At 38.3% G+C, this 131,060-nt stretch overlaps 3 protein-coding genes across 3 annotated transcripts; 2 read left to right on the top strand and 1 right to left on the bottom strand.

Annotated features, from left to right (window-relative positions):
* Nucleotides 1-36,441: 36,441 nt before the first annotated feature.
* Nucleotides 36,442-70,409, top strand: AKNAD1 (AKNA domain containing 1; the record flags this gene model as incomplete). The annotated part of the gene is made up of 13 exons (XM_079721508.1): nucleotides 36,442-37,416; nucleotides 39,460-39,499; nucleotides 40,027-40,175; nucleotides 40,272-40,334; nucleotides 44,882-45,015; nucleotides 53,429-53,585; nucleotides 59,385-59,470; nucleotides 62,649-62,746; nucleotides 65,701-65,805; nucleotides 65,919-66,026; nucleotides 66,863-67,028; nucleotides 69,209-69,308; nucleotides 70,051-70,409. 13 exons carry the CDS (start codon nucleotides 36,442-36,444, stop codon nucleotides 70,180-70,182), a joined length of 2,313 nt encoding a protein of 770 aa, XP_079577634.1. The 3' UTR covers nucleotides 70,183-70,409.
* Nucleotides 70,410-74,649: 4,240 nt separating this feature from the next.
* Nucleotides 74,650-128,221, bottom strand: STXBP3 (syntaxin binding protein 3; the record flags this gene model as incomplete). The annotated part of the gene is made up of 19 exons (XM_079698343.1): nucleotides 74,650-74,744; nucleotides 75,644-75,792; nucleotides 84,475-84,560; nucleotides 87,157-87,249; nucleotides 87,802-87,908; nucleotides 88,199-88,337; nucleotides 89,227-89,307; nucleotides 90,410-90,475; nucleotides 95,945-96,002; nucleotides 96,357-96,452; nucleotides 99,008-99,132; nucleotides 101,938-102,028; nucleotides 105,311-105,465; nucleotides 110,153-110,253; nucleotides 111,485-111,563; nucleotides 114,188-114,264; nucleotides 117,520-117,601; nucleotides 118,226-118,275; nucleotides 128,173-128,221. 19 exons carry the CDS (start codon nucleotides 128,219-128,221, stop codon nucleotides 74,650-74,652), a joined length of 1,779 nt encoding a protein of 592 aa, XP_079554469.1.
* LOC307048172 (large ribosomal subunit protein eL37-like) lies at nucleotides 76,531-76,869 on the top strand. The gene has a single exon (XM_079697112.1). It carries the CDS (start codon nucleotides 76,541-76,543, stop codon nucleotides 76,832-76,834), a length of 294 nt encoding a protein of 97 aa, XP_079553238.1. The 5' UTR covers nucleotides 76,531-76,540; the 3' UTR covers nucleotides 76,835-76,869.
* Nucleotides 128,222-131,060: the final 2,839 nt, after the last annotated feature.

Genomic DNA, 131,060 nt, shown 5'->3' with positions numbered 1-131,060 from the left:
ACTGTTGTCATGTCAATTACGGGAGAAAAACAGCAGAGGGCTTAACTGTCAGAGGGCTTCTAAATAAGGATGTTGAGTGTATGATATTTATTTGAGACCTGTACTTTAATTTTTTAAATTGGTTTGAAATAAATAATTTTATGTAATATTTTCTATTACAAACAGAATATGTATGATATTAGTATCTTAAAATTATGATACTTCAAGATTTTAAAAACTGCTATTAACAAGTAAAATGAAATTTCAATAATTCATTTGAACAAGTCAATCCTAAACTCTGTAAACATATTTCTTCAAAGAAGATGTTTGTGCTGATAATAATATTACACTTATATTCATTTGTTCTCAATGCACATCCTATTTAAAATCTTTAAGGACTTTTAAATGTTTTCACTGAGTAAGTACAAAAGAAATTTAGGAAATATGTGTATGGTAGAATGACACAATAGCACCCACTTTAAGATAAAGAACATTAGCACTGCCTTTGAAGTCTCCCGGGTGCCACAACCTAACCCATCTAAGGTGATCTCTAAATTGAATTGTGTTCATTATTTCCTTGCTTCTCTTTATAACTTTGCCACAACTGTCTGTATAGGTTTAAATTATATATTGTTTAGTTTTGTATGGTTTTGTTCAACATTATGTTTCTGAGATTCACCTCGCTTGTTGTTGTACTAGCTACAATCTGCATGTTTTATTGCTGTATCACATTCCACTGTATACCAAATGTATTTTTCATTCTGCTTTTGATTGGCATTTGACTTGTAGTTTTTCAGATTTTGTTTTGCTACTATTAAAAGTTTTGCTATGTACATTGAAACTAGTAACTCAAATTACTGGTTAAACAGGACAGCAGATAAACTAAAGAGAGAATGAATGTACTAGAAGAATATCTGAAGAGTTTACCCAGACATACACAAATAGATAGAGATGAAAAATACTAAAGAGCAGTTCAGAGAAAAGGAAGACAAAATGAAAGGCTCTAACAGAGGTCTAACTAGAGTACCAAAAAGAAAAACAGAAAAAGGAGCAAAGGCAAAATCCTCAGTGATAAGCACTGAGAATTTTTCAGAATCAAAGACAGATATTAATTAGCAGATTGAGGAAGCACACTAAGTCCTAAGCAGGACAAATAAAAATGAATCAATATCCAGATATACCACAGAGAAACAACAGACCATCATATATAAACTATAACCTCTACAGAAGTGGTCGTGGGACCCCCCTGCTGCCCTCCCGGACCCCAGGAGTGGTCACAGGTCCCCACCTCCTCCCTCCCGGACCCCAGGAGTGGTCACAGGTCCCCACGACCGCCTGCCCGAACTCCAAGAGTGGTTGCAAGCTGCCTCCGCTGCCATCGCGTGCTCCAGGGGCGTGCCTGAGCTGCCACTGCCACCACCGAGGACCCCAGGACAGGGCACCTGCCACCGCATGGGCACACCCTCTATCAACAGGATGACAAGCTGAGGAAAGAGGCGACAGACATCCATACTAAAACAGCCTGCGCACCAAATATATTAAACCCACACAAGCAACACAGAGACACCCCCACATATAAACAGCCCTCCGAGACCACAGTAGGTAACTGTTTCTCCTAAACTCACAGAGTAAGAGAAATATAAGCAAAATGAAGAAGCAGAGGAACCACTCCTAGTTAAAAGACCAAGAGCGTTCCCCTGAAAGAAAATGAAGCAGACCTCTTCAGTCTGATAGACACCAATTTCAAAATGGAGCTAATGAAAATACTGAAGGAATTAAGAAAGGCTATCAACAGAAATGCAGAGTATTGTAAAACGGAACTAGAAACTATAAAGAAGAACTAAGAAAAATTAGAAAACTCATTTGCAGAGATGAAAACTAAGCTAAAAGCAATGAAGAGCAGACTGAATAATGCAGAAGAATGAATAAGTGACCTGGAAGATAGAATAATGGAAATCACCCAATCAGGACAGCAGACAGAAAGTCAAATGAAAAAACAACGAAAGCAATATGAGAGACCTATGGGATTATATAAAGCATGCCAACCTACACATAATAGGGATGCCAGAAGAGGAAGAAAGAGAAAAGAAGATTGAAAATGTATTTGAAGAAACTACGGTTGAAAACTTTCCAAACCTAAAGAAGGAAACAGATATCCAGGTACAGGGAGCACAGAGGGTCCCAAGCAAGATAAACCCAAACAGACCTACACCAAGACATATTATAAAAAATTGCAAAAGTTAAGAATAAAGAGAGGATTCTAAAGGCAGCAGAGATAAACAAACAGTTAATTACAAAGGAACCCCCATAAGGCTATCAGCTAATTTCTCTACAGAAGCACTGCAGGCCAGAAGGGAGTGGCAAGATATATTCAAAGTCCTAAAAGGGAAAAATCTGCAACCTAGGATACTCTACCCAGCAAGATTATCATTTAGAATAGGAGGAGAGATAAAGAACATCTCAGACAAGCAAAAATAAAAGAATACAGCAATACTAAACCTAAACTAAAGGCAATATTAAAAGGTCTTCTCTAAATAGAAAAGAAGTTAAGAATCTATAGGAAAGAGAAGATCACAACTGGAAAATAAATCACTTAAATAAGCCAGTACACAGATTAAAAAAAAAAATTAAAAAATTTTCTGTGGGCTTCCCTGGTGGCGCAGTGGTTGACAGTCCGCCTGCCAATGCAGGGGACACGGGTTTGTGCCCTGGTCTGGGAAGATCCCACATGCCGTGGAGCGGCTGGGCCCATGAGCCATCATGGCTGCTGGGCCTGCGCATCCGGAGCCTGTGCTCTGCAATGGGAGAGGCCACAACAGTGAGTGGCCCGCGTACCGCAAAAATAAAAATAAAAATTTTTCTGTGAAAGTGATGATAACCACAATGAGCAGCAAAAGGATGAACATGAAGATGTGAAAGAGGACATCAAAATCATAAAATGTGGGGGAGGAGAGTAAGAAAATGTAGATTTTTTTTCTCCTAGAATGTGTTTGAGCCTACATGACTACCAGTCTAAGGCAAGTAGATATAGGAAGGGGTTAACATACTTGAAAAACAGGGTAACCACAAATCAAAAACATACAACAGATTCACAAAAACCAAAAAGAAGAGAACATAAGTACAATACAAAAGAAAATCACCAAAACACAAAAGGAAAAACAAAAAGAAAAAGAAAGGGACAAAGAAGAAATATAAAATCAACGGGAAAACAAGGTTTAAAATGGCAATAAATACATATCTATCAATAATTACCTTAAATGTCAATGGACTAAATGCTCCAATCAAAAGACACAGAGTGGCAGACTGGATTAAAAAAACAAGAGTGTGCAATGTGCTGCCTACAAGAGACCCACTTTAGGGCAAAGGACACTTATAGATTGAAAGTGAGGGAATGGAAAAGATATTTCATGCAAATGGAAATGACAAGAAAGTGGGGGTCACAATACTTATATCAGACAAAATAGACTTTAAAACAAAGGCCATAAAGAAAGATAAAGGACTCTATATAATGATAAAAGATCAATACAAGAGGATTTTACACTTGTCAACATATATGCACCTAATATAGGAGCACCCAAATACCTAAAGCAAATACTAACAGACATAAAGGGAGAAATCGATAGGAATACAATATATAGTAGCAGACTTTTAACACCCCACTCACATCAATAGACAGATCTTCCAGACAGAGAATCAATAAGGCAACAGAGATACTCAATGATACAACAGAACAGTTAGACTTAATTGATAATTTCAGGATATTACATCCAAAAAAACTTGAATACACATTCTTTTCAAGTGCACATGGAACATACTCTAGGAGTGACCACATAGTGGGCACAAAAAAAACCCTCAACAAATTTAAGAGTATAGAAATTATCTCAAGCATCTTTTCTGACCACAATGGCATGAAATTAGAAATCAACCACAGAAAAGGAAATGAGAAAAAAATGATTACATGGAGACTAAACACATGCTGCTAAAAAACCAATGGGTCAACAATGGAATCAAAGAGGAAAGTAAACTATAACCTTTAAAGTAACCGTTAAAAGAGACAAATAAGGTAAAATTAAGATATATGTGTTTATATAAATAAAATTTATTTATTCATTCATTCATTCACTCATTCATTCATTCATTCCTGGAATCCAGCATTATAAACAACCCCATAGGTCAGTTAGTCCAACATATTACTACAACACTCCCAAAAGGTTACAAGGCAGCTAATCCTAATTTTGAATAGTCCTTTTAGACAGTTGTTCCACACTTTGAGCAATCTTTCCATTTGTACACATTTCTCCTTTCTGCTGCCATCCAGTAGAGCCTAATTCCTCTTCCACATCCTTTTAAGTATTTCAACTATAACATAAATTAGACTCTAGATAATACTCCTGCTGCTTTGTTAATTAAGTATAGTTAGAAAGAGGTTAGTATGGAACAGAGCAGGAGGAGGAAGGTGGAAAGGATTAGCCTTGGGAACACTGACAAGCTTCCTAGAGGAAATGAGGTTTTCATATTAATACCAGTTTGGCACATAAGAAATACAAAATATTATTCCTCTTATCCTCTCTCTTGGCCAACAAAGGAACACGTCTTAAGAAAAGATGAAAAGGTACGTAGCAGTTATTAATCCAACAAATCTTCTCTTTTCCTTTTGTTCAGAATTCCACTGTACCTTTTTACCTTAATAAAAAACATTAAGGGAATTAGTGTAGATATTCATAGCAATAGCTCCAAAGTGCATCTAAATTACACAACAGCTACACTGTCAATTAAACTGTCTTCTACTACCACCTTGAGGTTTAGGTTGTTATTTATACTACGGGCAGAAGGTGAGGTATTAGAATTAACTTAACTTAGAATTAAGTTAAATTATAATTTAATTGAAATATTTTTCCAGCCATGAGATCATAATGAAATCCCCAAATTCACCAATCATTAAAAAAATGTTAACTTATTAAAATGTAAGCATTTAATTAACAAATGTACATAAGTGGAGCTGCAAAATACCTTACTTGATTAGGACTGCATACAGAACCACTAAAAAATTTTTTTAAATAAACAAGAAAACAGAGAATACAATTCACCATTTTACCAAAGACAATTTATAATATGGCTTTACTATCTTCAAAGGAAGAGTATCCCACCCCCCCGCAAAAGTCACTCTTAAATTTCAATCTCCATAACAATTAGGTAGCATTTCTTTTTTTAAAATAAATTTATTTATTTATTTATTTTTCGCTGTGTTGGGTCTTCATCATTGGGTCTTCGTTGCTGTGTGCAGGCTTTCTCTAGTTGCAGAGAGTGGGGGCTAACTCTTCGTTGTGGTGCGTGGACTTCTCATTTCAGGGACTTCTCTTGATGCAGAGCACAGGCTCTAGGCACGCGGGCTTCAGTAGTTGTGGCACTCGGGCTCAGTAGTTGGGCACTCGGGATCAGTAGTTGTGGCTCACAGGCTCTAGAGCACAGGCTCAGTAGCTGTGGCGCACAGGCTTAGTTGCTCTGCCCATGTGGGATCTTCCTGGACCAGAGACAGAACCTGTGTCCCCTGCATTGGCAAGTGGATTCTTAACCACTGTGCCACCAGGGAAGTCCCTAAGTAGCATTTCTTACCTTACAATTATTCACTGAACAAACAAGCAATTCTTTTTTTTTAAACATTTTTTTAAATTTTAGTTTTATTTTTGGCTGTGTTGGGTCTTCGTTGGTGCGCATGGGCTTTTCTCTAGTTGTGGCAAGCGGGGACTACTATACATTGTGGTGCATGGGCTACTCACTGTGGTGGCTTCTCTTGTTGCAGAGCATGGGCTCTAGGCATGCAGGCTTCAGTAGCTGCAGCACGTGGGCTCAGCAGTTATGGCTTGTGGGCTCTAGAGGGCAGACTCAGTGGTGCATGGGCTTAGTTGCTCTGTGGCATGTGGGATCTTCCCGGACCAGGAATCGAACCTGTGTCCCCTGCATTGGCAGGCAGATTCTTAACCACTGTGCCACCAGGGAAGTCCCAAACAAGCAATTCTTGATTCAGTGATTCATGTTGCAAAAACTCTCTAACTAATTTACTAACGTGTTCATTCATGCTCCACATGGAGTTAACAAACCCACTTCATATTTAACATATAGTTTACATATTACTAGATAACACTAATAAAATTTACAACAAATATTAAATTATTTTTAATATTTAAAAATAATTAAGATAATAAAATGTAATGATAGGACCAGGAAATGGAATGGAAATTATAGGTTTGAAAGAATATTAAGAAGCTATCAAGTTTAACTTCCAACCTCCATTAAGACTTACAACTAATAATCTGCAAGAAACACATATGCCCTTAATAGCATCTCTCAGGTTTTAACAAACAATGCTCCAAAAGCCTCACTGCTAAAAAAAATTGTTAGCTCACAGCATCTTTTGGTCTGACCATAGATAAAGAGAAAGCAATAATTATTTTCCATATCCCAGAGACCGACAGAAGCATATAGAAAGATCAACTAGTAGAGAACTCTGATCACCTCATGTCTAACTACCTGATTAAGAGGTCAAAACAGGCAGACTCCCGTTATACACCTAGGTGGACTTCTAGATACTGTCCAAGGTATGCAATCAGAGGAAACAATAAATTCCAGCCCTGCTTTACTCTATTAGCAGTAAAGTATCTTCAAACTAGGTGACTGTGAAAAATAAGGGATAGACAGTTACAATTACAGTTGACCCTTGAATGGGTTTGAACTCCAAAGGTCCACTTAAACGGGGAATTTTTTCAATAAATAGATAATACAGTACTACACAATCCACATGGTTGAAACTGCAGATGCGGAACCACGGATATGGGGGGCCAACTGTAAAATTATTTGTGGATTTCCCACTGCCCAGGGGGGTCAGCGCCCCTAACCTCCACACTGTTCAAGAGTCAACTCTATATCTTTTGTCCTTCTTTCAATTAATCTAAACTATCTACTCCTGACTGCAACTTAAATGCCAATAACTTTTGGTCTGATTCTTTCATTTAAGTGTCTCTATAAAGTAGTAACACCCATCAGATAATAAATATCTTACTTTTCTTGCCTCCAGGCTTGATAATCTAAATTCTTTAAACTCCTCTTATCCTAATAATTCCCTCTAAGGTACAATACTCAAATTCTCCAAATCCCTTCGGCTGTAATGTTTCAAATCAGATACAGGAGCTCTTTGTAAATTGGAACTGGGATAAATACTGAGGAAGAATGAAGAACACATTTAAAATAAAGTTCTTTCACATTAGAATTCAGGGTACAGGTTAGAGTAACAAATACACATCATAGTACTAATGGGGGTAGCAAAGTAGGAGGCCAAAACATCCACTTATAAAATAAACTCAGGTAACTACCCTAGGTAAACTGGTTATTTTCTGTCAAATTATGTATCAGTAAGCAGACACTAATTTATTTGTAGATGGTCTAAATATGGCTTGTCACCTAATCCAAACATGTATTTCTAATTACATTTTATCTGGAAGCTACAGTGCAAACAAGGTGGCAGGTATAAGGAACGATACATGTAAAATCAGGAGTAGGAAGGTAAAAGCAGGAAGTTTACATAGAAGAATATTAAGTGTAAGAAAAAGCAAAGGGTGTAGTAAGCAAAGTCCAACATAGAGCTCAGAGTTTGATTTTAGTGTAGCAGGTGTTGAGGAGCCAATCAAAGGCAAGAAAAATTATTTTGACATTAGAATATATGACTGATGTGGGAAATTAGTGCCTAAAGCAAGGGAAGTCAGGATCAAAACGACTGGGTACTTGATTAAGTAATCTAGCTAAGAGTACCTACAGAAAAATGAAAACAATGCCCACTGGCTAGGTGAGAGGCAAAGGTCAAGCACTGACAGAGAGCTTACAAGACTTCCAATTTTGAGAACAGGTGGAACAGTAGCAATAGGCACAGTAACTGACAAATTGGATTGCAAGAGTGATACTTCTAGAGGAAAAAAAAAATGGACTATTTGTATCAAACTTGTATTTGGTAAAGTGCTAGGTTCACAAATAATAGCTGAAAGAAACAAAAAGATAACTTGAGAAAATTTGATATCAGATAAAATTTGATAAATGGGGAAGGATGGGGGAGGGGGGAAGTAGAATGAGTGACTAATATTTCTTAATTTTGCACATCTTTAAAACGAAAAAATTTTAAAGTATCCATGAGATTCAAATGTTAAAAACTGTGATGAGTCAGTGGCAAAATTAAGGAGAAATTGCAATGGGAGAAAAAATAAATAAAGCAATGCATAAAAGGTCTGATTCTTTACTCAACATACTAAATCTCTAAACCAATAATATAATCAAACTGTCACATAATACTGTGAACTCAAGATTATAGGCATGTGTGTATCTATATCTATCTATAGTGTTGGACATAGTTTTAGTGTTAACTGATAATTGTATATATCAAACATAAATTACTTTACACAATCTGAAATTAATAAAATAAACAATCATGGTACATAGTAAAGCAGATGATTCTATTCTCTATCATTCTGGAGAAATGAGAATTTGCCACAGACTATGCTATAAAAACTGTATCAGTAAAGTTTTCCTTTAGCAAATATATAATCCTAAAGTATGTGCTCCAATTAAGGTTACATCTCAATTTATTGCTAACCTTTAAGTCTGCAACAGTCAATATAGTCTGTAAGATGTTAGGCCAAGTTAGGTTAAAAAACAAGTGTAACTAACAGTGTAACTGTTAAATAAATACATATTTCATTATAAAAACTTTCTAATAAACTGTGACCACTGATCAGCTAAATAAATAGAATAAATTCAATGAATAGATTAGAATAATGATTCTAGATTCCAAGTAAATCTATATCTTAAAGGCACATCACCAGTCAGAAGGGTTCCCATGTATATTTGAAATTAATCCTCATGGGTCATTCTGAAAAACAGCAAATACATGCAAAGTAAAAGCACTATTGATTTTAAACTCTCATATTTATTCTTGGCAGATTAGAAAACAAGAAATTCAGGTCTAGAGCTGTGGACATTAAAAAAGTAAAACAATGAATGCAACTATTTCAAAGTTGTATAATCCAAAAATAATTTTAGTAATATAAAATAAGAATTCCTTTTCATTTTTTTCCAAGGTTTACACCTAAAAGCTCACCATTCTAAACAACTATATATAAACTTCCTTTTTTGGTGAAGAGCATTTATATTTTTATCAATCACATAAAGCTAAAAGGACTTCAAAGAATATGTTCTCTGGATAACCAAAACACTAATAAACACCGTATATGAAATTTCAAATTAGATAAATACTAAAACAAAATGTAACCTAGAAGAAAGGGATTTGAATATTTCAAGACTTCATCTTAGCATTGTTGTTTAACGGTGAAAAAGGACCAAGTGTATGAGTCTACTTATGAGATAGGCTGAAAGTTTGTAGTTCAACAGTAGTTTCCAACCATCTCTACACGAAGCACTACAAATATAATCATTACTGCACAGGCAGCCTCTTAGTGTCTTAAGGTTTGGCAGCCCATGATAAATCAGAAAGAAGTAGAATACTGAATATTTTCCTGGGGGAAGGGGATGATAAACTAGAAAGGGGATCTATTTTTAGATTAACATGGAGCCAATCTGAATTATGCCAGTGACTACGCTAATCATTAAAACTGCTGTTCTGAAATCACAGTCCTTAGTGATTACAATAATTTAATAGAGGATGAAACAGTTGCTTAAAATTTTCAAGAACAAAAGGAAGATTCTTTTATGCAACAGCTCTAATCTTGGTTACCTTTCTTCCCTGCAAAGCAGTTAATGAATCAAAAATCCTATTTCAACAAGATTACTTATTTACATTTAAGAATATAAGTATGTCCAACTAAAGGAGAAAAGTCTTATATATGTTCATTAGAATAAAATTAGTATTTTTCTCCCTCTTACTTTTTATTTTTCCTCAAACTGAAGCCCAGAGTCTAAAAATAATGTTAATTTTCCCTCCTATAAAACAATTTAAAATATATTGTTCTTTTAATCCATTAGTAAAATTAATAACCTTTTGGAAGAGTTTCAACTAGACACATAAATGATTTTTAGTTCATTACGGTAAACACATAAAATTGGATACATAGCAGTATTTTAATATCAAGGTTATAGAAGACACAATGATAATTTTTTTAAAAATTCAATCAACCCCAATTATATTTTCAGTACATTCCAAATGACTACTCAGGTTACAAGGCCAGGTGATCACAAGAAAATGTCTGCAATCCAAAAACACTGATGATTCACACTAAGCCTAATTTCTTAAAAAAAAGACAAAAACCAAACCTAAATATATACATTAATCTTTGCCCTTTCCAATCTGTAATCTTTTGTTAATAAATAAATTATCGGACAAACATGATGCAATTAACAGGAGCTCAAAGAAGTAAATGCAAAATAAACATCATCTTATGAGGACATTACTATGTCAGAAAAAAAAAAAAGAAATACTTATTAGTAAACAATGGGGAGAACACTACTTTGAGCAAAACTCGTCACCAAGTCACCAGAAAATATGACCAAAAGCCCTTTATTACTACCAATGATGGTCAGCCATCAGCTTAAATCAATTAATATATGTATGAAGAACTAAATAGTGAAGGAGAAAAGAAGTGGTCCCTTTTCCTGAGCATTGTTCTTGAGTTAGTAAATGACAATAAATCAGTTCTCTTAACAGAAGAACTATGAAATGGCAAAATTGGCTTCAAACACATTTTTAAGGACAAATAAATCCCAAATGCAAAATGATTATAAATGCCTAAAAAGAATCCCTGGAGAGTTTGAATTCAGAATTCTTCATAGGAAAATATAACTGTTTTCTCCTTCTGAAAGTTATCACAATTAAGTGTAAAAATGTTTCTGTTCAATTCAGTGACGTTATGAGATGATATAGGAAGAATAATTCTAAGTAAAAAGGACTAGGGAAAGCTTTTTGAAAGCAAGGAAATCGGTATTGCACCTTGAAGGATGGGTAAATCTTATTAGGCAAATCCAGAAAAGGCGTTCCAGTCATGGGGAATGCTCAAGCAAAAGTAAGGAGGTGGGATCGCAGATAAAGTGTGCCAGGATGAGTACACTGGGTTAGCAGTAGTAAAAGAGAAGTCTAAGAAGGTACTAAATTGTGAGGGACACTGAATATGTATGTGGCTGAAGGAGTATTTGTCCTTGTATTTATATGATGAGAAACCTTGTAATTTTTTCAACAAAGGAATAGCAAAGCTGGATCTGTGTTAGGAAGATAAACTGGCAGCAACAGATAGAGCAGGACAGAAGGAAGTTACTGCAAAAACTCCAGAAACTATTATTGAAAAGGAAGCTTTCTCTCCGCTATCTCACAACACCAAGCAAATTGCTTTGCACATAATCGATGTCCAACAAATTTTTTTGATTTCTTGCCTGGGAAGAAGATAAGAACTATGAAGCAGCAAAGAATCCTATGGTAGTGAGAAAACCGGACTTTAATACATTTCTGCTCCAAAGTAAAGAGTATGTTCATAGTCACGTAAATAACTCAGGAAAGTCTTACTCTTATATTTTTACTGTTTTTATAAAGATGATTAAAAGGACACTGAAAATGTTATGTGACTTATAAAGCACTGAAAGGAAAATAGCTGTCCTAAAAGAAGGGTTGAAATATTTCGGCACAGTTCACAGCAAAACAGAGCACATACAGGCATCTTAAAAGTAGAATTATGTCTCTACAAATGGAATCCAGAGACCTGGAGGAGATTTAAACAAACACAGAAGCAATACAGCATGTGCTTTGGGACCAGGCCATGGTTTGAATCTCAGCACGGTGACTTATTAGTTATACGATCTTGAGCTAGTTAAACTTTCAGTGTTGGTTTGGCATAATGATACTTATCCAACATGTGTCATGATGATTAGAGATATGAATTATAAAAAGCACCTCAGTGCCTGGCTCTGGTACTTAAAAGTACTCAATAGAGTAGTAATACTGATAATTGCCATTGTTATTATAAAAAACAACGTCTATTAGAATAGATTTAGAACACTAGTCTAAATCTATGTCAGGTTTTCAATTTTAAAATTCCAGAGAATTACAGAATTTTTATCTTTTAGGTAAATCTTAGAAACATTTTATGCTTAAGAACAAGGCCATTTAAAAAACTACTATAACCTATCTTTGTTTTAATTAGCCTAGTACCAAGTCTGAGATTTATATTAAAATATAGTATTTGTAACACTGCATGTCTGATTTAATAACAGAAGGAAATACAACTAAACAGCTTATCTAGCCAAAGAGGATTTGGAGGGAATGCCTCTAAAACAATAACACACAACTTTTTACTCTGTATCTGCTCCACTCCTCATATTATAAATAATATCTTGAGAAAGAGCTTGCAAGGAGGAATCCATGGTAGGGTGTAAAGAAGAGTAGGTATGAGACTGTTCCTCCTCCCGAGTCCCCACCTACACACACTCACACACACACAGGTCAACCAACGGCGATCTGCCCCTTTTTAATGCTTCTTACTGACTTCTAAACGATCAACCAAAGCTGCTTCTTGAATAATGACAAGCCAAGCAAAAGTGGTATTTATCAGAGGTGATCACACTGGTGATTATCAAGCCAGAAATCTTCCGTGCACCCTTCTAAAGTGGCAGCTTGAAAATTCAGCTTCCCACACACGCCACCAGCTACTCCAATACAAGCCGACTGAAAGGAAAGCCAAGAATCTACTTCGTTCAACTCCACGGGAGGGTTAAATTATGCATTAAGGCAAACAGAATTTCCATCCTTACTCCTTTTCTTTAAGAGTTCAAATGATACCAGGTAAAATGAGCTAACTGGTTACCATCAATACAAGGAAATTATAGGTTTTCCACTTTTTAGTATTCGAAGATATTCTATAGATTTTCAGGAAAGCGCTTTCTTGACATTCTCTGCTTACTAAAGCTTTTTGCAGCAACTATCAATTTCTACGGTAAGTCGACAGGTTGGTTTCCCCAAAGTCCATGTATGTCAATGTGGTAAACGCAGGTGTCTGAAAAAGCCTGCCCGCTTTAGACACCAAACTCACGACTACAAGAGAACGCGACCCGCCTTGGATTTAATTCCACAGGGTTTCAGGTTTTTAATCATTGTTACACTCCGAATACGTAAGAAGTCGTTGTATCCTACTGTACTTTTTATTTTTTAAAAAAACTAGGGAATGAAGCTCTTAGAATGTACTCTTATTAAGTCTCCAACCTGAAAACACCCGACTGCTCGACCTGGAGAGGGCTGCTGCTCACCCCGAGCTTCAGGTTTCTCGACGCCCGCCCCCGCGACCACCCCGGCCCCCTCCCGCCCCGAACAAAGGAGCCCGCCCCCCCACACACACACACGCCCCCTCCCTGTCACCTCCCTCCGCGGGGTGCCCACAAACTCCCATCCGAACTCACCTCGCGGGGGCCGGCGAGTCTGGGGAGCGCGGCGCACGCGGCGAAGCTGCGGCAGGGGCCACCCGGGCTACGGGCGGGTGACCGCGGCCCTTCCCCCGGCGGGTCCTCAGGCAGAGGCACCGCGGAAGGCCGGCGCGCAACCCCCCCTACCCCGCCCCCACAGGTCACGTGGGTCAGAACTCGGGGCTCTCCTCCCCTCCCGGCCAGTCGACCGCCACACAAGGGTCCCGCAGCGCCGCCCGCCCGCTGCCGTGCCCCTCCTCTGCGCCTGCGCCCCACAGCTCCAGGCGCTCCCATTCAACCGACAACGCCCCGCGTCTTTCGGACGCGCCAATGGCCAGCGCGGGAGGCGAGGCGGGGCGGGGCCATCGGCGCTCTGCCTCCGCCGTCTAGGGTGTGTTGGGGACTGCGTGTCGGCCTGAGGAGGACCGTAGGGTTCTTAGTCCCTCCGCTGCCCCGGCGTCTGCCCTCAACCACCAAGCTGAAGTTGCTTTCCTGCCCTCCTGTTTCTTCTTCAGACGCTGAGGGGTGGGCGATAAATATCGTCCAGAAAGCGTCCTTCAGACGGGGTCTGGCGCAGAGCATTTTAAAAGATGGGAAGCCCAAGCAAGTGCCGCCTGTCCTGAAGGCTTGGTTCCGGCCCGGAGAATGAGTCCCCCAGCGGCATTTGTGGGATGTTTAAGAAAAAGAGGGCTCTATGAAAGGAACAGAGGGACCCGTGTGAAAGTCTGAACAAGGCAGCCTCAGTTCTTGAGGCTGTGTCACAATTCCAGCGTTCCCAGCTGTTAAAAAAGCAAACTTGTGTTGACTTCAGAATCGCTGGTTCCCGGGAAAGTTGGGTGGCAGCTTTGCTCAGTTTCAAGCAACTACATTCCAAAGACACTAGGAAGGCTAAGTTTTATTTCCATTCCGTTCCTCTTCACGTCAAGTTAACTGAAAAATAGGTCTGTTTGTGCTTTACAAAAATACTAAGACTATAATCTCTCTCGGCTAACTAATCTGATGAATTTAATCGGATTATTTCTCAAATAGATATTTCTCCACTGAAATGAAATTTAAAGGTTTTTACAGGCTTAAGGCTGTGTTAAGAAAACTCCACTTTCAGTATCTCTGAGAACGTGTTAATGGCAAAGGGGTTAAAATAACAGCTTTGGCATCAAACTAGACCCGGATTTGAGTTCCATCTCTGCCACTTACTGTTTGATTGACCTTGAACGAGTTATCCTTATCTTCTTTAGCCTCAGTTTCCTCAACTGTAAAGCACAAATAGTAAATCCTCTTTTAATAAAGGTGGTTGTGATGCTTAAGTGAGGTAAGTTTTGGTAAGTGGTTAACATCGTGCCTGACTGCTCAATAAATGGTACCTGTTATCATTATTATCAACAACTACACTTAATATCAGGTGCTTAGAAGAAACAACTGAATTAGCTGGCTGTACTATTTCAGAGATAGGTATTATAATCTCTTCTTACTCATAAATTCTTTTTGGGGTGTTGATATGAAAGCCACAAAGGAAGTACAATATGTCACATTCATCATGTCAGAAATGAATCATTATTTCCCCCTTGCAAATCTTCTCTTACACATATGACTTTCTATCACTCATATTAGTTATCTCCATATTACTCAAGTTGAATTATCTTTTAAATTATCTTTTAAAAGGTATAAATCAGATGTCCTACTCCTACTTGAAAACCTTTTAGTGACTTCTCATTTGATTTAAAATAAAATCTAAATTTCCTGCCATGACCCGCAAAACCCTAAACCATCTTTCCCTGCCCACCTCTCCACTCTCCTGCATTTCTCCCTCCTGCTAGCTCACTAGGACACAGGACATTCCTCAGACACTAGAATAGGCTAAGCCTCAGGGTTCTCTCAGGGCCTTCTCCCTGGCAGTTCCCTCTGTGAGTTTTTTACCCCAGCCTCTTTAAATTCCTGGCTGCTTTTCAGTCCTCAGCTTTCAGCTTATTCATCACAGTATTCAGCAAGTATTTATTCTGTTTTTGCTATGTGTCAGGAACTGTTCTAGGTGTCCGAATGTAGTAACAAGCAAGAAAGAACACAGCCCTGCCCTCCTGGAATTCAATTAAAATAAATAACAAGAAAGATATCAGGCTGTGATAGGGAACATGCAGAGAATTCAAAGTAGGGGGGTGTGAGAGTGACTGAAGGACTGCTTTACATTGAGGGTCAAGGTGAGAGAGGCCACTCTGAGAGGACAGTATTCAAACTGAAATTTTAATTATCAGAAGGAGCCAACTTTCCAGCAAAGCTCAGGGAAAAGCACATTAGACAAAGGGAACAGCTAACGCAAGGACTAAAGCTAATGCCTGTGAGGACAAGCTTCGTGGGTTTGAGAAACTGGAAAGAGGCCACTGTGGCTTAAGTGCAGTGAGGGAGAGGAGAGCATACAGCTCGTGTAGGCCTTTGTAAACCAGGGGAATGCGTTTGGGCTTTATTGTTATAGAAGCCAGTGGGAGGTTTTAAACATGGAAATAAGTTTATCTGTTTATATTTTTTTAAAAAGCACTGTGAAATAAATCCAGAATTTGAGACATTCTATTAGCCAACTAGCCCAGACTCTTCATAAACATCATTGTCAGGAAAAACAAACCAAAAAAAGCTATGTGAATCCTGATGGAGTTCTAAATGAGAGAGAGACAGGGGAAAGAGAAGAGAGAAAGAGAGATAGAGAGAAGAAGGGAGAGACTATAAAAGACATTTAAGAAACAATTGGGGAAATTTGAATATAGACTGTGTATTAGATGATATTATGGAATTACTGTTATTTTTCTCAGATATGGAATTATGGCTATATAGGAGAATTTATTTTTAGAAGATGCAAGCTGAAATATTTAAGGGTAAAGAGCTATGACTTCTGCAACTTATATTCAAATGGCTCAGCAAAAGACAGAGAGAAATACAAACCAAATATTAACAATTGGATCTCGGTGAGGATGTATGGGGATATATATATATATACTATTCTACTATTCTTATACTCTACTATTCATGTATTATTATTTTACCTTTTCTAGAAATTTGGAATTTTTCAGAATAAAAAGTAGGGAAGAAAATCACTCTGTAGACTTCCATTTCTGACAGTAATGAAATAGATACCTTGTCCAACTCAGACTGAAAGCAACTTAAAATGCTTTTAAATATTAAAAAAAAATACAAAATTTATCAATGAGCTAGCATGAAAGTAAGGATTGATTACTCAGAAGCTAAGAACTAGTAAAAGAGATAAGTAGAACCCTGAAGTCAAGCTTTGTCTTGGCTAAATCAGATAAATTTGAGTTTTAGCTGTCATGGTCTCATGAGTCATGGAAAGAAGAGACAAAGGCCAGGTTCCTGCCAGGGTGAGGAATCTCATCAGATACTCCACACATAAAGCCAGGATCCCCCAAAAGGCCTCTTCAGCCTCTTTCCAGAAGACTACAAAAGGAAATTGCCTATAATCAGCCTTAACATAGGATGGAGGGGGAAATATCTCCTCTGAGATTTTTTTTTTTAACCAAAGGCAATAATCTTCTCTACCTGAGTTGTCTGAAAAACTCAAGCACATAATTTACCTTAAAGTGGTTTCAGGTTGGTGATGCCCCCAGGCAGCTGGCAAAGGTAAACCAGGTCACATTTAGAGAAATCCAAATGCTATAGGCTGAATGTTTGTTTCCCTCCCCCAAATTCATATGTTTAAACCTAATCCCCAGTGTGATGGTATCTGGAGATAAGGGCTTTGGGTGGTGATTAGGTCATAAGAGTGGAGCCCTCATGAATGAGATTAGTGCCTTTATAAAGGAGACCCCAGAGAGCAACTTCACCCCTTCCACCATGTGAGAACACAGTGAGATGATAGCCCTCTATGAACCAGAAAAGGCACCCTCACCATACACTGAATCTGCCAGCACCTTGATGTTGGGTTTCCAGGCTTCAGAACTGTGAGGAATAGATGTTTTAAGCAATGGTATTTTACTTTATGGTATTTTGTCAACCCAAGTTGATTATGACACCAACTTAAGCCAGACCCCAAACATTTCCACAGAAAAACTTCCAAGAAATGTGAACTCTCAATCAAATCAGAAATCATACAAAGAGACAAGGCATCTTGTACAAGAATTAGCAGGAAAAAAAAAAAAACCCAAAACAAACAAACAAAAAACCAGATAAGAGAATCAAACACATAAAGACTTTAAAACTGGAATAGATCACAGTCATAGATTATAAATAGTCATAGACTATAAGTAAGTATGTTTAATATAAAAGAAATAAAAGATTGAAAATATAAATAATGAAGTTCTGCAAAAAATGAATGGGCAGGTTTAAAAACAATCTAGACTTTTAAAAAAATCCATAATAATTAGAATTTAAAATTCAGTGGGTAGGTTTACCAGTAGATTAGACATTCTGAAGAGAGAATGAACAAACTGGAAGATAGAACTGAACTAATTTTTTTATATAAAAGAGAATCAGAGGATAGACTGAGAAGATCTAACGTGTCTGATTGAAATTCTAAGATGAGAAGAGAAATAGACAACACTTTCAGCAGGATTTTTAAAAAGAAGAAAAGAAAAAAATTTACACCCAGACATGAGATAATGAAAATGCAAAGCCCTGAAAACAAAGTAAAACCAGCGAGAGAGGGCTCCCCTGGTGGTGCAGTGGTTAAGAATCCGCCTGCCAATGCAGGGGACACGGATTCCAGCCCTGGTCTGGGAAGATCCCACATACCGAGGAGCAACTAAGCCTGTGCGCCACAACTACTGAAGCCCGCGCACCTAGACCCCGTGCTCCGCCACAGAGAAGCCACCGCGGTGAGAAGCCCGGGCACCGCAACGAAGAGTAGCTGCCGCTCGCCACAACCAGGGAAAGCCGGCACTCAGCAGCAGACCCAACGCAGCCAAAAAACAAAACAAAACAAAACAAAAAAACAGTGAGAGAGAAAGGGCTGATTACCTCCAATGGAACAATTAGGCAGATATCTGACTTTGCAACTGCAAAAAACTAAACCAGAAGCAGAATATCTTTGATATTACGGTCAGAGAAAATGACTGTCAACCTAGAGTTATTTAACCAGTGGAAATATCTTTCAAAAATGAGGATGAAATAAAGGCATTTTCAGGTAAACAAAAACTGGTTTTGCCATCACAGACCCTCATTGACTGAAGCTATATGGGTTCTCCTTCAAGAAGGAAAATGATCTTGGATGGTTAAAGATGCATGAAGGAAATGGTGACCATATAAAGTGGTAAATAAATAGATACATATAAACAATTATTAACTGATGTCATTGCCCTATCTTGCCTTGTAAATTCATTGTCATCTATTCAATAACACATATGTTGAAATGTCTATTGTGTGCCAAACACTATGCTGGGTACTAGGGAAACAGCAGTGGGGTTCTTACTGCACCATTTCCACATTACTAGATGAATACCCTGGTGTTGACACGGGCTTACTTGACCATTTTCCAGTACCTTGAAGAAGGGAGAGAGCAATGAGTGTGCATAACCTTAAACCTGCTGGGTTGTTAGGATAGATCAAGCTTAGCATCTTTTTTTAAAAGCTGAAGTTGGGTAGCTGGACTTTTCTCTGAGTTATAAATGACACCACTGAATCAAGACAAATTTGAATAACCCGGTGGATGATGCTTGTTGCTTCCTTTTCCAACAATTGTATCAGAGAATAACAGTGCTCCCTTGACTGAAAGAAAGTCAGAATGTTGGGTGTGTTAAAAAGGAACGAAACTGAGTTATTTGTAGTGAGGTGGATGGACCTAGAGTCTGTCATACAGAGTGAAGTAAGTCAGAAAGAGAAAAACAAATACCGTATGCTAACACATATATATGGAATCTAAAAAAACAAAGAAAAAAAATGGTCAGAAGAACTTAGGGGAAAGACAGGAATAAAGATGCAGACCTACTAGAGAATGCACTTGAGGACATGGGGAGGGGGAAGAGTAAGCTGTGACAAAGTGAGAGAGTGGCATGGACATATATACACTACCAAATGTAAAATAGCTAGCTAGTGGGAAGCAGCTGCATAGCACAGGGAGATCAGCTCGGTGCTTTGTGACCACCTAGAGGGGTGGGATAGGGAGGGAGGGAGATGCAAGAGGGAAGAGATATGGGGACATATGTATATGTATAACTGATTCACTTTGTTATAAAGCAGAAACTAACACACCATTGTAAAGCAATTATACTCCAATAAAGATGTTAAAAAAAAAAAAAGAATGTTGGGTGTGGAGGTTCCTCAGCAAGAATATAGACTTGGCAGCTCTACATTTTGGAATAAAGGAGAAAAAAATGAAGGGGAAGGAACTTTCCAAAGGAATACCTAAGAAAAGGGGCATGGGAAGGAGACCTCAAAATGCAGGGGAAACAACCTATTAACAGGCTTAATCTTTGATTTGAAATGGAGAATGAATCAATCAATAATAATAGATAAGATTAATTGATGCTAAATATGCACCAGGCATGGTTCTAAGCACTTTACTTGTTTAAGGATTATACCTGGACCCTGACTGATATAAGGACTAAATGAATTAATACATGTAAATTGCTTAGGACAATGCCTAGTGCATAATAAATACTAGATAATTTTTGCTATTACTATTATTTTAATTAATATTTCATCTTCACAACAACCCTATGAAGTAGGTACTAATATTATCCCCATTATACAGACTCTTAGATTGGCTTCCCTAGAAGCAGATCCTGAGACAGACATTTAGATCCACATGATTTATTGAGGGAGAGCTCTACAGGAGGCACCTGTAAGGAAAGGAGTGAAACAGAATAGGGAACAGAAAAGAGCTGAGCAACAATAACTCCAAGGAAATCTTAGCCTTGGTCTGATTCATAGAGAGAGGGCTCTAGAGTCTAGAGCATAAACCTCACTGTAGAATTTTTAGAGCATAAACCTCACCCACTTTAGAGAAGGGTGCTGGCTTTTAGTTCCCCTGTATCGGGATGGGCTGAAATGTAACTTCCCCAGGTATGGCAGCTCCCTCTAGGGCAAACTCTACAGAGAGGAGGGCAGCTGTCATCCTTAGTAGCCAACCTCACAGCAGCTGGGAGATGTGTATTCAGTAAAGGGCCTCTGAACAGGGCATCTAAACAGCATACACCACAGCTGGTAAATAGCAGAGCCAGTGTGTCTCTCCCTGTACTGCCTCTTGTGAAGTCAAAAGGAAAATGATAAATGGAGACATATGTGACTGGCAAAGGATTAGTACTAAATACTTAGTATTTAAAGAGCTCTTACAATGAAACAAGCCAACAGAAAAAAAAAGGCAACAACCTGATAGAGAGGCAAAGGACAGGGACCAACACTTTACAATGGAAATTCAAGGAACCACAATGAGCCCACATGTGAACTTCAGGTTCACTAGTGTTTCAGTAAATGCAAATTAAAACAATGGGACACCTTTTTTGCCTATCATATTGCAGATTTTAAAGAACGATAATACTGTTGGTGAGGGTATGTGAAATTAGTCCTTTCACGTGCTGCTTTTGGGGCAGGAAATTGGTATTACCATTGTGGAAGATTTTGTAATACATATCAAAAACTTCAGTACCTCTTGACCAAACAATTCCATTTTTTAGGACTTTACCTACATAAATGATCAGACAAGTACACAAAATAAATGAACCAGATGTTCATCACATTCATCACAGTCATTTTTAACATGGAAATATTAGAGACAACTTACATGCCCAGAGGATTGGTGAAAACAGTTCTTGTTAATCCATACAACAGAATATTATGCAGCCATTAAAAATGATAGCTTAGGGACTTCCCTGGTGGTCCAGTGGTTAAGGCTCTATGCTCCCAATGCAGGAGGCCCGGGTTTGATCCCTGGTCAGGGAACTAGATCCCACACGCATGCCGCAACTAAGAGTTCTCATGCCACAACTAAAAGATCCTGCATGCTACAATGAAGATCCTGCACATGGCAATGAAGAACCCATGTGCCACAACTAAGATCCAGTGCAGCCAAATAAAAATAAATAAATATTGTTTTAAAAAGTTGTTTGTTTAAAAAAATGATGGCTTAGATATACACTGGTTGACATAGAAAGATATTCTCAATGTATTGGATGGAGTTATTTAAAGAGCAAGTTATAAAACACTATAAATATCCAAATGTTCTAATCCATTTTACAATGTGTTCATTACTTTTTAGTTACTTTTGTAATAAAATAACTAGTCGTATTGTGGATAATAGATAAATGAGCAAAGTACTGAGATAATTCACAAATGAAGAAATAAAAATGGCCAATAGGGACTTCCCTGGTGGCACAGTGGTTAAGAATCCGCCTGCCAATTCAGGGGACACGGGTTTGAGCCCTGGTCTGGGAAGATCCCACATGCCGCGGAGCAACCAGGCCTGTGCGTTGCAACTACTGAGCCTGAGCTCTAGAGCCCGCAAGCCACAACTACTGAGACCACACACCACAACTACTGAAGCCCGTGCACCTAGAGCCAGTGCTCTGCAACAAAGAGAAGCCACTGCAATGAGAAGCCCGCACACTGCAGCAAAGAGTAGCCCCCGCTCGCGGCAACTAGAGAAAGCCCGCACGCAGCAACGAAGACCCAATGCAGCCAAAAATAAATTAAAAAAAAAAAAGGCCAGTAAACATATGAAAAATGTCTAACCACACCAGTTATCAAAGTACTTCAAATTAAAACAACACTGAAATTATTATTAATTTTTGGCTGCACTGCGCAGTTTGCGGGATCTTAGGTCTCCGACCAGGGATCTAACCCTTGCCCTCAGCAGTGAAAGCATGGAGTCCTAACCACTGGACTGCCAAAGAATTCCCTGAAATTATTTTTTAATTGACAAAGATTTTTAAAATGTTACTGTTTAGTGTTACAGAGTATATATCAGTATATCACTCCCAGGTTGCTAATGAGAATATATGCCTTTTGAAACTAATTTGGTATACATGTTAAAAGCATTAAAATATTTACACTCTGTCCTAATACTTTCCCACATAAGACTCTATCCAGAGTAAATAATTTAAAATACAAACAAGAATGTTTACTGTTATGTTGTTTTAAAACACTGAAAAATTGGATACAACGTAAATGTCTGTCATTAGGGAAATGATTAATTACAGTATAGCTATAGAGTGGATATAACTATTTTTAAAAGGTATTTATTTCAAAGTTTTTAATAACATGGGGAAATCAATGTTAAGTGAAAAAAGCATGTTGCAAAATTGTATATTATGATCCCAACTATGTAAAAAATGTTTAATAAACACTAGAAAGAAGCATTCTCTTTACACTTTTCTCTACTTTTCACATTTTCTGTAATAAGCAGAAAAACATAAAGGAATTTTTTAAGGTTTAAAAACTAAGAAAAATTACCGTGGATTTGCATATCCCCATCCCCCCATAAGTGTGCCTCTCATTTCCTCCTGGTGGCTTTGTATAAAAAATACTTAGAGGGCTTCCCTGGTGGTGCAGTGGTTGAGAGTCCACCTGCCGATGCAGGGGACACGGGTTCGTGCCCCGGTCCGGGAAGATCCCACATACCGCAGAGCGGCTGGGCCCGTGAGCCATGGCCGCTGAGCCTGCGCATCCGGAGCCTGTCCTCCGCAACGGGAGAGGCCACAACAGTGAGAGGCCCGCGTACCGCAAACAAAACAAAACAAAACAAAAAACTTAGATATGAAACAGGATTAAGTGCTTAGGAGTAAGGGGATAACAGAGAGGTTAGGGATTTGGTGGGATGAGGGAATCCATTCTATGTTGGGGTGACTAACCATTCCTGGATTAAGGGGGTCTCAGGATACAGAACTTTCTATCCTTTTTTTTTTTTTTTTTGCGGTACGGGGGCCTCTCACTGTTGTGGCCTCTCCCGTTGCGGAGCACAGGCTCCGGACGCGCAGGCTCAGCGGCCATGGCTCACGGGCCCAGCCACTCCGCGGCATGTGGGATCTTTCCGGACCGGGGCACGAGCCCGTGTCCCCTGCATCGGCAGGCGGACTCTCAACCACTGCGCCACCAGGGAAGCCCAGAACTTTCTATCTTAAATCCAGGACAGGAGTTGGTAAAGGCGGGTGAGCACGGCAACCTTTAGGGCTTGTGGAACAAAGACGGTAGGTGTGCAAAGCCTGAGAAAGAGAAGCAAGTAGTTCAGGGTTTTAACCAGGAAACAGCTGTGTTCTTTTACAGGGTTAACTTTTGGGGTTATCTGAAGTTGAGATGGTCAGTATCACAGCTTAACAGCAGATCTGGATGCTGCCTGTTAGCAAAGCAATCAAATGCTCTTAATTCACATGGTGTCACATGTGAAAGAAGTTGCCCAATGAAACTTATTTACTACCCTATTATTCCAAAGATCATTTAGGAGGGTGGATTGCTTAGAAAGGAAGCGAGACTCTCTTTCGACTCCCCTAGCAATCTTCCATGTGTCTGACTTCTAAGACTCTGTCTGCCTCTAGGATAGTATGCATGCTCAGATGTTCTCCTCTGAAGATAATAACCACTGTTTTATGACGTTATTATCAGTTTTAATTATGGGATTGCAAATGTGCCCAGAGGTTCCCTTTGAAGACGGAATCATGCAAATCTAAACTATATCTGCTTAGAACTCTTTCTACTTTAGTAGCTAGACTCCACCTCAGATAGGTGTCACTGACGCTTCCCAAAGCATTGTTTTGTTTTGCATCAGTAGGACCTTGATAAGACCCAGAACTCACAGTCACAAGGGACTAAGTTACTTTTTAGAGGTGCCCTACTTCCCAGTTAGCTCAAATTCCTCCCAAGAAGTCAGGTGTGGTCATCCTACAGATACTTGCCAGCTTCCTTGCTGGAGGGATTGGGCAGAAAAGAGCAGATCTTTTAAGAATATTGAGCAACACCACCACGTCAGTGTCTACGAATTCTCTTCGTTGCTTTTACTCACAATCAGTTACAATTGACCACCCACTGACCACAGGCTTTCTTTAAGATGTTCCTGAGTTCTCAGAGCCCCTCATACCCATTTAGATGGCTTATTCATGACTTCTCTCTACCCAGCTAGGTATAAAGGCTAATTTTTAAGTCCAGCTTTCTTAATTAAACTTCTATACTTATATATCCTTCCACTAGGGAAGAGGAGGAAGAGGGAAGAAAGACTGGACAATCACTGAGTACCCCCCCATATGTCAGACACTGAGCAAGGCACTCTATATACTTATCTCATTTAATCCCCACAAATACTCTTTATCTGCATATTGTGGATGAGCAAACTGAGGTTCAAATCACTTTGAAAAGTTAATCAAGGTCCTCATTTAACAAGGAGCAGAGCTAAGTCTGTTTTTTTTTTTTAACACGTGTGCTCTTTCCCCTCTCGTCAAACAGCCAATTGGGTCTTTCTCCCTCTCTCCCCTCTCCCTTCCTTTCTTCTCCTGGTCCCCTTCTCTCCCCCTCTTCCTTCCACCAATATTTTATAATTGTGATAAATGCCATTAAAGATACACAGAGTGCTCTGAGGGCTTATAGCACAAGAACCAGAACTAGTATAGGAGATGAGGGAAGGTTCTGGAGGAAGAGATACGCTAAGAGATGGGTAAGAAATAAGCAGGTAGAAAGCATGAAGGTGGGTCAGACACTTTAGGCAGAGTGAACAGCATGAAGGGAAGGCCCCAAGGTGGGAAGGAGACAGGGTATCCGAGGAACAAAAGAAATGAAGTGCAGAGAGTAGGAGGGCAGAGTGAAACTTGGTGGTCGGCGAGGCAGATGGGGCCAAGGGGAGTGAATGCTTGTAGCTGGGGGAGAGGACTCTGGTCCTTCACTGAATGCACCTCACACTCACCCGAAGCACTAAGGAAGAGGAGTATTTTCAGTCTTTGTTGAGAAAGCACTTTCTATCTTTAGAGTAGTGTTTCTTAATGAAAGCCCTATTGGCACTGGATGTGATTAATCTTCTATGTACAGGACTGGCTGTACATTGCTTCCAGGCTAGTCTCCAAGTAATAAATGCCAGCAGCAACTTCCTCCCCCCTAGTCCAGGCACTGTGATGACCCCAAACACCCCAGAGATTTCTGGAATCCTCTGGAGTGGTCCTGCCTCCTAGTGAGAACCATTGCTCTAGTTTGGGCTGCAAGAGTCACTGCCACCAACTACATGACCATGCTTTATCCCTTCGTCTATCAACATCCAAACTTCTCTCTTGCTGGATGTCCTTCCTACAGACACCCTAATGGCTCTGATGTTTGTCTCCATGACATACTGGGAGCATTTTAATTCCGTGCAGTAACTGTTGAGTCTGTTATATGCCAAGGCTGGGAGTACAGACAGGCTAGTGACAGAGACAGATGGGAAACAATTACTTACCATACGGTGGGGAAAGTGCAACTAAGGAAGTTTGCACAAGGGACGGGGTTGGCAGAGGGGGAAGTGATGACCTCTCCTGGCCCAAGAGGCCAGGGAGGAAGGGCATTCTACAGGTGGAGGGGGCAGCAGCACATTTTATGGAGACATAGAACACCTGGTGAGCTTGGCAGCTATAAAGAGCTTGGCATTGTTGAAGCATGAATTTCAAGTCAAGGTGTGGCAGGAAGATAGGTTGAAGAGGAAGGAAGCCACAGTTCACCAGGGGCCTCATGTGCCATGCTAAGGAGCTCAGATAACATGCAAAAGAAACTCCCCAATGTGTTATACTTGCAAATCTTCAATCATCCTGAAATGAAAACACCTGAATGAGGTGTTTGAGAATTTTCTGAAGAGCTATATAGATAAGGTCACAGCAGTGTGATGCAGTTTCTCTCTGGCTCTATAACCTCATTTATGAAGTTCTTGTGTGCCTCAGTAGATTTTAAAGTTTCTTTTCATGGATTTTTTAAAAACAGATTTATTGAGCTATAACTCGCAAATAATAAACAGCACATACTTGAAGTGCATAATTTGTTAAGTTTGATGTTTAAATGGCATACATACACATCTGTGAAACTATCACCTCAATCATCATATCCATCCATAAAAATTTCCTCATGCTCCTTGGAAACCCCTCCCCTAACCTCCATCTCAACTCCAGGCAACCACTGATCTGTTTTTTGTCACTATATATTAGTTTGCTTTTTTTAGAATTTTATATAAATATGTGCTCCTTTTTTTTTTTGGTCTGGCTTCTTTCAAAGAGCATACTTATTTTCAGATTCATCCACATAGTTGCATGTATCAATAGTTATCATTTTTCATTTTTAAAAAACTTTCCACTTTTGAGGTATGCCCTCCTACAGTATTTACTATGTCTCAACAAATTTGCTCCATGGAATAACAAAGCTCCACATTAGGAGGGGCTTTGGGGATAATAATCCTCCCCTGGAGGTACAAGAGATACTGCTTGGGGAAGAAATGATGAGGCATAGATTTTAGTTTTCTAAGAATTCTCCAAAATGTAAGAATACTGTGATAAACAAAATAATGGTACCCATAGATGTCCACATCCTTGTCCCTGGAACCTGTGAATATACTACTTTACATGTCAAAGGGGACTTTATAAATGTGATTAAGTTAGGGATCTTGAGATGAGGAGACTATCTTGGATTATCTGAGTGGAACCACTTTTGTAATCACAGGGGTCCTTGTAAGTGAAAAGGGAGGCCAGAGAGTCAGAGTCAAAATGAGATTGGAAGATGCTGTCATGTTGGCTTTGAAGATGGAAGAAAGGGTCACAGGCCAAGGAATGCAGATAGTCTTTAGAAGCCGGGAAAGGCAAGGGAATGGATTCCCCCTTAGAGCCTCTAGAAGGAATGCAGCCTGCTGACACCTTGATTTTAGCTAGGTGAAACCCATTTTTGGACTTCTGATCTCCAGAACTGAAAGATAAGAAGTTCGTGCTGTTTTAAGCCACAAGTTTGTGAAAATTTGTTAAAGCAGCAGTAGGAAACTGATACAATCACCAATACTGTTAAAAAAAAAAATAGTGAGTCTGACCACTTCTATTTCCTCTTCCATTTTGTGACATGTGGTCTGATAGGAGAGGAAGCAAGTTGGATTTGGAATCAGACTGACCTATCTATCCTAGCTGCTCCTCTGAGCTCATTTCCTCATCCTAAAGGAGGGATGATACAGTATTTATCTTTGAGGGGGGGGCCTGGAGAGAATTGATGAGAGGATATACACAAAGGGCCCAGCACATAGTACGCCCTCAATAAACACTCACTTTCTTTACTTCCCACCTAGTAGTTGAATCCAAGGAACTAAATTCTCACTGCTGGTGACCTGCTGCATAATTTTGGCTAAACTGCTTCTTCTCCTTCAACCTATTCCATGAGGTTAAAGGGAGATACTTATTAAGTCTCCGAGAGTGTTTTTATTAAGTCTCAGAGTGTTTATTAAGTCTCTTAGAGTTTGTAATGTGGCTAGATACTCTTGGTTAAAAAGCATTATTTAGATGCAGAGTGCTGTTATCTTTTGAGCAGGTAATTATTTCCTGTCCTAAATTGTTTAGCACTGTATTGAGTTCCATCTGAGATGATGATATTGCTTGAGAGGGTGAAGAGATACCTCACCTGAGTGTTGTGAGTCTTAATGATTGTTTATTAAGCCTACACAAGCCTATCATAAAAGGCTAAATGTTGAGTATTATTTACTTTTTATGTTTGTCACTACCAGTATTTTAATATAGCAGCTAAAACTGTCCAATAAAAGTTGGCATTTTGGTGCTGGATTAGATAATATTTACTTTACTTGGGGGGAGTCTAATTGATTACTATTTAAAGAGCTTTGTGCTTTTTATAAGAAAGGGGTTAGGGAAATAGTGCTGTTATTTTTTTTTCTTTTTTAAAAAAATTTTTTGGCTGTGTTGGGTCTTCGTTGCCGTGCGCGGGCTTTCTCTAGTTGCGGAGAGTGTGCGCTACTCTTTGTTCCGGTGCACGGGCTTCTCATTGCGGTGGCTTCTCTTGTTGCGGAGCACAGGCTCTAGGTGCGTAGGCTTCAGTAGTTGTGGCACACGGGCTCAGTAGTTGTGGCACACGGGCCTAGTTGCTCTGCAGCATGTGGAACTTCCTGGTCCAGGGATTGAACCCGTGTCCCCTACATTGGCAGGTGGATTCTTAACCAGTGCGCCACCAGGGAAGTCCTGCTATTTTTTTCTACAAGGGTTTAATTTTTAACAGATTTACATTTTAAATCCTTATCTTTTAGATAAAACTACAGATGGTTTAAAAAGCTAAGATTTTGAAGTACTGAAAGAGATAGTTTATGTAATAGTTAACAATTTTTTTAAAGGTGGTATTTATCAGACATTATGTGCCACAGACTGTTCTGAACTTTATGCATGCATTAAAGCTAAAATAAATAATCTAGCCCCAACATGCTACAATGATTTAGAGAGCATTGCTATCTTCATGGATTTCCAGATATATAACTGGTTCATCAGGATGAGGGTGAGGGTGGAGGACGATTTATACAGCTTAAGGACTTTGGTTCCATAGTAATGGTTACCATTTATTGGACATACTACATGACAGACACTGGACTAAGTAAATGCATTGTCTTATTTTATTCATACATTAAGCCTTTGAGGTAGAGTTGTCATCACCATTTTACAAAGTAGGAAAATAAGTCAATTGCCCAAAATTGTGAGTCTAGAAAGTGGCAGAACCAGGATTCAAAATCATGTCCTGCTGTTCCCAGAGCATGAAGTGTCTGTATGAGGTATAGAGAACTATTGTTAAGTACTCAGTAAATGTTATTTGACTACAAGTATGTTTAAACCATAGAACAAGGGTGATCATTTTTCTACATGTTTAGATAATCATCTTTTCATAGTTTTCAATGCCATGTATATTTCCTTTTCTGTTAATTCATGACCTTTGCTCTTTGGGGTCATTTCCTTATTGATTCAAATGATCTGTATTATAAAATACTTGGAAGTACAAGAAAGCATGACCAAGGAGTCATGATCAATTCCTCCCTTATCCTCACCTACCCTCACAAACACAGTGCCAGGTTCTGCTGATTTTTCCTCCAAAATATGCCTTATGTCTTGAAGACATCCATTTCTTTCATCTTCACTTCCATCACCCATGCTAGCTCCTTTTAGCTTCCCCAATACACAGAGGTTTTTTCATCTTCCAGTCTTTGCATACATTTTCCCTGTGCCCAGAACACTCTGCCCCAGCTCTTTGCATGGCTGGTTTTGCATCCTTCGGGCTCCATCTTGAAAAGTATGTCCTCAGAAAGCTCTTTCCTGCCTATCCTATCTCAGGAAAGTTTTCCTTCCTTTCTCACATTCTTTTCCTATCTTTCATAGTAATTATCACCATTTATAATATACAATATTCTAAATCCTTTGCATGCAATTAATGAATTAATATTTGTAAAGTGCTTAGAACAGTGTAAGGCACATAGTAAGTACTATATAAGTGATGATTTTAAAAAACAACTCCCATGATCCTCACAACGCTATCTGTGCTATTAATGTCACCCTTTTACAGATGGACAAACTGAAGAACAGAGAAGTTAAGCAACTTGTCCAAAGTTGCACAGCTAATAAGTAACAGTCTAGCTACAAACTCAGTCTGGCACCAAAATCTACACGCCTAACCATTTTCTATATTTCCTTTTCAGTCCACGACCTAGCATAGTGTTTTGCACCTACTAGGTATTTTCAATAAATATCTGTTTAATAAATGAAGGGACAGCTCTAACAATAAAATAAAATTTACCTGTAATCCTACCACATAGAGATTTGGGGATTCATCCCTTAGATTTTTTTTCTAATGCAAGGTTAGACTTTTTATCAAAATCATAACTTTCAGAAGTCACTTTGAGGAGCGTAGATCAGGCATTGGTGTACAATATATTTGACATTTTATTCTTTAAAACATTTATTGATAATTTCAAGTCAATGTTCTTCCTTTAGACAGGGGGTAGAATGTGAGGAAAAGAAGGGCAAGTCTTTAAACAAAAGAGAAGGAATTTTCCTAAAATATTCTGGCCCTTCTCATCTCTAGGCAGAGGTTGCCAAACTCAAGCTAGAAAGTTTAGGGAAAGGATGAGGTATTTTTTAAACTATTATACTTCTTTAAATCAAGTGTGTTTTGAAATTTGTGGTAAGAATTATGTTTAGAAAATCAACTGGTAAGAGTTTTCTAAATGTTCCCAAAGCACAGCAAAGGTCCATTGTTTACAATACAAATCCAACAATCTATGATGATTACCTGGCTATGTCAATGGGAAAATTGGATAAAAGGACAGCACTGACCACCAAAGGGCAAGAAAAATAAGCAAAGGCTGCTGGTAAAACACCAAAAGGAAGCTTCTCCATACACTAGTTTACTCAGTTTCAAAAAAGTTTTTTGTTCTTTTACAACAGTTGCAGGATAGATAACTTGTAGCAGCTGGTCATCAAATTTGCGTACACTCATGGAAGGCCTACATTGCTAAGACTGACTATGAATAATACATCTATCAGCTCTCGAGGGAGGATTGGATTGGTTTGTTGCTCCTTCACAGTGTTTTCCTACTGCCACTCAACAATAGCTGGATGAAGCCAGACCGTTGCCCTGAATGGTGTGTGGTTACAGTCACAGACACTGCATTTGTGGGCACCCTACATTTCTGAGATAGAGTTAGCTGATAGAATTACCAGAGCGTAATCAAATGCAGTCATTGCAGAGGGAGCCTTCTATCACATTACCTCTGAACATATTTTAATCTAGAAACACCATACACTGGATACAAAATCCATGATTACCTGACCTCTGGGCGTGGCCTAGGATATACTACTCTGAGCCATCTCCTATTTGCTTTCATGGGTAAATAGAAATCTTGAGCTAGGAACAGAGGGAGAGAATTTGAAAATTAAAACAGAGTCAAAGTCTATATTATGGAATGCTCTTAAAAGAACAACAACAGCAACAAAAAAAGACAAGTTTAGATCACATCAGAGGTTCCCTATGTAGTCTTCAAAGCTGATTTCTTACAGTCGAAGGTACCCGGAAGAAGCAGGCACAGCATGATCAGGTTTTGCTCTATTATTCAATTGCAGCCAACTTCCAACAATTAAAAAAAAAAAAAGAAAGATGATTTAGAATGACAGGATTGCTCATCTGTATTTCAAGGTCCTTCAACCAGTTTACTCCTTGATGTCCAGAGACCCCAAGATGGAGGTGAGTTTCTATTGCTACCGCTGTCGTTTTATCTCTTCGTGTTGACTGCAGCATGTGTTGGTTGAAGACTTAGAGCATATTGATTTATGGGCACAAAATATCATTGGATCATGTACTTGAAGTTCCTAACTGTAATCTAGTCACATTCTTAATGACACACACAAAAAGGAGTAAGAAGATTTTGGATTGTTGAATCATTGTTTCCAACAGTCAACTCCTATTATCATTACAGAAGGTAGGGTTGATCTTAGAAGAGTGGGGTTCAGGACCTGAGTGTTAAGTTCTTTAGTGGAAGGAGGCAGGGAAGCGTTGGTGGCAACAACGTCTTTTTTCTCCTCTGCGTCGGGGCCAGGTGCACCCTGTTGGAGGCTAGCAGAGGTCTAAACACAGAACAGAGGGTATTGGGGATGAGGCTGAGACTGTCACAGGCACACAGCCCCACAGTTTTCCTTTGAAGATGGAAACAGTCCTCTGATACATAACATCATATATAACATCTGTATTACTACTAAATAGGCCTGGTAGATAGAACAAACATCACCTACCAGCCAGAAACAATGATTCGCTGACCATCTTTGGTCTCCAACCACCAAGGAGTTTTGGTTTATGCATCTATAGACATTCTTAGTTGAATCCATCAGATTTTCAGTCATCCCAGCCATGGTTATTTTCTTCTCTTAAACTAGGCATGTTAGTGAGGTTAGGCCAGCACCTCAGCACCAAATTCAGACTTCATAATAAAGTGAACCACGCAGGGGGTAGAGGTCAGCATGGTGAACACTTTGCTGTTCATCCCTATTCGGGGCCCAGACTGAACTGTTTCCACAGGACCAGGTCGCTGTGATGTGCTGACCTCTTTTGCTCAAAGTATTCACTCTCAGGGTGATTTGTGAGCTACTGCTGAGCACATAATGGTCAGGACAGCTGCAAAAGCAGTCATGGCCCCAAATATGTTCACCTGAACTCAGTAAATCAAATTGGGTTCTATAGAAAAGTTCTGTTGGGTTCTGACTGGAACCTCTTAGGATTCACCTTTGGATTCTAAGATGGAGCTGAGTATTGAAATGGGAAGATGGTCTAGTTGCTTCCAGCTACCTGTAAGGGGCCCATTATGATTCTAAGGATGTAGCTTGTCCTTTAGCAGAAAAAATCCTTTTAATATCTTGCAATCACACACAAAAATAACTATAATAATAACAGAAGCTGTTTTCCTGTGTGTAATGAGAGAGTTCCTCAAGCTTCTAGCTTGTCTTGGTGGTTGCTCTTTTCTCTTTTTCTTAAGAGTCATGGCAAAAATTAAATTTTATCAGTTTAAACAGAATGACATTTTAGAAATTAGGATCTGGCTAACAAAAGGTCTTTTCTTCCATAGCAAGAAGGGCTTCCATAGCAAGAATTGCTCAGCAATGAGTACCTCAAGATGCAAAGAAGGCATGAGGATGAGTTTCAGGCTATAGCTTGGGTCATTAAAAGTCCTGCAAAACTAGAATTCATCTTTCTTTTCTCTTTTCTCTGTAGGCATTTAAAGATTTTTTCTTCCCCTCAAAAATTAGACAACTTTAAAAAATTAAAATATATTTGACATATAACAAGGTGTAATTTTAAGGTATACAACATGTTAATTTGATCCATTTACATACTGTAATATGATTACCATTTTAGTGATAATTAGACCTCTATCATGTTACATAATTATCATTTTTTTAGTGGTTGGGATACTTAAGTTCTAGTCTCTTAGAAAGTTTGATGATTATAATACAATATTGTTGTCTATACTCATTATGCTGTGCTTTAGATCTCTAGGGTTTATTCACTGCTCGTTGCAAGTTTGTACCCTTAAACAACATCTGTCTTATCCCCCCACCCTCCATCCCCTGGTAACGACCATTCTACTCTCTGTTTCTTTGCGTTTAGCTTTTTTTAGATTCCACATATAAGTTATACCATACAGTACTTGTCTTTCTCTGACTTATTTCACTTAGCACAATGTGCTCAAGGTCCATTAATGTTATGGTAAATGGCAGGATGTCCTTCTTTCTCATAATATATATATGACATCTTCCATACATGCACCCCAATGTTCATTGCAGCACTATTTACAATAGCCATGACATGGAAACAACCTAAATGTCTGTTGACAGATGAATGCATAAAGAAGATGTGGTACATATATATAGTGGAATACTACTCAGCCATAAAAAAGAATGAAACAATGCGATTTGCAGTGACATGGATGGCCCTAGCGATTATCATACTAAGTGAAGTAAGTCAGAAAGAGTAAGTCAAATACCATATGATACCACTTATATGTGGAATCTAAAATATGACACCAATGAACTTATCTATGAAACAGAAACAGGTGCACAGACATGGAGAACAGACTTATGCTGCCAAGGGGGAGGTGGGGGAGAGATGAATTGGGAGTTTGGGATTAGCAGATGCAAACTATTACATGTGGAATGGATAAACAACAAGGTCCTACTGTATAGCACAGGGAACTATATTCAATATCCTGTGATAAACCATAATGGAAAAGAATATGAATAAGAATGTATATATATGACGTCTTCTTTATCCATTCATCCATTGATGGGCACTTAGGTTGTTTCCATGTCTTGGCTATTGCGAACAATGACTCAATAAACATGGGAGTGCAGGTATCTTATTGATATCCTGTTTTCATTTAATTTGGGTATATATCCAGAAGTGGAATTGCTGGATCATATGGTAAATCTATTTTTAATTTTCTGAAGAACTTTCATATTGTTTTCCATAGTGGCTGTACCAACAGTATACAAGGGTTCCCTTTTCTCCACATCCTTGCCAACATTTGTTATCTCTTTTCTTCTTGATGATGGCCATCCTAACAGGTGTGAGGTGATAGCTCATTATAGTTTCAATCTGCATTTCCCTGATGATTAGCAATGTTGAGTATCTTTTCATGTACCTGTTGGCCATTTGGACAACTTAGACAATGTTTTATCTAAAATTATTTGGTGATAGTTTTCACGATCAAACAATAAATTCATTTCCAGGTAGATTTTTAAAGTAGTTTTAAGGCTCCTATAGAGATCATGTCTCATATATGCCATTTATTCCTTTATCCTGTAAATATCCCACAGATAAAGAGTACCTAGCCTTCCATACCTGGGCGTTCTTCAACACTCCAACACTGAGATTGGTTTTTTCATTTTTAAGCTACCATAATTGTTTGCTCACTCTGTGCTGAGCACTATGCCAAGAGCTTTAGATAGCTTATCTCACGTTCATCTAGCAATCCTGTGAGCTAGGTATTATTATTCCTATTTTTCAGAAGAGGAAACTAAGACTCCAAAAAGTTAAGGAACTTGCCTGATGACACAGAGCTAAAGAGTGGAAAAGCCGGAATTCAAATCCAGGTCTCCCAACGCCTGCTTCCCCTCTGTGCTTTTGACTTTCCTGGGAAGCATTTCCCTTGTTCTTCAAGTTCAGTTGCAGTAGCCTGTAATTTTGTTCATGTACCTCACTTTACAGTAAATATTAGACTGGTAAAGTAATCCTGCAGTGATGATGATGATGATAATTCTTCTTTTTCTTCTCTCTTTCTCCCTCTCATTTTAAACAAAATATTTTTATTTGAGTTCTCTAACATTGGCATATATCTATAAATTCAAATTTTTGTACAATGTTTTATAGATATCTTTACCACATTTAGTGTCTACTCTTTTTTTGCTTGGAGAATTAATCTTACTTTTTTGGTCAAACATATTGCTTTAGTTTTTAGGTTATATAATAAAGCAGAAGTCCACAGACTCATAAAAATTTAGATGGGGAAGAGGCCCTCAGAGATCTGTTCATCCAACCCCATCATTATATGGGCAAGGGAGGCCAGCCAGTGGTTGTGGGTCCCTTGGTTGAGTCAGAGCCTCAGTTACTCCCTTAAAACTGGAGGTAATTATACTACTTCTAAAAAGTTGTCCCAAAAGTTTACAAATCAAGAAGTGATATCTAAATGGATGCTTTAAATTTTATTTAAAAGAATAAAAGACTTATACCAAATGGCAGCTGGTTTTGCTCTGAACATTTTCAGGAGTATCCCTGAGACACGCTGCTACCACCAGACTGTGGCAGCTTGACAGGACTGCTCAGAGCAAGGCAGCCTCTTGAACTGGGATCTGCCTGGGTTCTAATCAGAGGAGGGATGCTTGATGGCAGATTGGCCTCTGGGTGTTCAAAAGACCTTTTGGTTCCTTGCTCATATTTCTGTCAGTCCTTCTCTGCTTTTCTCCAATATACAAGGGAAAATCAGAAGAAGGGGACCAGAATGTCTGGGAGGACAAATGAAAAAGCACCAGAACAGAGTAGGCTGGTGGTTTGTTTGAGTTGAGTCTGCTTTCAGTGCCACACAAAGAGGCCCATCAGTGATGTGTGGACAAGTGACAGCCGTAGTACTTTTAAAAAAATCAATCCTTTACTTGCATTCCAAGCTCCTATTTGGGGAGAACAAATTTCAAATAGTACTTCCTAAGAGAAGTTGGTAAATATTTGGTCATTAACTAGAGACCAATGTCTCCCTCAAATTTTAACGAATAAAAAATTTAGCCCCCCTCCTTTCTAATTCCTTGCTTATATACCACTGATTATGTAAATATAGGCTTTAGGATGAGTTACTCTTGGCTGAGCTTCCTGCCTTCATGTTTATAACTGCATTTCTCTAAACGAAAAGCATCCATTTTGTTCCGGCATAGACACTAGGATAAGCATGGTTTCATACGTTAAATAAATTATATTTAATAATGAGGCTCTTTTTGTTTTTCATGCTAAGACACACAATGAAGACAATCAATGAAAACCAAAGGTCTGTTGCTACAATTAAGAACATCAAGACCAGGCAGCAACCGATAAAGGAGGTCAAGCTGCACATACATGGATGAAGCCGATTTCTTGGAAGATGCAACTTCTAAGAAACAGGAGGATTTGCCTTATGATGGGGACTTCTCCCAAATTCAGATGTACAACGATTACAATTTTACCTCAAAATATGACATCCTTGATGTCTCAAATCAAATGAATTTAACAGAAGATGACCTTCAAGAAAAGGCCACACATAGAGAGACTTGCAGAAAGGCAGATATGGCCATGACTTTGGATAAAACAACTGAAAATGCTGTCAGCAAAAAATATGATAAAGAGAATCAATGTACCATAAATCTTCATATTCCATCTAACCAAGGAGACCCTTCAAAGTCAAACATTTCTGATATTTTACTCCATCATCTTTGCAAAGAGGAATTCTCTAAAGGTCAAGGCATTAATTGTGAAACTCTCCCAGAGATCTCTAATGCTGACAGTTTTGACAGAGCTATTATTAAAAATATTATTTTGCAGCATGTTAAGAATTCTTGGCCGACAGAACAAACCTCAGAACTCACTGACCAACTCAACTCCAAAAGTGATGGTGAAAACAGCAATAAGCCCAGTTGTTTTCCAACCACGACAGAAGAAAACACCTCTGATTTAGAAGATCCAGTTGCTGCTGGAGAAAGCAGCCATCAGGAAAATTCAAATTTTCTAACTAAAATCAACAGTCCAGGTGATAAAGAAAAAAGTTGCCAAGGGCAGACACCCCAGAAACAGCAGGCTGAAAAAGCAAGTTCAGGCAACAGGTTCAAATACAGCCAAGGTCAAGTTCATTACTGGTTCTCCGATTCCTCTAAGGTTGCTCCTAAAAATAACATAATTGACAAACCACTTACAACTGATAAACAAGCCAGCTTTTCTCCTAAATTGAGAGATAAGTCAGCTATTGTGCAAGATATTTCAGAAAGCATGTCTAGATCAAACGATGTTGAAAGACAAGAAAAGAAATGGAAAACTCCTGAAACTTCACAACAGATAGAGGTAAGTGAAAGCCGTCTCCAGCAAACATATAAGCAGGGCCGCTGCTCATCTATATTAGTGTGGGCCTTTGGAGGGTGCATAGAACTGAGTTGTAGGTCTGAGGTTCTGGGTTCTAGTTCTGGCCCAATACCTTGACCTCTCAGAAGCTCAGTGGGTCTTCTCCTGAGAAGAATCAGGGGCTGAACTAACAATAACACATAATAGAATAAAATCCAAGTTCTTCAACCTGGAATTTGCGTTTCCCCATTTTTTATGTCATCCTACCCTTCTAAACTAAACTCTCCCCTCCCACCCCAGGAGTCATCCTTAGGTACCTGGCTGGCCCTGCCCTCTCTGAGATCCTGCCTTATGTGGAACATCCCACCTCTGCTTACCAAAGACCTGCTCATTTTCATGGCCTCCTTCAATTCCCCACTGGCCACAGGACTTTTCAGAACCCCCTAGTCACAGTCTTTCCCATCCTTGTTTGTTTAGTATTCTGTCAGAGCATTTATCTCGGCCCACTTTGGATCCTAACGATTTGGAAACATCTGTTCCTTCCACTAGATTTGAAGACTCTGGAGACAGCTACCTCGTCTTCATCTTTCCTTTGCCCAAGTTCCCCCAGAGGCCTAGACTTCTGTTTGCACATATTATGTCCTTGGTTATGAATGCTCAGTTGGACTGAATTAAGATCTTTAATAACACGCTTCAAGATTGTTATATTGGTAACTATTTAGTACAAAATTTTGCTAATGTTTACTTTATACTATTTCCCCTTTCCCCATCTTCCCATCTTTCCACCCACCTTCCCAACATGCTGAGGCTCAGGATCTCATTGATTGTTTGAGGTTCAATAGTTAGGTAAGTTCACAATAATGATCAAAGTAAACACTGTAGCTCTCTGGCACTTTGCCAGGACTGTATGATCTTTCCTTTAAGCATTCTATGAAGGGCCCCCTGACTGAACGTTCTCTGCCTATTTCCATTTCCACCTCTTTATGCTTCAGCTGCCTTCTCTTTCAGCTGAACGTTCTGGGGAGTTTGAGCAGAAGCCCCCACCCCTGACACACACACATACATACATACCGGGAACCAGCAGCCCACCTGGCCTCGACTGGGATGCTTCTCTCAGTCATGGAGAAATCTGCACCCCTGTGACACTGGGAAGTCTCCACGTTCCTCATTCTGCTTGCAGGAGAACACCCCTCGGTGGGCACAGTTCTCAGTGCCCTGTGGTTAGTAAGGGCAGAATGAATATCAAGTTCATCTGTCTCTGGCAATGGGAGCCTGAAGTCAGGTGTCTGATTTTCTCTCGTCCTGTCAATTCTGGTTGGAGAACTGGACTCTATAGGTTCCAGAGCCACCATATAATTGAGATATTCATAATAACCACAGTCTAGTTTGACCACTACAGTAGCTCTCTGGCACTAGCGTGTTTGTGAGCTGTGTGTGTTGGGAACAATGGGAAGACCCTCAAGGTGAATCACTCCGGAATTTGAACTCTTATCCAGTTAGCCTGTGGTGAGTAGAAAAGGGCTGTGTGAACAATCACTATCTTGACACATTTTGGAACTTAACGCTTACTGTTATTATTCTCTGGAGTGTGGCTACCATGTGTCTGAGTGTTAGTGAGAGCACCAGCAATAGAGCCGGTGACGAGATCAACGACGGTCCTTTGTGGGACCTATGGTCTAGCTGTAGGAGAAATATGTGAGTATTCCTTGTAATAGTATCAAACATGATAGTAGTAACAGCTAACATGAACACTTACCATGTGCCAGATACTATGGTAACATTTAATTCTCATCACAACACTATGAGGTAGGTTCTATTACTATCCCCATTTTACTGTTGAGGAATTTGAGGTTTACAGTGATGAAGTAATTGCCCTGGGTCACCTGGCAGGTAAGTGTCAGAATGGAATTTAACCTTGGCATCAGGGCCCCAGCTCTTGACACAACTGGGTAGCCTCCACGATGACCAGAACACATCGAGTCATCGTGAGTAATGGTATCATGATCACTATCAACAGTCATGTTTTCTTATCCTTTAAATGTGCAGATGGAGCCCACGGTACATATCCACCAAGAACATCTTGCAGGTACTAGCATTTTAAAATATATTTATTTATTTAATTTTTGGCTGCATTGGGCCTTCATTGCTATGCGTGGGCTTTCTCTAGTTGTGGTGAGCAGGGGCTACCCTTCGCTGTGGTGCTCGGGCTTCTCATTGTGATGGCTTTTCTTGTTGCGGAGCATGGGCTCTAGGCGCACAGGCTTCAGTAGTTGCAGCGCGTGGGCTCAGTAGTTGCAGCTTGCAGGCTCTAGAGCGCAGGCTCAGTAGTTGTGGCACACGGGCTTAGTTGCTCCAAGGCATGTGGGATCCTCCAGGACCAGGGATCCAACCCATGTCCCCTGCACTGGCAGGCAGATTCTTAACCACTGGTCCACCAGGGCAGTCCCGGTACCAGCATTTTTAAACCTCTTTGATTTAGATATACATTTTGAAAAAAAAATTTTTTTAAATAGTGATTGGTAGTGATTGCCACAGACTTCTGTTTTCTGTACTTAATAAAACTGCTGTGCAGCTGAGATGAATGGTAACCAAAACTTATTCTTTTTTACATAGGAATAGAATCTGAGACAAGTCTCTCTAAGATGCCATTGACTTCTCAGAAAGACCCTTCCTCAAGTTCTTCTTACACATTTCACAAGGTAGCCCAAGGGAAACAGATGTGTCAGAAGTTAAAAGAACAGACTGATCAACTGAAGACTAACGTAATACTTTTAAATCTTATTATGAAAAATAGAAATAACCAAATTCAAACGTAAGACACTATGCCCTTAATGAAATACTGCATTTTTTCACTGCAGGTACAAGAATTTTCCAAAAGCATAGCACAGGATTCTCCCTATCATTTGCAAGACAGGAGGCTGGTAATAAATGTTATCAAGTTTAAAAAATCTTTTTAGGGAATTTGACATGGGAAAATACAAATGACTTTGTAGTATCATGTTTTCTCTACATTGGTGGGAATAGAAATGCTCTGGTAAGAAATGCTTTGCTGAAGATTAAACTATCTTTGTGTTACAGGAACTAAAAGAGCTTAGAGCTTTCTATTTCTATATGTATTTAGCCCTTTCTACTTCTCAGGGGATCTATTACTTATGGCTGGTTTTCCTCAGCAGTCATCCCATAATAAATATGAGACCATGGTAAGTTCAAGAGAATAATATGTCAGCTGTTGTAAAGGGCAAGCACATCCAGTTTTGATGGGTCCTGGGGGATACAGGCTATAAAAATTGCCAGTATCTGGCAACTCAATATATAAAACTTTGAAAACTTAAAATTAATCTTGAAGACATGCTTTTCAGATCAAAATCTTTGACTTTCACATCCTTGCTTGTTGTTGCATTTAATCAAATCATTAATTTATGTTGTAACCATAGCCTTGTTCATCAGCGTCAGGGTTGTGGGAAGTGAGGGTGAAGCATGGCAGTGGGGCAAAAAGCTGAGACTACTAGAGCCAGGGATGTGTGAAGTTGAAGATGTAGTTTAGGCCATTGGGTCAGCAGCAGGACAGGTGGCAAGAAGTCCTGACATAAAGGACACGAGCAAAGCTCGGGGCAGTCTGTGCTTCAGAAACCAAACAGTATAGACAAAAACTAGGAGGAGGCAAATGTTGAGACACAGTTCATTATTCTTTCACCATAGTAATTAAATAACTCATACATTCATTCGGCAGCATTTGTGGGGTACTTCCTATGACTCAGACTCTGTATCAGGCATTCGGAATTTGGAGATGAAGAAACATTTCTTTTTCAAGCGACTTATCATCTCCTAGGAACAGACCAGTACATCAACAAGTAACATGCAGCTTGGGAAAGGTTACATGTGATACTAACGGCAGCAGTGAAGAGGCTCACCCTTGCCAGTGAGAGGGTACTTTAGAAGGCTTCCTGGAAGGGACTTCTGAGCTGGGCATTGTGGGAAGAATATGGCAGAGTAAGGGCAAAGGTGTATTCCAGGAAAAGGAATCAACAGGTGCAGTGGCACAGGGACAAGAAAGTGCTGAGAGTGTGAGGAACTGTGTGGCAGTGTAATTGACCAGATGGAGCTCAGGGGGAAGGGAGGAGACTGGAGAGGTAGATAGGACTACATCATGAAGAGCCTCTATACCACGCTAAGGAGCTTAGATTAATTTCATCCTGAGGTGGAGTGACGGGGCAACACTGGAGGATTCAAAGCTGAGAAACAGCAAGCACCAAGGGGGCAAGACTGTAGGGATAGAGATCGGCTAGAAAGCCATAATCCAGGTAACAAGTTCTATGAAGGCCTAAACCAAGGCTGGCAGTGAGGATGGAGAGGGCATAAATCCAAGAGTTTAAGGAAGTGGTGGCAGATTGAACCAGGTGAATAAGAGAGGAGGCTTGGATGCATTCCAGATTTCTAGCTTGGGTAACCAAGGTCAGGAATAAAAGTGGAGGATCCAGTTCAGAATGGGTGTGCCAGGTAGGCAGGAGGCAAGATGTCACGTTCAGTTTGGGACACTTTGAGGTACCCATAAGACATCTAATTGGAGAGGTCCAGTAGGCAATTAGAGCAATGGATCTGAACCTCAGAGGAGTTGTTTGGGTCAGAAATGTAAATTTGGGTATAGCTTTGTGTTGAAGCTGTGGGGTACAGGCGATTGCTCAGGCAAACACGCAGAGTAAGCAGTGAAGAAATCCAAGGATAGGATCATGGGAAGCAGAACCAGGGGCAGATAAAAGAAGAGGGGTCCTCAAAGGAGATCGACGAGGAGAGACCCAAATGGTCGAGGCAGACCTGGAAGGGGCAGAGCTATAGAAGCCAAGAGAAAAGAGGGTTTTGAGAAAGAGGGAGTGGGCCACACCATCAAATCTTCAAGTAAGGAAGGTAAGCAAGATGTGCATTGGATTTGGCAACTGAGAGGTCATGAGGGAGCTTGGCAACCCTGATTTCAATGAAGCGGTGGGATCTACGGAAGCCAGATTGCAGGAGTTAAGGAGTGAATGATAAAGGAGATCTCCTAAAACCCAGGCTTTCAGAAACTGGGAGAACATAAAGTTTTAAAAGGCCAAGCAAAGCAGAGGAAACTGGTTCAAGGCATTAGCCTTCTTGAGGCCTCGAATCAGGAAGTTTCTTCCTATGTTAGAGGGTATGTGGGGATTAGTGTCGGGACTGAGAGAAGAGGAGAGAGGTGACTCCTTAGGAAGGTGACTCCTTAATTCTGGGCCCATCTGGTTCAGTGAAGGAAGGCCAGACAGGGCTAAAACTAACTTTCTCAGGGTGAGCAGCTCACGGAGAAAGCATTTGGATTTTGGAGCAAACATCCTGGTTCTATGTGTTGATTGTACAAGCTTAGACATGTAGCATGTCTTCCTATCTTAGTTAAGAGAGTTAAATGAGGTACATTTATGGCAAGAAAACTATGCCCTATCGTCTTCTGAACACAATTAAAATTCCAAGATCCCAAATTATAATTCATAATTGGCTTTCTTCATTGAATACCTAATTCCTTCTCATGGCTTTAACCACCATTTTCATGCTACCAATTCCTAAATTACTAGTCCTCACTTCTCATCTGGAGCTCCAAATGTTTGTGTTGATCTTCTTTTGGATCTCCCACTCTTACCAAAAATTCTACCTTGCCCAACATTGACATCTTCATTCAAACTTGTTAGCCATTCCAAATTCCTCAGTTTCGTCAGGGGGTTCACATTCTTCCCACCTCCCACAGTAGAAACCTGAGTGTTGTCTGTGATATTTATAGTATCAGTCAGGGTCCTGGCAAGAACAAGATGGCTTACTCCAGTGGAGTTATTGAGGAGAGCTTAGTAAGGCATTATTTTACAAAAGCATGGGCAAGGTTAAGGGAAACCAATAAGGGATAGAAAGCATCTCATGGAAGGAACAGTGGGGCAGAGGGACGGAGGAAGGGCAGATAATGGAGCATAAGGAGAGTAGCAGTAGCTGTAGGGGTAGCTGACAAGTTCTGCAGCTTTTGATAGAGACACAGCCAATCCATGATGACACAGACAGGAGGAAATCAGGGAAATAAAGACCCTACCTCATCCTTCTTCAGTTCCTCTCTGCTGCTGTTGTCTTCCATTGGCTGAAATCAACCAAAGCCAGAGGCATGGGAGCCTATTGATATAGTCCATTGAAGGCCAGCCTCCTGGCTGGGGCACAGAGACAGATGGAGGGTGGATCTGGGGTGGGGAGAAATGGAAAACATCTACCACACTTGCCATTTTTTATACCCGTATAGCCAGTATGCTTCTAAACTTGTTTGTTTATTTTAATAATAGTAAGAACTAATAACAATGAAGATGAGAGCTACCATCTATTGAGGGTGTACTATGCTCCTGGCACTAAGCATTATCTCATTTAATTTTTACAATATGAGGTGAGGGCTATTATTATCTCAAGTCAGAAAACTGAAACTTAGAGCTCAAGGTGACTAAAATCATACAATTAGTAGGTGACAGTCTGAACTTGAAACCTGGCGTGTCCGATTCTGTAATCCCATGATGCAGTATTCTTGCCCTTGGCAATATCTCTCTAATTCACCCTTTCCTCTCCATTTTCATGGATACTGCCTGATCCAAGCCCTCTTGAGTCCTTTAAGCCTGACTTAAGTCTCACTTCTTCCACTGAGCCATAGCAAAGTATTCCATCCCACAGTCTGTTTTTCCAACTGGAATAAAATCCCTGAGACCAGGGACTATGCCTGATACAGGTTTTGTGTCTCTCATACTTTTGGCCCAGGACCAAACATGGGCAGTGCTCAGGGAATGTTTAGTGACTGGGGCTGCAGGGCTGCAGCCTCTGTGCATCGAGATAAGACCCTGACCTGTACAATTTAAACATTCATCTGCATAAAGCTACATCTGGAAGACCCATTTGAAGCTTTTGACTAAACTTCCCGATGTTCCTTCCCCATTTCATCCTCCAAGTGCCATAGATTCAATCCCAGGTCCTCTAACTTCAGTTCTTTTCTAAGATCTATGTGACTTCTGACATACTTTCTAGAGCCCCAATTTCCTCCTCTATAAAACTGGGATAATAAATCTACTTTATCACATTTACAACATTGATGCATGGATTAAATAAGATAATGAATGGAAAAGTGCTCTATGAGCTAAAAATTATTCTGCAAATATGTAGGATTATGAATGTCCCATTAACAAAACTTTAAACACTTCCGAGTGGGTTCTAGGAGAGAAATCAGAAGTGACCATATTTTTCAGCTATGTGCTATGAGGTGTCGTAAATGCTGAGATGGGTCTTGGGTTGTCTATATTTTAGATGTCAGACTCTGAAACAAAACAGTTGCCAGGAGGAGGATGATGGCTTTGTTTTGACACTACTGTGGGGTACATCCTCATTGTGTTTTGGGGAAAAACAACTATACACACAGGCTTACCTGTGAATGATTCCAGTGACTTCACTGCTACAGGTCCTCGAGAAACTGCAGGGACACCTCGAACTGCTGGAACAGGAGTTTCTGGCCAATACGGAGAAGCATCTGACTTTGAAACAGCAAGTCCACAAGCATGAATCCCCAGCTGTCGACGAATTTGATCCAGAAAGGTGAGGCTTAAACTGTGTAAGGTGGAAGGGTCAGAGGTAATCTCCTTCAGGTAGGATTCTGATGTGGCTGATGGCTTAGTGCTTGGAGAGCCATTGGTCTTGGGTCAGCAAAAACTGTGCCACCATTGAATAAGTGTCACCCCATGCAACAAGCAGTACGGAATTCCTGCTATGTGTAAGGTCCTGTGCAGGGCACTGACCCAGATAGAGTGCCCCAAATGAACAATGGTCTCCTGGAGGAGAGACATTGTGCCACCACCTTGCATTTTGTTGGATGTCATTATAATTGGTTCTGAGACTCAGAAGAGTACAAGAAACCCTAGAAAGGCTCACGTGTTAACCCCAGAGGACCCTCTCCTCTCCAAGCTCCTCCTGTCCTGTCCTCTCCTTCATCCCACTCCTGCCTTTATTTCCCCTGCCTGGTTCTTCTTTTCTGTCCCTCTTTTTCCTGGTGCACAGACAATTCCAAAGAGACAGCAGGCAGGAATGAATCATTGTTACATTGGTTAGTGTTGGGGTAAGGGACCCACAAATCCTGATAAAGGCAAAATGTTAAAGCTTGAAGTCAAATGATTCCTGAATTAATTCACATTAGAAACTTGGGTGCACAATCATATTGAATGAAGATTCCAGCTGGCCATTCTGATGGCACCATGCCCCTCTCTTTCCAATCTAAATAATTTTTTTTTTTTTTTTTTTTTTTTTTGCGGTACGCGGGCCTCTCATTATTGTGGCCTCTCCCGTTGCGGAGTACAGGCTCCGGACGCGCAGGCTCAGCGGCCATGGCTCACGGGCCCAGCCGCTCCGCGGCATGTGGGATCCTCCCGGACCGGGGCACGAACCCGTGTCCCCTGCATCGGCAGGCGGACTCTCAACCACTGCGCCACCAGGGAAGCCCCAATCTAAATAATTTTAACATGTAGTCCAGGACTCAAGGCTAGGATTGTTTCCATATAATTTCCTGGGATGAATTTAAAGAACCCATTTAGTAGGCTTAGTATTTGTAAGTTCAGCTCTTTCTATTCATAGCATTTTAACACGAATTCATTCTTGATGCCAAAATATTTTAATGGTTTATATTTTGGCACTAGCGTCCTGAGGTATTACTTCTTCAAAATGAATGAAATCTCTGTCTATTGTTATTTCAATACTGAGTAATTAGACAGCAAGGATGAGGTTTTAATATTGATTTTTCCCCCCCAAAGGCTTTTTTTTTTCTTGGAAAAAAGGATCTCCACATGCTTTCACTATTTGTTTAAAAACTAATAGAGTAAGGATATTTATTTTCCAAGAAATCCCACTTGTTTTGGCAGTCGTCTTAAAGACAGGCCTCTGTGCGCATTAAGACCAAAGTTATGCAATGCCTTATTTATATCCTAGTTCCACCCACACTGCGCCTGGCCCCAGTATAAATCAAGAGTTTCAACTGCAATTATATCCCATATACAGGAGAAGCTTTCAACACTGGGGCAAGGGAAGGACACAGCCTCTCCCAAAACTCACCTCAGAACTGCCTCAGAACAAGCCAAGTGTGCTCAGCTCCTCTTGTTCTCAAATGGGCAAAATGTGGCAAAGAGCAGAACCCAGCCCAATACTTGAGGTCGTGGTGTGTCGAGAACCTTCTAAATGATGGGTCCAAAGGCTTTTGTTGATGGCTTTCTGTAAAGGAAAGAATTGTGCAAATTAATTGGCTAATTGCTTAAGTCAGCTATTGTGCTCTCATTAAAACCTTCTTATTATTGCCTTTGAAAGGTAATATTCAAAAACATTGTTTGGATTTCATGTATCTTGTTTGTCAGAATGTAGTCTGATGGTCATTTGATTCTTTCACACACTAGCACCAGAAGCCAAGGAGTCAAGACATGGGGTTCTGCCTCCATCAATCCCTCCTCCCTGATACTATCAGCATACACTCTTGTCTTCTATTTTACAGAGAAGATCACAAATTCCCTCAAAAAATGTCTTTTCTCCACCTCCAGATCTGCATGTTTTCACCTCCTCTTTCTTCCTTCACTCACCTTCCAACCTCTCCAGCCTTGGTCCTTGAGCCTATCTCTTCCCACTACCTTGAGGCCTTGCTCCATCATTTCACTTCCTTTAAATTTTCAGTCTCTCCTTGTCACCTGATGAATTCCCTTCTGCCTGCCAGACTAGAACATATTTTCCTATATTTTACTTATCAGTCTGGTTTTCCATGTTTAGATCTTTGTCCCACCACTCATTGAATAGGGCAGCCTTTCCCCACTGGTGAAAAGCCACTTTTTTTTTTTTTTTTACAACTTTATTGGAGTATAATTGCTTCACAATGGTGTGTTAGTTTCTGCTTTATAACAAAGTGAATCAGTCATACATATACATCTGTTCCCATATCCCTTCCCTCTTGCGTCTCCCTCCCTCCCACCCTCCCTATCCCACCCCTCTAGGTGGTCACAAAGCACCGATCTGATCTCCCTGTGCTATGTGGCTGCTTCCCACTATCTATCTACCTTACGTTTGGTAGTGTATATATGTCCATTCCTCTCTCTTGCTTTGTCACAGCTTACCCTTCCCCCTCCCCATATCCTCAAGTCCATTCTCAAGTAGGTCTGTGACTTCCCTGGTGGTACAGTGGTTACAAAGCCACTTTTATCATATACAAAACCCCCATGTGTACATGGGATTGGGTCTATCCTCCCCATTGTTCTGTTTCTATTTCTACATTAACCACATAGTTCTAAATTACTATAGGTTAGTGTATATTTTAAAATATTTCTTATTTTTAAACTTTCTTTAGCTATTCTTGTACACTCTTCTTACTAATAAACTTTATAATCAGCTCAGCAAATTTCTTTTGTTTTCATTGATAGAGTCACCTTTATTGAGAAATATAGTTTTAGGAACCAAATTTCTTTAATAAAATTCCATTTGAATTTTGTTTAGGATTTTGTTGAATTTACAGATCAGTTCAGGAAAAATTAAAATTTTTGCAATGAGTATTCCCATCCCATTCCCATGAAAACATCCCCAGCATGTTTTCTTCATGTAGATTTTACATGTTTTTCAAATTTGTTCTTAGCTATTTTATACTTTTTCTGTGTTTTTTTTTAAGAGTCAAGATTATACACATACCTTTTAAAAAAATTTATTTATTTGGCTGCATCAGGTCTTAGTTGCAGCACGTGCAATCTTCCTTGCGGCATGCGGGATCTTTCACTGTGGTGCATGGACTCTTTGTTGCGGCACGCGGGCTTCTCTCTATTTGTGGCATGGGCTCTAGAGCACGTGGGCTCAGTAGTTGTGGCATGTTGGCTCTCTAGTTGTGGTGCATGGGCTCCAGAGTGTGGCAGGCTCAGTAGTTGTGGCGCGCAGGCTTAGTTGCCCCACAGCATGTGGGATCTTAATTCTCAGACCAGGGATCAAACCCAAGTCCCCTGCATTGGAAGGCAGATTCTTGACCACTGGACCACCAGGGAAGTCCCTCTGTGTGTTGTTAATAGATGTTTTCTCTAATCCATATACAGGAAATAAAGAAAATTGTATGTTTAACTTATACGGGGCTAACTGACACAATGTTGTTCTTACTATTTCATTGATTTTCAGTTGACTGTCTTAGTTTTTAGGTATGACAATCAGAAACTAATAATAGTTCCCTTCAACTTAGCTTTTCCCCTTAAATATTTATACATTATATCTTTTCTTCCCACCAACTTTTCTATATCACATTTCTTTTTATTGCTTTATTTCATTTGCTAGGTTTTCCCAAAAAACATTGAATAATACTAGTGAAAACAATCATTCTTGTCATGTTCCTAATGGTATTGGGAATTCTTCCAAGTATAATGACTGCTGTAGGTTCAAGTAGATAAGCTTTATCGAGAAAGTTTCCATCTATTCCTAGCTTACTAGAATTAGATATTTTTAAATTTAGGAAAAAGTTTAATCAAGTGGGGTTTAGAAATCTATTTAATCTCCTTTATGAATCTAGTGAAATATATTAATAAATATCCTAATGTTTATCTATAGAATCAGTTAATTTCCCCTTTCTTTTTTTTTTTTTGCGTTACGCGGGCCTTTCACTGTTGTGGCCTCTCCCGTTGCAGAGCACAGGCTCCGGACGCGGCTCACGGGCCCAGCTGCTCCGCGGCATGTGGGATCTTCCCGGACCGGGGCACGAACCCGTGTCCCCTGAATCGGCTGGCGGACTCTCAACCACTGCGCCACCATGGAAGCCCTCCCCTTTCTTTTTATGTTCCAGAAGAGTTAGTTAAGGTCTTTGGTAAACTCACCCATAATCCCACTTGGATTTGGTGCTTTTTGGGGGGCAAAACCATAAAACCCCTAGAACATAACATAGGAGAATATCTAGATGACCTTTTTTATGGTGATGGTTTTTGAGATACAATATCAAAGGCACCATCCATGAAAGAGATAATTGATAAGCTAGACTTCAAATTAAAAACTTCTGCTCTGCAAAAGACAATGTAAAAAGAATGAGAAGATGAGACACTTCTCATAAAGGACTGTTACCCAAAATATGCAAAGAACTCTTACAACTCAACAGTAAGAAAAAAAACCCCATTAAAAAATGTACTAACGATCTTAACAGACACCTCACCAAAAGAAAATATACAGATGGCAAATAAGCATATGAAAAGATGCTCCACATCATATATCATCAGGGAAATGGCAAATTGAAACAACAATGAGATACCACTACACACTATTAGAATGCCCAAAATCTGGAATGCTAAAAACACAAAATGCTGGTGAGGATGTAGAGCAATAGGAACTCTGCTTTATTGCTGGTGGGAATGCAAAATGCTACAGCCAGTTTGGAAGATAGTTTGGCAGCTTCTTTCAAAACTAAATATACTCTTACCATATGATCCATCAATCATGCTCCTTGATATTTACACAAAGGAGATGAAAACTTATGTCCAAAAACATGCATGTGGATATTTCAAGAACCTATATTCAGAACCATCAAAACTTGGAAGCAACCAATATGTCCTTCAGTAGATGAACTGCACTAATAAACTGTGGTCTATCCGTACAATGGAATATTATTTGTGCTAAAAAGAAATGAGCTATCAAGTCATGAAAACACATGGACGAAACTTAAATGCATATTATTAAGAAAGAAGCCAATCTGAAAAGGCTACATGTTGCATGATTCCAATTATGTGACATTCTGTAAAAGGCAAAACTGGCAAAAACAAAAAGATCAGTGGTTGCTAGGGGTTAGGGTGGGGGGAGGGTTGAATAGGTAGAGTACAAAGGATTTTTAAGGCAGTGAAAATACTCTGTATGATATCATAAACATGGACACATGTCATTATACATTTGTTCAAACCTATAGAATGTACAATACTAAGAGTAAATCCCAATGTAAACTATAGACTTTGGTGATTATGATGTGTCAATATAGGTTCATTAATTATAACAAATGTACCACTCTGGTGGGGATGTTGATAATGGGGGAGGTTATGTATGTGTGGAGGCAGGGGGTATATGGGAAATCTCTGTATCTTCCTCTCAGTTTTGCTGAGAAGCTAAAACTTCTCTAAAAAAGGTATTAAAAAATTATACCACTCACATTCTCTGATCACTGGAAATTAATAATAAAAAGATAGTAAAAATCTAATCAGAAAATTTTAACACTCATCTAAATAATTCTTGTGTTAAATAGGAAATAAAAATGGATGTTAGGAATAATCTACAAGTCAATAATAAATGAGAAAATAACATGAAAACCAATGTAATGTAGCTAAAGCAGTACTCTGAAGAAAATTTATAGTTTTAAAATGCATTTATTAGGGGGGGAAGTTCAAAACCAATAAACTAAGTATTCCAACCAGGAAGGCAGAAAAAGAACAGCAAAATAAACCCCCCAAAAGGAAGAGATTCATAAAAGGAAGGAGAAATAAATGAAATTTAAAATAATTTGATCAATAAAACATTTTCTTTGAAAATATCTATAAAATAAACCACTGGAAAGTCTGACTGAAAAGCATAAATAACATAAAGAATGAGAAAGGAAAAATATCAGAATAAAACTTTTAGATCAAATGGGATTGGACAACTTCATATCAACACAGTTTAAAATCTAGATGAAATGGACAAATCTCTAGGAAAATATAAATTATTAAACTCTACTCAAAAAGAGGTAGGAAATCTGAAAAGACTAATAACCAGAGAAAAATAGAAAAGACTGTAAACAGTCAAACCCCCAAAAGGTACCAAATCCAAGTGGGACTATGGGTAAATTCAACAAAGACTTTAAATAACTCTTCTGGAACATAAAAAGAAAAGGGAAAATTTCCCAACTCATTCTATACATAAACATGATCCTTCTATTCCCGGTCTGTGATCCATTCTGAGCTGATTTTTGTGAAGAGTGTAAGGTCTGTGTCTAGATTCATTTTTTTTTTTTTTTGCACATGGATGTCCAGTTGTTCCAGCACCATTTGTTGAAAAGATTATCTTTGTTCCATTGTGTCACCTTTACTCCTTTGTCAAATATCAGTTGACTAATTTTATGTAGGTCTATTTGTAGGCTGTCTATTCTGCTCCATTGATCTATTTGTCTAGTCTTTCATCAATACCACACTGCCTTGATTACTGTAGCTTTCTAGTAAGTCTTGAAGTTGAGTCCTCCAACTTTGTTCTTATCTTTCAATATCATGTTGGCTATTCTGGGTCTTTGGTCTCTCCATATAAACTTTATTTTTAAAAATATTTATTTTATTTATTTTTTTGGTTGTGTCAGGTCTTAGTTGCGGCATGTGGGATCTTTCATTGTGGCATAGGCTTCTCTCTAGTTGTGGCGTGTGGGCTCTCTAGTTGAGGCATGTGGGCTCAGTAGTTGTGGCAGACTTAGTTGCCTCACGTCATGTGGGTTCTTAGTTCCCTGACCAGGGATCGAACCCAAGTCCCCTGCATTGGAAGGCAGATTCTTTACCACTGGACCACCAGGGAAGTCCCCATATAAACTTTAGAGTCAGTTTGTCAATAGCCACAAAAGAAGCTGCTGGGATTTTTACTAGGATTGCACTGGATCTATAGATCAAGTTGGGAAGAACAGATATTTTGATAATATTGCGTCTTCCTATCCATGAATGTGGACTATCTCTCCATTTATTTAGTCCTTTGATTTCACTTATCAGAGTTTTGTAATTTTCTTCATATAGCTCTTGTGCATTTTTTTTAGATTTATACCTAAGTATTTAATTTTTTTGGATCTTAATGTAAATGGTACTATGTTTTTAACTTCAAATTCCACTTGTTCATTAAAAGATTGACTTTCATATATTAACCTTGTACTCTGCAACCTCACTATAATTGCTTATTAGTTCCAGAAGTATTTTGTTGATTCTAATTTTCTACACAGATGATCATGTCATCTGTGGACAAAGACAATTTTATTTCTTCCTTTCCAATGTGTATACCTTCTCTTTCCTTTTCTTGTCTTGTTGTTTTAGCTAGGACTTCAAGTACAATGTTGAATAGGAGTGGTGAGAAGGAATATTTTTGCCTTGTTCTTGATCTTAATGGGAAAGAACTGGTATAATTTTTAATGTTTTGGAATTTGTTGAGATTTTTCTTTGTGGAGTAATATGAGATAAATTTTTATAAATTTAATGAATTTGAGGAAAATTAATTCTTTGGGGGCAAAATATATATTTATATTTATATATGCATGTACATAAATACACACATACCTATATGTACATATACCTATGGATCAAGCTTGTTAATTAAGTTATTCAGATTTTTCATATCATTCATTTTCAGTTGATATAAATCACTATTTTCCTAGAATCATAGCTCTTAGAACTGTAAGGGACCTCAAAATAATCAGATTCAGATAAGCAAAGTATTGTTATCTCATGTTATAGTTGAGACATTGGAGGCACAGAAAGATTAAGTGATTTGCCAAAGGATACACAGCTAATGAATAACAAAATGAGAATTAGAAATATAGAACATGATAAATATAATTAACACTACCGTATGTTATATATGAAAGTTGTTGAGAGTAAATCCTAAGAGTTCTTATCACAAGGAAAAAATTTTTTTCTTATTTCTTTAATATTGTATCTATGTGAGATGATGGATGTTCACTAAATTGTTGTGATAATCATTTCATGTTGTATGTAAGTCATGTCATTATGTTGTACACCTTAAACTTGTCCAGTGCTGTATGTCAATTATATCTCAATAAAACTGGAAGAAAAAATTGAGTATTAGAGCCCAGGCCTTTGGAGTGAAACTATAAACAGGATGCCTGTCAGGGCAGGTGTCCATTATCCTTCCTGTCTGAAGATAGACGGCATTAAAAATGTAGATCAATGTTATATTCAAGAACTGTTGTTACTAATTAGAATGTTGACTGCATACTCAATAAGATGCCTGTGTGTTTATATTTACCTAGAAAAGTAGAAAGTGAAATCTTCACGTTGGAGATGCTACTTGAAGATTTTAAAGAGAAAATTAATAAAGGCAAATATATTTCAGCTGTCTCTCTTCCCATGAGTTCTCAAATCAACCTGGACGACTTGTCATCCACATCCTCTCCATCCTCAAATGAGGTAATATAGCAGCCTACAGCCTAATTTCATGCCAAGAAAAATGGTTTTTATGTATTTATAGAATCCTAATTAATGGAATAACTGAATTCTATCTTAACATTTCATGAAAATTTAACTTTCCAAAGGCCTATGAATCATATTATTTAAAGTGGAACCAGCTTTTAAGAATTAGAAGCTATTTCAAGTGCTGGTTTTTGAAATATCTTATTGGTTTAGGATGTAACAATGCAGCTTAAATTGATGAACTGCTAAAGAGCTATCTCTTCTGGATGAATAGTAACATTTTTTGTAGATCTTGCATGCCTGGAAGAAATAATTTTTCTTCTTAATAGTTTTGTACTATTTCTACTACATAAAGAATAACACACTCAGTGAAAGAAACATTTCTCAGGAGTCCACTTCTACATTTTCTTTCTCTCAAGTGAAATTCTTTTGGATTGTCTACATATGCAAAACCAGGAATTCAAACCAATTACCAGTGTCTTTCTATATTACTTTTTGTAACCTCAACTATCAGAACATTTCAGAATACATGAAAATTCTGACAAATGGTATCATCTGGATAATTGCCTTAAGTTGACTGTATTTGAAGACACAGCCCGTGGCTGTTATTCAAAACTTGAATAGGTTTTTGTCAGAGTTTAGGACAGGATATTGAAGATTATATAAATGTTAGCCCTTCCAAACAAGTATGTTTGCCTCCTCAAAACACTTACCTGCCTGGCAAAATCCCATTCATTCAAGGCCCATCTTCAGAGTTAGACCATTTATATAAGCTTGATGCATAGCCGCCCACTCCAGGCAGGATTCTTCACCCCAGCCTCTGTGCCCCCATAGCATCATGTCTCATTTGTCCTTGTGCCTTTGTACCCATCTTTGTAGCCTGAACAACTGACTGAATGCCTGGTATGGAGTGAATACTCAGTATAGTAAATTCTGCGCCACTGTGGATTTAACAAATGATCCTCAAGGTTCGCAGCTGGTTCTCTCTCTAGTCCTGAACCGAAATTAGCTTCAACATGGTGTGAGTGAGCCTAGTGAGGCAGCCCAGGCTCCTGCTCAGCACTCCCCTCAGGTCTGGGTTTGCTCTTCTTAACTGGTCCCAAGTGTATAGCAACTGTTGTGAGGTGATGAGGACTCTATAACTTTGTGATAAATAGCCCTGAAAAGAGAGTCTACCTCTAATATTAACCATTCATTCAGTAAATATTTCTTGCTAAATGCTAGGCACTTTCCTAGGTATTGGGGATACAATATAAACAAGGTAGACAAACCACCTGCCCTCAAGATGCTTACATTTCCATGAGGGACACATACAACGAACAGATAAAATTAACGTGGAATTACAGAATGTTAAAAGTGCTATGTAGGTGCAAATAATAATGCATTCCTTAGGACTGTGAAGCCAGACTGCCTGGGTTCAAATATCAATATGAGCTCTGTCATTAATCAGCTTTGTGACCTTAAGAAAGTTATATAAACTCTCTGTGCCTCAGTTTCCTCCTGTATAAAGTGAGGATAATAATATCTGCCTAAGCTTCCAACTCCTCTTTAGCAAAAAGTCTTTGCAAACTGTAAAGGTCTGAACCAACGGAACTATTATGTCTACTATAATTTTGTCATTATCATTTTAGACCCAGGGGTTTTTAATTCCATTATTTCTAATTCCTTTATAATGAAATATCTCAAAGTTGGTCCCCAGACCAGCAGCATTGGCTTCACCTGGCAGCTTCTTAGAAATTTTAATGATATTATTAGGACTTTTAAATGAGTTAATATACGTACTTAAAACAGGGCCTAGGGCTTCCCTGGTGGCGCAGTGGTTGAGAGTCTGCCTGCCGATGCAGGGGACACGAGTTCGTGCCCCGGTCCGGGAAGATCCCACATGCCGCGGAGCGGCTGGGCTCGTGAGCCATGGCCGCTGGGCCTGCGCGTCCGGAGCCTGTGCTCTGCAACGGGAGAGGCCACAACAGTGAGAGGCCCGCATACCGCAAAAAACAAAAAAAACAAAACAAAACAAAAAAAGCAGGGCCTGGCTCACAGTAAGCACATTACCTGGGTGTTAGGTACCGTGACAATTAGGTGATGACCACAAGTAACTCACAGTGGGAGGGTAGGGTCAGAGGTGCGATCTGAATTGAGTACTGGGGGATAAGAAGGAGGTAGCTAGGTGAGGAGTCTGGGGAAAGGGACTCCAGGCAGGATGTGATGATGCCTTAGGGGTGGTGTGGAAATGCAGAACCGATTTTGAGTCACCTCCTGGGCAACAGCAGCCCTAATGGCAAGTCCCTCTATGCGGCTCCCCAGTTACCCAAGGAGCACCCTGGCCGTCCTGCGTGGCACCGGGGCCATGTGGGTGAGAGGGCACAGGGCGCCGCCCGCCCCCCACCGCCGGCACAGACACAGGAGGCCCCCTCTTCCAAGGAACTTGACAGGCTGGTCCCACAGCCCAGCAAAGAGGGCAGCGACGGGCCCCTCCCGCGGGTCCGAGAAGGAAGAGGTGGACTTGGACCACCGCTTCCACCTCCGGGAGCCTGGCTTCCTTGGGGGCCCTCTCTCCGTAGAGACGCCCAGGGGAGGGAGGGTGGGAGAAGGGCAAGTGGTCACTTGGTCCCACTGTCCCAGGAGTGCTGAAATTAAATTCCCAGTGACTCTTCACCAGATTAAACAAAAGCCAAATAATCCCCCAAAGTGGGGCACCCAGGTAGCTCAAGAACTGACTCTAAAATTCAAACTGCTTTAAAAAAAAACAAAACAAAACAAAACTAGACTAACCAGATCAAATGGCCAAGAGGTTGTCTTCGGCTTCCGGAGTAATGCCCTGCAGCCCCGTCCCGGCTCGGCTCAGTTCATTGCCTTGGCTCTTTAACCAACCAGTATGGCTGAACGTGACTCTGAAATTGGCATAATTAAGTTCACTTGGCTCTTATACTAACTGGCGCCCTGGGTGTTAGTGCTGGTGAGAGTTGCCTGTATTGCTAACCCTCTCCACTCTTTCAAATCTCAGGAGAAACCTGCCTGAGGTACCTGTTCTAGATCAGGGCTTCTGCAACTGCAGCCTGCCATGGACTCACCTGCAGATCTTACTGAAATGCTGGCTTTGATTCGGTAGGTCTGGAGTGCGCCTGCAATTCTGCATTTCTAACAAGCTCCCAGGTGATGTCAATGCTGCTGGTCTGGGGACCACACTTTGAGATGATTTCATTATAAAGGAATTGGAAATACTGGGATTAAAAGCCCTGGGTCTAAAATAATAATGACAAAATTATAATAAGCAATAAACAGTAAAAATTCTGTTGGTTCGGAGTTTTGCTGTTTGCATAGACTTTTTGCAGAAGAAAAATTGGAAGCTTAGAAAGGTGAAGAGATTTGCCCAGCACAAATGACAGGAGACACTGGATCCCAGGTCTCCCAGTTCATGTGGAGGGCACCCCCCCTACATTCTGCTAATGTAAATCTGCCTTAACTGTGAAGTGCAGAGATACTCCCTGAAGGCCCAGAAGTAATAAAAGAAAACACAGGGGAAAAATGAAGCAAAAAAACCCTCATTATTTTTTAAATTATAAAAGCGATACAGGCTTATTGCAAAAAAATCAGAAAATAGAGAAAAGTACACAGAGGAACATTTCACTGACAGGAAAACCATTGCTAATATTTTAGTGTATATCTGGTCTTTTTTCTTCTCTGATACACATACACATTTTTACAAAAATGAGATCATACATGTATTGGGGGCTTTTTAAAGAATTTTTGATGTGGACCATTTTTAAAGCCTTTACTGAATTTGTTACAATATTGCTTCTGTTTTACGTTTTGGTTTTTTGGCTGAGAGGCATGTGGGATCTTAGCTCCCCCACCAGGGATTGAACCCGCGCCCCCTGCATTAGAAGGCGAAGTCTTAACCACCGGACTGCCAGGGAAGTCCCCATACATGTATTGTTTTAGGATATGCTTTTTACATCTAACATTATATTGTGGGCCTCTCAAAAGTTATTGAATAAACCTACAGCTTCATTTTTAAGGACTGCATTGTATTTCATTGTATGGGTGTACCCTGATTCATTAAACCAATCCCTTATTGATGGACATTTAGTTTTTTCCACTTCTTTGATAGTAGAAACACTGCTTCAGTAAAATCATTTTATATGCAAACCTTTGGCCATAGTTGATTAGTTCCTTTGAATAAAAACCTAGGATTGCAGCTAATGGTTCAAAAGATACACAGTGAAAATTTGGATAAACTGGCCTTTAGCAAAGTGGTGCCCACAACAGTGCCTGGGAATGAAGGTGCCTTCCAACCTGAGCCAAACCAGGGTATCTCTTTTCTTTTTCTCTCCAACCTTTGCTAAAGTGATAAATGAAAACTGATATCTCATTGTGTTAATTTGTATTTCTTTGACTATTTGTGAAATTTACCCATTTTCATATGTTTCTTGGCCATTTCCACCACTTTTTTTTTTTCCACCACCTCTTTGACAATGTCAACATTTCAACTAATGTTTGCAAAACTGAAACCACAGTAAGTCTTTTTAAGAAAGGCAGACAACTTGGAAAATAGTAAGAGCAAACACTGTTCAGAATTAAGATTTTTTATCATACAAAGTTGCTCTGACAAGGGCACGAAGGAGCAGTAGCTCTGTGGTTAAGGACACAGGCGTACGGAGAAAGGCTCAAAGGCCAGCTCTGCCACTCACTCTGTGTGACCTTGACGAGCTGCTTAAATTCTCTGAGCCGCAGATTATTCATCACTAAAATGGGATTGACATGCCAGGAAGGTGGTAAGGGATAAAGGAGGTGATATGAGAGGTACTTTGCACAAGGAGCAATCAACAAATGGTTAAACACTGAAACCCTCCAAAAAATTAATGGATAAAAGATCAAAACTAAAAGTCACAAGTAGGAAATACAACCAATAAATAAACATATGGGGAAATGTTTATCTCCTTTAATAACAGGAAATGTTAATAACACAAGGAGCCACCCCTGCTTTTTAAATTAACAAGAACATTTTTAAGGGATAACTCCTGATGCAGAGGAAGGTGTAGACAAATGAGCCGCCAACGTTGATGGCGGCTCTGTAATTCGTACAGCTTTGGTGGAAAGCAATTAGGCCACACGTGTCATCACACAAGCACTTTCACAACCTTCGACCCAGACATTTCCTAATGAAGTAATTCAAAATATAGAAAAAGCTGTCTGTACAGTGATGCTTATTTCTCACTATTGTTTAAAATGGTGAGAAAAGTACGTTTATTTTCTGTTTACATAAAGGGTAAAACCATAGTAAGGGTGGTGTCAGCCTTTTCAGTTCCACAGTGTGATTTTTTGTGTGTGTTAAACAAGGGACATATAAACAATCATTTAGGCCTCGAGATAGTCCCTAAACCTTGTTTTAATTCATAGTTGAATACATTGCTTTGGAAAGGCTTTTAGATTCTGCTAACCAGTGGTCAGATTGAAGGATTTAAAAATCATCTTAAATTGGTTCATCCTCTGGTGGAGCTTGGTGTAATTTGAAACTAAAGGAAAGAGAAAACAGGGTGGAGAGAGTATTCTCTCATCTGTACTAGATTTTTAAATGTCTGGAGAAGGAAGGAAGTCAAGGCAGGGTGGAAGCTTTCTTTCTCTAAGCCCCAGGCCGTTACAGCACAGGCCCCACTGAGCCAGAAATCAGAGTGGAGGAGTCCTGAGATGGTGAGTTTGGCGGGGTCCGCGCGGCTTCCTGGGCTGTGCCTGAGCAGCCGAGGGGTGAGTCACTTCCTTGGTCGCATCCACATCTTCGTGTGCTTTGTGGTGCAGGAGGAGCCCAACAATGCTTCGGGGAGGCAGGACAGTGCGGAGACGACCGGTGCAAGCTGTGCCTTCTGCCACCAAGTCCTTGAATGGTGAGGGTTTCCAGCTGCTAAATTCCCAGGGTGGGTGGGAGCCGGTCCTGGGATAGTAACTCCAGTGAGGATGGGCATCAACTAACTGAACTGGTGCCAGCAGCCACGGGCCGAGTTATGGGCCGAGTTATAGAATCACAGACCTCAGGGCTGGACACGCAGCCCGGTCTCCCTCCCAAATGACAAATCCCTCTAGCAGCGGCTCTCAACTGCGGAAAGCATCAGCCTTACCAGGGGACTTGAAAATAATGCACATGCCTCAGCCCTACCTACAGTATCAGCCTCCCCGGGGTGAAGCCCTGGTGGGAATCTTTTTTTAATTTTTATTTATTTATTTACTTGTTGTTTGTTTATTTTGGCTGCGTTGGGTCTTCGTTGCTGTGTGCGGGCTTTCTCTAGTTGCGGCGAGCGGGGGCTACTCTTCATTGTGGTGCGCGGGCTACTCATTGCGGCGGCTTCTCTGGTTGCGGAGCACGGGCTCTAGGCGCGCAGGCTTCAGTAGTTGTGGTGCACGGGCTTAGTTGCTCTGCAGCATGTGGGATCTTCCCGGACCAGGGCTCGAACCCGTGTCTCCTGCATTGGCAGGCAGATTCTTAACCACTGTGCCACCAGGGAAGCCCGGGAATCTTTCTTTTAAATCTCCCCAGATGATTATGATAGGCCTCTTGGTTAAGAATCATGACCACAGCGTATGGAGGGTGGTTTGGCCTTTAGGCTCCCTTTGAACCTTGCCCACGTGGGAGATTATTATACATCATTGTGTACCAGCTCGCAGCCTCACTACTCTCTCCTCACAATGAATGAAAAATTACCCTGTTGGGTCCCACCTCTGCCCCCCAGTCTCACCGGAAATAAGCCTAATCCCGTGTCCCAGGGTTTACTTCTCCACATCCCTCAGCAAGAAATCTTCCAGAGGTGACAAGCTGTAAATAGGGTAAAAAGCTGTAGATGTGAAATCCTAAGGAGAAATTCTTAATGGTTTTGAAACACTCTTTGGTCAGCTGTTAGTCCACGTGGATTCAGAATCATTTATTTGAAGCTTCTATCAGTCAGCAAGAGGTGCCTCCTCCAGGCTTGAGAGGCACTGTGGACTGGAGCCAAAACTTGGCTAATTGACCTTAGGAAGGTGGAGAGGCAAGGAGGGAGGGGCTGTTTAGCCACCACTATTACCTGAACATAATGAATTCTAATAGAGGCAGATGACAAGGTCTGAAAGACTGAAGTTTCCTGTTGGAAAGCATGCCAGCACGGAATGAGCACTTGTCATAAGGGTCCTATTGAGTTTCAGCCCTCTAAAAAAAGAAACAGCATGGTTTTGTGGTTAAATATCCGTGTGTCATCTGGTGTGGACCATTATTTTAAACCAACATGTCCGTCATCAGCTTTGACTCTCCTTTCAATACAGAGGTCACAAATGATGCCAAATCCCTGAGTCATCCCAGATCCACTATTTTTTTTTATTGAATTAAAACCTATGTTTTGACATTTTTTTAGGTTTTAGTAAGTATAATAAAAATAGTTTGACATTAAAAAAACATTTTGATTAAGCTTTCAAGGTACTAAATATTTCTCTTCCAAATTCGTAGCCTAGACCTCACAGAACCACTAAAGTACCAAGATAGGGACTGGTGTTCTAGACTACATTTTCTCTTTTATAATGAACAAGATGGAAGGCAAAACACAACCAAGTGTAAAATCAGATCTAACAGTAAATCAACTGCTGGGGTGTGATGTGGCGATATGCATGATTTATAAATTGAAATCTTGGTAGACTATATCATCCCTGAGGAATTAATTGAACAGAGGGCTATATATACTCTTTACTCTTTTGGAAGATTAGCTCTCTCTCAGATGGGATGTGTTCTTTATTTAGCCTACTGACGTACGTACTGTTTGAAGGATATTTTTATATATGCAGATAAATAACATATATACTACGTGTAAAATGCTTACCCCTTTATGTCTGATGCAGAATTTTGGATTTAAGAGTACACTTCAGCTACTTGGTCTTGTTGAAAAACTGTCTTCTCAAGTAGAACCGCCCCTAGCTGTTTTTGGCAAGAAGATTTTAGTGCACAAAGAAGTTTAAAAGAGGCAGAAAAAGAAAGTCTTGTGTTGGACTAAACTCACTTGAGTGCCATCCAAGTTTTCCACTTTGGAGAGCAGATGTTCAAATGCCCCAGAGGAGGAGGGTGGAGACAGAAAATGAGGTGTGAGAAAATATGTGACTCATGAGGAGAGCATATTTTTCCAAGAAGAGGGAAAGGGCCTGGCTTCTCAGTCCCCAACCTCACAAACTCCAAGCACGGCGCCTCTCTCCACAAGCAGCAGGCCCAGGCACAGTGGGACATGCACACATTTGTAAGCAAGGCCTGAGGCTCAAACTCCATCCCCGGGAATCAGTCTCATTCCTGACTCACTGGCTACATCCAGGACATCTTGGGCACGGTGCCCTCCACGTTAAGAATGAGCAATGTTCCCTAGGGGCTATTACAGTATTCCAGGGGCTGAGCTAGAGCTTTCTTAAGAATTGCTATCAACTAAAATTCCTTTGGAGGAGTTAGAATTTCTGTGAAGGAGGGAGACAGAAGCTACAGACAAGTCGGAGGAAGTGTCCCAGTAAATGACAATCGTAGGGCATCTTTCTGATGCCCCCTGGTGGCCTTGCACAACTAAAATTAACCCCACATGCTCTCATAGCCTTTAGCCCCGTAGACACTGGACAAAATCCACCTTGCTGGAATTTTCGGATCGCTCAGCTTGTGCTTATGGGTCCAAAGCCACGTGATCTGGTACTGACATGTAGTACAGCTTCTTCCCCTGATAAGAACTGATTTTGAGACAATGAATTAAACTCCAAATTTTATAATTCCATGCTTCAAATTTCTATATTGTTTATGCATATCATGACTAGATATTATCCTCAGGGAAACAAAACAGATTTACTTTTAATGTTTGGTATGCATGTTCTTTTCAGGCCAAATTGTGCTGGGTGCACTTTCTCACAGGGAAGCTCTCAAACAGGCAGGTAGAGGGATAGCTGTGTTGAGGATGACATGCATCCTCCATCATTCCAGGCTCTGACATAAGAAATTTCACATTTCAGTTTTACCAGACCTCTCACTATCGCTATTAGCAGTATACTAAAAGTTTATGGGATTTTATGCACCTTTTTTAGGAAGCAAAAAATGGAGAAAAAAGGCCACAGAGGAATCAACCGTGGAAGGTTTCCTGTTGCCATTCAAGACAAGGCACGGCACCCAGACTCAGTTCTCGGTAAATTGAGGGGCCTGGGGCCAGTTGTCATGATCCCTCTCCTTGGGGTCCGCTCACTGCCAGCAGACCATGTGCCACATCAAATAGCTTTACTTAGACTAAGGTGTTGCATGTTGGTTATTATTATTATTGTTGCAAAATGTAAAGAATTAATAATGAATTGATTCAAATGAGATGTGGTCAAGCAGGGTGAAAGTGCCCACACCTGTCTCTGCCTGGAGTCACAGGGCTCCGTGACTCAGTCATGAGGCGGCCTCAGTTCTGCGTGGCAGCCCCCCAGCATGACCTGTAATCTGCACCTTGGGAGCTCCCCCGCCACGGGAGAGTTGCTGCTGACTTGTCCATACACATTTCATAGGAGCAAAGAAAGTTAGAATGGGGAGCAGACCCAGAGAGCACCAGTGCATGGAATCCAATGAGTTTTAGTCATAGAGGCCCTTCTCCAAAGATAATTTAAGCAGAAAAACATCCCCTGGCAGGACTGCCCTGGGTGAGGAAGAGGTGGAGTTGAGGCCTGCTGGCTTAGGCAGCTCCTGAGAAGAAAATCAGCACCCGAGCCTAATCTACCCAGTTTATACAGCAGGAAGCTGGGGGCCAGAGAGCTAACCAGGCTTGCTTTTTCCTTCAACTCAGTATTCTTCCTGTTATGTCACATTTGGTTCTATTTCTTCTCTGTAGATGACACATTTTCTAATAATAATAGTAGGTTTAATCGATCGAACACTTACTGTATACCAGACACCAGAACAGAGATTTTCAAAGTGTGGTCAGAGGGCCGCTGGGGGGCCGTGAGGTCCTCTCTTTTCTGTGCAAGAACAATATTGCAACAGACTGAATGGAGATACAGCTATAAAGTCCAGCTGCCTTATGTTAAGCTAGATGTTTTAGAAATTTGCCAAAACGTAAAACACTGCCATTTTTCTCACTGATTTTTTTCAAAAATAGCTATTTTTCATAAAAAATGTTATTTTGTGAACATGAAGTGGATTATTACTGTTTTTAAATGACCAAGTATTTTTTAAATGCTTCAGTTTAAAATTCTAAAAGAAAAAAGCTTTGAGACTGCCCATTCAGTCTTAGGAAAATCTGAATGATTCTACGCAGCAAAAATGACTTGAAATTTATAAATGCCTCTCTACCAAGCCACATTCAGTTGACTGAATGTTGTATGACAGCTCTTCTCCAATGCAAGGGGAGGGTGGGTTTTTACTACAGGTATAAAAAATTTCATATATTATGATATTTGATAAAAATTATAATAAGCAAAAGCTCTTCAAGGTTCTCAATTTTAAGAGTGTAAGTAAGAGTGTTCTGAAATCAAAGAACTGAGAATGGTTGACATATAATATACATCACTTGACTATCATAATACCCCTGTAAGGTAGGAATTATTATCTTTATTTTATAGATAAGTAAATGGAGGCTTGGCGAAATTAAGTGACTTGCCAGGGTCAAAGAGCCTGGTGTGTTATCTATTGCTGTGTAATGATGTATCCCAAACCTTAATGGCTCAAAACAACAAACATTTTCTATCTCATAGTTTCTGCTGGTCAGGAATTTGGGAGCCATTTAGCTGGGTGGTTCAGGTTCAAGGTCTCTCATGAAGCTGCAGTCAAGATGTTGGCCAATACTGCCATCATCTGAAGGCTTGACTAGGGCTAGAGAAGTTGCTTCCAAGATTGTTCACACACATGGCCACTGGCAGGAGGTCTCAGTTCCTCACCATGTGGACCAAAAGGCTGCTTGAGTGTCATTAGGACAGGGCAGCCAGCTTCCCCCAGCCAGCAAGTGATCCAAGAGAAAGACTGAGATGGAAGTTTCAATGTCTCTTATGACCTAATTTTGGAAGTTATACACCATCGTTACCACTTTATTCTATTTGTTAGAAGCAAGTCACTAAATTGTGAGTTGTCACAATCAAGGTGAGAGGAATTAGGCTCTATCCTTTGAAAAGCATGTTAAAGAATTTGTGGACATACTGTCAACCAACATAGCCAATAAGTGGCAGAGCCAGGCTGCAAATCAGGCCTCTCTGAACCCATGTCCTTTCTCCTGTACAACACAACCTTCCCAAGGTATAGTTCCTTCTTCCTCTGTTATTTCCTTGACTTCTGGATTAGAAGGCATTCAATGACTATTGACTGAGATTTGGGAAAGAAAACATCCTTCCTAGAGCTCATTCCATTTGTGATTTACACTTTGGAAGATAATGTTACAAATGAGTGTAGTCATGAGTGCAGCAAGGCAGGTAGCGTTGGCAGAAGCTTTGTCCCCAAGCCTCATCTCTCCTGGAGCTAAGACGTTGCTTGGACACCCAAGTGTGATGTGCTCACCTGCCAGGCCCAGGCTCCCACACTCTGGCCTAACCTGGAGAACTCCACTGCCCACAACCTGCCGAATAAGACCCAGACCTGCACCGGACACACATGCTCTCTACTACTAGCCTCTCTGTGGTACTGATGAGGGCAAAGCTATGATTCAAGTTCCCATATGGACTTACAAACGTGATGTGAGGAAAACCATCGTTCCAATTGCCTGGATGACAAAACACAAGCTCTTGGCCACCGCAGGGTCTAAGAAGAGAATGTGGATGTATCAGGGCTAATCTGGAAAAATAACTACAAATGCAAGATCGTCTGATAATTCAATGGACGGAATTCTCACAGATCCATCCATGCAGAGGACCTTTACTAAACACCTACATGTGCTAGGCAAATCTTAAGACTTTCCTATCAGAACTGTTACCTATCAAAACATCTCTCAGTTGTCATAAGGGGAGTCCAAATGTCACCCCTAGGCTGGCAACCCCCCTTGGTAAATTTCCCCTTGGGGAAATTGAACACTCTGGGGCCTAATGCATACCTTGCACGATCAGAGCTCTACTCTCCAGAGCATATTTTAGGACTGTAATAAAAAAAACTCACATTTCCTTCGTGTAACTTGGGCTTTTTCAGGTTCTGATACAGGACTCAGCTGCTATTCTGCTTCTGGGACTGGACTGCAGAGTAATAAATGTGAGAACTGCTGCACTAAGATTCATAACTCCCAGAGAATCTGTGGTAAAGCATAATCTACAGGTGAGAGTGACTGGGCCACCTCAGAAAACAAGGCATAAATGGGGACAGCTGTTGCTCCCAGGCAATGAGTTGTATATTTAATCTTTTCTTTTTAGAATTTCATTACATATTCAACACCCCGGGACAGAATTTCTTTAATCACAGCAAAAGAAGTGCCTTTGCCCAGCTCCGCTATTTAAATGAAAATAAAAATTCTTCACCTTGTAAGTACATCTCCTGTAAGATCCCATCTTTGTACACAACCTAATCTGCCTGCATGGGAGACCCATATACCGGCCACTGCTTCCATATGGGGAGCCCCTGCCCTGTCTAGTCTGCCGCCAGGTCTCCAGCACTCATCTGACACTTCCACATCCAGCCTGACACCTGGATGGCTAGAGGCTGGGCTGGGACTGGGAGATACGCAATCCTAGTAATAAAGGACCTTGAAAGTTACTAAGTGCTATACAGTGTAAGTTGGTAACAAGTCATAAATATTTGCTGAACAAGTAACTGACTGAATAACTGCCACTATTCTTGTTATTATTCAGAAGGGGCAAAAGCTTTAGATCTATTCCCACTAAAATTCAGCACATAAATGACTATTTTACACTCCTTAAACATCATATTGCTAATTTCAATGCAAAATTTTGCTGTCTTTGGAAATAATTAAAATCCCACAAACATTTATTTATAAAGATGAATAAATCATGGCTCCTTCCTCCCAAGGAGTTTACAACCTATTGAGAGAAAGGAACTCCTACCCAAATAAGGAAAGTTCATGGAAAAATGTGATAAGAGCTAGGAGCACAGAGTGTGCTAAGGGAACACAAAGGAGGGAAGGGAACACCCTTGTCTTGCTTCTGAATGACAGTTGTGTCTGGTTCTCTGACATCCTTTCCTCATGGGTGAGTTCATACCTTCAGAGCGCTTTCCCTCCATCACTGGGGACAGGGCACCAGAGAGAATGTTTCTGACCTTTTACAACTGCCAATGTCCAAGACTAAAGAATGGTGTTTATCTGGCTGACCTCAGCTATGTCTCCTCTACTCACCCCCAGCTGCCAGATCCTCCAGTTGGATGTGTTCTGTTGAGAAGACAGTCCCTAAGACTCTGCAGAAGCAACAGGCAGATTCCTTTACAATCGCTTTGGTTTTGGGGTCTACAGCCCATGAGACGTCTTATTCCAACATACGAATGAAGAAAGCAACTGAGTCACTTGAAATGTGATCTTGAACTCCATTAGTAAACATATAGTGGCGAAAAGGGTAGAAGTCCCAGGGAAGCATCTTTTGCTCAGTGTTAAGACAAGAACCTCCAGAACGGACAGAAAATGGAGGGGGCTATTGCAGGAGGTCGTGAGTCCCACCTGTAGACTGAGAGACAATGTACTTTGTCAGGATGTTGTAATCTGTAGACTATGAGAACTGGACCAGATGACCCTATGACCCTCTCCAACTCTGAATTTCTATGTTTCAAATAAAATCCACAACTATATTTGGAGGTGACCAAGGGGTTAAGACTGAGCTCATTAGTGCCTCTGTTTGTCGTGACTTAAGTCTGGGTACAGCATGACTAAATCTGGACTTTCTGACTTCTGCCCTGCCTTGTGTGTCTCTCCCTGTTCCTTTGTCAAATGGGACCCTCCTGAGGGGGAGTGAAGCCAAGTTACTAGAGACCAGTGGATATGACAGGAAAATGAAGGAGAAAGAGGGGAAGATAGAGAAGAGAGGAGGAGAGGCAAGAGAAGGGGGAGAAGAGAGCCTCGGCGACAGAGAAGGCAGATTTGTTGGCTACTTTCTTCTCTTCCTTCCTGGCGTTCTTCTTGTCTTCCATGGTGACATTTATCTTCTCTGTTTAGTCTCTATTTTCTGGAATTGTCTTAGTAACATAATTTAGTTTCTGACTCCTAGAATCCTTGCTCCTAAAGTGGAGAGGACTTCAGAAATCCATTCAGTTCAAACTCTTGGAAATTATTATCCCTCCATTTGCCAGATGAAGAAGTTGAGCCCGTAGACATGCCCAGGTCACACAGCTAGCACCAAGGGAACCTAGAATCCTGGTCTCTTGTCTGCTAATAAAACTCCATGTAAATGTTGAATTTCTTTTCTTGAATTCAGAATACTCGATGGCTATTTTCCATGTTCCCTAGTTTATTTACTTAGTAAAATTTTATGAAAGATTTCATTCATACAGAAAAGTTCAGGGAATGATACCCATATATCCACCATTTGGGGATCATTTTTGATGCTCTGAATCTGATCACAGCTAACAGTTTTCAGCTCATTCAAAACCAAAATGGATCTGTTTCCAGAGTGCAAATTCAAAATCCTCTTATGATGAATGTGAACTCATACCAGGAAAGTATGATTAACAAAATGGCTACCCATTGTTTGGAAGCATGCAATGAGCTTAGTGCATTAGATCACCTGCCCAAGATCACCTAGATCATAAGTAGTAGAGCCAGGATTCAAACCTAAGTCTGGCTAATATTTCAATCATTCAGTTATTCATTCAATGAATACTTGAGTGTCAGTAGCAGGACACTGCACAGGTGCTGAGGACACAGTGACAAAGTCAACTTCTGTCCCTGCCCTTACTTTTTTGGTAGAGGAAAAGGGGGCATACAGAGTGCTATTACCTAATTTGGGGGTTTAGGGAAGCTGAGTTCCAAAGGATAAGTATGAATGAAGTAGCAAGGGGATGGGGGAGTAAGAGTGAAGAACATGCCAGTCTAAGAGAGCCTTCTGGTGTGGAAAAGCCTTTGGCAAGTTCAGGAACAATGTAGCTGGAGCCTAAAAGAGGGAGAAGCAGTGGGGGAAAGATGGGGCCATGAGATGAGCAGGGCTAGGCTGTGCAGGGGCTTGTCGGCTGCAGGAAGGATTTCAGACTCTTAGGTATAATGGGAAGCCAATGAGATTTTTTAACCAGAGTGTTTTTTAAAGTTTTCCAGTGTTTTAAAAATCACTCTAACTACTAAGGGAGAGGGAATGGATTAGAGGAGTCAAGGATTGGAGCACAGAGGCCAAGTAAGAGGCTAGTATGGTAATCCAGGTGGAATGATGGCAGCTTGGCCAAGGGTGGTAGAAAAGGAAAGAGAGAAGTCTAGTATTCAAGAGCTATTTAGGAGGCAGAATCGACAGTGTAGCTGAGTGACCAGAGTTGAGGCTGTGTGCAGTCACACTCACTCAGTCTGAACCCCACTACCCACTACCATAGTGCAGTGCAGTGTGTATGAAGGTAGCCACTGGGGAGTTCTTGGGTTTGTGTCTTGGTTGTGTGTCCTTGGGCAGAGGGTGCACAAACTCCTCGCCCCCAACACACACACACACAGCCACTACTGAACCACAGAGTTGAGGATGGCACTTTATAATAAAGTATCAATGTGCTTTTGCCTTTTTTACAGTTCAGACCTTGCTACACCCTCACCCCATTCCCACTCCTGCAGGATTTCTGAAAGCACATCCTCAAGTAACTTTACCGGTATCGAAGAAATGGAATCTGAGGTGAGGACTTAGAAAAAAACACTCTAGAATCTTTGCAGCTTGTAAGTTTGGTCTTGATGACCACAAAACTGATGGCTTTTAAATTATTATAGTATGAGAGCATCAGAAAATGCTCTGCTAAAACAACTTGTGCTCAGCACTAACATAAAGACAGCCTGAGAAGCCACATGGTTTGTATTATTCCTAAATTGGTTCCAAGGGATATTTCCTGGAGAAAATGTTTTGTGGGTGGTGCCTCAGCTACAGGATTCCCCGGTGCAGACCTGAAGGCATGCCACTCGCAAGTTTGTTCCAGGGACACTGGGGTTAGAGCTATCAGTAGATTCCTATTTTCAATCAGGTTACTTTCAAATGCTGCCACAGCATGTGCTGCATCCCTGGGTGCCCTCTCAGTGGTTATGGCCCCTAAATCTCCTTCAATGCCCCTCCCCCCAAGAGCTTTTCTTCTTTGTCACGGATCTCTTTTTCCACAGCAGGAAAACAGCCCAGCAGGTTGCTGACTTCACCCTCTGATTCATGCTCATCAGTCACGTGTTGGTCTTTTTTCTGTCCCTTTCTCTACAAAATATATTCCATCTCAGACTGGTTTCCTAGGAAACCAAGCCTCAAAAACAGAAATAGACTGGGTGGAAAACAAATACTTCAAAAATTCCACTTTCCAATGTTCAATAATGAGGTAACCCAATTAACAGAAGCAGTAGTAAATTTATGTAACTAAAACGTGTGGACTTTTCCTCTGTAGATTTTAAACTCATCTTTGGATCATGCCCTAAGGACAGCAACTATTTTGAAACAAACTACTGATCAAATGATTAGAACTATTGCAGAAGATCTTGCCGAAGTACAGAGATGGAGGAACAGACTGAACTACTAGTTTGACTCAAGGCAACCAAGGATTAAAAAAAAATGCAGGGAAAACTTGGTCTTCACCCCAGAAGTATTTTACTTATTACACAACTTATGAAGATGACTTTCTAGAGAAAACACCAAAACTGCAAGAAACGGGGGACACAATGTGCTAAAATGAAAAAATGGACCTCTGATTCTTAAAAATCAAAATCCACACATATTTGCTTAAAAATAAATCTATGTTATTCCTAACTCATAATAAAAGAAATCAAAATAATGAAATATACTTTTACCTATTAGTGTGGCAAAAACTAAAGTTTGAAAGGAAGTAAACATGTGCTTCAGAGATAGTAAATCGTTTCAGTTAGGAGCAACAACGAAAAAAGTCTTTTTCAGGGTCTTGATACCAGAATCTGTAACTGCTCATTCTACCGAGGGTGGAGTGGGGTAGGGAATCAGCTTATACTAGGAATTTATGTGTGATGACCTCTTATGTCTTCAAATCCAGTAAGAAATTTAGGAAACAAAGGGTCTCTCCAGCTCTAAGCCTAAAATGTATGTGAAATCTGAGGCCTAAACTGTAGGCCTCAAAGGATCTCCTATCAGTGTGATAGGGCAGAGTGATCACTGAGGTGTGCGGTGATTGAATGGACCAATGTTTGCTGTCATCACACTCTTAGTTCCATTTATCACAGGGCATTGGATTACTATGAATGTCTGTTCCACACATGTACTAACCCTGGACAGATAGTTACCAAGGCATACAAAGATCTCAGATAAAATGCAGACACCAAAAATTTAACCCTCTCACTGGCAATGTACTGTTCTCATGCTCAGTCTCAAAGAGAGCTGTTTGTTAGACTGGTGGTTGCCAAGGGGCAGGGGGTTGGGGGAGGGATGGAGTGGGAGGTTGAGGTTAGCAGACGTAAGCTTTTACATATAGAATGGATAAACAACAAGTTCCTACTGTATAGCGCAGAGAACTATATTCACTATCCTATGATAAACCATAATGGAAAAGAATACATTAAAAGAAAAGCATATATATGTATAACTGAATCACTTTGCTGTACAGCAGTAATTAACACAACATTGCAAATCAACTATACTTCAATTAAAAAAACCCAAAGAGCTGTTTATTAATGTCACCTTTCCTCTCCACATATACATGTCATCCAGGTTAAATTATATAACCTCTCTGTGCCTTTTGTTTTTCTCAGCTTAAAAATGGAGATGATAATAGTGCCTATCCTCACAGGATTAAATGAGAAGACTGAATGAGGTAATATAAACACTTAAAAACAGTGCCTCACATATAAAGCACAAAGTAAGCATTTGCACATTATTATTTTATTATCATTACTTAGTAAAATACCAAGTTCTAAAATTAATATATCAAAAATAGAAACTTTCCTATATATAAAAAAATCCAGGGCTTCCCTGGTGGCACAGTGGTTAGGAATCCACCTGCCAATGCAGGGAACACGGGTTTGATCCCTGGTCTGGGAAGATCCCACATGCTGCGGAGCAACTACTCCCGTGCGCCACAACTACTGAGCCTGTGCTCTAGAGCCTGCAAGCCACAACTATTGAAGCCAACGTGCCTAGAGCCCGTGCTCCGCAACAAGAGAAGCCACCGCAATGACAAGCCCGCACACTGCAACGAAGAGTAGCCCCCACTCGCCACAACTAAAAGGAAAGCCTGCGTGCAGCAACGAAGACCCAACGCAGCCAAAAAAATTAATTAATTAATTTAAAAAAATCTGTTTGAAAAGCATAATAGAAGATCCAATTCACATGGAACCATGAAAAATATTATGGCGATATGCAGTATCTATAAAAAGAAAATAATGATTCTTAAGGTCATATTTTCCCTAAATTAACCTATAAATTTACTGTAAACCTAATGAAAATATCAAAATAACTTTTGGTATTAACGAGACTAAAGTTCATTTTTAAAAAATGTAATACCCAGGGAATTTCTGAAAAATAACGGTAATTTTGGTATGGGTGGAACAGAGATTACGTCCACATATTAACACACCATGAATCAAAATAGGGAATAAACTGGGAGCCTGGGACTGACATATACACACAACTATATATAAAATAGATAACTAATAAGGACCTACTGTATAGCACAGGGAACTCTACTCAATAGTCTGTAATGACTTATATGGGAAAAGAATGGTATATGTATAACTGATTCACTTTGCCACACACCTGAAACTAATACAACATTGTACATCAACTATATTCCAATAAAAAATTTAAAAAATAAAATAGAGAAAAAGAGATACAAACTATGAGTCAATAAAACAGAATCCAGAAATAGACCAAAATACAAACTTAGTTTATGAGAAAGGTAGTATTTCAGTTCAGTTGGGGAAAGAGGGATTACCCAATAAAATTTGGTATAGTATCTATTTAGAAAGAAATAAGGATGGATCTCTGTTAAATACTGTATCAGTCAGGGTTCACGGAAGGAACAGAAACTCCTCTAGATATTCCAAGAAGTGTTTTAACATAGAGAATTAAGTCCTTAAAAATCATGGGAAAAGCTGTAAGGGCAGAAACTAGGGGCCATATTTTTAGATTCAAGGTCATATCACCATCTGATCCAGAGAATAGGAAGCTAATGCCACCAGTTGCCAGCAGCATTGCCTCATACCCATGAAGCAGGTGACAGACACTAAAATGTGGATTCTGGTTGCTACAAACAACTCCTGTCGGCAGCAACTTGCTTGTCCATTGGCACAGCTGCAGCAGATGGCCTCTGCCTCCCTTCTAACTTCAAAACTTGACCAAATGCAAGTCGTTGGCAGAATCTAACCTGTTCAGAACCCCACTTACCTTTGAGTCTGCAAAACTTCCTTTTTAGCTTTCATCCCCTGTGGTATGGAATGGGGAGGCATGGGACATAATGCCAAGTGCTAAGAGACAATGTCTAGCATACATCATACTAAAACCAATTCCAGATGGATAAAAGAGTTACCTGTAAAAAAAAAAATGAAACTATCAAAATGCTCTAGAAGATCGATGGGTGAATTTACAATCTCGGGTGCAAAGATATTTCTAAGTAAACATAAATTTGCAAGCCACAGAGGAAAAGTGATGGATTGATCTACATAAAAATTTTATTTTTTTAGTATTTATTTATTTAATTTATTTATTTATTTGGCTCCATCGGGTCTTAGTTGTGGCACGCGGGATCTTTAGTTGCTGTATGTGGGGTCTTTTTAGTTGTGGTGTGCGGGATCTTTTAGTTGCGGCATGCCAACACTAGGTTGCAGCATGGCAGCGTGTAGGATCTAGTTCCCTGACCAGGGATCGAATCCAGGCCCCCTGCATTGAGAGCGTGGAGTCTTAGCCCCTGGACCACCAGGGAAGTCCCTACATAAAAATTTTAAATGGTGATATCTAGCAGTATTTTAAATGCACAAATACTTTAGACAGCTATGTCCTCGCTAGATATTTATATTATAGAAATATTTGTGTAAGTTTGCACAGGTATGTACCCAAACAATGCAGCATTATTTGTAAGAGCAAAACTCTGAAGATGAGTGATATATAAATTACAGTCCACTCTATGATAGAACACTATGAGGCCAGGTAAAAGGAGAGATCTGAAATGAAGATGTTCCCTTTGTATAACACACGTGCACACATATCCTTACATTATCTAACCGTACACAAAGATTACATTATTATTTTCTTAGGTCAAAGGGAGTTATCTTGGTGGGAAGATTATGATGCATTCTTTTTCTTCTTTGTAATTCTCTGACTTAGAACTTTAAAATTTCCCAATTTCCCCTTCCTCCCTGCCAAAAAACAGAGATAATTTTTGTCAGTATATATTTATTTTCTCTTAGAATGTTCATGATTATTTTTGTTTGCTAATTTAAACATACATTATTCAGAATTATACAAAATTGTGTTCTTCAGAAGTATCTAGCAAGAGTATATACTGTGAAATCATTCTATTCCTATTAATGACTAACTTACTTTACATATAAAAGAAGTTATGAATTTCAGTTGAAAGAAAAACTGCACTTATAGGAAATCATTCTATCATACATACAAGTTCACAGTTTTTACTTTTACAACCTTTTCATTTAAAATCATTCTTTCCCAAAAAACTATACTTCAGCATTAGACAGATAAGTATCTAATAAGTAATTAGTATGTACATAGGTGGCTGTGAAAAATTACCCACAACTGTAATATATTCTGTTCCAAAGCTGAAAATATTTCCTTTTAGAAAGCATTTTAACATTTCTTCTCATCATCTATAAAGCAGCAACAATATTTAAATTAAAAATAGCAAATCCAATGATATGCAATCATAAACAGTCCCTTAAGAAATATATTTGAAAAGTCATTATTCCTTAAAATATTTACATTTTTTAAATTACATGACAGCCACAATGTCTTGATCTACTTTAGTTGATCAAATTAATAAGAATCTCCAAATCCCTCCCCAGCTAAAATGCTATTCATCTTTAATAAAGGAGACTTTATCCTTGGGTTTATTCAGCATCTTTATATCATCCAACAGCTTTTTGGGTGTTAAAATATGCGTGGAACCTGGTAGAGGAAAAGAGAAATTTTCAGAGGCCAGCAGTTAAATCAATTTTCCTTGGCTAATTATATTGTCCTGTCCTTCAAATATGCAAAGTGCAGTAGCTTGGGGCAACTTAACAAAATTTCTATAGGATGCCTTCCTGAAATCTGCCTAAACTACAGTATTTCAATCCTTCCTCTTCATTGAGCACACTCAGTAACCCTTCAAAAACACTGCCCACTCCTAGTCCTTTGTCCACTTTGTGCTATATATTGATAAACTGAAGACCAAAACTGGAGGTTAGTCTGTCCTCCTGACAAAACAGCAACAGGCACTGTGAGTTCAGTCACAGAGAACTGTTAAGCAGTGCCGCAGATCGAGGCTTGGTGTATAAACGCGGCACCTCCAAGGGTCAGGAGACTTTCAGTATCAGTGGCTTTGACTGAAATTCTTAAAACTAAATTCCACACAGGCCTGGCCAATGTCAGGTCCACAGACAGAAAAAATTTCAAGATATTTCTGTAGTAGAAATGCATGTTTCAAAAATTATTTAATCATGAGGGCAAGAAAAGGATAGGATGTAATATTTTAAAGGATATATTCTTTATGTAATATTTAGAATATTATAAAGAATATATATAATATATAATACATTATATAATATATTATAAAGAATATTATAACAAATATAATATTTCTGAAGCTCATTCTCTCAAAATCAGAATTTTAATTAAAAAAAATCAAAAAAGTCAACCAGAAAAAAACTCTGGTACATCAGATAAAACACACTATGATTTAAAAAATACTTTTTTTGCACTGAACAATTTAGTCCTAAATGTAAATTACAAGATAAAGTTTTACATATATATTTTTGCATTTAGAGTTTTAAAAAAAACAGAAAAGAGGAAAACTCAAGTCTTACCAATAATAACTTCACAGGATTTATGTGCCTGAGATACTTCATAAGCACAACGCATTTCAGAGTATGTAATTCCTCCGATTACAAAAACAATCAGCTTAGACCCATTTTTTCGATCCTCTAAATAATTAGCTCTGGGTTTCTGCCGAGCACTAAAAAATAAACACAAACACGTTAAAAATATTTCCAAAGCCATACTGCTTATAGTCTTTTAAAAGAGCCCAACTCAAGCAAACTCAAATTTGGCACCAACTGCATTGATTTTAAGGAAATGACTTAACTATGGTGTGACTGGAGCATCAAGGGCCAGGCAGGACAGCCCCACTTTAAGTTCAATTTTGATCTACAGAGTTTGAACAAAAGACTCATAATCTAGCTCAGCACTTTTACCTTTAAAATAGAGCTAAGGCCCTGTCTTATTTATTTCAGATAAAGACATAGTATACCTGAGAAGTCTCTGACTTCCTGAAGTCAAAAAAGGGGGGGTGGTGGCATTGAGACAATAGGGTTTTAAAGACATAGAGGGGGTGGGGGAGGCACAGGTGCTGCTTTGGAGCTGACGTGGTACCAGAACGTCCCTTGCTGGAACTCTACTAGTAAAGTATGATTATAGGAGATATCGAACACATATCTGCACTCCTGTGTTCACAATAGTCAAGATATGAAACAACCTAAATGTCCATCAATGAACAAATGGATAGAGAAAATGGTATATATATAGAGTGGAATATTATTCAGGCTTAAAAAAGAAGCAAATTCTTCCATTTGCAACAACATGAATGAACCTGAAGGATATTATGCTAATTGAAAAAGGCCAGACTCAGAAAGACTGCATGATCTCACTTATATGTGGAATCTAAAATAGTCAAACTGCTCTTTGGTCTCAGTGGCAGAAGCGAGATGACGAAGGAAACGTCATCATTTGGAAAGCATTGGAATAAGACGCACATGTTGTGCCGCTGTTGTGGCTCTACGGCCTACCACCTTCAGAAGTCGACCTGTGGCAAATGTGGCTACACTGCCAAGCAGAAGAGAAACTATAACTGGAGTGCTAAAGCTAAAAGACGAAGTACCACCTGGACTGGTCGAATGAGGCACCTAAAAATTGTATACCACAGATTCAGGCATGGGTTCCGTGAAAGAAAAACACCTAAGTCCAAGAGGGCAGCTGTTGCAGCAACCAGTTTATCTTAATGAATAGTCATGCAATAAATGTTCTGGTTTTAAATAAAAAAATAAAATAAAATAAAAAAGCCAAATTGATAGAAGTGGAGGGTACAATGTTGGTTGCCAGGGAATGGGTGGAGAGGAAAAAGAGGCAATGTTGTTCAAAGGGCACAAAGTTTCAACTATGCAAGATGAGTAAGTTCTAGAAATCTAATGTACAGCATGGTGACTATAGTTAACAAAACTGTACTGTATATTTGAAATATGCTAAGAGGATAGATCTTAAATTAAGTCTTTATGCCACAAAAGAAAGCAAAGAAAAAAAAAGGAAAAAAAGAAAATGGTAATTATGGATATATTAACTAGTTTGTGGTGATTTCCCAATGTATATGTATCAAAACATCAAGTTGTATACCTTAAAAATATATGTTATGGGCTTCCCTGGTGGCGCAGTGGTTGAGAGTCCGCCTGCCGATGCAGGGGACACGGGTTCGTGCCCCGGTCTGGGAAGATCCCACATGCCGCGGAGCGGCTGGGCCCGTGAGCCATGGCTGCTGGGCCTGCGCGTCCGGAGCCTGTGCTCCGCAACGGGAGAGGCCGCAGCAGTGAGAGGCCTGCGTACCACAAAAAAAAAAAAAAAAAAAAAAAAAAAAAAAATATATGTTATGAAGTCAATTGTAACTCAATAATGCTGTTAAAAAAAAAAAGAGAGAGCCACCTGGGTTTCAACTCTGATTCTGCTTCTTTTTAATTCTCTATGACTTTTAGCAAGTTACTTAACCTCTCTCTAAACCTAAAGGGTTGTTTTCAAGATTAAATGAAATAATGTACAGAATACACTAAGTATGGAATCTGGTACTAGGAAAGCACTAAACAAATAGAACTACAATATCTACTACTTCCCCTCTTAGATTGCTCTAGATCTGCGCACTGGCCAAGATAGCAGCCACTAGCCACATGAGGCTATTTAAATTTAAATTAACTAAAATTAAAAATTCAGTTTCTCAGTCATGGTATGTGGCTAGTGGTTATCATACAGGACAGTGCAGATATAGGACATTTCCATCACTGCAATAAAGTTGTATTGGGTAGCACTGCCCTAGGTCATAGAAATCACTATTTTTGTTCCCATACCCCACTAGTAAAAATTCTGAGCTTTTATTTGAAAAGTAAATAAATATTTTAAAATAAACACGTACATCTATTAAAAATATATATTAGGGCTTCCCTGGTGGCGCAGTGGTTGAGAGTCCGCCTGCCGATGCAGGGGACACGGGTTCGTGCCCCGGTCCGGGAGGATCCCACATGGCGCGGAGCGGCTGGGCCCATGAGCCATGGCCGCTGAGCCTGCGCGTCCGGAGCCTGTGCTCCACAACGGGAGAGGCCACAACAGTGAGAGGCCCGCGTACGGCAAAAAAAAAAAAAAAAAAAAATATATATATATATATATATTAGTTTATAAATTATATATGTGTACTAGTATATACTAATAAAGCTTAATTTCTCCTTTTTCTAGTGTAAAAATAATACCCAATAGATCATCTTATTACCCACTTTGGAAACCATATACTAGATGACCTCTAAGACCCTGCAATGTAGGATATCATGGTAAACTTTTAAAAAATAAATTCACTCATTTATTTTTGGCTGCACTGGGTCTTTGTTGCTGCACGCGGGCTTTCTCTAGTTGTGACGAGCGGGGACTACTCTTCATTGTGGTGCATGGGCTTCCCACTGCAGTGGCTTCTCTTGTTGTGAAGCACAGGCTGTAGGCGCACAGGCTTCAGTAGTTGTGGCTCGTGGGCTTTAGAGCGCAGGCTCAGTAGTTGTGGTGCATGGGCTTAGCTGCTCCATGGGATGTGGGATCTTCCCAGACCAGGGCTTGAACCCGTGTCCCCTGCATTGGCAGGCAGATTCTTTTTTTTAAATAAATAAATTTATTTATTTATTTATTGGCTGCGTTGGATCTTTGTTGCTGTGTGCGAGCTTTCTCTAGTTGCAGTGAGTGGGGGCTACTCTTTGTTGCGGTGCGCGGGCTTCTCATTGCGGTGGCTTCTCTTTGCCGTGGAGCACAGGCTCTAGGCACACGGGCTGAAGTAGTTGTGGCACACGGGCTCAGTAGCTCCACGGCATGTGGGATCTTCCAGGACCAGGGCTCGAACCCGTGTCCCCTGAACTGGCAGGCAGATTCTCAACCACTACGCCACCAAGGAAGTCCCAGCAGGCAGATTCTTAACCAGTGTGCCACCAGGGAAGTCCACGGTAAACTTTTTTTTTTTTGCGGTACGCGGGCCTCTTACTGTTGTGGCCTCTCCCACTGCAGAGCACAGGCTCCGGATGCGCAGGCCCAGCGGCCATGGCTCATGGGCCCAGCCGCTCTGCGGCATGTGGGATCTTCCCGGACCGGGGCACGAACCCGTGTCCCCTGCATCGGCAGGCGGACTCTCAACCACTGCACCACCAGGGAAGCCCCCACGGTAAACTTTTAATAATGTTCTCAGTCTAGCCTTTTGGATGGTAATTTCCATCTGCCATCTTAAAGAATGACGAGGTAGTAAACAACAGAAATAGTAAAGAGACTTAGTAGCTGGTTTTGAAAGATGAAACAGGAACAAGATACACTCTTGGTTCCCATACAAAATAAATCAAGGACATACTAAAAGTACAACCTTGGTTTAAAAACTTTCCAAAGAGTGAAATAAAGTAAGAAAGCAAAAGAAAAGAAAGTAATATTGCTCAAAATGATTATGTGATTGTAACGATTTTTAAATTTCTGAATAGCAATTTTAGGACAATAGGATTACATATAATTTGTTTCACATAAATGTGTAAGACACTGTGTTAGTGTTTTACACTCTGAAAGACACATAAGTAATGATTAAATCCCTGTATCCTGAAAATCTCACTCTAGAAAGCACCTAGAGGCATTGGTTAAAATAAGAGCAAACATCTTTTTAAAAGCATAGCTGAAAGTAAACAAGTAAGAGCAATCTTCAAGGGCCAGCAGCAGTACAAAGGAAACTAAAAACTAGAGTGGTAAACTGAGTTGAGGCTTGCTCTGCCTTATAGTGTTAGTCTAATCTTAGCAAACAAGGGGTCTGGGTGTTTCCCTGTTTAATGAACACAGAAGACAAAGTCTTGGATATTGTGCAAGGTAGAGATGGGGAGGTGACACCCCTGCATAAGGTCAGGACACACTCAAAAGCAAGGGGAGATGACAAAGAAGCTTCTTGCCTGATAATTCAACACAGGCCTGTCTCGCGAGAGCTCTAATTTACACTACCTTCATAGGCTGGGGAACCCCAACTGAGAAATTAACACACAAAAGAAAAAAGTCTCTAACCTTGGCAGAAGCAAATGCAAAACCTCTCTGAAGGTACCCACTCTCAATCCTGGCTACTGAAATAAGCTCAGAATCCAAAATTATGAAGCACACGAGGAAATAAGCAAGCACAAGTGTCTGCAGAATGAAAAAGCAGTAAAATTAGACCCCAAAGAATGTCAGATGTTGAATTTAGTAAAAAATAGTCTAAAATTATGTTGAAAATGATAAATGATAATAAAGTAGAACAGAAAGCATGACAAAATAAGAACAAAGAAGTTCAAGCATATTTGAAAAAGAAACAAGGAGAACTTCTAAAATAAAGGAAAAGTAAAGTCAATGAACATAGAAGCTCAAAAAATATATACATATATATAGTTTACTCAGAAGATTAGGCACAAATTTAAGAAAGAACTAAAGAATTGAAAACTAAATCCAAAGAAAAATTTCCAAAATGAAACCAAAAGTAAAAGAAATATTAAAACTTGAGAGATTACGAGGCATGAAGATAAAATGAGATGTTCGAATAAAACCAAGACTGCAGAAGTGGCAATATTTGAAGAATTTATGAAAGATATGAAACTTCAGATTTTAGGAAACACACTGAATCCCAAGGAAAGAAATAAAATAAACCCTCAGGCAGACACAGCATAGGAAATGTACAGAATATCAAAGACGAAAAGCACCAGAGAGAAAAGGCAAATTACCTATAAAAGTACGACAAAACTGTCTGAAAACACCCCATCCCCATACACACACCTTCCCGAGAGCTAAAATGGAAACCAAGAAACAGGAGAATAACATTTCAAAGTGTTGAGTGAAAATTAACATGAGCCTAGAAATTCAAAGCTATCATGTAAGAACAATGACAAAATGAAGACATTTTCAGACAGACAAAACCACAGAGACCCTACCACCAACAGACCCACACTGAAGAAACTTCTAAAGGATATATTTCAGAAAACAAATGAGCCCAAAAAACGGGATGCAAGGGACTCCCCTGGTGGTGCAGTGGTTAAGAATCTGCCTGCTAATGCAGGGGACACAGGTTCGATCCCTGGTCTGGGAAGATCCCACAAGCCATGGAGCAACTAAGCCCGTGTGCCACAACTACTGAGCCAGTGCTCTAGAGCCCATGAGCCACAACTACTGAGCCCACATGCCACAACTAGTGAAGCCCATGCACCTAGAGCCCATGCTCCACAACAAGAGAAGCCACTGCAATGAGAAGCCTGCGCACAACAAAGAGTAGACCCCGCTTGCTGCAACTCCTGCGTGCAGCAACAAAGACCAACGCAGCCAAAAATAAAATAAAATAAATTAATTTTAAAAAAAGGGATGAAAGCAGAAGTGGTGCGCGATATAACTGGTTAGTATGCACACACAACTAAAAAAATAATGCTCATCATTAATTTGGGAAATAAAAAAGATATAAGGTGAAAACAATAAAGAATTAAGAGAACATTTAAAGGGTGCGTAGTTTGAATTAAGTTGTTCTGAAGTTCTATACTGTTCATGAGAAGGGCAAAGATAACTAATCTCAGACTTTGGTGAGTCAAAGAAGTGTACTAAAATTCTAAGGATAATAGCTACAAAAGTACAAAAAGGCTATATAACTTCCAAACCAGGAGAAAAGGGAAAAATAAAACTAAAGAAAAAGTCCTCAGACCAAGAGAATCACCCTAGAGAAATACTCAAACACACGTAAATGTACAAGAATGCTCACTGCGTATTATTTGTAATGGTGCCAGTTTTGACACAGCCTAAATTTCCATTGTGTGGAAAATACATGAATAAACTGTGATACTCACATAAGAATACACCAACCAGCAGTGAAAATTTATGCATGTTATCAATTTGGGATAAATTTCACAAACATAATGTTGAGGGAAATTTAAAAGGGAAGTTGCAGGAGGACACATACAAGATGACACCATGTACATTAAGATTAAAAACACAGTCAAAGACAACTTGTGGTCATGGTGGAATAAGATGGTCAGAAGATTGCCCTCCAAGAAAACAAGTATAAACCTGGATGAAATTGTTGGGGGACAAACCAGTTCAGGTCACTTGGAAATCAGCCATGGGCAAACAGCAAATTGAGAAGCATTTACTCTTAAAAAATACGTTAGCATATTGGTAAGAATGGTGGTAGTGACTACGTGACCTTCTAGCCTGAGGCTGCACGCAACCTGCACTGTTCTTCCAACTCAGTCAGCAAAAACTATAGCTTTACTGACCTGAGGCTGGCTGAGAGAACCACCAACTTTACCGCCTGAGGTGGAAGACTCGATTCAAGGTAGGGAGCAAAGGGAGTACAAAATCCTGCAGCTTTGCTAGTTAAAAACGGCAGACCTGGTTTAGAACAGGAAGACCTGCAGCTCTGGTAGCACAACATCTTGGTCCCAGTATGGGATAGGTGGCACATCAGCCAGAAATTTAATGGGGAAATCCTGAACGTACGAAAGCCAAAGAAGACAAAGACAAACTCTCCCCACATCCTTAGCTGACTGCCAAATTATGCTTGTGTCAGGACAAGCCAGAGAAAGCCCAGGGAAAGAATAGGAAAAAAAAAGAAGGGTGGTGGCAGGGTGGGGGGGGAAGACTCAAGAACTGACTCTGACTTGTAATGCAGTTCTTAACCCACATTCGGATAGATCAGCAGATGATGGAAGGCGTGAGGTGTCTAAACACAACCTCTGCCCAGATAACAGGCTGACCTCTAAACTATTCAGACATAGGGCAACCACTAGGAACGAAGCAAAAAAATTAAATTTAAAATTAAAAACCCCTGCAATGACATCAGTGGCTAAACTGCAGGGAGCAGTGATCCCACAGCTTAAGTCCATACAAATTACTAAAACAAAAAACAATTTAGAGTTGCTACAGTACAGTATCTAAAAGATCCAACTTTCAAGCAAAAATTAGTAGATATGTAAGAAAACAGTAACCTGTGACCCACACGTTGGAAAAAAGCTATCAATAGAAACTGACCCTGAGTGAATCCAGATGTTGGATTAGCAGACTCCGAAGAATCTATTATAAATACGATCAAATAATTAAAGAAAACCATGCCAATACTACGTTAATCAATGGGGAATTTCAAAAGAGAAATGGAAACTAAAAAAGAAGCAAATGGAAATTCAAAATGTGAAAAGCACAATAACTCAAATGAAAAATTCACTAGATGGGCTCAATAGCAGATTTGAGATGTCAGAAGAAAGAATCAAAGAATTGAAGATGGGGCTTCCCTGGTGGCACAGTGGTTGAGAGTCCGCCTGCCGATGGAGGGGACACGGGTTCACGCCCCAGTCCGGGAGGATCCCACATGCTGCGGAGCGGCTGTGCCCGTGAGCCATGGCCGCTGAGCCTGCGCGTCCGGAGCCTGTGCTCCGCAACAGGAGAGGCCACAGCAGTGACAGGCCTGAGTATCGCAAAAAAAATAAATAAATAAATAAAGAAAGAAAGAAAGAAAGAAAGAAAGAACTGAAGATGGATCAATAGATATTAGCATATCTGAAGAACAGAAAGAAAAAAGGTGGAAGAAAGGTAAACAGAGCCTCAGTGACCCATGAGACAAAGTCAAACTTTCCAACACATGAGTAATGGAGTTTCAAAAGAAGAGGGAGAGAGAAACAGGCAGAAAAAAAATTTGAAGAAACAGCAACTGAAAACTTCCCAAAATTTGATGAAAAATATTAACTTGTAGATCCAAGAAAACTCAACTACCCCAGGTAGAATAAACACAAAAAGAACTCCGCCTAGACACATCATAGTTAAACTGCTAAAAGCCAAAGACCGAGAGAAAAATCCTGCAAAACACAACTCTATACATAATTTAGAATACAGATATATGTAGAAAATGTATAAAGAACCACAGGTGAATGGTAAACACCAAATTCAGGATAGTGAAGAGAGAATAATAAAAATCAGAGAGTGATATATAGGAAGCTTGAACTGTATTTATAATGATTCATTTGTTAAGCTGGGCACTGAGTATAGGGTATGCATTATAATATTGTCTACAGCTTTCTGAATGTCTCAAATATTTTATCACCAAAAAAATCATCAAAAAGGATTATGTCCTCTGCTAATGTGAAGAAAAAAAAAGATGAGTGGAGAAATTCTCCTCTAGTTTCATGAAAGTTTTTTTTATAATACAGCACATTTTCATATTGCTTATCTGGACTCATCTAAAACAGGTTACAGTTAAAGAAAAACTGCCTTCTAAGTGACTATATGCTTCAAGAAGAGTTACCAATATAGGAATACCTGTGTACCTTTTCAGTTATTAGTCTGTAATTTCATAGTGAAAATTTCACTGGCTTTCATTTATAGGTTTTACCTTACAGCTCCTGAGCCATTCCATACTGCTGGACACTGGGAACAATATGGCCACTCTTTTGAATCTAATCTATTATCGATGGCATCCTAGGAAAGAAAAGAATTAAAACCATCAAGAAAATATTGTAAATTCCAGGATTTTGTTTGTTTTACATAAAACTCAAAACTTATGTTTACAATTAAGGAACATAAGGATATATATTTAATAAAATAAGGTTAGCCCTTTTTTTGAAACAAATCTTAAATTGCAACAAAAATTAATGAAATCATTTACTTATTAAACTAATATTTATTGCATGCCTGTATTTCTTCATCTGGAGGGTTCCCACTTTGGTGTGAGAATTCCAGGTACCTTATAAGGATCTTTATCTTTAGAGTGCTAGGGGTTCCTTTTTTTAAAAAATAAATTTATTTATTTTATTATTTATTTATTTAGGCTGTGTTGGGTCTTTTGTTGCTGCACACGGGCTTTCTCTAGTTGCGGTGAGTGGGGGCTACTCTTCGTTGCAGTGCACGGGCTTCTCATTGTGATGGCTTCTCTTGTTGCGGAGCACGGGCTCTAGGCACATGGGCTTCAGTAGTTGTGGCACACAGGCTCTAGAGCACAGGCTCAGTAGCTGTGGCATACGGGCTTAGTTGCTCCACAGCATGTGGGATCTTCCCAAACCAGGGCTCGAACCTGTGTCCCATGCACTGGAAGGCGGATTCTTAACCACTGCGCCACCAGGGAAGCCCAGTGCTAGGGGTTTCTAATACCATCTTAATCCTGACACACCTCTTAGGCTACTGGAGTCCAGGCCTTGCCCTTCATAGCGGTAGCTCTAAAATAGAATGTGCATAGCGGTGGCTCTAAAACAGAATGTGGCCTAGGTGTATTCAAGATAAGCCAATGGGATGAGCGAGGCTTTCCTTTTCATTTCATTTTAAAAATTTTCCTTCTTTTTAGGGTTAATGTTTTATTATATATTTATGTGTAATTGTATACACTGTACACATAGTATTTTATCAATACAGAATTTATATAATTTATAAATAAATAATCATATACTCTAGCTCCTGATCACATCTATTATGATTAAGTGTGCATGATCAAGAAAGTTTAGAGACCACATTAGAGCATGGTTGTACAAATGGTATCAATAAGTAGGAATGGACACAAGGAATGGGCACAAGGTACTCAGTAGTCCTAGAGTATTTCAATAAGACTGCAAGATGTGAAGAAACCAAGTTTCAGGAGAAACCCTGAAGGCTGTAGACTGCCACTGAGGTAAAAGTGGATTTTCTGAATTTAATATGCAAATCCTTGTTAAAGGGTTTGAGAAGGTCAATTCTTATTTTTAAAATACTAGCAAAGAAAAACTACTTAGTTCTATATCCTTGTTATGGATCAGAAAAAAAAAAACCAACTTATGCTGCAGAAAAAAAAGTCTAAACTCTTTAAACTTTTCATCTATATTAAGCATGTGTGAATGACATAGAATTAGTCAAGTAAAACAGAAAAATCATAGGAATAAATTGTACACAATTAGTTTCCATAGGAAAGTAGAAATTAAAGTTTAATAAGTTAAAGGCAAATTGGAATAAATAGAACTATTTGATTATGACTGAAGAATCAATGTCATGGCTTTCTTGAGCTCATAATGTGATTTTTATTAGTGCATTTTCTAATTTCCTATAATTGAATATTATTTTCTAAAAGTAAACAGTACTAAAGGCATCAGCCATCTGTTGACTATAAAAGCAAACTATAGTGAGGTTTACATTTTTTTTTTAACATCTTTACTGGAGTATAATTGCTTTACAATGGTGTGTTAGTTTCTGCTTTATAATAAAGTGAATCAGCTATACATATACATATATCCCCATATCTCCTCTCTCTTGCGTTTCCCTCCCACCCTCCCTATCCCACCCCTCCAGGTGGTCACAAAGCACCGAGCTGATCTCTCTGTGCTATGAAGCTGCTTCCCACTAGCTACCTATTTTATATCTGGTAGTATATGTAAGTCCATGCCACTCTCTCACTTCGTCCCAGTTTACCCTTCCCCCTCCCCATGTCCTCAAGTCCATTCTCTATATCTGCGTCTTTATTCCTGTCCTGCCCCAGGTTCTTCAGAACCATTTTTTTTTAAGATTCCATATATATGTGTTAGCATACGGTATTTTTCTCTTTCTGGCTTACTTCACTCTGTATGACAGTCTCTAGGTCCATCCACCTCACTACGAATAACTCAATTTTGTTTCTTTTTATGGATGAGTAATATTCCATTGGAGGTTTACATTTTAATCACAAATACATTTCCAAGAATACTGGAGTCTAACACTTTATAATAGTGGTCATAAACAAATGTTATTTTGTTGAACTTTCATTCAACTAAATTATTTATATTTCTGCTACATATAGTTATTTCAAACAGAGTTTTTTTCATAAAGCATGTGTGTGCTTTTTTTAAAAATTTATTTTGAGTCAGTCAGTGGTATGAATTTGCAGTCTTTAAGGAGAGAATGTTCAAGAGTTTCCTCTCCTCCTTTAACACCAGATACAGCCTTCTTTTGTGAACTCTCCCAGTACTGCAGATAATTCTTGATCCATAGATATGCTTAGACTGACAGATAAATATACAAAGAGTAAAAAATATTGTACAGAAGGGCACTCAGGGTATAAATAAAATTTAATTAATTTTACCTCCAAAATATCTTTGATAAAAGGTGTCCATCGAGAGAGCTGAAACGTTTCTTCTGCAGACCGATCCTTTCTTAATGGTTTGCCTTGTTGAGACTAATATAATTAGAGGAAAAAATTAAAAATCAGTAATTTTATTTAGTGATATTCTCTTAAGTTTTCTAACAAGATGTTTAATTTACAACAAACACTATGTTGCAGTTGACTTAAAACTAAGAGTGGAAAAACCTACTCAAAAAATCTGAATAGGTGTGGTCACATAACTTCACAGTATTTTGTGCATTAATGATAAAATTTATGATAGTATCAGAAAATATGTTTACTCCAAAGTGCTTATATAAAACTCGATGGGAAAGAGTGAGATTCTATACAGAGTTCTTCAAATTCTGCTATAAATGAATCATAAAAAGAAAAGCATAAATAGCAAATTACAACAAAAACTGTAAGATATAAATTCACTAGAAAAATGTACTTGTCCAAATTACTCATATATGGGGAAAAAAATGAAATTTTTAATATTTTACTTACCAAATCAACAGAGTAAAATAAGAAGACTGTCCACATGGATTCCCACATAAGAAAACATATTTAATGCAAATGACCACACATGCATATGTATAAGTATATACAGAATGTAAAATTTCTTACGGGAGGGACTATGGGAACACCAAGGTAACTCCAGTTACGAATCATGTCACTCTCATTTTCTATCCTTACATTCTGGATCAACCTGTCCAAGTTTTCTTCCGTAGTTCCTTAGGTAAGTAAAATATGAGTGCACAGTCAAATAATTGCTACCATAGTCATTTCCAGGTTTTAGGTACCCAAGAATAAAGCTTTTTTAAAAATAGCAAACATTTAAATTATATACCCTTCAGTATGCTCCCAATTTCACATTTTTCCTTTTATTTATCTTAACCAACTTTAGCCACTACTTTTTAATTTTCTAAGATTTTCTTATGATCAAATAGTAAACCACTTATTGTAAAATGATTTTAGAGCTGGGTATTTTAATATATTCAAGAAAATAAACAGTCTGCATTACCATTAATACTGAATATATAAAGTAGGATTGCTCTTATTTTATCATAATTATCATGATTTTTGTTGAGTAGAACTGGAAGGAGTACTCGCATAGCATCTTTGACTTTCTGTCCTTCTGCATCAGTTCCAAGTGCCAGGTCCTTAATGAAAATGAAATACAGTCAGTGATCTATGATCCAAATTAATTTTTCAGTTAAAAAAAACCTATTACTAAAACTTGCCAAATTTTAATGGAACACTGATGCCTTTTCACAGGAAAATGTGAGTATCACTTGTAAACTAATACTGTACAAAACGTAAAAAGTCAAAAATAATTCAGAGAAGAAAATCATTAATCTAAACCTTTGCTAATATGGTAGACATGAGCTGCATGTGGCTACTGAGCACTTGAAATGTGTCTAGTCTGAATTAAGATGTGCTCTAAGTTAAAAAACCAGATTCTGAGGACTTGTTTGTGAAAAAAAGAATGTAAAATATTTCAATAATTGTTTTATATTGATTACATGTCAAAATAATATTTTGGATGTACTGGGTTAAATCAAATATATTAAAGTTAACCACACTCATTTCTTTTTACCTTTTTGATGTGACTACTAGAATATTTAAAATTATACATGACTTGCATTCTATTTCTATTAGACAGCACTGATCTAAATAGTTTTGGCATTATAGAGGAGGCTTTAATTAAATGTGCCTACACAGTACTCTGCAGGATGCTGCCTTAAATGCTGCACCCACTGAAAAAGGCCTGCCAACAGTGCTACCCTGAATTAATGCTCCAAACACTTAAATCATCCCATTCAACCAAAAATGCATAATCACAGATTAGGAGGGACTGCTTACTGTGATACTGTATAGCTACTTGTTAGCGTTGGTAAGGAATGACATATTAAACCAAGTGGGTGAGTCTCCTTCTAAAAGAGGTTCTGTGATTTAGTGCACTGTATTGAACAAAAAGTTAGGTTTTACCTTACAAAGTTAATTCTGGAAATCTATCCTGAACATAGGTATTTCTGACTCTGCACATACCTGTTCAGTTTTGCAGAGCTTTTCTATATTAGGCTTGAACTTATTCATGCAATCTTCTGCTAAGTTAAGATGAACAACTTGCTGAAAAACAGAAGAAATCAATCATTTAAAGCATTTTCATTTCTTTCTGTGTAACTGATAATATTAAACTTTTGAGATGGGCCTGAAGGAAAGCATGGGCTTAGGTGGGAAGGAGGTACCATGTAAATCAAGGGAAACATCTTGAGAAAGGAAAAAAGTGAAAATTACCATGATCTACAGGGGATAATCAACGGACCACAAAAAACAGAATGAAAGGGTTGAATTTGTGTTGGGCTTAGGAGTAGTGAAAAATAAGGTGAGAAAAAAACAGTGAAGTCCTTAAAGTCAAGCAGAAAAAGTTTGAATTTATGTTATTGATTCTTGATTAGGGAGCAATATGATAAAAAATATGTAAATATTATTCTGATAATTACTTGTAAGAAGGACTGGAACAGCAAAAAAACAAAACTTTACCTGCCCACACAGCTTTGATTGCTCTTAAATCTACTGATATATATCTATTAATTCAGACATCCCTGGTGGCGTAGTGGTTAAGAATCTGCCTGCCAATGCAGGGGGACACGGGTTTGAGCCCTGGTCCAGGAAGATCTCATATGCCGCGGAGCAACTAAGCCTGTGCGCCACAACTACTGAAGCCAGCATGCCTAGAGCCCATGCTCCGCAACAAGAGAAGCCATCACAGTGAGAAGTTCGCACACCACAATGAAGAGTAGCCCCTGCTCACCGCAACTAGAGAAAGCCAGCGTGCAGCAATGAAGACCCAACGCAACCAAAAATAAATAAATAAATAAAAATTTAAAAATAACTATTAATTCAACGAACCAAGTATAACAATAACCACTTGTCAATCCAATGTTGAATTTTCTTATTAAGTTGATAAATATTAAGCTTCTTCTGTTTGGCTATTCAAGATAAAGATATAAAAAAATTTAAGCTGGATCTGAATAAATCAAGAGTATATATATATAAAGAACTCTATTGGGGAGCTTAGATATTTGGGGTATTTCTCAGACCTAAAGTAAGGTTTTAGAGGACAACTAACACGAAGTATTCCACGACACCCACTGCTAAACCTGACTAAAGAACTGGATGGACTAATAAACTAAAAATGATAACATATCTTATATACAATACTGCTTACCTTAGTAATCTGTTTACGGAAATGGGGCATCTTTTTCATCAATTGGGCAAGAGCACTAAGTGATGTCTAGGAAAAATAAAACATTTTAAAAAACAAACTTATGATTCAGTTATTTTTATATAACAACTTTAAAATCCAGTAGTTTTAAATATTTATTAATTTACTAAATATTTGGCAATTTAAAAAAGAAAACAAATTCAAGAGGTTTCCAGTTGCAGCCATGATAAAGTAACTGATATAAAAATTATTCTCCCTCCATAAACAAAAACAAAATTGGACAAAATAAAAAAGACAACAGCTTTCAGGCAAGGGATTTTTCAAAAATAGCTCAAAGCTAGGTTACTTGAGCAAAGGAAAGCATAGAAGGTGATTCCCGCATTCATCCTGGCTCTTCCCTGAAACATTTTCCAAAACACAGTGAAAGGAAGTAGAGTTTAAGTAGAAAGCAAGTCTCTTTGGGCAGAGGAAGAAGAGATCAGAGTTTGGGGCTACTGAGGTAGGGTCTGGGGTCCAGGGTTAATAGAGAAAAGAGCCAGTCACAACAGAACTCAAAGACGTGTAGAAGGGTTGCCTTAGCATCCCTGGCCAAATACTAAGCTGCACATGTATAGGGCATAACTCTTAAAGGCCTAGCAGAGAACAACTGCAGAGATTTCAGAGGGGTCTTAATGCAAGACAATATTGGCATTCTCTGATCCAGACAAAGTAGACAGTTCTAAGTGAACATCCCAGACATTTAGTCCTGGAAGGACTATAGCTTCAGACTAAATGCAAAAGTGAAATACACTCAACATAACAAAAGCCTGACATGAAGTCTCAACAGAATCAAGGTTATTCACTAACAAATTAATTGCCTGCCAGAACAGAACTCAATACTCTTAGTAGAGAGAACATCATCAAGAGCCTTTGCAACATAGCATCCACAATGTCTAACATACAGTAATATATTACTGGACATGTAAAACAGGAAAAAGTGATCAATACTCAAGTGATGAAATGGTCAATAAAAGCAGACCCAAGATAATCCAGACGCTGGAGTTAGCAGACAAGGACTTTAAAATATCATACTTATGTGAAAGAAAACAGGCGAAAAGGTGAACTAAATGGATGAAAAGATGGAGTTATAGACTTTATTTTAAAAAATTCAATGGATGTCCTAGAATTAAATGCAACTTTGAAATTAAAAACACAACGAATGACTCATACATTGTTGGTGAGACTGTAAAATGGTACAGCAAATTAGGAAAACAGTTTGCAAGTTTCATAGAAAATTAAATATACACTTACCATATGACCCAGCAATCCTACTCTTATTTATCCAACTGAATGAAAACATCTGTTCACACAAAACCTGAATGTTCACAGTGGTTTTATTTGTAATTGTCAACAACTTGGAAAAAACCTAAATGTTCTGCAACTTGTGAACAGATAAAACGTAGTATACCCATACAATGGAATACTACTTAGCAATGAAAAGTGTTGAAGCTCCTGTTACATGTCACGTGGATGAATGTCAAGTGCATTATATTAAATGAAAAAGCCATATTGTATTATTCTATTTAGCTGTCATTCTGGAAAAGGCAAAACTATAGGAACAGAAAATAGATCAGTGGTTCTGAGGGGATCAGAATTGAGTGGAGAGGTTGCCTGCAAAGTGGCACAAGGGAATTGGGCGGGGGGGAGGTGTTGATGGAATTGTTCTATATCTTGGTTGTGGTTATGTAAGAGTATACATTTGTCAAAACTCATAGAATTTTATACTATAAATAAAGGGGGAACTTTACTTTCTAATGCAGTTTAAGAAACAATATGTTGAATGGGTTTAACTGCAGACTGGACACAACAGACAAAAGTGGGGGACTCAAAGTCAGGTTAATAGAAAATATTTAATTAAAGCACAGAGGAGGAAAAAAGTGGGAAAATAAGGAACAGAATAGAAGAGATGTAGAATATGGTCCAAAAATCTAAAACACAAGTGAATGGAATCCTAGAAGTAGAGGAAAGACAGACTAGGACAAAATCAAGATGTGAGGAAATAAGGGCCAAGAATTTTACAAATATGAAGAAAGTTACCAACCCAGTGATTCAAGAAGCTCAATAAACCCAAGGAGGATAAATACTAACAATAACACATCATAGTAAGGCATATTATGGTCACATTGTTAAAACTAAAAGATAAAGACAAAAATCTTTAAAAAGGGGCCTCCCTGGTGGCGCAGTGGTTGAGAGTCCGCCTGCCGATGCAGGGGATACGGGTTCGTGCCCCGGTCTGGGAGGATCCCATATGCCGCGGAGCGGCTGGGCCCGTGAGCCATGGCTGCTGAGCCTGCGCATCCGGAGCCTGTGCTCCGCAACGGGAGAGGCCACAACAGTGAGAGGCCCGCATACCACAAAAAAAAAAAAAAAAAAAAAAAAAAAAAAAAAAAATCTTTAAAAAGACACTTTATCTTCAGGAAATTAACAGTAACACGACAGCTGACTTCTTTAACAGAAATGATGGTAGCCAAAAGGTGACATATTGAAATCTTTAAATTGCTGAAAGGAAAAGAAGAACTGCCAACCTTGAATTCTAAATACAGCAAGTGTCTCTGTAAAACCTGTAAAACACAGATATCCTTAGATAAAAACAAAAGTTGAGAGAAATCATCCAGCCCAGATGGAAACACTAAAGAGCAATAAGGAATAAATAACAACAGATTTCAAATTTATGTGGACAATATAAAAGTCTATTGAGAATTTAAAACAAAAATAACATCCTGACCTTATAACACATGTTAAAGTAAAATATATGACAACAATAGCACAAAAGAGGAAGGGAGGTAAATGGAGTTAAACTATTATAAGGTTCTTGAATTCTTTAGGACATGGCAAAAGTATACTTTAAGTATACTTTTGTGATAATATAAGGATACATTTTGTTGTACCCAACATGATGACTACAAGAAGGATACCAAAAGGTAAAACAAAAGTTTATTTTGGAGACAAAATGGAATAGTTTAAAGAAAAAAAAAAAAGGCCGATATATAAAGAAGGCAGAAAAGGAAAAGGATAAAATAAATAGAAAGCAAATAAGACGGTAACAAATTCAACTACATCAATAATTACATGAAATACAGATGGACTTAAACATTCTAATTAAAAGATAAGGATCATCAGATTGAATAAACAAACAAACCTCAACTATCAATACAAACTCTTTTTAAGAAGCACACTTTAAACATAAAGGCACAAATTGGTGAAAATAAAGGATGAGAAAAGATATACCGTGTAAACACTAGCCAAAATAAAGCAGGTATGGCTATATTAAAATCAGACAAAGTAGAGTTTAAGTCAAGAAATATTGCAAATGAAAAACAAAATGACATTTTGTATTGATAAAAGATAAATTCAACAGAAAGATAACTATCTTAAATTTATAAAGACTATAATTAACATGGCTTCATCAGTTGATATAGCTTTGAAAGTTGACAAGATTCTAAAAAAAACAGACTAATTCACAGCCATAAGCGATACCATTCTCAGTAACTGATATAAAAAGCAGATAAAAAATGAGTAAAGAAATAGAATATTTGAATAACATGATGAACTTGATTCAACTTGATTTAATTGACACACATAGAATTTGTATTCTTTTCAAGTACACATTGGGTACTTAACCACAATAGGTCGTATGATAGGTCACAAGTCAAGTCTGAACAAATTTCAAAAGACTGAACCACTATATATATATTCTCTGACCACTATATAGTTAAATTACAATTCAGTAACAGAAAGACAAGTAGAAAATTCCCAAACTCTTTGAAATTAAAAAACATATTCCTATATAACACATAAGTCAAAGAAGAAATCACAATGAGAGTTAGAAAATATTTTGAGCTGAATCGAAATAAAAATAGGTTATTCCAAAACTTGGGGAATGCAGCTACAACAATGTTAAGAAGGAAATAAATAAATATATATAGTAAGAGAAAAAAGGTTGAAAATCAGTGCTGTAAACATCCAACTCAAGAACTTAGAAAAAGAAAAACAAGTCAAAGAAAGCTGAAGGTAGGAAATAAAAATGAGTAGAAATCAATTCAACATAAAACTAACATACAGTAGAGAAATCAGCAAAGCCAAAAGTTGGTTCTTTGAAATACTAATTATATATATAGGGGATATTAATAGTATGTAGGCTAAAACACAAATTAACAATATTAGGATTAAATAAATAGAACACAGCTGCAGGTTCTACAGACACTAAAAAGATAATAAGAGGATATTTGAAAATGAAGATGTAATAGACAAATCCCTTAAAAATGAACATCCCAAAACTGATATAAAAAAATTAAAAATCTGAATAGTTCTGTAACTATTAAAGGATTTGTAAGTAAAGACTTCCCCATAAAAATGGAAAACTCCATGCCCAGACTGCTTCAGTTGTGAAGTCTTCCAAGCAATGATGAGACAAGTAATAACAATCTTACACAAACACTTCCAGAGAATGAGAGGGAAAACATTACAACTCATTTAAAGACCAATATAATTTTGCTGCCAAAACCTGACAAGATTATCTCTCTCACACACACACACACACACACACAAACACACACACAAGAATTATTACAGGGAAATACTATTGTTCATAAACCTAGAAGTAAACATTCTAAGCAAAATATTAGCAAATAGAATCCAGTGATATAGGCAAAGGATAAAGTATCATGACTAAGTGGAGCTGATTCCAAGAATGCATGGTTGGTTTAATGTTAGAGAATCAATGAATGTAACTTATCACATTAACAGAATAAAAGAGGGAAAAAAATTTCAATAGGTGCTGGTAAAGCATTTGATGAAATCCAACACCTACTGCTGATTTAAAAAACAAAACCAAAAAAACCTGTTGGCAAATATGGAATAGAAGGGAACTTCTTAATCTGACAAAGGATGTATCTAAAATAATCTAAAACTACCATAATACTCGATGAAATATCAAACACGTTTCCCCTTAGGTTGGGAATGAGACAAGGATATCCTGTCACCAGTTCTATTCTACATTATACAGCTAGGAGATATTAACTACTAAGAAAACTAGTTTAAAAGGTATACAGATTCTAAAGGATCAGGCTAAATTTTCTTTATTCACAGATATTATTGTGCAACTTTCTGAAATGATAGAAATGTCCTATATCTTGATTTAGGTGGTAGTTCGACAGGTATGTTGTGTGTATGAATACATATATATGTGTGTAAAAAGTTATTCAGTATACTTAAGATTTGTGCACTTTACTTAGGTAAACTATACCTCAATATAAAAAACTTAACAAGAATGCATTAATGCAATTGGCTAAATGGCCTTTTAAAAATAAATTTTAATGGAGCAAGACAGAGAAAATGTTGCTAACTGTTGAGGCTAGGTAATGGGTACATGAAAGTTTATTTTCTCTACTTTTGTGTATGTTAGAAATTTCCCAAAATGGAAAGTTAAATAGATAAAAAAATTTACAGACTTTAAAATTCACCTTCATCATTATCTTGAAAGTTAAATAACACTCTTACCTTTCCTTCCGTTGCTTTCTTTGTTGATGAAATTTCTTTCATAAGCTTGGGAATTTCCCTGTCAAATTGTAAGAGAATTCTTTAAATTTCTAAGGTGTAATTCTTTACAAATTTTTTTTTTTTTTTTTTTTTTGCAGTACGCGGGCCTCTCACTGCTGTGGCCTCTCCCGTTGTGGAGCACAGGCTCCGGATGCGCAGGCTCAGCGGCCATGGCTCATGGGCCCAGCCACTCCACGGCATGTGGGATCTTCCCGGACCGGGGCACGAACCCGTGTCCCCTGCATCGGCAGGCGGACTCTCAACCACTGAGCCACCAGGGAAGCCCACAAAAATATTTTAAGATTACAAAATGTACTATCATGTATTTAGTATTTTAAAAATGTGGAATAAAAATTAAAATGAGTTCACATACTCTAATACAACTGCAATATGCCGATGTCGAATTCTGACCCAGAGGTCATCATCTTCTTCAAGGATTGCCTCCTTTTCTTTCCCATCTGTTTTATATCTACAAGTAGAGAGTAGTATGAACTTTTGGATTATTTTCCCACCCAAAAAGTGAAAGAAACATTTTTATAAACAATAATTTTAAGATACAGCTCAAGAAACTGAAGAGTACATCCACTATTTTGGGGGATAATGAATACATACTCAAAACTAAGGCATATTGCTATCCATACAATAAAAATCAAAGTGCTATGTCTACCAAGACCTTTTTACTTTCAACGTTAGGTTTAGCTGTATTATAGAGTTTTATCTTGGCAAAGTGGTATCTTAGAAACAAAAATTCAACGTTCCACAATCAACTTTAAGAACAAGAGTGAATACACTAACAATTTGTATTCTAGTTGCTCAAAATACTAGTTTAACGTACTAATAACCATCAACTCAACTATCAAACATCCATTAAGAAAAGAAATGTCACCCCCTAATGTAGCCTATTAAGTACTGCAGGTGTTTCAGAGTTGGTACAAAATTCACAAACATATATCATCTGTTTCTATATTCTTCCCTAACCCTATAACCACATCTCCTTTAAAGAATGGGAAAGGAAATGAGAGAAAAACTAGTGTAGCCATTAAAAACCTTGATTGCTTTAATGAGTTCTACTGAACTGAGAGGCAATTCAAGAGGTTCATGAAATTACTCAAAATGGGCTTCCTGACTGCCTCCCCAAATGTAATTCCTCGCTTCTCTTTTTATGCAAATAGCCAGCCTCCTTCCATTTGTGGAGCTGGAAAATTCCATCATCCTTGGGACTGTCAATGTCCTGAGCCAAGATCAGAATGGACAGCACTGAGCTTTCCTAGCACTGGATAGCAGACAATAAATGGAGATTTCTGCTGTATAAATATAATCATTTCTACAATCCCCCAAATTTCAGGCCCCATCTATAAAACCATCTACCTATTTGGTCTTAATTACAGATACGCAAAGGCAGAATGACTGTGCTTAATTACCAGACTGCACTAAGGACAAAGGCCTTTTTGTCATTTAAAATGCCACTTTGTACTTCTTTAACCTTTGATTTATAAACAAAGATTAAGGTAGCAGGCCTGACAATACTAAAAGATGATGACAATCCTAAGAGTACATTTGAAGAGGTCACCAAGATGAAGAACACAGTCTGGATACTTAGAAGTTTCTGCTCTGCATTATTTCCATTAAAAATTGGGACGGAGCACAACCCACAGGGAGTTTGTGCTTCCACCTAGTCTTATCCCTGGACTTTTTTGATTCATTCAAAAAATCTTGACTTCTTTGTTTTTGTTTTTAAATAAGTCTCTCCATTACTCTTAAAAAATTAACCTTGCTTTGCTTGCCAGAAAACCTAGGGAGATAAATTTTTTTAAAAAGTACTAGGTTAGAAATGTCTGAAACTTATGTCAGTAGTCTGGAACCAAATTCTTAAGTGTCCATCAGTTTAAGTCATTTCTAAATCTCTTGAGCAACGTAGGTTTAGAGACCTAAAGGATAAGAGAGGTAAACAACATGCTTTCTGAAAATTCTGAATAAACTGCTTAAAACTACTTTTATATTAGAATAACTACTTTTATATTGGAAAAACTACTTTTATATTAGAAAAATGTTGATCTACATCATCTAACATTAATACAAATAAAGAAAAACTCAGAAGCCAGGATTTGACCAGAATGCAAATAAAAATACAATAGAAAATACAAAATTAGTTTAACAATATTTGGTTTAAGAAAGAATATTAAGTATTATAATTAGCACAAGTTTTTGGATCTTTTTAATCTATTAAAATTACTAAATTAATTTAAACATAAAATTTCAGAAAACTAATTTTCTTTTTCATTACTATGCTCAAAGCAGTAAATCTTAGCTGAAAAATGCCAATTTGGATTTAGAAATTGTGATATCAAATAACATGTTATATATATATATATATGTGTATATATATATGTATGTGTGTGTGTATATATATACACACACTCATAAATGATACACAAAGGTACAATAAAATGGTTCCTTAACAGAAAAGTGATTTCATTTTTCATTTAGCTACTTGATATTACTTTTAAAGTTAATATGCTTATATCAGAGTTAAATCAATAATAGGTACCAAATTGGTAAACTTGTATCTATTCTCAATAACCATCCTAATGAGGTTCCTAGTCTTCTAATCTTTTTAAATATACTATGTTGACAAGACACACATACAGATAACTTTTGGATGTGTGATTCAGAATAATCACAGCCTAACCAATTTGAATATGGTTTCCACTTCAATAAATATAGTAGTGAGCCTGGTATTTACTGAAAAGTACAAATTCCAGCTGTTTAAAATCTATTCTTGTTGTAGACACAGTTAAGGAAGCAAATACACCGAAAGAGCTTCAAAGCAGTTAAATTACCCATTAACTAACAAGGTCAAGATATTTTTAATAGATTATGATTACAGGGGTAAGAGAAGGATAAAGTCTCTGAATGAAAAAGGTTACAGGGGCTTTAGATTTCTGGTGCCTGTACTAATCATTAAATGCTAATATCCTATCCTGTTTGTATATGTCCTATATATTCCCTTCAAGTTATACTTGCTTGTATGTATCATTCTCAATCGGCAGTAGATCATATGCCATTGCCTGAAAGGTCAGTTCATGCAGGACAGTGGACACAGGATCAAAGCCACGATCAATTATTATGAGCTGGGAATGAGTTTTACCCTGGAATAACAAAATAAAATTATCTTAAGAAACTTCAATTTCTTTGTGTGAAACATTTTTAGTATCTTAGAAAACAAAAGCAGACTTTTCCTAAGTTCTGCCCCATTCCTAAGAATGTGAAGTTATATTAAAACAGAAAAATCTGAGTGGTATAACAGAGGAAAAAAATAAGACTACAAAACCAAAAGCTTTCATAATTAGAGTAAGAGGCTATACTCAATAATACAATATTGTGAAAATTCCTTTAAAAAAAGTAACATTTGGCCTGCACTAAATCTATTTCCTTAGGAATTCATCTCCATAAACACTAAAACTGATATAAATTATGAATAGTAGTTATTACTTGAGCTCTTTATGCTACACACTGTGCTAAGCAAGAAATATCCATATTATTTAATTCTTATAGCAACCCTGTGAGACAGGGATTATTAACTCCATTTGGCAATGGGGGCATTAAGGCTTAAAATTAAGTAACTTGCCCAAATCACATAGCTAGCTAGTATGTGGTAGAATGGAGATTCAAACCCAGGTCAGCTTCACTCCACGGCCTGTACTCTTAACCATTACGCATTTTAAAAGATTACATTGATGCCAGCTAAGATGGTAAATTACAATGAAAGCTTTGCTATCATTAACTCACAAACAGCACTAATCATTAAACAGTGAATAATAGTGCTGGGAAAAATCATTGTTAATATCAGTATCTTCCATACTTCATTTTAAAAAGTAATAAATTCTCTGGATTATTATTTGGAGCAGTAAGAGATAACTCAGACAAACATTTCTTATTTATTTACTTCCAGCAGACAAAGGTAAACTACATAGAATAGATCTTTAAAATTTTTTTTAGTTAACCATTCACTCATTTAAATAAACCTTGAGATAGTATGGTATAGTGATTAAGAGCACAGCCTCTGGAATCAGGTAGATCTGGGTTTGAATCCAGCCTTGACCACTTTCTCTCTTTCATTTTTTTTTTTTTTTAATTTTTTGGCCACGCCACGCAGCTTATGGGATTTTAGTTCCCTGACCAGGGATCGAACGTAGGCCCTCAGCAGTGACAGCGTGGAGACCTAACCACTGAACTGCCAGGGAATTCCCAGCCTTGACCACTTTCTTGCTGTACAACTTTGGACAAATTGCTTAACTTGTTAATATCTCAGTATTCTCATTAAAAAACAAACAAAAAATATATATATTTAATCGGAACCTCTGCCTTATAAGATTACTATAAAGATTAAATGTAATAATACCACGAACACTTAGCACAGTGCCTGGCACTTAGTAAGCCCTCAATACATGTAAGTTATGAGTCTTCAGAAATATGAATAGGAAAAAGGCTGTGCAATATAAGTGCTATATCAGGGCTTGGGGTTATGAAAGTATGTGAGAGGAGGAATCGCTTGACCTGAAGAGTGAGGAAAGACTTCAAAAAGGAGGTGACACTCTCTCAGGTCTTTGAATGAAGAAAAGGTATCAAGCATTTGAAAGATGTATAATTTCTGAGGCAGAAAGAATGGAAACGACAAGTTTGGTTTTTGTGGATTTTCCTTTTTCTCATTGAAATCATGAAGGACTAAAGGGATATTAACTAATATAATGATCGTTTATCTCTTTCCTCATTCAACAAACATTTATTGACTACCTACTATGCTATGTATACCGAGCCATTATCTTCATAACTACAACCAGGACAACAGATTTCACTAGTCCTACAAACCAAAAACTAGTAATTTTTAAAGTTCTGAACCAACATTACATCTAATCTTACACCCTCCATTCTAGCCAAGTTGTTTGTGAATTTTGCCTTTTTCTCTATGCCTCTGCCCAAAGAATCCTGTTATCCAAGAAAAAAACTCCCTCTTCTTTTATACTCATTCTTCAAGCTCAAGGGCCTCTTGCTCTAGGATGCCTTCCAAGACTCCAGTTACAATAAGATTAAGCCTCAGCCTATGTTCCCACTACATTTCATGTATTCTTCTCTCATTCCTCTTACTACATGCATTGTAACTGGTGGTTTCCTTGCCCATCTCCTCTTCTAAACTATCAACAGTTCCTTCTTCTCATTCTTCAGCTACTGTAATATGGCTTCCTAGCCCTGTGGCACCACCTCTGTCAGTCTACTCAAGCTCTTCACTCTCCAACCCAAGCTCAAATGTTAGAATTCCCCAGGTTCTAATCTTAGTCTTAGATTACTTTATATTACCTTGATAAGACAGTAATAGCTGTCATTCATTAAACTCCTATTATATGCCAAACATAAGCTAATCTGCCTAATCTTCATACCAACCAAGCAAGGTACATATCATCTGATCCATTTTATAGATGAAAATACAACTCAGAGTAAATAATATGTCCAAGAACACAAAGCTGGTGATAACAGGAAAAATGTTTATTAACTGTTTACTCAGTTGCAAGCACTATTCTAAAAACTTTTTATGTATTAACTCATTTAATCCTCTATTTTATAAAATAGGTATTCTCTTATTATCCCCATTTTATAGATAAGAAAACTTAGGCACAGAGAAGTTACATCATTTGCTAATTGACATATCTATGAATTAAATGGCATAGCCAGGATATAGACAAAGTGCTTACTTCAAAACCCTTATCTTCCCCTCTAAGCTGCACTGTCTATTCAGACTTCTACTACCACTTACATCAGTGATTCCCAAATCAAAATTGGGGATCTGTGCTAATGATTCTCAAATCAATACTGGAAAATGAATGAACAACAGTTTCCTTGGTTTATAAAGAAATAAGACAGACTTTATGCATAACCACTATTTGTCTTTTATATGTTACCTTTATTAGGCTCTTTTCATCAATCTTGTAGTAGTTTTCAAGTTTTTTTTCAACAAGCTGAGCAAGTTTACTGGCATTATCCAGAGGTTTACTAGAAATGGAAAAAATGTTCGAACAATTATCTTTCTTTCAAGACACACTTTACAATAGCAAGTTGAATTCTAAAATTAAACCATAAATTTATTAATTTAAAAGATTTTATAAATATGGAGAAGTTCAGATAATACATCAAATATAATGCTATATCAATTTGTCTGGATTTTATCAATGTAAACCTTATCATATGTGCTTCAGATTTTTTTTCATATGAAGGAAATATTATAAATAAAACCGCAGTTCCTTTATTCCCCTCCCAATTCCCGGTCTTCTCCCCCACCCCTAGCTACCCCCACTCCAAGGCAACTACTATCATGAATTTGATATGTATTCTTCCTGTCATTACTATTATACACATGTTTACTGTTTTATATGTGTTTTAACAGTATGTTTTTACTGTTCTATATATGTGTGAGATCTATGTTGACACACATATCAAATTTAGTCATTTTAGTTCTATATAGTATTCCATCATATGATTTATACTGGATTCTATGCATTCATTCCCCCAAAGATGGACATTTAAGTCATTCTCAATTTTATACCGTTGCAAACAACATTGAAACAAATATCTTTGTACATACATCTCCATGTACATGTTTCTCTAGATATATTATTTCTAAAAGTATAACTGCTAGATTATATGGTATGTACATTTTCAACTTTTCCAGATATTACCATATTACTCTCCAAATTACTTGACCAATTATCCCTCCCACTAGCAGTATGAAATCTCCCTACATGCTCTCTAACACTCAGTCAACTTTCCAATACAGTCTTTTGCATAAAATCTTATATACCACTATCTTCTAAAATGATAAAATCATACTCTAAACTGTAACTTCATGATCAGTGACATTAGTATAACTTCTGAGTCTACAAGAAATTGTTAGAAAAGGCTCTTCAATTAGCACACCAACCTCAAAAATGGAGGCTCTCCTTGTAAAGGGCTTCAAAGTGTTAAAGGACCTTTAGGTTTTATACCTCAAAAGTAAATAAAGCAGCAACTATAAAGAATAATTTATTACATATTTTGCTTTAAAATATTTTCAAAAGGAAATAATTTCATGTTAGAATTACACTTGAAAAGTCCATGAGGCATAAAAGAATACTTTGTGAAAGAACAGGTAGGATTCTAAAAGCCTGATTATTTAACTATTACAATAACTCCAAACAGGTCCAAAGGTGAGCTATTAAATTATAAATTGGCCTCAGTTATCCCTCAGTATCCACAGGGGATTGGTTCCAGGACCTCACTCAGATTTCAAAACCTATGGATGCTTAAGCCCCTTTTATAAAATGGCGTAGTATTTGCATATAAACTATGCATATCCCCCATATACTTTAAATCACCTCTAGATTACTTATAACACTAATACAGTGTAAATGCTATGTAAATAGTCATAAATACAATGTAAATGTTATGTAAATAGTTGTCTGCATGTAGCAAATTCAAGTTTTGCTTTCTGGAACTTCCTGGAATTTTGTTTTTTTAATATTTTCAATCCACGATTGGTTGAATCTGAGGATGCCGAACCTGTGGATACATATGGCCGACTATATTACATACTCATTTCCCTGAACAGAGCCAAACACCAAGAGCAGAAGTTTGAACAGAGACTGAACTCTAGCAGGAGATAAACCACTTAGTTCAGAATGTAATTAGCATATCACCTATAAGAAAAAGAATGTTTCCAACACCTGAGGTATGAGTGAAGAGCCTGTTTGGTCACATCTGAATTAAGGAGATTTACTATATTCTTTCTAAGTAATTAACACAAGATTTTTTAAATGGTCAAGAATAATGAAACAAATATAAAGTACTACATGAACTTGAAATTAAACAATTCATCCAACTACCCGGACAAATGTCAATGTTTAAGTTAAAGAAACTTTTAAAACAGAAACAAGTAACATAACTTAGTAGTAGTACAGTATATTTACGTCTACTAGTTTATTAGTGTCATACACTATTCTGAGTTCTTTACAGATATTAACTCATTTAATTCTAAAAACAACCTTATAAAGTGAGTACTATGATTGTTCCCATTTCATAGATAAAGAAACTGAGAGCAGAAGGATCACACAGCCAGTAAGTAGCAGAGATTAAAATCCAAGCTGTCTGGCTATACAGAACAACATGAATGTCTAAGAACATAATACTGAACAAAGCCAGAAATAAAAAACATCACAACCCCATTTATACCAAGTTCAAAATCAGGCAAAACTAAAATATGTGTTAGAAGTCAAGACAGTAGTTACCTCTGGGGAGGAGACAGGGGGTGACGACTAGAGGGGATCATGAGGGGGGCCTCTGAGATACTGTTAGTATTCTATTTCTTGACCTTGGTGAAGTTAGATGGGTATGTTCACTTTGGAATGATTTATCAAGCCATATAAATATAATTTATGCAATTTACAGTAAACTTTACTTTTAATAAGAAGCAAATAAACAAAGGTACATAGTACTACAGTCAAACTTTAACTTTTAAAAAACTCCCAAAATCGGGCTTCCCTGGTGGCGCAGTGGGTAAGAATCCGCCTGCCAATGCAGGGGACACAGGTCTGAGCCCTGGTCCAGGAAGATCCCACATGCTGCAGAGCAACTAAGCCTGTGCGCCACAAATACTGAGCCTGCGCTCCAGAGCTTGTGAGCCACAACTACTGAGCCCACGTGCCACAACTACTGAAGCCTGCACTCCTAGAGCCAGTGCTCCGCAACAAGAGAAGCCACCACAATGAGAAGCCCGCGCACCACAACGAGGAGCAGCCCCCGCTTGCCGCAACTAGAGAAAGCCCACGTGCAGCAATGAAGACCCAATGCAGCCAAAAATAAAATAAATAATAATAATTTTTAAAAAAACCTCCAAAAATCTATTTAAAATGGCTACTGGAATTAGATACCATAGATATTTAGATACTATAACCAGTATCCAGATACTATGACTATTTAAATTTGGTGGAAATTCAATAAAACATTAAATGTAAGATGGTATTCCCCACAGGACAACAAAGACATTCTTCTAAGCATTCCTTAAACTCATGAAAAATATACATGTAAACCATACCAAATTTAAGCTCTGAAATTCAGTAATAGAGGCTACTAGTTACTCTGAAATTTAAGCCTTAAACTTTAAATCTCCTATATGTACAGCATAATTTTATAAAGAAAATAAATTCTTCAAACCAACACACAAAAGCACAGAGACATTACTTACCTGTATACCAAAGAGCAAATAGCCAGCATAACATATAAAGGCACCACTGAGTGTCTTACCTTTTATATCTGACTCCAGGATTTTCATCCAGGGTAGCACATACTGTAACTATCTGCTCAGCCATCGCTTCCATGATGATATCTTTTCCATTTGCATTACTAGGGTCTGGACTGTAACAGTAATAGAATGCATCTGGTACATCAAGAGTATATACCTAAGTTAGGCCAAAAAAAGTCACACTGTCAATTTAGAAACTTGACTAAAAATATATATCTAGAAAAACACAGCTACTCCTTGGGATTCTAAAAAAAAAAATACTTGCACCAACCATGCTGTTTCCTGAAACAACTGTGTCTTTACCTTAATCAAATCTCATTTTCTCTGTCATCTTGATTTCATCCTTTATTTCTTTTCTCACTCTCCTTTCCTGCTTAGTCTACCTCTCTCCTTCAATTCTGGTTTCATATATAGATTGTACTCTTTGATTTTCTCTACCTGTGCAGCAGATGAAGAAATCTGAGGTAGTCAAATAAAAATAAAAATCTAAAACCTGACACAAAGAAATAAAACAAAGCCAAAATTGGTCTATATATTTGACATACATTAAAATCTTAACCCATTAGAGAATAACCTAGAAATTTTCCAAAGTTGATATATATCTTCAACTCTTTAGCTTATATTCTTAATGTCCTTAAAATAGAGACATACTTCCCCAAAAGACAGAGCATTGTGCCAGACAAAGTACTGGTCTTACGATATATACAGTGAAACCTCACAGACACTTTTCAACTAACAAAAGCATTTACTTACATGCAAAGAATTGGATTAGAGATTTACTATTATTGTGTTATTTGAAGAATACAAAAGAAAATGCTCTCTAATTGGAGTTGAGATTTTCCCATTAAATTAATTTTAATTTTGTTTTTTAAACAATGATAGTAATCCCCCTTAGCCTAGGATAATGTATTGAGTGTAAAAGTAGACATGTAATAAACATTATAGGTTAACTAATGAATTATGAAAAAACTCCCCTGCATTTCCTTTCACACAAAGTAATTCGTTTCTCTGAACATAACGCATCACTAACAGCAGCAGCCTGAACACAGACTGAGATTTAGCTGAAGCTACCACTTATGTCTGTGTTGCTGTATTAACAAAGTCTTAGTTGCTGTATTAACTGCCAACAAGCACCCTACAGCTGGACTGTGGCTTTCTCATAGCATTCTATCCCACTGCAGTAGATAATATCTGTTCAAAAATATTTATTGCCCTCCCTACAGGGCCTCTCCCTATGGGAGTATACTTCCCACTCATTGATATCAGGCTTGCTATGGTCATTGGAATGTGAGTAGAAGTGACATGTGCCACTTCCCTAGAGAAGCTTTAAAAGCCATTGTATGGCTCCACCATTTCTCTTTTCCCTCTGCTATGTCCCAGACAGGGGCTACTCCTTCAGCCTAAGTCCCAGAATGAAGAGGATGTAGAGCAAAGCCCCAGTCAAACCACAATGGACACTAACGTGAAGGAGAAATAAACTTTGTTGTTGTAATGCACTGTGATTTGGGGAGTTGTTACCACAGCTTAAATTAATCTTAGCTATTATCTAATACTCTAATGAACCAAATACAATTTTGGAGCTGTTTTTCATTCTACACTCACATCTGCCCATTCCTTCCTTCTCCTCCCCCCACTTTCCATCACCACCATGACACGCTCCTTTAGACTATTACTAAATGCTTTCTTCATCTCCATGACCCACAATCAGCTGCTTAAATATAGGAACTCTCCCCCCACAACCTCCATCTACTTTTCTTGCTAAATTATAGCCAGCTTAGCTCTGTTTCTACCTAGATACAATCTAGCACCCTTTCCACTAACTATACCAGACTTTTTTTACTCCCTGAGGTCCACTGTAAACAAACTCCCTTATATGCTTTAATGCTTTCCATCTAATTGCCCTAACATATATGTGACAGCATTAATTACCTTAAACCCTTTGAAAGGGAAAGAGAGCTTTCTTTAATCCCTTTACCTCATGGATTCAGGAGGAGTCAACCACTTTCCTCTTTATGCAACTTCAAAATATGATGAGTGTCCAACTTCTCTTCTTCGGAAGACTATCATATCTGACTTTACGAATTTCTCCTCAACGATCATCCGACTTCTACTTTTCCTTAAAGACTTTAGGACTTTTCTGTACCAGCCCATTTTCTGCCATCACTCTTGATGGAACCTGGTGCCTCCTACAACCTGGTCCCAACCTACCTACAGACACAGCCTTATCTATCATACCATCACCCATTATAATCCTTATTCCTGCTGCTCCCCTGCACTTTCCTGCTTCTGTATCTTTGCACTCACGCTATGCTCACTTCTTAGAATATTTCTTCCCTCTTCATTACTACCTTATGAAATTCTATTTTTCAAGTGATTTCTCATTTTCCTAGTAAGAATTAATCTCCTCTTGTGGCAGACTATGAGCTGCCTCCTAAAAAACCATTGTTCCCTTACTTTTCAGTAATCATACCAATTATGTGGGGTAAGCAGCCATACACTCAGCTAAAAGACTACATTTCCATTTTCCATGCACTTGGGTATTGCTATGTGACTAAATTTTAGCTAATAAGATATAAATGAAAATGTACTTTCTTCTTTCTCTCCTTCATCCTCCTTCCTCAAATGAGAATGTAATAATTCTACAGACATCTTGGATCATGAGGGCCATCCCTAAGAGACCAGGCCCCTGACAACTTTGTAGAGCCAGCATATCGGCCATATATAGCCCACTTCCTGACTTTTTGTATATTAGCAAGAAATAAATTTCCAACTTGGTTAAACACTGAAAGTTTAAGTTGTCCTGTTATATGTAGTTGAACCTAATCTTAACTGATATTGTTTTGAAGATGCGTAATACTTTGTATCTCTTTCACAGCTCTCGGATGAGGGTGGGGCACATATCTTGATTATCTTTTCATAGCATACTCTTTGCATCTAGAAGACAATGTCCACTGCACATGCTCTTGATAAACGCTCACACAGGCCTTTGCTTACAGCTCAAAGCAGTTAGCGGTATTTCATTCATATCTTCACTTGCAAACAAACAAAAGGTCACAATACAAAACTGAGAAAATTACAATTTTCACTGTAATTTCCCCGTAACAGTTAAATTTATTAAGTAAACTCCCTTAAGATATTTATCAAGGAAGTAAATTAAAAGAAAAAACTTCTTAGGGGAAAAACATAGCCAACAGATAGGACCTTAAATAATCACAACATTTTGCAAAGACTGGTAAGTAGAAGAGTCTCATGAGATTTGTCTATACACACAAAGACAAGTTATTTCCATCAGCCATCAAATTAGTCAGATATATACACAAACCTCTCCTCCAAATACAGCAATTACTGAAATTTACTGAATTCTGAGGCTAAAACCACATTTATCTTCTGTGCAGCAAGATGCTCTGGACACATTTGTCATATTTATCACACCACTGTTTAATCCCACATCATTTTAGGATGCCCATTTTCACCCTACACTGAGCTTGCATATCATATTAAAAAGAATAAATCTAAAGGTAACCTTTGGAAAACAGTTTAATGTTAAGCAGATATCTTAAAATTTTACAAACTTGATTATGGTCTTTCTTTGTCAAAAACAGCAACAGCTTAGGGACTTCCCTGGTGGTCCAGTTGTAAAGAATCTGCCTTCCGATGCAGGGGACGCAGGTTTGATCCCTGGTCGGGGAACTAAGATCCCACATGCCACGGGGCAACTAAGCCCACACGCCACAACTAGAGAGGAGAAAACCCGCATGCCACAACTAGAGAGAGAAAAACCCACATGCCACAACTAGAGAGAAGCCCGGGCACTGCAAAGAAAGATCATGTGTGCCTCAACGAAGATTCCACGTGCCGCAACCAAGACCCGATGCAGCCAAATAAATAAATAATATTAAAAAAAAAACAAACCAAGAACCCCCCCCCAAAAACCCAGCAACAGCTTAAAAGAAAAACTCATTATCCAGGACCATTCTATTTCTTAAAATATTGACCTTAGAGTTCCAAACAACAGTAAACTATTTCAATTCTATGAAATGTTGGAATCCAAACACAGAGAACAGAGCTAAACAATGCACTAGCTGTGTGATTACGGCAAGTTACTTAACCTCTTTGATTTTCCCATCTTTAAAATGTAGATAGAATTATCATCTATTCATAGGGCTATTGTGAAGATTACATGCATACATTTATGTGAAGCATTTAGGAAAGTGACACAGAGAAAGTACTACGTGTCTGCAATTATTAATTGAAGGCTCATTAACTATTCCAAAGGCAAAACAAATCTACAAAAATCCTTCATTTTATAAATTAAAATAAATAATAGTTTATATAACATTATGTAAAAAGTTTACTGAAGAACTTTGTTTTAATATCACAAATGGTTACAGAAGCTAAAAGTATTTATCTCTTTGGAGTCATTTAACAAAACATTATGCTAAAAATCTTTTGGTTTCATAATCTGATAGGGCTGTAAACCTTGACACACACAGGACTTAGCGGGAGATGTGAAATTTAAGTCCACTTTTATTATTAATGTTATATTCCAATTTAGTACTCATGTTCCTCCCTTCATCAGAGGAAATGTTTATTTGTGGATTGTTCAAACTTCACCAAATACATAATATATAAAACATCTTTAGGATAAACCTTATTAACAAATAAGTTCATAAAACTGAATTTTAAAATCCATTATAAGCTAAACTTAAAAATAAAAGGCATTTGGGTCTCCTGAGCACAAGCTGCCCATTCTCCTTGCTTGACCCTTGCAACAAACCTTTCTCTGCTCAAAAAAAAATTTTTTTTAATAAAAATTAAATTAAAAAAATAAAAATAGAAAGTACCTGAGATTCAAGTGGAATGAAGGAAATATTTATTTCTTTACATCTTCTTATTGTCTTGGAGCAAGAAGCCTTAATTTTGTTAAAGAGACTATCAGGGCAAACTGAGAGGGAAAAAAGAAAAAATCAAAGCATATAGCTGCATCTAAATTTTCCTTCTTTTGAGTAAATCATTCCAACATCCAAGAATATTTATCTTTTATATATAATTACTGACTTTCACAAAGTAATTTACTATGAGGACAGAGAAAATATGTAAATACTGCTTTTCACTTTATAGAACAGATGCATTCTAGTAATGAGGGCTGTAATAGAAATTCCACTTTCCCCATTCATATCCACCGTAACCTAAGATATATTTCCTTAGAGAGCTGCTAACACAGCAAACTAAAATTGTTAGGAAGGAAAATCAAGTCCAAACTAAGGACTTAATAAACTTTCATAGGACTTTCAGAACTTTTAGGAATTTATACTACTTTTCTAAATCTGCCACTAAGTGCAGCCACACCACACAAATTTTTAATTTTTCCTTGAATTACAGGATATCCTCTAGTGTCAGGAAATTCTAAGCCTCTAAACTAGTAAGTTCTGGACCTTAGAACCTGTCTTTTCCCCCCCTTCTACCTAACTGCTTATATAGTTTCACTAAAACTAGGTTGGAGTATCAACCACTGGCTTCTGCTGTCTTTTAACATGTTGTTCTTTACCCTCAAAATTCCTTAAATTAAAAGAGGCTTCATACTCATTAAATTTTATCAATTCCATAAACATGAATTTCTGTATAATAAGGTTACTTAAATGACAAATGCTTATGATATGGGCTTTTAAAAAATGCAAGCTACTACTAGGTATGAGATTAAAATTTACAGGAAAAATAATATAGAAAGCTGCTTTTTATTTGAATGTACAGCATAGAAAAAGAAATGTGATAGGTTTTCTCCCTTAATATAAGCAAACAGATGGCAGTTTCTTCAGTGTATCTCCCAAAGGGTCTTATTTTTTTATTATATAATCAAATCCCCAGTTGAAACTTTTATTTAAAGAAGAATTCTTCCTGTTATTGGCACAGAATTTGAGGGATAGCCCTCTCCATCAACCCCCTCACCCCTGTATACCAGCAAAAATGACTATCTTTTGAAACCAGTTTGGAATGATTTAATTTTCTATCACCTTACCATGAATTAGCATAGAAATAATCTTATATTTTTAGATTCTTTCTAACCTAATTAGAACAAACAATAAATAGTCACTAGTACTAAAACAGCATTATAAGAAATACTTCATAATTAACAGGATTTGAAATAATGAAGCAATAACCTTTACAAAGCTACTTACAGTCAGTGAAGTAGATATATGCTGCTTTGTATTTGTTCTCCGATTTACTTCCGAAATCACGTAAAAAACAGTCTACAGACTTAAAAAAGGTTAGATGTTAATATACATTTTATCAAATACTAATTTAAATATGCTAGCTTTTGAAATAACTAAGATTATTTTGATGATAAAGTAAAACCTTAACTGTCAAAAGATTAATTTATAAACTGATTTTTTTTTTTTTTATGAACTGATTTTTTAAGATGCTATGTTGTCTAGCCAGTTATAGCTAGAAGCATAGTAAGCAGTAAGGTAAAATGTATGAACAGAGTGCTGTTTTGGTGACGAGGAGTTCTAGGAATGGTCAAGTGACTGAGAAGCTGAAGCAACATAAAAGACAAAGACCACTGGAAGATAACAAATCAAGGAATTGAGAAGTCAATGAACGTACTGAAAGCATTACCTACAGGGAAAATGAAACCATCCAGACTATGACTGGAGAACTGCTGAACAGACTGACAGTGAGCTAGGAGCTAAAATTGTCAAGGGGGATTAGAATGAAAAAGCCAAAGGTTGGCAGACTGCGAAGAGGAGGGAGCACAGGTAGTATAGTCTAGTAGTATTTGCCTCTATGCTGGTAGTTTTAAAGATACAGTAGCCTGAAAGCAAAAATGAAGAACAATTTAATTCTCTCATCCATCTGTTCCTTTTTCTCCTCCTGCAACTCCTAGAACTAGTATATTTCTGTTAGAGCTCATGAATCTATCCCGCAAGTCTCTTATCCTTCCCCTGATGATTTCAGTGATTGTTTTTTTGCTTTGAGATACTCCATTTTTATCTTTTAGACTATTAATTCAAATTTCCATAGTGATTATCCTCTTCAATTAACTATTTAACTGAGAAAATACACTTCTGAGCTTTGGAAAGTTTATGTGCTATACCACACTCTTCTTAAGTGTACTATTTTTCTGTTCTGGTTATCATTCTTCCCTCCAAGCCCCTATATGTTGCTAGATGTGCCCTTTTTAAAATTCTTATTAAACCGTCTCTCTCTGGCCACCTGACCTACTTAGATGTGTGGTTGCTTCCCTTTGTCAGCTCACTTGAAGCTTAGGTTTAGTTGTTGGAGTATCCTAAATAGAGGCAGTACCATAAGAAGAGGAAGGCGAAGAGGAAGGCAAAGAAGTTTCTCCTCCTGAGGGCTGTAGGTATAAAAGCAAAAATCCACCCAACTTTCCCCTGGGGTTCACAGATCTCTTATACACAAACTCTTCCTGAAATCTGTCATTTTATGACCCTTGCTTGGGAACTCTCTGATGCTGGTCTCCACGTGCTCACCCAGCCCGTGAAGAAGGAAATCTCACACCAAGTTTCTCTACAAGTACCCGAGGAGCCCAGGGCCTCACATACACCCAGAGGCCTATAGAACCCAAGAGGTAATGGATTCAGGACAGGAAGAGAAACTGGAGTTGGTTATGGTAGATAAAGGAGTCACATTCAGGTATCATTTTCTTTGAATCCTTTGATTCTTTACTGAATACATAATTTTGTATCCTGCTTTTGTCACTAAGATTAAAAATGAACATTTATATAGATTAAAATTTTCTAGAAAGCTCATTTTCAATGGCCACATGGTCTTTCATACCAGTATTTGTTAATGCTAAGAATTTATCTGGATATATTTATTGCTTTTGAAATTTAGTTTGACAATTTATTTGATTTTTTTTTACAATAAACTCCAAGATTCAGAACGTTTCAAGGTTCTTGATATGGCAAATTATTTTCCAAAAAGGCTGTATTAATCTATACTCCCACTAGCAGTATATAGTAGTTTCTACTCCATTAACCATTGATAATGGGTATTGACAGCTAGAATAGGATACATAGATAAATAAATAAATGTCTACATACACACACCTTTTTTAATCCCTCTGCCAATTTAGTCAGTGAAAATGGTGCTTCTTTCATTTTTTCTGATCATGAATTTTATCTTATAAAATTATATTACAGATAAGATATAAAACGTCATTAAAATCCACCAGCAGCCAATATATAGAGACCATATAGTAAATATCTGGGTTTTTCCCTACTGTCTGCTCTGCTAGAGTTAGAAGAAATGAAATTGGAATTGCCAAATTAACATTCTTATTCTAAGAATAAGCCAAAGGATGTGTTGGAAAATGCATTCTCAGATACTATACAGAATAAAGGAATTTGATACTCTATATGGCTCTAAAGTTTTGGCTTTAAGTATGAATTAAATCATGGTTAGATTATAAAGAAATTCCTTTCCCATAAAAAATATATATATATATATACATATATGCATATATACATACATATATGTGTGTACATCCATACATATATGTATACTATAGGGAAGTCACTAAGATAAATGAAAGATTAATCCAAGACCATTTCTTTTACATACATTTCCATCCTCCTAAAAATTATGGTTGAATAGAAACTGCATGGGTACAAATTATTGAAAGAAACTCTATCATTTTATATAATTAAATTCTGCTTTAATAGATGGGGAGAAAGGAATTCTTTCACTTAAATATTCTCATTGGGAAGAATGCAAATGAAACAATCTTCTAACACAGAGAGACTCTCCTAAGCATCTAATAAAGGACATTTTATTACTTTGAATTTTCTAAGAGAAAATCATGTCAATGGTGAAAATTTTGAAGAACATAATTTTTAAAGATTCAAAACACTCACCTTTGATGTTGGAGAGATAAAATAAAGAGCTTTCATTTGTCTGACAGGTTCTCGATTCTTATAAATATTCTCCACAACTAACCAAAAAAAAAGTCATTTTATATAACCAAATATTTATACACTTGAAACAATTTTTAAATGAAATTCACTGTACTTCTTTATTTATAATAATATACAAACACAATTGTATATCCTGGGCTTAACATTTTCTTTGTCTTCATTTGAAAAATTAAAAAGTCCTGAAAATGTGTCTTCCCTAAACTCTGGGCTAAGTGCTCATCATGAAAAAAAAAGATAAAGCAGCTATTTGATAGTTAGGTCTACCAGCAGAAGCAATCAACATGCCATGAAGAAACCAAGAAAATGCATTTAAAATGAAAATATGTATTTCTTTGGGCTTCCCTGGTGGCACAGTGGTTGAGAGTCCGCCTGCTGATGCAGGGGACACGGGTTCGTGCCCCGGTCCGGGAAGATCCCACATGCCGTGGAGCGGCTGGGCCCGTGAGTCATGGCCGCTGGGTCTGCACGTCCTGAGCCTGTGCTCCGCAACGGGAGAGGCCACAACAGTGAGAGGCTCGCGTATCGCAAAAAAAAAAAAAAAAGTATTTCTCTTAAAAAATATTCTACTATAATAATAGAAAATATAATATCAGAAATCAGGCTAAGCATAATTATCTGTTAAACCTCATAACAATCCTTTATGTATTTTACAAATGAGGTAACTGAGGCTTAAAAAAGTTAAGAAATTTATCCAAGTTACACAGTAAGAAAGAAGAGACAGGATTCCAACTCACATCTGTCCAACTCCAGAGTCTAAGTTTTTAACTGCTATCACATTCTTTAAATAAATTGCTAATTAACTTTTTCTTTTAAAACCACACATTAATATAAATCATTTTTTCAACAATGAAATATCACCATAATTTAATCAATTATATTTTTATTATTGAAATTAAGAACTTTATAAACAACTAATATAAAACAAAGTGAATTTAAAACTAGTAAGCCCTAAATTGTCAAATTAACTATGAAGGCTATATTAAAACAATACTAACTTAAAGTATCATTCTACAAATCAAGAGAACCATCTTTCAAGATTCACACTGGCAAAGGGCCTAGAAAGAATTTAAAACATTAATCTGACATGCAAGGAAGGCTACTGATGGACTTCTCTTTTAAATACGATGATTCATTTTCTCATCCCTAAATTTATACTAGTATAGTATAGGTTTATCATAGCTTCTGTGAGAGAGGATATCAAATAAGATTTCCGAGGAAATAGTTAATTTTATTTTTATCTCCACTCCCAACAATTGTAATTTCACCTTTAAAAGATTATGGCTAAATCTGTATTAATTTACTTTTATTGCTTAGTGACCAAAATAAAGTGTCTTACAGTCATCTTATGCTGTACATACTATGCATTATGTTTGAGTAACGTGCATGTTAAAATGTTGTAATATGATTTAGAACACAGACTTTGAAAAGATTCTGAAATGTCTGGTTATCAATAGCAGAAAGTGCCACTTCTTCAGTTCACTGAAAAGTGGATACCTATTAAACAATAAAAAAGGAAAGGTTTTTATGATTATTCCTATAATAGTGACAAAGGAATTATCTAATTCCCAGTCTATTTTTTTAAAGGTTTTTACTTGACTTTAGTGGAGACACTGAGGCAGCATCACAGGTGTATTTTTTTCTCATGTTTTTTAAAAGTTCCAAAACACACTGAATATTTTCACAAATGACCTGAATGCAGACAGAAAGTCTGATCACTGAACGGCCAATGCAGGTGAGCTGATGTGGAACTCAAAAAAATGTGACATGTTCAAGTTAGTAGATATGATTATGATTAAATCAGAGCAAATCTAAGTGGCTGGAGGATATTGAGAACAATCCACAGCAATATGCTCCATGACACACAGTCCTATATAACACTTCCCAAAAAAGGCTACTGTGGTCAAATAAGTTTAGAAAACTGAATGCTATACCTATTTGCAGGGGATCCACATTATCTGCTAGCATATAAAAAACTCCAAAAAGTCCTAAAGAAACCTGGTTAGCTTTGTTTAATGCTGTTTCCCAAACTAACGTGGCCACAGAGTCCTTTCCTTGAACAATATCAATCAACACTGAACACACAGTAAGAAACAATGGTCTATAAAAATTCAATAAAACCTCCTTACGGTGCAAAAGGGTTCTGTAGCTTCATAGTGCTGTACACATATTATCAAATGGTTCTCTAACTGCACATCAGAGAGACCTCTGGGAATGTAAAAAAACTTAAGTGGCTTTATCAATATTACACCTATCTAGTTAGTAGAAAAATCAAGGCTTTAATCTTCTAATTTCTAGTTCAGAGCTTAATTTTCTACTGAAGGTCGTAAAGACCACAAACTGAATATGTAATCAACAATAAAAGATTATTTTATTAATAAATATCAAAAAGTAAACATTGCTAAATTTTTTAGGTAATCCTCTCATTCTACACAATGCTCACGCTTTCTTGAATACTGGGTGTACTTTTGAACCTCACAAGTTAGGAGTGACAGAGGATACAGATACTATACTAGAATCCAAAATATAAAAGAATTATATTTGACTTTGAGTCCCAGTTTTCACTTTACAAATCGGGGTATTAATATCTGTCTTTAAAGGGCTGTTATGAAGGCAAATTTAAATAGATGAGTTAAAGGATGATGAGTTATATAGATGATGATATGATTATGAATGTTACAAGATACTGGTATTCTCCCCAAAATGTAAGAGAAATTAAAATCTCATTAACACAATCCTGCCCAGTGGAAGATAGCAACTGTGGTAGTGTGATTTTTTTTCCATAATCCCACACTAAAGCTGATTTAAATTTACAATTAATAGTCTCATTTCTAGGTAATAAAGAGAAACTTATACACTTGTAAATATGTACAAAAGTTGACTTTATGACATAAATCTTACTATTCATTTAAAAACAATACATGAAAACCACAAACATTAATCAAAATACTAAGGTAAACCTAGTGCATCAGCATACAAAACTGTAACAAATACATAAGAGTAAAAAATTTGAAGAACAAACTCAATAAGGCAACTTAGTCTTGGTTAGGGGTGCTTAATTATATGTCTCAGCTGAGGGAAAAAACTCTGCCTTACAGAGGTTATTCTGAAGATTCACAAAGAAAAGAATGTCCAGTGTAATTATTATGGCTAGAATTACTAAAAAAATAAAACATAACCCCCTGAGAAACACAATTACTAAAATTTATTAATACTTCAAACTCTCCCAATCATAATAAAAAAAGTTTTTCATGATGAGTATTTGTAACACTTACCAGTTATACCCTCTGCTAGAAGATCTGTCATTTTGCAACACGATGCCAAAAGCTTAGTGGTAAATTCATCTAGAAGCATTATCTTAAAATGAATATAAATTAAGAAATACTATCAGCATTTGACTGCCAAGAATTCACAAAAGACAGAATTTAACGCATTAAACCTACTCAAACTTATAAACTTTTTATAACATAAAATTAAAATATTAGGACAGTGGGCAAAATTATCTCAATTCATTTAACTTGCATGACCTAGAAATTTATTTCCTCAATATACGGACATATGATATTATACGTAAGTAAGCAAATCGAAATATTTTCATTTTGAAGCAGAGAACTTGTTCATTTTAAATGTATGTTATGTTTAACATCAAATTTTCTTAAAATTATAAAATGCCACTTGTAGAATAATAATTGTTCTAGGCACTGTTTTAAGCATTTTACACGGATTAATTCATTTAATATTTACAACTACACTATGAGGTACTTCCATCCCCATTTTATCGATAAAGAAACAGAGGCACAGAGATGTCAAGTAATTTGTTCAAGAAGCCACAGCTAATAGGAGGTAAAGCTAGGATGTGAACACAAGCAGTATGGTTCTAGACCCTATACATTTATAGAAGTATAATAAGTAAAATATATAGAAGTCCTCAATAAAGGCTTCTAGCTTCATGCAAATTCTATGTGAGTATGAAAATTCTACCTTCCATTCGCCTTCTTTCTTGCAGTCATCAAACACTGTTGCTTTTATCTCTGCAAAGAAAAAGAGAACTATTTAGGAATTTTAATCAACAGTCAGAATAATTACTCAAAAGGTCCAAGATGGCTGGGGAAATATCAACTGGAATTGCTCAGCTACATAAAAAGCACATTCACTTGTTAAACTCGAAGTAAAAATCCAGTTCTCTTTAATACATAACCTATAGGGTACATTTAAACTGTAATATATTTTTAATCTTTGAGAATAAAAATATTATTAAAAAGGCTAGGGACTTCCCTGGTGGCGCAGTGGTTAAGAATCCACCTGCCAATGGCAGGGGACACGGGTTCGAGCCCTGGTCTGGGAAGATCCCACATGCCGTGGAGCAACTAAGCCCGTGCGCCACAACTACTGAGCCTGCGCTCTAGAGCCCATGAGCCGCAACTACTGAAGCCAGTGCACCTAAAGCTCGTGCTCCTTAACAAGAGAAGCCACCACAATGAGAAACTTGCGCACCACAATGAAGAGTAGCCCCCACTCGACGCAAATAGAGAAAAGCCTGCATGCAGCAGCAAAGACCCAACGCAGCCAAAAAATAAATAAATAAATAAATAAAATTTTAAAAGTCTAACATATTTAATTATATAAACGTATCTGGAATATATTTCTGAAAGTATTATCTGACTTGGTTTTTCCTATTTACTTAAATCCTAAGTAAACAAGATGAAAACAAGAAACTGGGACTTCCCTGGTGGTCCAGTGGTTAAGACTCTGCACTTCCACTGTAGGGGGCAAGGTTGGATCCCTGGCTGGGGAACTAAGATCCCACGTGCCACCATGGCCTGGACAAAACAAAAACAAAAAACCCACAGGAATAGCCCTAACTGGCCCATTGCTAAATTACATCTGACAATCAAAACTAGATAAGTAAGTTTCTTCCTGATTTACTACAATTTTCAAAAATGTGTCACAGCATTAGGATACAAATATTCAGAATTTATTTATAATCAGTAAATATTTATTAATGTGTTCCTTGCAATGATTTTCAAAATTAATCTAAACATGTATTTTAAATTACTAAATAAAATACACAGAGGCAATTCACACAGATACCTGTTATTCTACTTTGTAAGATAAAAATTTCCCACATTTAATGTTTTATTAATTCTCAGTTAATTTTGAAAACTGTAGTAATGTGGACACATAAAATACAATTAAATGTAAATTACAATAACTCTTGTTTTTCATTAATTCTTTTTTTTTAATTTATTTATTTTGTTTACTTTTATTTTTGGCTGTGTTGGGTCTTTGTTGCTGCATGCGGGCTTTCCCTAGTTGCGGCGAGCTGGGGTTACTCTTCGTTGCAGTGCATGGGCTTCTCATTGCGTTGGCTTCTTGTTGTGGAGCACGGGCTCAGTAGTTGTGGTGCATGGGCTTAGCTGCTCTGCGGCCTGTGGGATCTTCCTGGACCAGGGCTCGAACCTATGTCCCCTGCACTGGCGGGCGGATTCTTAACCACTGCACCACCAGGGAAGCTCCATTAATTCTTGATAATGAGATACTTATATAATTCATTTAAACTTTTCTATTTCTTAATTTATATTTAAGTTAATGCTTTTGGAAATTTACCAACAAGTTTCTGGCACCATGTTAAAAAATGACATGTCCAAGCAGAGGGTATATTTAATAAGGGTTACTGATACTCATCATAAGAATTGTGACCTATAAGGTTTTATTGTGATTGAGAAAGTGTGGAAGTGTTAAGATATATTAAGAGGCTTATATATGTTTGCTGGGAAGATGATGATGTTATATAAGATTTATGGCAAAAGCCTGAAGTAACCATAATTTAAGCCTAAAGCAGTGGATTCTGGTATTCTACAGGCAAAGAGGAAGGATTTTCTCAAGTAGCACTGAGGCACTGAAACATTATGGTACTTCCCTTTCTAAGCTTACTTTATTCCTGTATACCTAAAACAAGCTGAAAATCAAAGACATTTTGCTAATTTTTGCCGAATTTATGTCTTTCTCTTAAGAAATGAATGCTCATGGAATTTATGATGGAGCAGAGTGAACAGCTCCCTAGCTGAACTCATTCCAGTCTTTACCACCTTAGAAACTGCACTGTCATATATGGCAGAAACTAGTCACATGCGGCTACTGAGCACTTGAAATGTGGTTAGCCCGAACTGGGATGTCCTGCAAGTATAAAATACACACCAGATTTCAAAGACTTAGTACAAAAAGAAATTTAAAGTATCATTTTGTATGTTGATTACATGTTTCAATGATAACATTTTGGATAGATCAAGTTAAACAAAATATATTTTAAAAATTAATTTCATGTTTCTTTTTACCTTTTTTTTTTGATTTGGTTATCAGAAAACTTTAAGTATATGTGGCTTGCCGTTATTTCTAACTAGAATCTGAGGATACCTTAGAATCTGAGGATACCAAGCCAGTCAGTGTTAGCATCTCAAAAATGATAAAGAGATAACTAGTTTTGTGGACAGAGCTTAGAGGCATCCATGAAAAGTGATGTGGTTACAGGTAAAATGTGTTTGGAGGAGTCAAAGGAAATCACATCAACTAATATGACAGAACTAAAAAGGTATTTCCTCTAATTATTAATGAGAATTATTTAACCTTATAATCCATTTCTCTTGTACCCTAAATATGGATACATCCCAAGCTTCAATTCTCTTACTTTTGCTCTGCTTGCTCTATACTCTTCCTCAGAGACCATACTCATCATCAAAGTATCCTCTAACAGATCTGTCCTTTAATTTTTCCCCCAACTTTATTGAGATATAATTAACATGTAACATTTTGTAACTTTAAGGTATACAATGTGTTGATCTGATACACATATACTGCAATATAATTACCTCTGTAGTGTTAGTTTACACCTCCATCACCTCACATAATTACCATTTCTTTTTTGGGGTGAGAACATTTAAGATCTACTCTCTTAGCAACTTGCAATTATATAGTACAGTACTGTTATCTATAATCACAATGCTGTGCATTATATCCCCAGAACTTACTCATCTTCTAACTGGAAGTTTGTACTTTGACCAACTTCTCCCTATTTCCCCCTAACCCCCAGGAATCCTTCAATTTTCCACAAATCCTCATCTCTCCTTGGACTTCTTTCCATTACACAATACAGGTTTAAGCACCTATGTGACTCAAATTGAGATTAAATGCCCTAAAAACTGCTCTAGACTTCTCCATTTCTATGAGTTTTATTGTCATCTTCTTAGTCATAGTCTTCAGCTATTTCCTCTTTCCTCCATTTTCTAATCATTAGGCTGTACTGATTGTTCTTTCTGGTGACTGCCACTGTCACCAGCATTGCCTTGATTCTCATCATCTCTCACTGAACTACTGCAATAATCTCCTGTTTGGATTTCCTGCTTTCTACCTCCAACCCCTTTACCTTTTCCAATCCATTTTTCACACTGTTGTCAGAGTCATCTTCCTGAAGAACAGCCCTGTTATATCGATACCCACCTCAAAATTCTCTCAAATGCTCACTGTTACCTACAGAATAAAATCTAGACTCTTACTATTCAACATCCTCCATCAACTGGCCTCCACCTAATCACTAAATTAATCTTCCACCAGTCCAGATGGTACCCAATTAATGACCTATTAATACCAATTACTCTATCTTTGCTCCTTCTGTTTCTCCTATATATAAAAGGAAATGTATTTAAAACTGTAACACCAAAGAGGATGTGAAAACACTGAAAGGAAAAATAAAAGGAGAACTAACAAAGTAGTGTATAGCATCAGCAATGCCAAGGTATACTTGTACAACTATCTTTAATCACAGAGAAACTAATAAACCTGATAAATATGCAAGAAAAACTGATTTGTCTGGAAAACAGGAAATGAACAGGTAAGAATCTTTATAAAGGTAATCCCAGGGGCCTGGGGCAGAGGTAAAAGTAATACTCATTACTAGTTGAATAAAAACAGATTGACCTGCACTTCCCTGGTAGTGCAGTGGTTAAGAATCCACTTGCCAATGCAGGGGACACATGTTTGAGCCCTGGTCCGGGAAGATCCCACATGCCACGGAGCAACTAAGACCCTGCGCCACAACTACTGAGCCTGCACTCTAGACCCCACACGAGCCACAACTACTGAAGCCTGCATGCCTAGAGCCCATGCTCCGCAACAAGAGAAGACACTGCAATAAGAAGCCTGAGCACCGCAATGAAGAGTAGCCTCCACTCGCCGCAACTAGAGAAAGCCTGCGCACAGCAACGAACACCCAACTCAGCCAAAAATAAAAATAAATAAAATAAATAAATTTAAAACAAAAAACAAAAAACAGATTGACCCATTTTCATGGGAAAGACCACTTAGGGCTTTCAAGGTTTATTGTTTAAAAATTTTATGAAATGGGACTTCCCTGGTGATCCAGTGGTTAAAACTTTGCCTTCCAATGCAGGGGGTGCGGGTTCGATCCCTGGTTGGGGAGCTAAGATCCCACATGCCTCGTGCCAAAAAAACAAAAAACAAAAAACAGAAGCAATACTGTAACAAATTCAATAAAGACTTTAAAAAAGATGGTCCACATCAAAAAAATGTTTAAAAAAATTTATGAAACGATATGAACAACATGAAAACTGAGGACTAGTATAAGACCACCTAAATATATACAAAGGCAAATATTAAAGCAATTATCTCTAGGTAGAAATTTAGTAAATTCTATATTTATTCTTCAAGCAAATACTTTACAATTAGAAGTCTGAAGGGGGACTTCCCTTGTGGTCCAGTGGTTAAGAATCCATGCTCCCAATGCAGGGGGCCTGGGTTCCATCCCTGGTCAGGGAACTAGATCCCACATGCCGATACTAAAAAAGATCCCGCATGTGGCAACAAAGACCCTGAGTGCCGCAACCAAGACCCAGCACGGTCAAATAAATAAATATTTTAAAGAAAACCAACAAACAGCCTGAAGTGTTCCTCTCTTAAACATAAGGGTGTAAAGGTAAAAAGCCACCGCTATAAAACTGCTTGATGGCAATGTAAGTCAGAACAGTAGTTACTCTGGGGTAAAGGGTGGAATTTGGCCTTGGAAGAGTTACGGGGTGCTTGGAAACATTCCATACCTCAATCTAGGTGGTAGTTACATGAATAAAAACTTATCCATCTGGGACTTCCCTGGTGGCGCAGTGGTTAAGAATCTGCCTGCCAATGCAGGGGATACGGATTCGAGCCCTGGTCCGGGAAGATCCCACATGCCGTGGAGCAACTAAGCCCGTGTGCCACAACTACTGAGCCTGTGCTCTAGAGCCCGTGAGCCACAACTACTGAAGCCTGCGCGCCTAGAGCCTGTGCTCCACAATGAGAAGCCCGCGCACCACAACAAAGAGTAGCCCCTACTCGCCACAATTAGAGAAAGCCCGTGTGCAGCAACAAAGATCCAATGCAGCCAAAAATAAATAAGGACTAATAACTAACTAATAAGGACCTACTGTATAGCACAGGGAACTCTACTCAATACCCTGTAATGTCCTATATGGGAAAAGAATCTAAAAAAAAAGAGTGTATATACGTATATGTATAACTGATTCAGTTTGCTGTACGCCTGAAACTAACACAGTATTGTAAATCAACTATACCCCAATAAAAAAAATTTTTTTTAAATGTATCCATCTGCACATTTAGCATTAGTGCACTTTACACTAGCATTATACTTAATGAAAACTTTAGGAACAAGAAAATGACTTCCTTTCAGCACTGTTCTAGTAAGTCCCCAAAATGCTGATGACTGCTGTTTGAGAAGGAGGAAAAAAAACCTTTCAGCTTTAGTAGCTCACCACTGCTACAGCATGTCTGAACATTTAGCTCCAATCTACCTTTTAGTCTTCATCCCCCTATTTCTTGCAACAAATACTCTGTACTCAAACAAAAGGAATTATTCCCTCTTCCATAAACAATCACATACTTTCACATCTTTGGGTCTTGGCTCAGATTTCGCTGTCTGGTAAAATCCTACTACCTTTCACTGTTACCTCCTATTTGGAGTCTCCCCTGATCCACTCGCAGAGAGGAAATAATTCCTTTTTCTTCTCTTCTCCCATGAAACTTCTTCATGCTGCTAATATAGCACTTAGTACCTATGTACCTGTCTCCTCCCACTGAATTGTAAACTCCAGGAGGTCAAGGAGTATAGGCACCTAGAATAGCGGGCGGCACAGGGTAGTCAATAAATACTGATTTAAAAGAATACATGACTCTGCAAATATCCAAAAAGTAAAAGAAGAGAATTTTGCTCAACAAGATAAACTTAAAGAAGTGACCAGAATGAAAAAAGACATAAAACAAAGATAATTGATTGAAACAAAAAACAAAAAAATATATTTAATACATGCCTATATTGGCATAAATAAGTTCTCAAGGAATTTATAAGAAACCTGAGTGGTTGTCTCTGGAAAAGGAGTCTGGGGTCTGGGTAGGGATGAAGATTAATTTTATTTTACAATCTTTTCTGTTATCAAATTTTTTTGCCACATCAAGGTATTTAAGAATGATTAAAATTGTTAATTACAAAGATTTCGAAGGAGGAGGGAAAAGTTATGTTAATGTTAACTGTTTAAAAAAAGGAAGTCACAAAATGACAAATAATAAAAAATATATCTGAAGCTATATAAGGACTAGAAGAAAAATGTGAAAAAACCCCAAAAAGCTTATGATTTAATGTGCAAAGAGTTGGCTCAGATAAATACATTCTGATTACTTTTATTTGTAATTTTACTAGGTTCATTTTCTCTAACATTTCCTCTAAAATATACAAGGTGAATTAGACATTAGACTATTGTTTATAGACAAGAAAGAAAATAGGCTATACTGAATAAGGAAAAAAATGTCATAGGTGGCTTCAACTTGCTTTATGGTCGATTTAATTACTATTGTTTTGCTGTGTGTTTTTCAAATAAAGTTCATCAATTTTTATTTAAAATCTTTTATCAGTGATATTTTTATGACCATTCCCCCCCGTAGCAAAAAGTGGCAAATGAGCAGTACCAAGCACTAGAAACTTTTACTGATTTTAAGTATGGGAATTAGTTTTGTAAATAAATGTATCCCTTTGCATTCAAATATTAAATTTTTAAAAGGGGTTTTAATGTGGTCCCTAAAGGCTGATTCCTTCTCATGTTTTAGGCCTCAGCTCAAATGTCACCTACTCAGAGAAACTTTTCCTGATCCACCTACCTAGAACAGTCCCTTTCTATATATAGATATCACAGACTGAAATAATCATGTTTATTCTTTGTTTACATACTTATTTTCTATTATTCCCCACTTGAATGCAAGATTCATGAAGGCTGGGAACTTGTCTGCCTTCTATTGCTGTATTTCCATAGGAATTCAATAATATTTATTGAATAATGGGGGAAAATTACAAAACTGATCTACTGTTTTCTTTTCCCCACTGTTTACTTTTCACAAGCATTATTATCCATTGCATTCTGCCAGGGCCTGTTTGGAATTTAAAGCTCTAGAAGAGGGCTTCCCTGGTGGTGCAGTGGTTAAGAATCCGCATGCCAATGCAGGGGACACGGGTTTGAGCCCTGGTCCGGGAAGATCCCACATGCTGCGGAGCAACTAGACCCGTGTGTCACAACTACTGAGCCCACGCACCACAACTACTGAAGCCCGTGCGCCTAGAGCCCGTGTTCCGCAACAAGAGGAGCCACTGCAACAAGAAGCCCTCCCATGGCAACCAAGACTACCCCCGCTCACTGCAACTAGAGAAAGCCCACACACAGCAATGAAGACACAACGCAGCCAAAAATAAAATAAGTTAAAAAAAAAAAACCACGAATCTATTTTCTACTAATCTCTATAGATTTGCCTATTCTGGACATTTAATATGAATGGAGTCATACAATATGTGGTTCTTTTCAACTGGCTTCTTTTCATTTGGCATAATGTTTCCAAGGATCATCAATACTGTAGCATGTTTCAGTACTTCCTTCTTTTTTATTGCCCAATAATATCCCATTGTATGGACATAACCACATGTTATTTATCCATTCACCAGTCCATGGACATTTGGGTTGTTTTTGACTTTTTGTCTATTAAGAATTATGCAGCTATGATAACAGGTGTATCAGCTTTAACATCTGTTAAAGAGATAATAACTCTTATAGTTTTGATATTTGTACAGAACAGTGCCTGGCACAGAGTTATGTTCAAAAAATATTAATTCCCTTCTCCCTACTTTACAGGTAAATTGAAGATTACCTTATTTATCTTTCTAATCTGACCTAACTATACTACCTTCAACCTAGCAAAACCTTTTCCCAAATATATGATTCTCCCTGAGGAGATTCCTCCATCATTTCTTTCAGACTTTCTCACCTTTTGCTAACAGAACTCAGAGGCTCCCACTTCTCTTTCTCTCTCTACTTTAATTAAACTAAGTGTTGAATGAATATCATCTTATCTTTTAGTTATGTTCCTATTTCCACAAAAATTCGAAGAACTATTTTTTTTAATCGGTATAACACTTCCTTCCATTCAGTGTCCCCTCTTCTTTATCTTACGCTCCATGTAGGTATCCCGGTGCTACCTCAAGTTAACAGCACAAGACGGAAATTTTGTTACCTGTAAACGCTCCCTCTTGCCTAGTTTCCATGCTATCAATACCGAGGTTACTATCATTAACCTTTTTTTTCTGACAAATGCTGATGTTAAGGACCATCTTGGAAATTATACAACACAATTCATTATCCATTTTCATATAAATGTATTTAAATGCCACTGTGATTTTAAAACATTACCAAACCTTAAAAGGGACCCATGTAAATTCTGAAAAACAAAATGCTAACCTTATAATTATCCAATTAAAAAATATTTTCATAACTTTTTTTCCCCTTCTATTTATACCCTTGTTTTTAGTATGTTAAGCAGTATGCCAGTTAACCGATTTGGAGTTTTAATTTTACACAGGAACTCTGTGACTCCCATAATTTTGTTGACTCAGTCACTATTTCTGTTCCTTGCTCAACAAGCTGGAGCCAGAAATACTAATTAGATGTTACCCCTTTCCACTACTAGACCATAATTACTTTGAGCCCAGCAATGCCAAACAGTGATGGTTCTTCCTGTTTGGCGGTTTCATTCCTTCTCTAAGGGGGCAGACCTAGGTGTGGAGTGATATTTATGAAAGTCGTAGATGATACAGCACAATGGCAGAATATCAGTAACCAGTAAGTATTATAATACAGTCCTAGCAGAAGAGAGTGGCTCCGAGAGTGGAAAGGAGGAGGTGAAGGTGCAGATTTGCCCCGAGATTTAATCATTCCGATGGTCCCTTCTCAAGAATTCTTTAGAAAGTGGGTTCTTCTAGAAGGGAAGAAGGGTCTGTTTAACAGTGAGGTTTTCTTTTTGTTTTTTTAAAGGACAAGCATTGTAAAGTACGGTTAGTAAAACTCTCGCTGATACTAAGACGAATAAGCAGAGTAAGCAGTCTTGGAAAACTCAAGCGTGGGGAGAAGGGGAGGGGCGGGATAGAGAAACACAGCGCTCACACTGTCTCGGGTGGAGAGATATCGCCGACTGGTGGGGCCCCGGAGGCAGCGCAAGCGAGGAACCGCGCAGGGGCCGCGGGCGGAAAAGCCGGGCCCGGGGCCGCTCACGCAGGGCGGGGTTTCGGGTCCAGAGCCCGGCCGAGCCCAGCGCAGAGGGTGCCGGACGCCTGCGTGAAGGCCGCGTCCTCCCGCACCCTGCCCATCGTTGGTGCTGCCAGAACGAGGGCTGGGAAGGAAAGCAGGAAGAAGTGCTAACATGGACGTGGGAGCCAAAGCAACGAGTGCCCGTGGCGGCTCCCCAAGAGACTGCTGGTCTGGGGCAGGAAAGCAGGGCCCGGCGCCGCGGCCTCCTGGCCTTCCCTCTCTCAGCCCCTGCCCCACCGCACTCACTCTGCCACACGATGCTCTTCAGCCCCCGGTCCGTCACCGGAGGCGCCATCTTCCCAAACACCGCTGAGGACCAGCCGCCGCCTCCCACTCGCAACCCACTTCAGCTGTTAAAGGCGGTTCGCCGGGCCCCGCCAGTCGCTGAGGGGAAGGCCCCGCCCACACGCACGGGCCGCGCCCTCCGGTGACGTCACGGGCGTCCGTAAGGGAATTCCCGCCCACTCCTGGACTGAGGCTGCGCAGTGCGGGTGGACTCTCCGTGGGCAGTTGCGCGCCCTCTAGCGGGAGGCTGTCAACCGAATTTCGACGTCCTGGGACGTCAGAAAGCGAAAGCGTACCGACGGATTGTGAGCTAATACCATCTTAAGAAATCCCGAATTCACGCATACGATTCATGAAAAACGAAGGGATCCTTCGCTTTACAAAAGAGTTCTTCACTTTGCGAAGCGGTTTGTAATAGACTCTTCACTCAGTCAGCTACCGAATAGAAAATTTAGCCTCCAAAAAGTTTATTTTATTCATTTTTCAAGGACATACTCATTGTGTAGAACTATGAGGTGCCGTCCACTGTGACCAGAACTCTGCAGGACTTTCAGGAAAGTCAAAGAAAGGAAACCCACTAATGGAGAATTTAAAATCTAATTAGCTCAATTCCTGGCATGCCAAAGGTAGTCAAAAACTGGTTGAAGTAGCGAATGCCTTAATGGTTACAATATACATAAATGAACCAATAAAATAATAATTATTCAACAAACATAAATTCATGTGGGAGGGGCTATCAATGCTTTAGGATTTAAAAGAAGGGAATTATTGCTGATTCACAAAGGATGTGATTGGAGCTCAGACTTAGAAAGTTTAAGCAGAGATCTATTTCCTGAGATGGTTCTTTTGAGACTTGAAATCAAAACAATCATAGGGGAATTCCCGGGCGGTCCAGTGGTTAGGACTCCCCGCTGTCACTGCTGAGGGGGTGGGTTCAATCCCTGGTCCTGGAACTAAGATGCCGCAAGCTGCGTGATAAAAACAAAAAACAAGAGGTCAATCATGAATTTAAAGAGTTTAGTTGCTGAGAACCGGCCCCCCCCAACTGTAACATAACCATCGTATACTCGTGGAAAGTAGACTTTCCCACACCCATTTGCAAAGAACCACTGGTTCAAGTCGGTCACATAGGGAAGTGCAAATGGTTAGTCACTACTAGTAATAACAATGGCTAACATTTACTGAGGGCTTACTATATGCCAGGCACCACGCTAAGTGGATTATCTCATTGATCCTCAAAGCAGCCCTTACAGACAAGGAACCTAAGGCTTAGTGAAGTTAAGTAACTTGCCAAGGATGCACAGCTAGTGGTGCAGTGGGAACGAGAAATCAGGCTTGAGCTACACAGAAAGCAATAGGGCAGCCTGTGGGATAACTGGCAATTTTTGCTTTTTAGCTTTTTAGGAGAGAGAAGGAGAATGGAGAATAAAAACAGCCATAAAATGGGTTCAAGCAAAACCTATGCATGAATGGTTTTTCCATGCAAGTCTTGTATGGGCCAAGCTGGAGCTCTGGCCTCTTTCAAACGTATTTTGAATGCACTTAGGTGGTCAGAATTTTAAACAAATGCACACATTACATTCCTCTCCCTTTTCAATTTTAAATCAGATTTTACTTAGTATACCCGGGTTGAGGCCCCAGGGATAAGAAAAAGACAAAGTACAGACTCACCCTTCCAAAATGGAGCTCTTTGCCCTAGAGGGTTAAACCAAGACAGAAGAGTGATGTGGGTGGAAGTGCCTCCATCCTCTACCCTTGAGGAGAATGACCAGGTGCCATGGGATAACATAGAAAGGCCTTTCTGGGTTGGAAGTTTGACTTGGGTCACATGGGGTATAGCTGTGACTCGTGCCCCTGAAGGCCAGATTCCAAGGTGGCAGTGTGAAATAGTGGAGCAAATGTGGGTGTTAGCAGCATATAGACATGGGTCCACAAACCCTGGCTTTGCCTCTAATTAGTACTGTGACTTGAAACACTCCAGTGTCATTGCATTTATTTGTTGAATATGAGTATAATATCTCAAACTTCACAACAACCCAACAAGATGATAATCTTTATTGCCATTTTACAGATGTGAAAACAGATTCAGAGAAGTTAAATCACGTAAGACCTTAAGATGGCTCCAAAACCATTGCCCTTTCCATCGTACCACATTGCCTAACCTCACTTGCTCCCCTAGTTTCACATAACCTCCCTGAGCTGTCTCTCTGGTCTCCTTTAGTTGGTTTGCCTAAACAGATTGAACAAGGAATTTGAATTCCCTGAACACGACACAGCGGAATGGAAGGTAAAATCCACCAACGCTGGTCAGAGATGAAAAATCTGCTTTGCATAATTTGTAGAGCTGATAAACAGCTACAATGATCGAGGACTGAATGTAAAAGCTCTTGAGTTAGGGCAGATCACTCTCTCACCATCCTATTCCCAGGTCTTCTTCTCTAATAATTTATCACTTAATCATGATAACCCAGAGAAATATTTTCCATAAAAATATCATGGATTAGCAGGTCTGATCAATGGCCCCCTGATAATTTGTGTTTCAACTGGTTAGCTGTGAGAACATGGATGAATTCCTTGACCTTCCTGGGTCTCATTTTTGTTATATGTATAAAGGAATAATATTATTATCTAGCTCACAGGGTTTTTATGAGGACGAAATGAGTATGTGAAAAGCACTTAGAAGCATGTAGTATGTGCTACGTCCATGTTTTGATTTTATGTTCACCCAGTGGGGACCACACTGTCTTCTGTGGAATTCTGAAGATGCCTAGCTAAGTAGACAGGCCATTTCATTTTCTGTGTTCTGGTATTTATAGGGTATGAGCGTACTGGTCCCAGCCCTCTAGTGT

Source organism: Hyperoodon ampullatus (assembly GCF_949752795.1).
Source record: "Hyperoodon ampullatus genome assembly, chromosome: 2".
In the NCBI taxonomy this organism is placed as follows: Eukaryota; Metazoa; Chordata; class Mammalia; order Artiodactyla; family Ziphiidae; genus Hyperoodon; species Hyperoodon ampullatus.
This window is presented reverse-complemented; position numbering and strand designations above follow the sequence as displayed.

Bases quoted from the DNA above. Each gene is read 5' to 3' on its own strand.
- LOC307048172 (XM_079697112.1), top strand. From the start codon at position 76,541: ATGACGAAGGAAACGTCATCATTTGGAAAGCATTGGAATAAGACGCAC.